Genomic DNA, 133111 nt, shown 5'->3' on the forward strand with positions numbered 1-133111 from the left:
CCTTGCCCTGCAGACACTGCTGTGCAGAAACGTCTGATATGTTTAATTCTCCAGGTTTTAAATATCATCAGCTGGATTTATTCATCTGTTAAATCTTCTCTAGCCAGCCAAAACATAAATTAAAACAGTGAAACCTGGACCATAAATCCAGACAATTATCAAAGAAAAGTGAAAAATTTAAAAATCTGGAACTCAAACTAAAAATGTTTTTGCTTAAACTCTATTTTCATAAACTCAAAGATTAAATTTCTTGGATGTGATACGCTCCAAAAAGTTTATTTCTGTGCCTCCATTTTTTCTGTGGCTTTATTTTGATTAAATTACATAGCAATTACTTTTAAAATAAAATTTACTTTTAAATGTTTATTTTTAAATTTTAATTACATTTGATTTTAATTTAACTTTAAAATACATCTTAATTTTAATTGCTTAAAAAAATTATGTTAATTGTTTTAAATTGCTGATGTAGCAGCTGCTGGAAGTGAGTGCCTTGTTGCTCTTCGTTCCTGTTAGATTAAGTTTAAAGTGCAGTAACATGTGAGAGTGTAGATTTTAGATCTGCCTGTAAAAGTCATGTTTCAGAAGCTGATGTTGATGCAGCCAGCAGAGATCTGAAACAGCCAATGAAAAAGGAGGAAATCCTTCACATCCTGCAGGAAACCATGTAAGGAGTTAATGAATGAAACGATCACAGATCAGAGAAAAATCCAGAGCGGCTCAGTTACATGTTACAGCAGTAATCTGACTATGTACACAGACAAGCTGTCTTTGAATACAGAACAAGTTTCAGCACAGAGGAGTTTTTTGTTTATATTTATTTCATGATTCCTGACGAGTCTCTTCCATCTCTGTCCAGATGCAAAAACAAACAAAATTATTTTATTTTATTTGTTATCGGTTTTAATATAAAATTTCTGGAATTTTTTGAGGAAAGGTTGGCTTGCAGCGAGCTTCAGGAGGAAAGCTCGATGATGAAGGATGAAGATGAGGAACTGTGTTCAGGAAATCCAAACATCTGCTGAGGAAAATACGTTTGAGCCTCCGGCAGCTTCTTCATCCATGGAAATGTCTCGAAGCCTATTCCTCTATGACGCCAACCAGAAAAACCATTAAAACCATTAAAAGTGTCTCTGGCTGTGATGATGGAGGATGAAGGAGGAGGATGAGCCCCTGACAGCAGCTGGGGTCGATGTGAAGGTGTGAGAAGGCCGGCAGCTTCCCCGTCCATCAGATTGCTGACTGATTTCTCCTCATGTGTCGTGTTTGTACAACAAAAAGTTAAAAGATGATCTTCTAACAGGGGAAAAAAACTGCATGAAACATAAAATCATTCATCACTAAACAGCTGCAAACTAATCAATAAATCAATCGATTGGTTGGTTCTTCCAGCTTTATTACAAATACTCAATAATTTTTTTACATTTCAATCTTTTATTTTCTCTTTTGTTTCGTCTCATTTGGTCCATTAAAAATTAAACATTTTTCTTCCTGTTGAGAAGCTCCACAGAGGTGCCAAACACGAGGGGCTGGACCCCTGTGGGGCCTCAGATGCTCAGTGAAGGCCTGAAGTGCCACAGGTCCGAGTCAGGGCCGAATGAAGCTCCTCTGGGGCCTGAAATGTGACTCTGGGTCCCTCTGAGCCTCGCAGTAGCCCGAGCAGAACCCCACAAATGGAAGGATGAGAGCCGTTCAGCTGACAGGAAATCAATCCGCAGCAGATTTAATAAATAAAAGATGAAGATGTTTTTTGGTTTAAAAATAAAAAGCAGATGAAGACTAAATATTTTATGCTCTGTCAGTTTCATAAAATACACGGAAAAAAGAACATTTGGAATTGTTCATTAAAAATAATAATTAATAACTTTTCTCTGCTGGAAAATGATAGATTAAAAATGTAGTCCTTTTTTCTGTTATTCATCAGTTTCATTTTTGTAATTATTCATATCAGTTATTAAAGTAATGCTTGGTGCTGTGAAGGGTTCATGTAACCAAGCATTACTTTAATAATACTATCAAATAATAAAATCAGAAGCTCCACATAAGTGAGCTGATGTTCAGAGAACATCTGGATCCTTCAGCCAGGATGAGCCCAGCTGTGAGGAGGAGTCCGCGGGAGGAGCCCGGGATGAAGTCCTCACCGGCCTCTAGCTCGTTTTAAAGGGAGAGAGGAAGTGGAGCTCTGAGAGATGCTTATGGCCACCGATTCATCAAAACAAAGAAAAACGAGACAAACATCACTTCGGGACTTCTTCTTCGTTTGTCTGGCTTATTCATTTATACTCAGCTGAGCACAAACAGCTGGAGCTCCACGAGGTCACGGCTTGAGCTGGACTCTAAATTTATAGGCTACCTCAGAAAAATGTTTAAACCATTTCCATCAACGAGTCAATTAATGGATTAATTCACCTCATTAATTACTGAAAGTCACACATTTTAAAACGATCCTTTAAAACGATTTAAAAAAATGTAAATAGAATAAAAGTGCATAAAAAGTCATCTGTATGTTCAGCCGGCCAGGAGCACCGAAACAACAGCGCCGTGGACACAATGACAGCATAATAATAATAATAATAATAATAATAATAATAATAATAATAATAATAATAATAATACATCAAATTATTATTATTAAAGATTTCAGCTTCAAGACCGCTACGATGGATTCAGACATTTAAAATTTATAAACACGGAAGTTCAGATCTCGCTCTCTTTGGCTTTCACAAATTATAATTTTAACAATAAATGAATGCTGCTCTGTGATAAGCTGACGGGGATTTAAAAAAAAACCCGGTTCTTATGCTTTATTATTTTTGCCGCAGTTTTTCGTGTCTCGTCAGTTTTTCTCTGTTTCTGTTTGACACAGGAATTTATTATTCATCATAATTCGTCTGGATCAGCTGATCTCTGAGTCTGTCCTCAGATCTGCTGTGTGTTTCACGTTTAACATTTAATTCAAAAATAAAAATTCAGAAGCACAAAAAAGGAAAAATGACATTTGTTTCTTTACCTTGAGGAGAGAAAAATAAAAATAATTATAAATTATAAAATAAATAATAAGTTTTATAAATTTAGTCACGTGATAAAGAGTCATTAAAACGATTAAATTAATGTTTAGCATTAAAAATGAAAAACCAACTGAATGTGGGGAAAATAAATCAGCGATCAAATCTCAGGAAGAATCCTCCGAGCTTCAGCTCGGACTTTATTTTTAACTACTTTTAAATATTATTTTCATATTTTCAGCGGCAGTTTAAAACGGAGTTCCTGTTGACTGAAATGTATCCCCATGTTCTGCGTTTTACGTGTAAAAATGTGCGAAAATATAATTTAGACTGAGAAGAAGAGAGCACAGAGCTGCATTAAAACATGCCGGAGACGAAAAAAACAAAACAAAACTGAAAAACAGGATTCAAAGTCATTAACGTTCATATCCGCTCTTTAATTATTATCCTAAATGTATAAAATATTTCCAGAAAAACAAAAAACTCGACCCTGCGTTAGAATCACAGAATTAAAATTCATCAGCTGAGCGCTGATCAGGAAACAGAAGTCGGATTTAATTGAGCGGTGGCGAGGGTGGTGTTACCGCTGAGGGTGGTGTTACCCGGGAGCGCGGACTGGTCGGGACTGAAGCCGGGACAGAGCAGCGTGCAGCCGGGTGTGACTGCTCACAAACACCGACAGCCGAAGGAGAGAAAAAGCCCCCCAAAACTACAAAATCGTCCATGTTTTCTGCGTGATTTCAGCCGGGTTTAAAAAGGAAATCCAGAATCCGCCTCAGATGAAGCCGAGCATCAGCGACACAAAGCAAACACCTGCAGTTCTTTTTTTATTCAATAAAAGTGCATTACATGAGCCTGCGGGGTACACAACTGCGCAGACGCAACTCACAACCCAGAACATATAAATAAAATGTGCGCGAGCAGAAAAAAAACAATAATAAAAAAATGTAAATGTTTGCGCCGTTTGTGTCTGTACACGTGCTGCGTTCATGGTCTCCTCCTGAGAGGCCTTCAAGGAGCCGCAGCGGGGTGGTGTTGGTGGTGGGAAAGGGGTGGGGGTTAAACCCAAATGAAAAGTAGAAAAACATTAAATTTAAATATTCACATTTCTATCCACTCACTCATATTTACAGTCCGCTCCGGCCCGCAGGTAAAAACCAGTCTGTCGTTCAGGTAAGCTCACGTGACTTCAGCTGAGTTCGGACTTCCGGTCCGGTTAGGAGCTGTCCGTGTCGGGCGCGTGCAACAGCAGCGCGGAGCTCGCGGGCTTGTGTTTCTTGAGCAGCTGTGTGATTTTCTCGTCGTCGGAGTTCGGGTCCAGCGGCTTGTTGTACTCGTCGTCCTCGTCTTCGTTGTCCGAAGTGCCCTTGAGCCGCTCCGTCTCAGAGTCCTGCTTCTTCTTGGCGGAGGCCATCTCTGCCGCGTGCTTCTTCCGCCACTTCGTCCTCCGGTTCTGGAACCACACCTGCGGCGGCGGCACACACAGAAGCCCACTCACATTTCGGATGATTTAGCTTTTATTATTTAAAGCTAAGACAGGAAACAGTCCCAGTTTTCACATTTAAATTCCTACAGAAACCAATACAGGCGACTAAACGGCAGCTTATTAAATATGAGAAACTTTATTTATAAAGGCAGATTTAAACTGTGACAGGTTAAGTCATCATTCTTTCTATAATTAATTTTCCTCTTTTGAACTCAGATTTAATTAAAAACACGTATTCTGACCCGATGCATGTAAAAGGTTAAAATTGTGAGCTAAAGCTCAAAAATAATAACTTACCTAAACCTAAAAATAAGATATAAGTTACAAGATAAATAACTTAAAACAACGTACACATGATTGTTAAAAAATGTTTTTGCTTCAAATTAATTAAATAATTTTATTGTGAGACAGGAAAATTAAAACCTGAATTTTAGCTGAAAAACGTGGATTCAAGCCCGCTTTACAAAGAGTGCGAAAGGAAAAACCCCTGATATAATGATTGATGAATTCTCTGCGATTTACCCACAAACACGGTGAAAGTTCCGTTTGTGGAAGCAGACGGGTAAGCAGCAGCACATATTGAAATAGGGGTGTCGGTTACCTTGACCTGGCTCTCGGTCATGCCCAGGGAGTAGGCCAGCCGGGCTCTCTCGGGGCCCGCCAGATATTTCGTTTGTTCGAAAGTTTTTTCCAGGGCGAAGATCTGCTGCCCGGAGAACGTGGGCCGCGTGTGCTTCCGTTTGCCGTCTTTGTCCAATAAGACAGAGCTCTGATCTGAAACGAGAGGCCGACACAGACATTCAGTACACACAGCCCATAGCCTGCTTCTATTCTGTTCTATTATTTTATTGTACGTCATGTTTCTGGGATCTAACACTTGTTTTCCACTCACGGGGCGAGCACGCGAACCTAGCGTCCCTCCAGTGGGGGCTCTGCATCACCCCCGGCCAGAAGATGGGCGTCCTGCCTGGCAGGTCCGCCAGGGGCTTCGGGTACCGGGCCACGGCCACGGCGGCCGCGGAGGGGCTGAAGTAGAGCCCGGGGGGAGGCGGCGGGCTGAGGCTGCTGAACCTGGGCAGACCCGTCAGGATCCCCGCGGAGGAGGAGGCGGAGGCCCCGGCGGAGGTGGCGCAGGGCCGGTTCAGGATGTCGTTAATTCCGTGCGGGGTGGCAGAGGAGCACTGTTGCGGGGAGCCGAGCCCGGAGGACGGGCCGGTGGAGCTCTTGATGCCCGGGGAGGCTGCGGCCATGCCGCCCGGGTTCGGGGAGGTGGTAGCCGGTGAGGTAGAGGAGGCGGGGCCACCGGAGGAGAGCGGGTAGGCCGGGTACAGCGGGGTCTTCATCTCGGTCATGCTATGCAGAGCAGCCAGGGGGGGCGTGCTGAGGAGGAAGGCGCTCTGACGGGACCCGTCCATCGGACCCGCCGCTAACATCCCCCCGGGGGGCGGGCCGGGCTCTGCGGGCAGGGGCGCGCACTAACGCCGCTCTGAGCCCATCCCGGGCCGCTCTGCGCTCTAATCCCACCACGGTCCTCTATGCAGACAGCCTGAGTCCAGCTCCGAGTCCCGGATAGGCACCAGGCGCACGCGCTGCTTCCGCCCGCGAGTTGCGTGAGATAATAACAGCTGATCATCCGCGCGAGACTATCAGCCCCAAGTTAGAGAGGAGGGAGAACAGGGGGACGGGGAGGGGGGCTGAGGACGGGCAGGGGTGGTCTCTCCGGATTGGTTAACCTGGGGGTGACGTAGACGTTCCCGGTTCAGGAGGGCCTCGTGATTGGCTGAGCAGAAATGAGATGAGTGATGGGAAATAAAAAAATGTGAAGAAAGAGAAAAACGAGAATTTAAAGGTCAGAGACAAAAGTATGATTTAAATAATCAGAGGAGCAAAACCAGGTCGGTTATTAAAACAAAATAAAATGAGGTAAAAAGAAATGAAATAAAGTCAAATAAAATAAAGTCAAATAGTGGAAATTAAAATGCATGAAAAAAAATTTAAACACACTCTGCTTTTGTGATTGAAATAATAAACATGATTTCAGTCACGCTTTACTGTTTAATAAAATATACTAAAATTTGTCTTAATAAATGAAAATATTTTTTAATCATTTTAAATCTAAACAGACAAACACTAGCCAGCAGGGGGCGCTGCAATAGCAACGCTTATATTTCGGAGGAATCACCAAGAACATTAAATTCATTTTATAATAATTATCCACATGACTCTGATTTCATGGAAAGGAAAGTGCTGCTTGATGGTTTGATGCCACTTTGTAGAATAGAATAGATGAACAGAAGAATCCTTTAATTGTCCCACAAGGGGAAATTTGGTTACAACAGCAACAAAAAAAGAAGAAGAAAAGAAATGCACAAACAAACAAACAAACAAACAAACAAACAAACAAACAACAGTGTTTCCAGAACTGTTTTTTGGTTGATTCAAATTAATGCGTTAAACTTAATTCATACATTTTTAGGTTAATTATTGTATAATCTTTGAGTTTATTTATAATAACATTTACTAAATTAAATCTGTACAAACTGCTTAACTTAAAATTAATTAGAGCGCTCTTACTTTGATATAAAATATTAAATGTGTCTGACTTCTCCTGAATTCTTAAAACAAACAGTTTAATATAACGCTTCATTGTTATGCTGACACTGCTTTTTTGCAAGAAGTAAAGCTGACCTTTGTTTATTTATTATGTATTAGCTTTAGTTTGTCTGTAATTGAATAAGTTGCTGTTACTTTCAGTTAACGTAAGAATGGTGAGTTAAAGATGATCGGTCACACAGCTTTACATTTAGAAATAAAAGTTTAGCAAATTTTATTAAAGATAAAGTCAGTAAATGTTTAAGGGTCAAGATTTCTTTTAAAATTCAGAGGGCTCAGATTGCGTTGCGTTCATGTGCCCTGTACACCGCACGGATAAATGACCGCTGGTTTTATAAACAGTTTAACATCCAGCAGGTCACTGAGGACCAAATCCAATTTTGTGGGGCAAATCTTAGTAGCTGGGAGAGTTTATCCATAACAACACACACAGACCAGAAGATTAATCAAACTAAAGGTTTAAAAGAAAGGCTGGATTTTATTTAATTTCTATTTTTAAAAACTTCTTATAAACGTAAATGGAAGCTAAAGTGTATTTTTATAACTGCAAAATGAAGTTAATTAGTTTTTTCCAGAGGAACATTTGAACATTATCATTTTAAACAATAAAGATTATTAACAGCGCACACACAGAAAAAACAAAAACAACAACAACTGTAAAATACAGTGTAAACAGTTTTAAAATGAACATTTTTTCATGTTATTATTATTTTAAAAATTATTTTCCATATTTTCTGTTTTTTTTTAACTACACGTTAAATTTTTCAATTTTACAGAAACCTCCACCCCCCCCCCCGCCCCGCCCCCTTTTTTTCTTTTTTTTTTTACAGTGTAATTCATGCATGAAATGAACGAACAAATAAATTCTGAGAGTGGCAGCCTCGACCGTCGGGCTGTGGATCAGACCTAAGAGGAACGTGTTTGTGTTTCAGCTCTAAACTAAAAAAAGTCTGAGATAAAAACCCTGCAGGTCAAACATGAGCTCAGCCTCTGTAAACATCTGGACGGTTAGTCACAAAGATCTGAGTCATTTCCTGTCTTAAGTTCTCCGCTTTAATTTAATCTCTTCAAACTTTCTCATGACCGCTCAAAATTTCCTTGTGACCCTTTACGGGGACTCGAGCCCTGGGTTTGGAACTCATTTCAGGCTTTTATTTTGAAGGAAATATTGGAAATTTGAAAAGCTGCAGCATAAAAAAGTGCAGCAGGTCCTTCTGGGGGATCATGAAAAGACGTTTTTTTAACACTCATTTACTGCTGATTTTCTATTTATTCGCTTCATCATCCACAAACAATTAATAATCAATGATAATGATGTTCACCTCTAATATAATTACTGAGGTGAAAATATGATCATTTATAATATATTATTAATATATTATCTTTCTCTCTTTTTTTTTGGAATACCTGTTGTTGTCGTTGAAACAAAATAAACCCCTCCCTATGGCAGATGTGGGGCAGATTTTCCTATTTGTTCCTCTAACATGTAAATGTGACAGAGCCAGAAACAAATGAGTCACAGAAAACAGTAACAGGAAGTGATGTCACACCCAGCCCTAGATTTGACCTCTCAGGCTACACTGCAGCCTGCAACTAAGGAAAAATTAGGCTTCATTAGTTTTTAATTAGTAAATTAATTAAATCTAGCAGGTCTTCGGTGATAAATAAGAATAAAAAACTAATAAAGTAAAAAAAAATCTGTTTTATTGCTTCCATTTTCCTAAACTTCAAACCTCTGCTCCTGTATAGAACCGGATGGAGTGATGACATCACAGCTGATCATTAACACAAAACATGGAAAATATGAAGCACTGCTTGATTCAGGTTACTTTAGTTTAGATGTAATAGATTACTTTGAGTCCTTTTAAGTTCACCCAGTGTTACCACAGTACAAAGACATAATACTGCTGCTAATAACAGTAATTAAATAATGTTTTGAAAATCCTTTAAATCAACAAACGATTTTGTTTTTAAATCTTTGAATCTTTGAGAAAATGTGTTATTGATTACAATAAACTACTAATAATTAATAATAATATTTCAGGCTCGATGCATTTATGCGAATAAAAAATTTAACTCGACAGACCTCAGATTGATTCTATTTATAAGTTTATTGATTTTGTATTTTTGATAAGAGAATTGTTGGAGAGAAATAACAAAGTAATCTGGAGCAGCTGGACAGATTAAATTATGGTGTTGTGTTATGATGATGATCAGGAAGATGCTTCAACCTGCTGAAAGAGACTGAAACACAAAATCAGCAGTGCGCAGGCGCCCCCCTCTGGTCAGACTGTGTCAGCACACGGGGTTCATTTTATACACGTGCCTTGTAATCAGCTTAATGAGACTACCTGTATGAAAATCCTACAGTGTTGAAGACATATGTGTAAATCCTGGAAACATGAAGTCAGCCGAGTTCACGACCAGCAGCTGCAGTTTAGTGTTTATGAGTTTATGAACGTGTCACAGAAACACTGATAGAGACTGGACGGAGCCTTCTCTTTGACTTCACTGAGCTCAGCTTTACACTCGCACAAAGATTTAATCCCACAGTGAAACTAAATAAACACCTTTGAAGAGTTGTTTGCATTATTTTATAATAAATCACAGTGATCAGCTGTGTCACTGTTTCTCAGACTGTGGGACCTACAAGATTTCAATTCAGTTTTATTTATATATCATCAAATCACAGCAACATAACTCACAACACAGCAACATAACTAAGGAAGGATTCAGGGTCACGTGGTCCAGCCTATAACTATATGCTCTACCAAACAGAACATTTGAAGCCTAATCTTAGAAGTAGAGATAGTGTCTGTCTCCTGAATCCAGCCTGGAAGCTGGTTCCATAGTAGAGGGGCCTGAAAACTGAAGGCTCTCCCTCCCAGTCTACTTTTAAATACTCTAGGAACAACAAGTGAGCCTGCAGTGTGAGAGCGAAGTGCTCTAATAGGGTGATATGGTACTACAAGGTCATTAAGATAAGATGGGGCCTGATTATTTAAGACCTTGTATGTGAGGAGCAGGATTTTGAATTCAGTTCTGGATTTAACAGGAAGCCAATGAAGTGAAGCCAATACAGGAGAAATATGCTCTCTCTTTCTAGTCCCTGTCAGGACTCTTGCTGCAGCATTTTGGATTAACTGAAGGTTTTTCAGGGAGTTTTTAGGACATCCTGATAATAATGAATTACAGTAGTTCATGTCCCTAGAACAACACTCTCGCCAGTTAATTAGGAACTGCCTTTTTCAGCTAAGAAACATCTCCAAACTGCGAACTTTGTTGTCTAAATCTGAGTTAGAAATGGTTATTCATACTTTTAATTCATCTCGCTTAGATTATTGTAACAGCCTTTTTCTTTGTTTGAGCAAAAGGAATCTTGACCGTCTCCAGTTAGTCCAGAATGCTGCTGCAAGGCTTTTAACTAAGACACGAAAAAGAGAGCACATTACACCAGATTTACGTTCATTACACTGGCTTCCAGTACATTTTAGAATTCATTTTAAAATCTTGGTACTGACTTTTAAAGCTTTGAATTGTGATGCCCCTGCTTACATTTCTGATCTGTTAGAACCCCATGCTCCCTCTCGCAGCCTGAGATCTTCTAATCAAAGGCTGTTGGTAGTCCCACAAACTCTTTTTAAGACTAGAGGTGATAGCGGTGGCCCCCAGGTTGTGGAATGCTCTCCCTCCATCATTACGTTGCCTTGATTGTATTTATTCTTTTAAAAAGCAGCTTAAGACTCATTTATTTAGATTGGCTTTTAATTAGATTTGTGCTGTGTGTTTTATTATTGATGTATTTTATGTATTTCTTTTTTATATTACTGTGAAGCACTTTGTGGTTTTTATCCTGTGAAAAGTGCTATATAAATAAATTGATTTGATTTGATTTCAGCCTAGAAGTAATAAATGCATGAACTAGTTTTTCAGCATCACTCTGAGACAGGATATTTCTAATTTTAAAGATGTTGCGCAAATGGAAGAAAGAAGTCCAACATATTTGTTAAATATGTGCATTGAAGGACATATCCTGGTCAAAAATAACTCCAAGGTTCCTCACAGTGTTACTGGAGGCCAAAGCAATGTCATCCAGAGTAAGAATCTGTATAGCAGTGAAAATGTATGCTATGCCTACGGGATAGTATACAACGATATTGCCTAAGGGAAGCATGTATAATGTAAACAGAACTGGTTCTAGTACTGAACCCTGTGGAACTCCATAATTAACCGCAGTGTGTGAAGAACATTCTCTATATACATGAACAAATTGGAGTCTATTAGATACAGTGGCTTGCAAAAGTATTCAGCCCCCTTGAACTTTTCCACATTTTGTCACATTACAGCCACAAACATGAATCGATTTTATTGGAATTCCACGTGAAAGACCAATACAAAGTGGTGTACACGTGAGAAGTGGAATGAAAATCATACATGATTCCAAACATTTCTTACAAATAAATAACTGAAAAGTGGGGTGTGCGTAATTATTCAGCCCCCTTTGGTCTGAGTGCAGTCAGTTGCCCATAGACATTGCCTCATGAGAGCTAATGACTAAACAGAGTGCACCTGTGTGTGATCTAATGTCAGTACAAATACAGCTGCTCTGTGACGGCCTCAGAGGTTGTCTAAGAGAATATTGGGAGCAACAACACCATGAAGTCCAAAGAACACACCAGACAGGTCAGGGATAAAGTTATTGAGAAATGTAAAGCAGGCTTAGGCTACAGAAAGATTTCCCAAGGCTTGAACATCCCACAGAGCACTGTTCAAGCAATCGTTCAGAAATGGAAGGAGTATGGCACAACTGTAAACCTACCAAGACAAGGCCGTCCTGTCATGGTCCTGAGCCATGTTGGCCCAGTATTCTTAGTTTTCGTGTGTTTTGTATTTTGTTCCTTATTTATGCCTTGGTCCCTAGGTTGTTCTGTTAAGATGTTCCTTATTTGATTACCCCCTGTGTGCCCCTCTATGTATCTGTGAGCCCTCGTTTCCCCTCCTTGTGTTTTATTCCATGTTTTCCCCAGCCCGTTATGTCTGTGCTCTCCCTGTGCTCTCTCTCCTCCTGTCTGAACCTCTGTGTACTTCCTGTTTTACAGTCTCTCGTCAGTATGCGTCATGTTGTGTTCACTCCTGCCCTGTCTCATTATGATTATCTGTGTCAGCTGTGTTTCCCGTGTGCTCCCACTTCCCTCATTAACCCTCTGTGTATTTATGTCCGCGTCTCCCTCAGTTCAGTGTCGTGTTCTCCCTCATGACTGTGTGCCCTTCCGTGTGTTTCCTCATGAGTCAGTTCCTTTATGACTTCCCAGTTTAGTTTCATATTATTTTGCATCGTCTTAACTTCCGTCAGCAATAAAACTGTTTTGAGTTCATTCCTGCCTCCGTGTGCTTGCGTTTGGGTCCTCATCCTGCCTGCACACAGCCTATTCATGACACGTCCACCTAAACTCACAGGACGAACAAGGAGAGCGCTGATCAGAAATGCAGCCAAGAGGCCCATGGTGACTCTGGACGAGCTGCAGAGATCTACAGCTCAGGTGGGGGAATCTGTCCATAGGACAACTATTAGTCGTGCACTGCACAAAGTTGGCCTTTATGGAAGAGTGGCAAGAAGAAAGCCATTGTTAACAGAAAACCATAAGAAGTCCCGTTTGCAGTTTGCCACAAGCCATCTGGGGGACACAGCAAACATGTGGAAGAAGGTGCTCTGGTCAGATGAGACCAAAATGGAACTTTTTGGCCAAAATACAAAACGCTATGTGTGGCGGGAAACTAACACTGCACATCACTCTGAACACACCATCCCCACTGTCAAATATGGTGGTGGCAGCATCATGCTCTGGGGGTGCTTCTCTTCAGCAGGGACAGGGAAGCTGGTCAGAGTTGATGGGAAGATGGATGGAGCCAAATACAGGGCAATCTTGGAAGAAAACCTGTCTGCAAAAGACTTGAGACTGGGGCGGAGGTTCACCTTCCAGCAGGACAACGACCCTAAACATAAAGCCAGGGCAACAATGGAAGGATTTAAAACAAAACACATCCATGTGTTAGAACGGCCCAGTCAAAGTCCAGATCTAAATCCAATCGAGAACCTGTGGCAAGATCTGAAAACTGCTGTTCACAAACGCTGTCCATCTAATCTGACTGAGCTTGAGCTGCTTTCCAAAGAAGAATGGGCAAGGATTTCAGTCTGTAGATGTGCAAAGCTGGTAGAGACATTGCAATGGAATCCAGTAAATCTCCAATAAAATTGATTCATGTTTGTGGCTGTAATGTGACAAAATGTGGAAAAGTTCAAGGGGCCGAATACTTTTGCAAGCCACTGTAGATATGATACAAACCACTGCAGCGCAGTACCTGTAATACCTACAGCATGTTCTAATCGCTCTAATAGGATATTATGGTCGACAGTATCGAATGCTGCACTAAGGTCTAGCAGGACAAGCACAGAGATGAGTCCACTGTCAGAGGCCATAAGAAGATCATTTGTAACCCTTCACTAAAGCTGTTTCTGTCTGTGATGAGCTCTGAAACCTGACTGAAACTCTTCAAATAAACCATTCCTCTGCAGTTGATCAGTTAGCTGTTTAACAACTACTCTTTCAAGGATTTTTGAGATGAAAGGAAGGTTGGAGATTGGCCTTTAATTACCTAAGTTGCTGGGTCAAGAGATGGATTTTTAAGTAACGGTTTAAGGCCTGTGGTACACAGCCGATTATAAGAGATGTGTTGATCATATTAAAGATCCATCCATCTATCCATTTTATTCCACTTATCCGGGGCCGGGTCGCGGGGGCAGCAGCCCAAGCAGAAAAGCCCAGACCTCCCTCTCCCCAGCCACTTCCTCCAGCTTGTCCGGGGGAACACCGAGGCGTTCACAGGCCAGCCGAGAGATAAAATCTTTCCAGCATATCCTGGGTCTGCCCCGGGTCCTCCCGGTGGGAAATGCCCGGAACACCCCACCCAGGAGGCATCGTTGTCAGATGCCTGAACCACCTCAACTGGCTTCTTTCGATGTGGTGGAGGAGCAGCGGTTCTACTCTGAGCCCCTCTCGAATAGCTGAACCTCTCACCCTATCTCTGAGGGAGAGGCCAGCCACCCTTTGGAGGAAGCCCATTTCCAACACTTGTATCCGCAATCTCATTCTTTCGGTCACTACCCACAGCTCGTGACCATAAGTGAGGGTAGGGACGTAGATCGACCGGTAAATTGAGAGCTTTGTTTTTACGCTCAGCTCTCTCTGCACCACAACAGACCGGTGCAGCGTGCGCATCACTGCAGCTGCAGCACCAATCCGTCTGTCGATCTCCCGCTCCCTTCTCCCATCCCTCGTGAACAAGACCCTGAGATACTTAAACTCCTCAACTTGGGGCAGAAACTCGTCCTGACCTGGAGTGGGCACTCCACCCTTTTCTGGCTGAGGACATTGGTCTCAGATTTGCTGATTCTCATTCCCACCGCTTCACAGTCAGCTGCGAACCATTCCAAGGTGAGCTAGAGGCCAGAAAGCTGGAGGCTTCAATTAATTAATGGCAGGACTTCTTTTAGCACTGTTGTAGGAATGGGGTGTAAAATCAGTGTTGGGGATTAACGAAATACATGTACCGGCATTACGTATTTAAAATACAACATTTGAGTAACTGTATTCCGTTACGTTACCATTTGGAAAAGGTGGTATTCAGAATACAGTTACTTTGTTGAAATAAATAGATTACACTGCGGGTTTTTTTTTCTTCCTGTTTCATATGTTAGGCTGTCCCCTCTCTATTCTTGGTAATGGACTACTTGCACTACGGCATGTGACGTATTTCCGTTTCCAAATACTACCGCTTGGGCGTTTCCGGTATGTTTGTTTATCTATCGGTAGCTATGCTAACGTCACTTCAGAATGAGTATAAAAAGGAAAGTATTTAAAACAGAATATTTTCAAAAACAGCAGAAGAAATACTCCGAGCATTGCTGTGTCCCACTTTGTTCGGCTTCAGCCAAATTTAACGGCATACTAAGTTTTCATGGTGTTCCGACCCATTCTGACTTGAGAAGACAATGGCTGGTAAACATACATCATTTCACAATTACCTCTCACACCAGGGTCTGCTGCAGACACTTTGCCAGTGATCAACTCATAGAGCCAACAACCCTCGATGGTCGAAGGTGGCTTATTAAAGGTGCTGTACCAACACTTTTTGAGTGGAATGGCTATAAAGTTGAACCACCGCGGCGTAGTGTTTGGGAGAGAACGGAGCGACGCCTTGAACTAGTTCCTCCTGACGATCAAGAAGAGCACAGTCTTACAAGAGATCATGACTACTGCTCAGTCCCTGAGCCGTCTGCATTAGACATATCTGCATCAGCTGCAGAAGACCTGTCCGAAGACGTGGAGACTCTGAGGAAGGAAATACAGGAGTTACGTGTCCAGCGAGAATTTGGGTTACAGCGTTTTGCTGGCTCCGACACTGACATCCGATTCTATACCAGGTACACCTAAGTTCTATTCAAGCTAACTGTTTAAAATATACCAAGGTCACCATCAGTTAAATTTCGAAAGTGTTTCCAGTCTTAATGAAACACAATAGAAATTTACTTTTTCTCTGCTGATTGTATGTTTCATGTAGATGCTTTAGTATTTAAACGATATCCTAATGCTACAGGTAAAATACAACACCAAATAGACTCTTAATCAGACTATGTTATACAGCATACCATTAGCATATTTGTCACAGTTTATATTATTTTTATGTCAGTGTGTAATGTTAATTAATGATTGACACGATGTATGTCTCTCTCGTGAATAGATTTCCAAGCTATGATCATTTGATGGCATTTTGGTTTTTGATTGAGCCTTGCATCTATAAAATGATCCAGGTTTCAAGAGCCAAGTCAGCTGCCAATAGGAACGAAGAAGTGTTGACACGTGCACGCACATCAACAGTAGGTTATGGGTTTGTTGGTAGTTAGAACTAGAGGTGTAATTTTAATGTATTTATGTACAATAACATTACATTATGTACAATAGCATGTATGCTAAAGGACTCAGCATCCTTTACATACATACACCTGTGTACTACAGCACCTCATTGTTTACCCCATAGTACGGTATGGTATGCATAACCATTACAAAACATTTAGCCAAGAAAAGTGTAATTTTACTACAGGGAGTGCAGAATTATTAGGCAAATGAGTATTTTGTCCACATCATCCTCTTCATGCATGTTGTCTTACTCCAAGCTGTATAGGCTCGAAAGCCTACTACCAATTAAGCATATTAGGTGATGTGCATCTCTGTAATGAGAAGGGGTGTGGTCTAATGACATCAACACCCTGTATCAGGTGTGCATAATTATTAGGCAACGTCCTTTCCTTTGGCAAAATGGGTCAAAAGAAGGACTTGACAGGCTCAGAAAAGTCAAAAATAGTGAGATATCTTGCAGAGGGATGCAGCAGTCTCAAAATTGCAAAGCTTCTGAAGCGTGATCATCGAACAATCAAGCGTTTCATTCAAAATAGTCAACAGGGTCGCAAGAAGCGTGTGGAAAAACCAAGGCGCAAAATAACTGCCCATGAACTGAGAAAAGTCAAGCGTGCAGCTGCCAAGATGCCACTTGCCACCAGTTTGGCCATATTTCAGAGCTGCAACATTACTGAAGTGCCCAAAAGCACAAGGTGTGCAATACTCAGAGACATGGCCAAGGTAAGAAAGGCTGAAAGACGACCACCACTGAACAAGACACACAAGCTGAAACGTCAAGACTGGGCCAAGAAATATCTCAAGACTGGTTTTTCTAAGGTTTTATGGACTGATGAAATGAGAGTGAGTCTTGATGGGCCAGATGGATGGGCCCGTGGCTGGATTGGTAAAGGGCAGAGAGCTCCAGTCCGACTCAGACGCCAGCAAGGTGGAGGTGGAGTACTGGTTTGGGCTGGTATCATCAAAGATGAGCTTGTGGGGCCTTTTCGGGTTGAGGATGGAGTCAAGCTCAACTCCCAGTCCTACTGCCAGTTTCTGGAAGACACCTTCTTCAAGCAGTGGTACAGGAAGAAGTCTGCATCCTTCAAGAAAAACGTGATTTTCATGCAGGACAATGCTCCATCACACGCGTCCAAGTACTCCACAGCGTGGCTGGCAAGAAAGGGTATAAAAGAAGAAAAACTAATGACATGGCCACCTTGTTCACCTGATCTGAACCCCATTGAGAACCTGTGGTCCATCATCAAATGTGAGATTTACAAGGAGGGAAAACAGTACACCTCTCTGAACAGTGTCTGGGAGGCTGTGGTTGCTGCTGCACGCAATGTTGATGGTGGACAGATCAAAACACTGACAGAATCCATGGATGGCAGGCTTTTGAGTGTCCTTGCAAAGAAAGGTGGCTATATTGGTCGCTGATTTGTTTTTGTTTTGTTTTTGAATGTCAGAAATGTATATTTGTGAATGTGGAGATGTTATATTGGTTTCACTGGTAAAAATAAATAATTGAAATGGGTATATATTTGTTTTTTTGTTAAGTTGCCTAATAATTATGCACAGTAATAGTCACCTGCACAGATATCCCCCTAAAATAGCTAAAACTAAAATCAAACTAAAAACTACTTCCAAAAACATTCAGCTTTGATATTAATGAGTTTTTTGGGTTCATTGAGAACATGGTTGTTGTTCAATAATAAAATTATTCCTCAAAAATACAACTTGCCTAATAATTCTGCACTCCCTATAGTTCATAGCTTAAGGAGTAACATTTTCCCTTTTGTTTTCACCTTTCAGAGGCAGCTGCTACAGCCAATTGACGAGTTCTTTCTTTTCCTGGTTTTCCTGTCAGTTGGTTTGAAGGAGAGGGACCTGGCACATCGATTTAGCATACACCAGTCCACAGTGAGCCGCATTATTGCAACATGGACAATTTTTCTTGCCACTGCACTGGGGTCTCAATGCATCTGGCTTACATGTGCAGACGCGCTACCTCTCTGAGGAATTCAAAGATTTCTCAGACACCCAGATGATCCTTGACTGTACAGAGCTGAGGTGTCAGACACCATCCTCACCACTTCTCCAAAGTGAAATGTACTCTTCGTACAAATCCCACTGTACGATGAAAGCCCTGGTTGGCATAGCTCCACATGGTCCAGTGACATTCATCTCTAATCTGTATGCTGGTTCGGTTAGTGACAAGGAACTATTCAAACAATCAGGCATTGCTGAGAAGTTGACTGAAGACATGGCAGTGATGGTAGATAAGGGCTTCCTAATCACAGATTGTTGTAAATGCAAAGTGTACTGCCCACCTTTTCTATCTAAGCAGAAGCAGATGCCAGCATACCAGGTTAAGGAGACGCAGGCCATAGCCAGACTCAGGGTACATGTGGAGCGAGTCATTAGGAGGATAAAACAGAACAAACTTTTTGATAGCATCATTACCATGTCACATGTTTACAATATCAACCAACTGTTTGCAGTAGCATGTATGCTGTCAAATTACCAGAACACAGCATTAGTTAAAAAAATGGGTTAAGTGAGACAAGATGGATTTTTCCCAAGACACCAGTGCCAGTACCAGGAACTTATGGAAAATGACCTGCAGCTGAGGCCACTACAGTTGCATTTCTTCCTTGACAATACTTGATTACAGAACTGGTACTTGAGTGCTGATAGTTGAGTTCCAGTTATTGTTAATTCTAACTCATTGCAAATGTTGAATGTTAATAATACTGTTTAATTATACTACTATATTACTACTCAGAGTCAACAAAATTGTTTATCAAAATTATAGTTAAATCACTAAATCGTCAGAGAATCACATTTGCTCAACACCTGCCACAGGTGGATGAACCCGAATGCTGCTTCAATACCTCAACTCTTTACGCTCATTGTTATAAACAGCTGCACTCAGTTCAGACCCTCACTGTGGCATTAATATTTATGTTTATTGTAAACTTTTATTCTGCATCTGCTGCTGGAATATCATTTTCAGCTCTGTGAAGTACATGTCCAGTAAAACAAAAGATAACTTGATTTTAATCGTTCAGGGTTGTAAACAGGTCACAGTAGGCTTAAGGTCTTTTATTTTGAAAAGCACAGAGAGGAATAACCCATCAGCTGCTAAAGCAGCAGCTGAGGTTTATTTTGAAGGAGGAACATTGCTTCCAGGTATGCTTGGTGAAAGAAACGAGTCCGAGTCTTCTCTCATAACAAGTTTCAGGTTTATTAGAATTTTACTCGCGTGCCATCAGCTTCTGCTTCTTCAGCTTCTTCTGTGAAACCTGCAGAGAGAAGAGAGAGGCAGAGTTATGACATCATCGATCAGAGAGTTTGCACCGCTGCCTTGGCCAACAGTCGCTCAGTTTTAACAGGGTTGTTTTCATGGAGAATCCAAAGGTGTCCTAAGGAGTCATCACTGCGACAGATGATGAAGAGGAGGAAGGTGACGGGTTCAGATGTGCAGCCAGAGGAGCAGGATTCACTGTGTTTGCTGTGGCATTCATGGGACCTTCAGTAAAAGGGAAATCACAGCTCTCCAGGTCCCAAGAGACTAAGCCAACTTCAATTCCCCTAACCTCGCTCCGTGCTGCATGTTTGAAGCCCCACCCCTCGCTCTTCCCTCTCCACGTTCTCACCTTTTTCTTCTGGGCGACCTCCTCCTCGGGCTTGGGGACGATCTGCTCCTTTTCTGTCAGGATCATCTCAATGTGGCACGGCGAGCTCATGTAGGGGTTGATGCGGCCGTGGGCGCGGTACGTACGCCTCCTCATCTTTGGCGCCTTGTTTACCTGGATGTGCTCAATGACCAGAGAGTCCACGTCCAGACCCTGAAAGCACAAACACGGGTCAGAACCACCACGAGAAAATAGGACTCCATCGATCCTTTCAGAGCTCAAATCATCAGATATTAATCATTTATTAATCAAAAGGCTCTGATTGGTTCACCTATTGCTTCCAAACATTTGGAGATGAAGACTAAACGTCACCCGAGAAACCAACTGCAGATCAATAGATGCTCAGACATCAATAATCAAACTGAGGCCTGAAGCATGTGATCATTAAAGTGGTGTTGTCCTCTCGTTCCAGCTGTCTGTGATTCTCAGATTGCTCAGACTGTAATTGTTCTTTTCATGGTTAATACAAAGGTGTCCTAAATGGTCATCACTGCAATCTGCTGCTCACCGATCAGCTCAACAACAACCAGCTCCACAGAGCTGAAACCGAGCTCAGGGTCATCTCAACGTCTCCGCCTGCCCTCATGTGGAAGCTCGCCTCCCTAAAGCCTGCCTGTGATCGCCACCTGTAGGCTGATGTCACGATGCAGATAATCATTTTAAACTTAAAGAACGCTCTTGTGTCATAACTTCATGAAATCAAAGCCAGTGTCCTCAGGGACCTGCTTTCTGTTGGACCAACAAAATCCAGATATGCTCAATAGATTTAGATCAAATGTGCATACTCTGTCACGTTTAAGAAGTTGAAACGCACGACGAGTGTCATTGAGAGAAAAATATTAGTGTTCAGTTTGAGAACCAAGTTAAAATGTGAGATTAAAGTGTCGATAAGTCAAAGCTGCCACGGCTCCTTTAGTTCATAAAAACAGCGTGATGAGTTCAAGGACGTCACAGAGGCAGTACAGAAAGCTGCGTCTGGGAAACAGCAGGATGGATGTTACAGCTCATGCCATACAGACGAGCTACGACTCATCACAGACATAAGACAGCTAACTCATTTGCAGAACAGTCCAACATTTGGACTTTAGTCTTAAAATAAACAAGTATTTTTCATTAATGCGACGCTGACATGCACACTACTTAAGAGACGCCACATTTAGAAAACTAACAACAATTCGATCACACAAACTACTTTGCACATCACTAGCACAGTTTCAGGTGTTTAAAGCTGCAGACAGACGGGTGTGACCTTCAGACTAAATTGGTATCGATCCTTTCAATATAAAAGTGTGTTCCAGGGAGTCCATCTCTCTGTCTGCTTGCTACACCCGTTGGCCCCTCACCTCCTCATGACCTCACCTTCAGCTCAGCGTTGCTCTCGGCATTCTTGAGCATGTGCAGGAGGAACTCGGCACTCTTCTTGGGCCAGCGTCCCTGGGTCCAGCCGTGCTGTTTGGCCTGAAAACAGAAAACATCAAAGGTGCTTTTAGACCATGCCTCAGAGCTCAGAGGCGGGGTAACTGGCCGCCTTCGCTGCTGCTCAGGTTCCTAGATTTAGTTTCATCTTTAATCCAAAGGTGTCCTAAGAAGGTCATCACTGCAGCTGTCAGAGTGATGCCACGCTCGCTGGGACCTCACCTGAGCACAGCGGCCAACGCCGCCGTTGTAGCGGCGGAAGGGGACGCACTGGTGCTTGACGATGACGTCCCTCAGGTACTTGTTGGCTTTGCGAATGTGCATGCCTTTGATGGCCTGGGCCGTCTCACGGGTGTTCTGAAAGTGAGGACACAGACGGGTCAGAGACCGGATCAACAAAGTGGCACCTTTATGTCGTAACCTTCATGACATCAGCATGACGTCCAGATGTCGGGTCAGTTCTGAGGGCCTCGGCCGTCACATTAGATTTAATGAAAGTTGAATGTGTTTATAGATTTTAGGGGAGGCAAACAAACCATCAGAGAATCTCTGCGATCTGATCGATTCGACAGAAAACCAAGTCTCTTTAATCCACAGCCAAACAAACCTAGGAGCACTGCAGCCATCTTTAAAACTAGAGCTCCTCCCACTGACATAAACATTAGACCAGCAGCTCATTCAATCACAGCAGATTGTCTATTCAACATTTCTAAACACACAAAAGTTACTCAAGCCATTCACAGTAATTTATTTTTCCTGGAAAATCCTGACTTATTCACTCCTTATCCTCGGGAGCAGAGCTTTAAGTACCTGAGCTTAAATATTAACTTCAAATTATATACACAGAAATTCTATTTAATTACGGGAGGATTACACCTGTATTCAAAAGAGAGATTAAAAGTGTCACCAGTTATTTTCAGACATCTCACACATTCTGCAGCTGAAGCAGAGCTCCAAACAAACTGGGCTGTTCACAGAAACCAGGCTCATGCTGTTACCTGAAGCTCTAATGAACAGACCTCACTGAGGTTTATGCTTCAGCGAGACAACAACCTCGAAGGATATTTAACTACACATCACAGACAGCTCATAAACACCACTGACTCCTCCTGTGTGGTTTTTACATGTATCAGTGAGAGAACCATAATCACTTCTATCAGGACGATTAACCACAGCATCAATGTAAGGATCACTCAAACTGGGTGTGAGGAAGTGGAAAAACTGGGGGGGGACAAACGTGTCTGCGTGAAATAAACTAACTACAGTACAGTGTTTCTATTGGCTGGGATCACAGATAGACATAATGCAAGAGTATAAAACATTTCAGTGCATCTCCCATCACTCCCGCGGCAACGAGCCATTCAGTTTCATGACTCTGAAGTAAAATTGGATCATTTTTCTCTACTGAGTCAGAGCACCATATTAACTCTGAACCCACATCCACGTGTGTTTAATGAGTTATTAGAGCCCAGATTCAGAAGCCTGCTGCTGCTCATGTAACCTACTCTGAGCCTCTACACACCTTTACACCTGAGAGAATCTACTTTAACATGGACACGCGTGAGATGACAGATGAACCCTGTGATCCCCTTTGTCTGTGCCCACATGTGGACTCTTACCTTGAAGTGCACCCGGAGGTTGGATCCCCTCGACTTGCATGCTGAAACACAGAGAGAAGCCGTTAGCACCCCCAGCAAAGACCCGGATCACTCCACCAGTGAGTGCGGCAGCTCAGTTGTGTCATTAGTTTGTTTTCATGTGGAATCCAAAGGTGTCCTAAGAGGTCATCACAGCCACCAGCTAACCCCCACACATAGCTGAAGTTCACCTTTACTCACATTTAGTCGGGTTCTCGGGGTCGAGAGAGTAGCGGACCATTGTCAGATATCTGTAAGAAGAGGCACACGTTAGTTTCCTCAGGCTAGCACACAGCAGGTAAGACCATCTTAGACAGCACCGTCTCAGGTGACGTTAAACAGATTTAAACCCCACAAACACGGAGAAAAGGAGCTGCTAGGGCCGCTTTACAACTCCTATCCACGCCACACGGAGCCAACATGGCGGACAGCCGCCGGAGCCACCAACCCGGCGTCTCCGCAAATATCTTCATAAAACTTCATTTAATGGCTCCAGACACACAATTCAACCATCAGCGCACACATTTACACACAGCTGACACGATCCAGATGCTTGCAGCGCAGGATGCAGTATTTTTACTCAGATTTAACATGGATTCTCCGCTTCGTGAGCGGGACAGAACTCCTACCTCTGAGGCCGCGGAAGGAAGAGGAAGTATCCCGGACGGCGCTCCTCTACTTCTGCCTTCCTGTGAGGGTTACCGCCCCCTGGCGGTGAGGAGGAGGAGGACGGTGCTCGGGGCGCAGTGAAGCGGAATGGACAGCAGGGGGTGGTATTTCACACACACACAAAATACGCGAGAAAAATTGTTATCCCGTGGTTACGCCATGATTATGACGTAAACACGATAATAGTGATGGGAAGTTTGTCTCTTTTCAGAGAGCCAGCTCTTGTGGCTCGAATCTCAAAGAAGAGCTGGCAGTTTTGGCTCCCAAATGGCTCTTAATTTATTATCATCTGTAGCCTCATATTTGACAAATATGAATGCTCTGTGTGTTGATAAACCCTTTTGCATTTAGTGTTTTTATGAGATGCCTTATAATTGCCTAATATTGTGTATTTGTTCTGTTAGAAAAGCAGGCATTCTTACTTTTGTATAATATTTTAATCAAACTTTTGATTTTAATTCAACACAAAAACAAAGCACTGCAAACAAATCCACAGAAGAGAAACAGAACCAAACTCAGCAGCCAAACAGTATGTCCTCAGGTTGACATTCAGAATAATCAAATGCCTCAGCTTGATGAGCTGATGCAGTTTCTCATCTTAGTTAGTATCTGCTTCTTCTTTAAGCTGGAGCGAGATGCTGCTTCGTTTACAGTTGTCAGTCATATTTACATGTTTTTACGATACACTTGGACTCTCATTCTCACCGCAGTCTACTGTCTCACTCACTGACTGAGGAATATCGATACTTCCAATACCAGCATTTCATGTTGCAGGATCAATTCCCATATGAAAAATTATAATATCTAATTTGATTAAATTAGTTTTTAATCATAAATATGACATACAGACAAAAGTCGGCAATACCCTGTTAATAAGAACTACAGTCGTCTTCTGCCTCTCATTCATGTTTTTTTTGTTTTTTTGTTTTGTTTTTTACAGCTCATTGTGTTCTACGTCCTGATTGGCTGTAGAGCATTGTCAATCAATCTCCGTGCTGTGTCGCCTGTACAGTACAGAATGTGTTTAACTTGTCAAATTTACATAAAGTGCTGTACTGTATGTTGTAAGTTTTCTCTCCAATAAACAACAATGTTGACGAAATGTGTTGCACCGTCGAAGGCAGAGGAAGATGCTAAGCATTGCACAAAAAGTTGGACTTCTGGACATGCTAACAGAATGTAGGAGTTACTGTATTTTTCAGATTATTAACTCATTCTTCTTGCTTCCTCTACTTCCGTACCATATCGTTGCTGTTGAATTCTCTCACAGCTGCTCTGTTCCCATATTCTGGACGTGAAAACAGGGTTTGATCTTTGGTTTCATTCTGTAATACTGGACTTATTTTTCTGCGTAGGTTTGAACTTTGAGAGTGGTTAAATAAGAAAATAAGAAAAGTGTGAAAATGTTGATGCCTGTCTGAGAACAGTGTATAAAATGTGTAGTGAGGGGTTTTACAGCCTTAAAATGTAATTGTGCCCAGAATGCACTTTGTGAATGATGATAAACAGATCAAACTACCAGCGTTAGCTTCTGTTCTTCAATGTCACAGACATGAAACTGCTGTAGGTTACTCCCACTGTGATAAATCCCCCACACTGAGGCTGTGACAGGAGGAGTGAAACAGTTTTTGACATTTTAAAGGTTTTTGTGTGGATATCTACTCGACTTATGAAATGAAAAATGCTGCTAATGCTAAAGAACTGATTCTGGAACCACTCGTGTGTATTCGGAGGGCCTGAACTCAAAAAATATTCGTAGTATGAAGGTAAATCTTAGCATGACTTTATTAAAATAATGTGTCATAATGTGTTTTCCTGATTTTACTTTACTTGATTTCCCTCTAGTGGGGAAGAGAAATTATAGTTAAAATTGATTCAGTGGTGGTCTTTTTTTTTTTCACAAGCTGGAAACAAAATGCTTTATGAGGAATTTCAAGTGTCTGATGATTTTTCATTTTAAAAATATAAGTGCTTGTATTCACTCCAAGGACTCCTCCAGTTATCTGCTGCACAAAAATGCTCCACCCAAGAGTTCATAAATGAAGCGGTGGCACAAAAAACTGCAGTTCCTCTGATATCCAGAAGAGGCAGCAATGAGACCCATGTTGAAACTTTACAGCAGAAATAACTAGAACTCACCTGTTTAAACTGTATCAAGGCTTAAAGTTTGCATTATTGGGGGTGTGGCCTTTTGACTGACAGGTGGATGGCGACACAGCTGGTTGTAGCTGCTAGTTGACTGCTAGGCTTCTCCTGATTGAATTCTAAACTGAACTGGGCCTCTGGACCTTGTTTGTGCAGTTGTGACCTACAAACTGTACATTTACCCAGTGAAAAGGTGAAACTGTGTTTAGAGCGTGAATGAATGACATGGCCTGCAGGTATTAAAGCAGTCATTGTTTATTTGGTATTTCATGATGAACTGTGAGACGCTGGACGGAGCTACATAGAAAACCCCGTGTGCAGCCTCACAGTGAGTCATGCACATCATTGCACTGTAAAGAAAGTCAAAGCTCGAGTGACGACACCTCAGGCCAACATACAAAAATAAAGATATTATTTACAAACAACAACATTTTCCCATCAGCACGTGTCAGTGTTTTCATCAGACAGTGAAAAGAAGTTCAACATGTAGAAATCACTGTGGTTTCATTAGAAGACGCACAAATATCTGTACACGTGCCACATCCTCGGCCCGAAGGCTCATCTGCTACCTTCACATCAGTGTGTTCATCACAGTGTGTCTGAGAGCGAGTGCAGACCACAGGCTCCGAAACCTCAGCAGCCCCACACCATTGCACACCCCACACTGTGGAAATGTTTGAGCAGCTCAGTCAGAGGATCTCCACACTCAGCATTCCTGTTTCTCACGGCTGAAAAAAATCAGTTTCATCATCTTCAAGTTAAAAAAAAAATTTTTTTTTTTATTTTTTTAAATAAATTCTCTCTAAAACCTCGTTACCTGTTCAGTTCTGTTACAGTGTCGTGAATAATGTTTGTGTCACACGGTTAAACACTGTGATTGTGTTTATAGTTGCACACATGATAATATGTGATTGTGTGACTGTTGTTGTCCCAGCCCGAAATGTTTTAGGAGAAATATATTCACGAGATAATAACAAAAAAAGAAATGTTCAGTGAACGGCTACATGGTCCTACTAGTGCTGCTTTTTTCATGGGTTTCATGGGAGATGAACTGAACCTAATTTGATGAACATCAGAGAAGGAGAGACAGTAAAAGAAAAAATGTCCCCCTCAAAGCCCTGATGCTCTCAGAGCTTCTACAACTTTGTTCTTTTACTTATTTCATGAACTTAAGTTCATTTATTAATTAAGGTCACTAATAGGGTAAAACACGCCAGAGGAAAAATGGTTGAACTTCCTGCTGTTTTTGTCACCTGTGGTTTTAAGACTTATGCGTTTCCCCGTTAGCTCATCCCCATTCTCCCAGAGCTAACAGAGCCCATCACCAATCATTTACAATGTTTTCTAATTGTGAAACAGTAATTCTCATTATTTCTGCACAGCTAACAGTTTCTACACTGTTAGCTAGTAACCTCATTTTTAAATTGTGAATCATTAATTTTCACGATTTCTGCATTTTGAACCCATAATAGTTTTGTAATTGTTACCTTTAATTTCCATCAATTTTCTAATTGTGAAACGTTATTATCCATTTATCCCCATTGTTAGCCGTTGTTCCCACTGCTTTGCATTGTTTTCCCATTGCTTTTGTATTTTTGTATTGCTAACCATTAAATCCCACTGTTTCCCATTGGTAAGCATTATTTCCCATTATTTTCTCACAGTCATGTGTGAGTTGCTGATATTTTCCATTGTCTGTGTGAAATGAACACTTCCTGATGCTTGATACAGCGTTGATGCTGTAACTGCGTCTGTCCCATCATCACCTGAGATCTCCCGCAGAGCGCGTCGTGATCAGAGTCGCTCTGTGTCTCCAGCGGCGACCCGAACCTCAGTTTCACAGACTCCTCCCGACAAACTGTACGAAATAAGTGAAAATCCAAATGTCCTTCAGTCTTTACAGCCGTAGATTCACACAGGAGGAAGTGGGCGTTACTGTTCAGAGAGAAACGTGTGAAGCAGCGCGACTCGGTAACGGGACCAAGGAGGAGGAACCCTCATTAGATGCTACAGACTGTGTGGATCGCGTCGGGCTCACTGAAGCTCTTCAGATACCGCTCAGTGCGACGTGAAGAGGCGTCAGAGACCTGCAACACAAACAGGAAGTTAAATAGCCGCCAGGTGAAATCAAAGAGTATTTAATTCACTCGGTCTGATGGTCACGTAAAAAATGTAACTGTAGCAACGTTTACATAAAATCAAAGTAAGAAAAATAAGAAAAGCAAATAAAACTTCAAAAGGAAAAATGAACTCCAGGAACACGACAGAGTACGGTCATTGTATAAAACATATACTTTTTTATACTTTGAAATATAAAAATAATAGTAAAAAAAATTAATTTCAATTTAATTTGAATCATAAAGCTTCAAATCACAACAACAGTTAAGATAAGATAAGATAAAGACTCTACAACAATACAGTGAAGCCCCAACAATCAGACGGCCCCCTGTGACCAAGCGCTTTGGTGACAGTGGGAAGGAAAAACTCAGGTCACACTCTCCTCAGTGTAATATCACAATACAAGTAATACTTGTTCATACAGTATTATTAATTTATTTTTATTATTATTTTTTTGAAATATAAAAAATAAATAACCTGATTAAACCGAATGTTTGGTTTTACAGATTATAAAATGTGGAGGTTTTCTATCCATCGCAGTGTCCGTTGTTTTTATGGAGCTGATAAACGAAATCATTATTTTTATTTGTATCACCTGAATGTTTGTAAACAAAAATACAAACATAACAAAACAAAAAAAGTGCATCTGGTGATCTCTGACCTTCGCTGCTGTGTTCTGTAATTACTGACGTACACGTGAAGCAGAGACCCGTCGAGCCGCTCGCTCTGACTGTGGAGGACGCGAAGTGGTGGTTGGTGGCTCAGAAAGGTGACAGACGATGGAAGCCGGAGGTCGGAGGTGGAGGCTCTGGTGACGCAGTGAAGACGAGCCAGGTCGGTGTAGATGGGTGGGCGGGGCTTCATTTGAGACAGGGGCTGAGCACGGTGGGGGTCGGGGGGTAAACGAGGGCCACGTTGACCCGCTCCGAGCCATTCTTTGGACAGACGATCTCGGTGAGGCCTTCGGGCCGCGGCTGGCTCAGCAGCTCACCTGCAACAGCGAGAACATCAAAGACGCTTTAATACAGGAAACAGGAAACAGAGGAAGTAGGACATTCCCGAAACATCACAGAGAAACCATCACACGTACAGAAAGCAGGATGCTCTGGTTTTAGGAACAGAAGAGGCAGCTGCTCTGCTGTTATCAGGGAGGAAAAGTTCTCCTCCAGCATTTCAGATATAAAACAATAAATTATCTGATGTTGGACCAGGATGCTGGGTGGACACTGATCTGCCAGTCAGACAGATCTCAAGGCAAATCCGCCTCCAGCTTCTGGAAGTTTCTCCTGTTCTCGCCTCTAGATTTGTAGTTGTTTTTTTTTAATAATAAACTGCTGGCACAAATTTAAATAACTGAAGACTCACAGACATCTACAGGCAACAATAATCCTTCACACTAAACTCCATTTACTTGTCTTTAGTAAGAACCTGCAGCAGCAGAAGCTTTTATGAATTCGGCCACAAGGTGGCAGCAACGTCCAGCTGTGACTTCATGCTGCAGAGCAGAGTCCCACCAGCAGGGGGCGCCTGGTCCTCCTCTGTAAACTACAGTTTAAGGTCAGTCCTGGGTTTTGCTGCAGGTTTAGCTAGTGCACACAGCTGAGGGTCTCTGAGGTCAAAGTTCAGCCTGGATTCAGATTCAGGATAATTTTTTCCCCTCATTTTTATGTAATTTAAAAGTGCGGAGGAATAGATGTGTTTGTGTTACTGGGGTGAATTTCATGACGACGAGAGCTCTGAATTTTCTTCAAGCATGACCTGCTGATAAAGATACTTAAAAGGGGAAATGGTTATAGGAGGTGAAAGGTTAAAGGTCGAGGCAGAGATGTTTAGTTCAGTGTCTCAGCTCTCGTGCTCTGCAGGGCGTTTTTCTTCTACTCTCTCCACTGTTATTAGAACTCATAACAAGGCGAGATTTCTGTAAAGCAGTAACAGGTCTGAGCTCAGAGCTGCACACAGGCGGCTCTCTGACTTCAGTTTCCTGCAGGGCTGAACGCCGTTCCTGTGCACGTCTCCATTTATAAGGCGTCCTCATCGTTTGTGTTTCCGCTGTGGATAAAAATACGATTAAAATCACGCACACACTTCCTGTGTGATCCCTCGTGTGTTTCTCTGGCAAACAAAGAAAAGCTGCCATCTGCAGATCGACACAGACATCCTTTTTCCTTCATCATCATTATGGCTCCCTCCTCATCGAACAGCTCAGAGCCCAGCCGGCGACTGCTTGAGGAGGTTCACGCGAGCTCCGCCGGGATTCAGTTTCTTACTCAAACCATGTTTATAAATCATTTTAATATCTTTTTCCATCCATGGAAAACTGTGTGAAAACTGGACTGGGTTAGTTTGAGCTTGTAGCCACGTGTTCTGTTTATAACTCTAAGCTGCACTTTATGAAATGATTAGCGCTCTCCATCTTTGGATGGATGTACTGATGAGGGTGGATGACGGATGACCTCAGGAAGCGTGTGACACGCCCTCCAGTACTGTTACAACACGTTTGAGTTGCTTTTTATTTCCCGTTTTATTTTGACAATCTCATCAGTTTCCACATTTTGAATTAGCATTCCTTATGTTCTCATAAGGAATGCTAATTCTGTTTATGTTTTTCATAATGTACTCTCCGACACTCAGCTCCACCTGGGTGTTTGTTGTTGCAGAGCGCTGATCATTCAGCCGCTAACAGAGACACGCCCAATGCATCACTCTGCTGCACGAACAACACTGAGCACGCTCCATAGCCAGTGCCTGGATTACATTCACTTCATTTTCAGGGCATCAGCAGAATAATACTGTGATCTGGCTTTATCTGACACACACACACACACACACACACACACACACACACACACACACACACACACACACACACACACACACACACACACACACACACACACACACACAATATCCTAACCTGCAGAGAGATAATACAAGCCTCCTGCAGCTCGGGACTGAAGCCGTGACCATTTACACAAATTAAATGCCAGATGTGCTCGTGATGTTGGATGATTTGTGGCAGTGTGCACAGTGGTGACCTGCCACATTTTGAGCTGACTGATGTTGAATCTCCAGGATTTTCAGAATAATTCTTCCTGGTCAGATCAATCTGTTAATCTGGCTTTTCGTCCCAGTGTGCCTTCAGAGCAGCAGACCAGCAGGTATGGCACATCATTTTGCTCTCCGGAGCAGGAAGGCCAAGGTTTCGAGCTGTGACCTTCTAGCAGCTTCCTGTCATCATTGTGAGTCACTGATATTACACAAAACTGCATCTCAAACGTTCAGCTGCAGTGAGAACCAATCATCTAGCTCCAGAGCTGAAAAGCAAAGTGATGGCTGAGGAGCAAAAACCTGCAGTTCCTCTAATATCCAGCGCGTTTTACAGAAGAAATAAACACGTCCAAGTTATTGTGAAGATTGAGAGTTTGTGTCTGTGAAGTCAAAGGAGCTTGCAAAGAAAAGCGTCTGGACTTCTTTAAGTTGCTTGAAGACGTTTCACCTCTCATCCGAGAAGCTTCTTCAGTTCTACGGTCAGATGGTGGAGAGTCCCAGATATAAACCTAGTGGGAGTTTCCCCCCACAGAGGGACAAAAGGACCCCCTGATGATCCTCTAATCGCCTGAGCCGAGGTGTGAAACTGGGCGTGGGTCCCAATCAGCCAGGGTTTCAGGTGTGTTCATTGTGAAACCTGGCCCCGGCTTATCATGCGAATTCCTGAGGTCAGATGGCCCAGGATGTGAGTGGGCGTTAAGGCCTCTGGGGAGGGAACTCAAAACTGGATTATAGATGGCAGAGAGTTGGTGTTGTAAACCCCCGCCTCTGTTCAAAGATGGTCGCTCACAGTGGACATAGATGGCTTCTTTCACTCCTCTTTCAAACCATCTGTCCTCTCTGTCCAAAATGTGAACATTGGCATCCTCGAAAGAGTGTCCTTTATCCTTAAGATGCAGATGGACTGCTGAGTCTTGTCCTGTGGAGGTGGCTCTTCTGTGTTGTGCCATGCGCTTGTGAAGTGGCTGTTTGGTCTCTCCGATGTAGAGGTCTGGGCATTCCTCGCTGCACTGTACAGCATACACCACATTGTTAAGTCTGTGTTTTGGCGTTTTGTCTTTCGGGTGAACCAGTTTTTGTCTGAGCGTGTTGCTGGGTCTGAAATGCACCGGGATGTCGTGCTTGGAGAAAACTCTCCTGAGATTTTCTGATACACCGGCTACATAGGGGATGACAATGTTGTTGCGTCTGTCTTTCTTATCCTCCCTCGCTGGTGTCTGATCTTCTTTTCTGTGCCTCTGTTTTGAGATCCCTTCCCAGACGCCTTAACGCCCACTCACATCCTGGGCCATCTGACCTCAGGAATTCGCATGATAAGGTGGGGCCAGGTTTCACAATGAACTCACCCGAAACTCTGGCTGATTGGGACCCACACCCAGTTTCACACCTCGGCTCAGGGGATTAGAGGATCATCAGGGGGTCCTTTTGTCCCTCTGTGGGGGGACACTCCCACTAGGTTTATATCTGGGACTCTCCACCATTTGACCTTAGAACTGAAGAAGCTTCTCGGATGAGAGGTGAAACGTCTTCAAGTAACTTAAAGAAGTCCAGACGCTTTTCTTTGCAAGCTCCTTTGACTACGATGACCAGGTCATCGTAGTCAAAGGAGCTTCTTTAAGTTGCTTGAAGACCTTTCACCAAATGGTGGGGAGTCCCAGATTTAAACCTAGTGGGAGTTTCCCCCCACAGAGGGATAAAGGACCCCCTGATGATCCTCTAATCGCCTGAGCCAAGGTGTGAAACTGGGTGTGGGTCCCAATCAGCCAGGGTTTCGGGTGTGCTCATTGTGAAACCTGGCCCCACCCTATCATGCGAATTCCTGAGGTCAGATGGTCCAGGATGTGAGTGGGCGTTAAGGCCTCTGGGGAGGGAACTCAAAACTGGATTATAGATGGCAGAGAGTTGGTGTTGTAAACCCCCGCCTCTGTTCAAAGATGGTCGCTCACAGTGGACATAGATGGCTTCTTTCACTCCTGAGGAGTGATTGAGAGTTTGTGTTAAGAAACATGAGTTCACATCTTTAATGATCCTCTAAAAATCCAGCCGTAAGTATTTTACACCCAAACCAGAGTTTTTCTGGATGCAGAAACCATCAGAGTGGGTAACAAAAACCCAAAGGAGTTCCACAGGCATCTATTATCGATCCTCTGCTTTTTATTGATGTGTAAATTTTACTTTTGTTTGTCAAAGCACAAAAAGTTTCCTCCTTCATAACAACATGGAGCCTTTTGGAGCATTTTTAATGCCATCATCGAACTAAGCACGCCGCTAACTTACCTACAGGCTCCAGAACAGGTGATTATAAATCTACGGGTGGTGTCATGGGGGCTACGACTCAAAGAAATGAAGTAGATTTGTTTCCGACGGATGTTTTTACATCAGCTGCCTCCAACATCACTCACAGCCCGTCTGTCCGTCCGTCTCAGCAGCACTTAAACCATTAGGCTTATTGATCGTGTGCGTTCTCTCAAAGTGTCTGCAGCTGCTGGCTCTGCTGGCCTGAAGCCAGCAGTCACAGACACAGTCAGAGTTACGGTCAGAGACGATTATTTGTAAGGAAAAACAGCTCTATCATAACCATTTCATTAAACCCGAGTACTGCAGAGCAACCGGAAGTACTGGGATATTTTACATCTGAGTATTTCTGCAGGTCTTTGCCACCGGCTGTGTGGCTGCAGGAGCTCCTGCTCCTCAAAGTCACTTCAGCTACAGTTTGTTTCTAACCTGCTGCTGAGCTTTGCTGCCACGGCCGGAGATCAGATGTTTATTTCATCAGTGGACGCAGCTGACGGCTCACACATCCGGCTGTGTGCCCTGAATTAGGCCACAGCCTAATAACTCCTCCTCCTCCTCCTCCCTCTGACTGAGAAGAGTCACGCAGAAAGCCACAAAGACCTGATTTCAAGGAACAGGAATGTTCCTCCCCCCTCAAACACCATCAGCAGGTAGAGGAGTCATGTCCTCCCTCCTGCTCCTTTGCTGTCAGCCATAAAAGGGAACAGCCGCCACTCGCAGAGAGGAGGAGGAGGGGAAAGTGTACCCGTATCCAGGAAACTCCCACTGGGATGTTTGGAAAATGAGAGAAGTAGTTTCACTCCATTCAAAAACTGCCCAGACCTCCGATTTCATTTCCTCCTCTGTTGTGAGGACGATTTGAGGATTTGTGAGAGAACGTCTGCAGCGGGGAGGTTATTCCAGAGCTGAAACAGGAAGTTAGTCTGCAGCCAGTCCGACCCTCTGGAAGTTTTTCAAGCAACACTGACAAAAAATCTGATGGTTCCACTTTTTAAAACAGTCTCATTTTTTAACTTTTCTCTGCTGAAGCTGAATGTTGGAGTCATTATGAAGAATTTCCAGTGCTCATGCTCTGCTGCCCTGTTTTATTCACTTATTAAAGAGAGATTTTCTTTTATTTCAGTGACTTTTTTGGCCACGATTTAGCTCTCTACATAAATTCATAACACCAAACTCCCCGGTTCCGATTAGCCTGTAAACACAGCAGTCTGTTACTCTGACAGTTTCACGTTTCCTCATCCTAAACAGGAAACTGTGTTCACACAGACGAGCTCCTGCTGCCCCTCAGTAATGTGACGTGACAGTAAAGAACCGTATTTAAGGCTCATCTCATGTTTGAATCAGTTCATCACTGTGAACACAAACAGGTCTGCTGACTGTTCACAGTCTCGCCTCGCTCCTCCTGGCGTCACTCATCCTGCTGGAATATTTGCTGTTTAAATATTTACAGCCTTCGACCTGAAATAGAAATTTGTTCACAAAGCCGGAGAGGCCACACAGAGAAGTCTGCAGAGTCACCCTCGCTCCATATTGATGAGGGACGATCCCGTCTCTGCTTTCACCGCTGCACACAGAGCGAGGCGATAACTGGGCCACGGCGACGACCCGGCTCAGAACAAAACATCACACGGGAGCAGAAATCTGCTTAAATCGCTGCCAAGAGATTTCAGGGGACATCATCGACCTCAGCCAACCCCTCGCTGTCCTGCTGAGAGCCGTGAAGCTGCTGCTGTCCTCACTGAGACTCGTTGTTTACAGGGTGGAGATGCTTCAGCCCATAAGTTATTTTTTATTTCCATAACTATCTCATGAAGCAGCTGCAGAGCCAGCACCCATATACTGTATATAACAGACAAACATGGCCACTGTGACACAAACTACCCGCACAGCAGCCAAATTAGGTGATGCCATTAAAAATGCTTCAAAAGGCTCCAACAGCCAAGCAAACTTTAAACCAAATACAGTTTAAAGAGGTGACTCACCGAAGTGCACTCTCCCGGTACACTTTATCATTTTTCTCTGATCAGGACTGAAGTTTGAACTTTGTGGTTGAGAAACATTTAGTCTCCATATCAGCGACGATCAGTATCAAAGGATCTGATTGATAAAGGCTTCATAGTTTATTAGAGCACACAGCTTAGATGATTGGGGGGTTACTGAGCACGTGCAGACCCACGCATGTGTTAACAGGAGCCGTTTGTCTTTTTCCAGGCCTCACTGTGTGTGTGTGTGTGTGTGTTCCTCTGTTTTAACACACTGAAGTGTTAATCCTCAGACTGAGCCGATGGCCTCTGTCAGCCTGGCAGCAGCTGCTCCTCATTCATTCATTCTCGTCGCTGCGCAGCTTTTCTCGTCGAGGACTATTTGAAGAGGATCCGCGAGGCGGCCGAGCTCTGGTTTCTGCTTTAAAGGTCACTGAATGTGCCTTCACATCTGCTGCTGCTGTCACCACTGTTAGCAGCTCAGGACTCAAAGGTCAAAGGTGAAAAACAGCAGCTCGCGATGTGCATTTCAACCAAAGACCAGCAGCAAAGCACCAGAAAACCTCCACGGCCCACAGTTGACACTGTGAAATACAGCCAACTATAAATACACAGAGAAGTGCAGACCCCGGACACCACACCAGGATCTCAGGCACAAAGAAAAGGCTCTGCTCCATCTCTAACACTGAAACACTCACGAAAAGGACGTTTCAGGAGAATCTAGTAGATTATATTACCACATCATTATTAACTGGCTGAAAATAAGTTTCTCCACAGCAGCTGATAGGAATGAAAAACTAAATCTGCTGACTACATTTCTGCTCTGTAACCTAACAGTAGCATCAGTTTGAACGCCGCTGAGCAGTGAGCTCTGCCGCCCTGAGTCAAGGAAGTGTGCGAGCAGGATCTGCACTCCATAAAATCCAGGATATGTGAAATGGAGCAGAATGAGGTGGCGGGATGAGTCTCAGAGAGCCGCCTCAGACTCTGGCAGACCCAGATACCGTGACCGCACCGCTAATCTCCTGTGATCAGCAGCTGTACTGGCAGTGAGGCCGATCCTCAGGAATGCGTGGCCTACTTCCAGAGCGCAGGAAAACCACCAGAAATAACTGCAGCCGGTCAGCCGGCAGGTCTGAGCGCAGCCACGCTACCCGAGCAGCAGGATTAACGGCAATCTCTGCTGTGGAGGTATGAGAGGAATGTGATCATGCTGCTGAGGATCCAAACAGTGAACGATGGACCGTCTGTGTTTCTGTTCTGGTGATTTACCTGCCAGAGAATCTGAGCTTCACAGGCAACTATTAAAACCGCTCAGGATCGGCACAGCTGCTGTGAAACTCACCAACACTACTACCACGGACATATCTCACTTCTTCTGAATGTAAGGAGGATTCATGATGAAGCATTTCTATTTCCTCTGATCGTTAAATAGAACAAACGTCAGAAACTTTCACTTCCCTGTGCAAAACAGCCTGAAGCTCCTCTCACATCCCGGCCTCTGCTTTCTCTCCAAAACTCCGGGATTCCCCAGAAATCTGCTGCTAATAATCCTCCACTCGCCCTCTGTGTGTGTGTGTCCAGCTGTTGTGTAATGACATTAAATGGTTTACAGCTGAGCAGATAATTTGGGGTTATTTCAGCGTGGTATATTTCCCACCTCCTCCAACATAAAACTGAATAAACGAGCTGATTATGTAAGCCGCTGAATGCCCCCGATGGAAATCTCAGTTCCAGGAAGCGTATTTCAGTGTTTCCTTTCAGTCAGACAGAAAGCAAACATTTTACAAAAGGGATCTTTTTTGGAAAGGTCACAATTTTTCCACCCTGACGTACTCAGGCTGGCGTGCTGTGACCCAACTTCTGGTTTCAATATGACAGAGTTCGCATCACAGCGATGCGCTTGCACAAAAACAGTGAGCAGGTAAGTAAAGAACGTTTCTGCTACACGACAGAAAGCAAGTGAGGCTCTGGAACAGAACCAGGATACACAGGATAAACAAAGCTGCGCACCGAGCAGAGGAAAATACAACACAGGTGAACCCGGGACAGTGAAGACAACAACAAGGGTGAGAACAGGAAGAAAGGAGAAAAGGTGAAAGAATGAAAGAGGGACAGTAATGCAGAGGTGAAGTCAAATGAATAATAATAAGGCAGAAAATAAAGCAAAGATTGGACAGAACGGTTCAGGTGAACTCACTCAGGAGAAGAAAAGGGCAGTAACACAGCGAGCTACAAACAGGGAAACAGGAAGTAAAATGTTATAATGGTGCAGGTGAACTCAAGACAATACACAGGCGGGAGAGAAACATGAAATATGTCTGCATTTATCCTCCTTAACTCAAACATCTTCATGCATACGATCACTCTCAACATCTATTTGTTTTAAAAACTGTTTGAATATAAAACCCACATCTTTTTTATTTTCATGTTCATCACCTCCCTGTGAATGCCGCGTTATCTTCTCTGTTTCTGCCATGCACCTTCACTCTGAACATGTCAACAGATGTCGAGGATCAACCAGCCTCAAATGAACCGACGCTGTCCTTCAAGATCAGGCTCTTCTCATCACATCATGTATCTGGACTGTTTTCAGTGTTTTAGTGAAACCAGTCGGAGCTTCTTCGACGTCCTCTGCTCTGCGAGGTCATTATCCTGCAGTCTGATCACATGACCCCACAGCGCTGTTACATAATCCTGATAATAAGCAGAGCGCTAAATATCAGACACACACACACACACACACTTCCTGTGTTACTCAGTCTCAGGCCGACAGACCAACAGACAGCAGATCTCCTCATCCTCACACTCCAGAAACACTGCAGGCGTGTTCAGAGGAGAAGGCGATGAGAAACGCTCCAGCTGCTCCGACGAGAACCGACAAGAACTGGGGGTCAAAAAACCGAAAGCTCATTTTAACCAGACAAGAATCTGAAGGCCTGACCTCGTGGTTCAAAAACATGAATTACAGCTTAAAGCACCAAATCTGACTGAACTCAGAGTTTAACAAACTGGAAACAACAGGAAGTAGGAGGCAAAAAGCTTCAAGTGTGACACTTTAACCTTAAGCAGCACGTTGTGCCTGCTCCCTCTCCGATGACGGGAAAAGAAAAAGGCTGCGGTAACGTGTTGGAGGTCAGACTAATGGACTGTAAATGCTCTGGTTTAGTGAGCGCAGCGGTTCTCCTCACTGCAGTCCTGTGTTTGTATCTCAGTGGTTTTTATGGCTGAAGACTGTTCAGTTCAGCAAACAGTGGGTCAGCATGACGACGGCAGCTGTGGCGATTGGATCCATCTGTCCAGAGCTCGTAATCACTGAATGTGTAAAAGTTAATAAAGCAGCGCTCCTGTAGAAGAACTCTATGAGCAGGCGAGATCTCTGTGCCATCACAGGAGGATAACTACAAAGTAAATATGAAGCAAGGGCAAATATTCCGCCCGTTTCAGCCGTGACTTTTTTTAAATCTGCTTTTTGATCACAAAGCTGAAAACGTGAAATAAAAGCAGCTGGTCTTCACTGGGTTAGAGGCCTTATGGGAGTGTGTCAGCCAAAACATTTTAAATATGGAATTTAATGAGACATGAAGAGTTTCTTATCTGCAGAATGGAGATTAGATTTAACTTTGTCGCTGTGCAAAGTGCTGAAACAGGAAATGGAGTTTGCTTCTAAGCAGACGTGCAAAAGAACAGTTTTACATACAGAGAGAGCCGGAATATAAGGTTAAAGGTTAAAGAGCTGCAGCATGAACAAAGTTTGTTTTCTGTACATAGTAACTGCAGGATGTACAGTTGGATGTATGTACAATACAAACAATGTAAACGTCAGAGGTTCAGCCAGTGGTGAAATCAGAGCAGGAATATGCTGCTCCAAAAATTGCAAACTTTTATGTTCAGTAGTTGTTGGAAAGCAAGCCAAAAGGTGCAAAAAACCCAGGGACAGGTAGGTTCAGTGACAGGCCATTGATACTGCAGTGTTAGTGTGTGCTGCACAGGACACCAACACTGCAGACCAGTGTCAGCTCTAACTGTCTGCTGGGCTCAAAGTCCACATCAGTCTGTGCACAGAAACCATAAATCAGGCTTCTGGCGATTTAACATCCCCATAAAAATCATCTTAAAATACACACATTGTGTTCCAGACGTGGTTTGTGTTTGCATCCAGGGAACAAATGCGTTCCTGCAGCCCTCACTGAGCTGCTCCCACTTTTCACTTTCCACATTACCTTCTTAAATTCCACTGAAACTGTGAGCTGCGATCAATGAACGAGCCTCCCGCGGTGCGTTTATTGTCTAAGCTGCTGACTGAAAGATTGAGGCTGAGTTTCCACCTCCGGCAGGCCCAGTGCTGTCTAAATAAAGCCAACAGTGCCAGCAATAAACCTGGAAGGAAACTGTAGAGACAAACGGATGTGTTCTTATTGTGAGCGGCGGCTGCTTTCTGAGTAGCTGCAGGGCTGATGTTAAGGGTGTCGGGATTCCTAATTTACTGAGCTGACAAACAGCTGCTCGCGGGGAGCAGTGCTTTCAGCAGCCAAACACCTTGCTGCGGCCAGGCTGTGATTTAGCCGTCAAAACTCTGAAAACTGATGAATGTTCAGTTACACTTGTTTTTTTCAGAGTCAAAAGGCCATGCTGCAAACAGCACGTCTGCGCTCAGCGTTTCTGGTCTAAAAGCAGAAGTTAAATGACTCATCCATTCTGAGCATGAGTAACTCTCTAACTCTAAGCTAGATTACACATCAGGAGTGGTCTTCAGCTCCTTTTATTTCCCATCCCTTCTCCTGATGACTCTCTTCAGGTCGACTCATCTGCGGTCAGATGATGAGGAAATCCTCCACGCTGCCAGTCACATGTCTGAGCAAACAGAGCGGGATTACAGTGTGGTGATGTAACGGGATTGCCTTCCTCACCATCTCATTATGTGTCACTCACATGAACAGAAAGAACACAAATGCCTGTCAGGTTGTCCCATCAAGGCGAAGCTCGAGTCTGGTGCTGAAACGTGTCTGAACAGGTGGCCTGAAAGCCAACCATCACTCATCATCTGAGAACAAACCACAAACTTTCTGCTTCTTTATTCCAGCACAGACCAAAGTTCCCCAAAGTGATAACATCAGTGTTTGTCCGGTGAAGGTCACATGATCTCACCGAAAGCTCCCAAACAACCATAAATGGAGCGTCTAAAATAAACTGCTTTCATTGTTTATGACGTCAGATCCAGCACGAGTTCCTCTTTTAGGCACTCAGTGAAAACATTGACGAGTTCAGACATGTCGCTCCTCATCCTCACACACAGGTAACTGCTCACCTGAGACCATCACAGATGCTCTGAAGGCCTCACAGCGGATTCTTCACACACTGAGATGTTTATGAGCCGTGTGACAGCTGTGGACGCCTCAGTGACGGATTCTTTGTTCAAGCAAACATCACAAGGCAAAGAAAAATAATGACCCTTCATTCTCTGATGTCTTAATTAAAAAAAAAATCTTAAACTGCAAAAGTCGCAAAAGAGAAAACAAGGGTTACATTTAGTAGGTGTTTAAGGGGTAAAGAGTTAAAAAGAAATGTTTTAAGTTTGGTTGAAAAATTAAATGTGAAAAGTTTTCATCACAGTCTGATAATAGGATATGAACTTTACCCGAGTTTACCTCTGTACATTTGTTATAAAGGAAGAAAAATTTTGTGTTATAATTTAAACATGAATAAAAAGTAGAGGACCGATAATCGAGCCCTGTGGAACGCCACAATGCCCCATTCTGGTTTTTGTTACAGTGATCTCTGAAGGTTACTGCTTCCATTAAAACTCTGGTTTGAGTGTAAAACTTTTCAGACTAGATCTTTAGAGGCTCATTACACATGTGGACTCATGATAGAATTTAAACAAGTGATTTATAAAAATCACTGCTCCGTAGAGCTGGGCGATAGAACGATAATGATATGTATTGCGAAATAACTTTTTCTCGATAGAAAAATCAAACTATTGCGATAGACCTTTTGTCTGTTCTTCTGTAAAACAAACTAAGATTTATTTTTATAATTAATATTTGGTTTCTAAGTGGAATTGACAATTTAGTAGCCTGTTTTGTTTGATCTATTTTGAAACTTAAACGCTTTAGCGGCTGCCTTTTGTATAGTTTGCAACATTTGCCTTTATTTATCTGAAAAAGTCTCATGTTCCTTAAGTACATCTACCCTGTTGAACTTATTATGGGAAATAAATATTTAAATAAAAACAAGCTGCTGATTATTTCACATTTTACTTGTGAGCAACGGCACATTTAAATCTTACAAATATAGTTATTTGGCTTATATCGTGATAGATATCGTTATCGCCTGAAATGAAAAAAACACATCGTGATATGAAAAAATCTCATATCGCCCAGCTCTACTGCTCCGTGAGTGCTCAGCCGATGCTTGGTGAAAGGCTGCTGACAGCAGTCACACAAAAGCCTTTAGCTGGCATACACAAGATTTATTATCTGCCAGACAATCTGTGACTCTGCTTTCAGAGTGAGAATCAGATGATGCTTGCTTACACACTACATCTGCTCAAGGCTGAACTTTTAAAGTCAGTAAAAACCTGTGACATCGTCACGGTGATTAAAAAAACATATGGAAATGTCTTTAAAATGTGTTCCCAGGAGGCTCCCTGTTTTCATATTTCCATATCAAATGATTTAAATTTGATTTATGTCCCGTCCAATGAAATCCTGCTCAGACAAACAGCTCAGTGAGTTAATCCAAAGTCGGAGCCTCCAGTCTGAACACGCCCAGACTGATACCTGGCTCAGGTTCAGAATGGGCAAACATGCGACGCCACGGCAGCCTGAGGCTAAACCACCTCTGTGCGGTGAAAACACAAAGTGCGGGAGGTCGGCATTTGCAGGGCGTGAACACCTGACGGGCAGGTAGGTCGCATACAGACTGCACTGACTGCAGCACGACAGTTAAAGAGGCTCTGCATCGGACCCGGGATAATCCCAGCACATCCTCTAACTGGATTAACTGGAGATGCACAACAAGAGTGAAAGTGCTCAGACCACAGCCGCAACACGTCCTTCTCACACACGCACGCACACTTCTGTTAAAGATTAAATAAATAAATAAATTCTAAATACAGAATATAAACTCTTAGTTACTGTCAGTGAGAGTACAGTCTCTTTGGGTCTGTTTGGGTTTTGGGTTTCCAGTCTGAGGATTGTTGTGGAGGACACGTTGTGGGCATGTGCTCAGACTAAGTCTTTCCTGTCAGGTCCTGAAGCTCCAATGAGTCGGAGCTGTGAAGTCAGGATGTTCGAGCAGAAGCTATTTTGACTGCTGTCTAATTTGGCACCAACATGACTTCCAATGAAGCTCAGAGAGGTATTTAACATCGACTGCTTCAGGCTGACAGAAATACCCACCAGTCACAGTGAAGGTCCAGACTCCCCGAGGAGCCAAAACAACGTGAAATATACAAGTTATTTTACAGCTGAGCCGATCAGCCAAATGATCAAACTATAGTCATCTTAAAAAACACACACACCCAGCACGCCCCTGCGGGCGGTTTATCCTTCAAGCTCGGGTCCTCTACCAGAGGCCTGGGAGCTTGAGGGTCCTGCGCAGTATCTTAGCTGTTCCCAGGACTGCGCTCTTCTGGACAGAGATCTCTGATGTTATTCCCGGGATCTGCTGGAGCCACTCGCCTAGCTTGGGAGTCACCGCACCTAGTGCTCCGATTACCACGGGGACCACCGTTACCTTCACCCTCCACATCCTCTCGAGCTCTTCTCTGAGCCCTTGGTATTTCTCCAGCTTCTCGTGTTCCTTCTTCCTGATATTGCTGTCATTCGGAACCGCTACATCGATCACTACGGCCGTCTTCTTCTGTTTGTCTACCACTACTATGTCCGGTTGGTTAGCCACCACCATTTTGTCCGTCTGTATCTGGAAGTCCAACAGGATCTTAGCTCGGTCATTCTCCACCACCCTTGGGGGCATCTCCCATTTTGACCTCGGGACTTCCAGGTTATACTCGGCACAGATGTTCCTGTACACTATGCCGGCCACTTGGTTATGGCGTTCCATGTATGCCTTGCCTGCTAGCATCTTGCACCCTGCTGTTATGTGCTGGATTGTCTCTGGGGCATCTTTACACAGCCTGCATATATATATATATATATATATTTATTTATTTATTTATTTATTTATTAGGGGTGCAACGATACACAAAATTCACGGTTCGGTTCGATACTTTGGTGTCACGGTTCGATATTTTTTCGATACAAAAAAAATGTTCATGCATTTTTAATTTGTCATTTATTAAGATTATAAATATATATTTTAACTCAAAAGTACAGTTTTTAAATTTAACCCTAACCCTTGTGCGTGTTTTTTATTTTGACAGCGAATGCGCACCTGCGGACCACTTATGTGCACCCCTGGTTATTTAGCTCGTCATATTGCAGCCACAGAAATTCTTTTGTCCATGAAACCATAAAGCTGCACTTTCTTTTTGCCTTATAGTCTGATTTGTCATAACTTTTCCGTTTTGTGGTAAGCTTTTCTCTGGCTGTCACTTCTTCACCCTGACCTCTCTTATTTGGCTCAGCAGAACTAAAATATATATCCTGCTGCTTTTACACACGGACTCACATAAGCTCAGCGATTCTCTGCGTGATCAACCTCTCACATGTTTAAGCTGCGGGAGATTTCACTTGTCATGTTTGCATAGTAAGCTAACCATTGATAAGACGATGTCAGAGGAATTGGTGCACAAATTATCATCACTCACAGATCAGTGCTGTCGCTCTCTATACACAGTTCGCGCGATTGCAAAGTGAAAGCAAAAAAACAAGCGCAAATTCAAACGCGACTTCAATATGTCACATATTGACAGTGGCTCACCGATGCCAATGACATAATAACCCAGCTACATTTCCGAAAGAATGCAAAAGCATTGACATATATTTTTCCTTCCTATGATAGCCCGATGGGCAGGGCAGAGATAGATTTTGGTAGCCCGACCGGAAAAATCGCTAGCTCCAGGACGTCGGGCTAGCGATATCGCGAGCCCTGTATCTGATTGAGGAATCACTCATCTTTGGAAAAGAGAGTTTATTACAGAGAAATGGCTCTTTCCAAAATAAAAGCTATACTATCCGCTTCTTCTGGGCTATATTCTCAGCAGCATATTAAACATATCAGGTCCCCATAAGGAGAATCCTGTGCTAACGGCTGTCTAAATGACTCGGGTAAAGTTTGTAGCATGCTTGTCATTTTTGTCTGCTTCCACTTGTCTTTGCACTAGGATGATGTCGGTGTAAATGTGCAGTCATATTCGTTGTGTTCCCACTAGTGCTTTCAGGTTAATCTCGTTGAAATGACCTTAACGCCACAACACGGCAAATCTCCGTTAAGGAGCTACCCCTGATCGCCCCGTGCATGGGGCTAGACGGCCAACACGTTAAGGAGCTAACTGCGCTAACACGCTAGCTCCCACCCATGTAATTAAGCATTGCATGGCACATCCAACATACTGTTTTACTTTAGTCCATGACGCGCTTACCTTCAGGGTCATACGTCACATGAAAACCAAAATAATTCCAAACGCCAGATCTGAATGAGAGTGGGGGAAGTTCAATTTGCCATGTTGCAAGGAGAGCTTAACTTCTGTCTCGCTAGCTTGCCCTGCGCTCTTCCTTCTGATGATGCTGTCTGTGTTGAGCGCTCAGTGGATCTGCGCTCGACAGTGCAGCCTAGGCGGAGTAGTCGAACACAGATTCACTGAGCGCTCAACACAGACAGCATCGTCAGAAGGAAAGTTGATAAAATAAATTACAAATTTTGTATTGTTCGATACATATGCGTACCGAACCGAAAGCACTGTATCGAACGGTTCAATATCGATAAGAATATCGTTGCACCCCCTAATTATTTATTTATTTATTTATATATATATATATATATATATATATATATATATATATATATATATATATATATATATATATATATATATATATATATATATATATATATATATATATATATATATATATATATATATATATATACACACATATATATATACACACACATACACACACATACATACATGATGGACAACATACACCACATGCAGATTGTAGAAGAAAGCAACAGAATGATGAGCGCATGCATCACTACAAATCAGAAAGTGCATGATCTTACAATAATTCTTAGATTTTAAAATAACTCAACAGTTTTACAACTTTTCCCTCTTTTTTAACAGCTGGTCAGAGGTGAAATGCTATCAGAAGCAACCTTTAAACGACAAAACTGTTATTAAGGACCCAGAGTCGGGCTGATAAAGACCGTTTTAGAAGTTTCTGCACAGTCAATGTGAACTCTGTGAGGTGAAGGTCACAGGTTTACCACACTTGTGTGCACTCAGTCAAAAGCAAACAGTTGAGCCATCAGCGTGGTGTGTTTCACAGTGAAGAACAAACAGTATTTTTGCTCGATATGTGCACACAGAGCTCCTCTGACTAATTATTACCATTTTATTTTACAGTCTAAATGTTTTTAAAAAAAACCTGTAACAGATGATCTGTGCTTCAAAAAGATATATAGACTGAAAACTGACAAAGCAATCGCAAATAGGTGTTTCAGTTGGACGCCTCCATCATTTCCACAAGCCTCAGATCTCAGAGCTTGAAAACAACAAGTTTTCACATAAAAATGAATTTAAAAAAACGGATCATCAAATATCAGAACTGTGGTCAGTCATACTGATATCACTGATAAATTGATGAAGAAATCATCCGCGTAGCTCACAGGTGAGTCAGGGAATAATGACAGTGCCATGTACAGTGTGCACCCCGGGGCCCCAAAGGACGGGTCGAACCTGCTGCAGAGTTTGCATTGAGGTCACAGTGAAGCGAGACAAACGGAGGAAACACAACACAGTGTGAGAAAACGCAAACATTTTTCAGTTCCTTCCACAGCGAGAACAAACTATGTTTAGTCTGTTCGACTCCCTGGAGCCGAACTGATCAACACTCGGCAGCCAAAAATATCATGACCATAAAAGGCCCGAAGAAACATTCTGCTGACCAGCGTTAACGGGCAGATCTGCTTGCAAAGGTATGAGAGTGTGTGTGTTTGTGGACACTGTTAGAGGACCAAAACAAGTCCCTTTTTTTCCTCACTGCCTGCTGATCTCGATTATCCAATAACAGCTGCTCCTCTCATCCTGTTTAACCGTTTAAAACCCCCCCCAAAAAAACCACCTGACCTCTATCGATAAAATAATAAAATAATAGAATATCAGTTTTCACACATGTTGAAGATTTTCTCTTTCATTAAGTGATGATAATCAAACCACAGAGTACAGTTTTAAACAACCAGGTTAGTCTGCATCCACAGACTCAGATACCTGCTAACTGTTCTCAGCAACATCCAATCAAAACCCTCAAATTTCACTCAGCACAACTGAAGCTTCATGGATGCTTTGTTAGTACAATTACCTCACTGCAGCCACGTTATTAATTAGATCAGGTCATTAAAAATGCTTCAAAAGTCTCCAACAGCACAAACACGCTCCACAGATCCAGTTCAGGTGAAGCCTCGAAGACAAGTAACAACTACAACCATCTACCTGTCAGCCACACCCATAATCATGCAAAGTTTAAGCCTTAAAACAGGTGAGTTATGAAAACATTCTCCTCCATACAGGTGTCATGAAGGAGGAAACATTTTGTGCTTTAACAAACAAGTATATCTTTAAATATGAATAAAAAGCAGAAGATTGATAATAGAGTGGATCCCCACAATCTCCTATTCTGGTTTTTGTTACCCACAGTAAGAAAACTGAGTCACTGCTGGACGTCAGAGGAACTGCAGTTTGGCTGCTTCTGGCAGCAGCCGAGCTTTGACCAGCTAACCGTGACGTCTGCACGTTCTGTTCAGAGTTTACTTGTGTTCATTTTTTTTAAAGGATTCTAGATCTTTTTGTCTTCTTTTTTTTTTTCCTGTGACATGAATCAAACCTTTACACCAAAATAATCATAAGAACTCTAAACTGTCCACATTCTGTTATCTAATCGTGAAGCGGGGCAGCACCTGCGTCCGCTCACTGAACCTGAAGCCTGTTTCCTCTGACAGCCGCTGCTGGACTTTCCCTGCAAAACAAACCCTTTTTTCTGAGTTTGATGTCTGGGAGGAAGTGACTCCACGGCTGCCCACTAACAAAGTTGTTCTCTTTAAAAAAAAAAAAGAAAAAGAAGAAGATCTGCTTTCTTTTTCCACGAATGAAAGGAAAAAGAGAACTGCCTGACGTGTTCGAGCTCATGGAGCTCTCACGGAGGACTTTCTCTCTCTTATAAGCTATAAAACGACTCGTTGAACATCATGAATCATATTTGCATCAAATATTTCAGACCAGGCAGGGTCCACCTTGAAATTACAAATTCAAAATTCAAATTTTATTTGTCACGTACACAGTCATACACAGTACGATATGTAGTGAAATGCTTGGACAACTGCTCGTGACCTAAAGAAAAAAAAAGGAAAAGGCTATGAATAAGATAGGAAATAAATATGAAAAATTAAAAAGTGTAAATTTAACTAGGAAGGAATAAAATATAAATTAAGGTTAAAAATGAAATAACTGTACAACACAATTTAGAATGAAGGGTAAATTTAACTGGGAAAGAATAAGATAAAATATATAAATTAAAGTTGAAAATAAAATAACTGTACAACAAAATACACAATATAGAACTATATAAGAATGTATGAAGAAATATAAATAAATATATACACAATAACAGCAGCTGTATTAACTGGAAATGAAGAATATAGTGACCAGTGTTGTGCAATCCACATTTATTACACAATTATTGATCTTTTTTTTTGCTCATTTTAAAAAATGTGTTTCAGTTTTTACAGTCAGATATGATGGGCGGTTTTCATTCCCAGGGTTCATCATCCTCTGTTATCAAGCAGGGTGTGTTTACTTAACTTTAAATACAGTTCTTTGTTGACCCTGCAAGAAAACTTACTCAAACTGACTCGACATTTCTCATTGCAGAGGGTTAATGAACCAACATGCTGATTAAAACTGAGCAGCAGGTGAAGATCTGCAGGGTCCATGTGACACCTCAGGATGAGAATGTTTTGAATTTGATTGCACCGACTCCAAAATGGGGTTGACGCTCAGCCACTTTATTAGAGATATCTGTTCAACTGCTCATCAGTATCTAATCAGTCAATCACGTGGCAGCAGCTCGGTGCATTTAGTCATGTAGACATGGCCGAGATGCCTGCTGAAGTTCAAACTGGGGATAGGACTGATGAAGAAAGCTGATCTACAGTAAGTCACCGAGTGTGGCATGGTGTCGGTCTGAGTGTTTCAGAAACTGCTGATGTGCTGCCATTTCCCACAAACATCTCTGAGTTTACAGAAAAAATATAATACTGCCGCTCTATGGAAAGCAAGCTGATAGAAGGTAACAGGAACTCAAATAAGCACCTGTTACATCCAAAGTATGCAGAACAGTATCTTTGAACCTAGCAGCAAATGAGCTGCAGCAATTGAAGAGCACACTGTGTCATTCCTGTCAGTAAGAACAGGAAAGTGAGGCTGCAGTTCACACACTAAACAAAACTGGACAACAGAAGGTGGAAAAACTAAATCATGACGTGTCACGTCAGAAGAACTTTAAACTGAAAGGTCAGAGAGAAAATGCAGACTGCTCTGTGCAGAACCCGGTGACAGTCGGGAGAAGAAACCCCAAAAACTCAGCGACACAAACTAAAGCATGAATGAAACAACGCAGATCAGCTTCATCAAGAACATCTACTTTAGATAATAAAAATGAATATCACAGCAGATTCACAGCACTAAAACTGAGAATATCAGACGACTTCTTTATCGGTACTGACCTCACGTGTTTGAGAAACACCCTTTGTGCTTCCACCCTTTTATTTTGTCCCCCAACTTGCTGATCCTGATCAGAGCCTGAAGATCTCCCAGAGCAGACAGAGACTTTTGTCTGCATCAGTCTGATTATCATTGATCGACGTTCACGCAAACGATTACTTTGATTATTGATTAGTCAGCTGGTTATTTGGCTTGTTTAAATGACAGTAAATATCAACTCCACCTCCTGGAGCTTCATGAGGACTAAAGAGAAACTTCTGGGTGTTTCCCCACAGGATAAGGACTGTGGCACATCTCCTCCTGTGGGAGTGTGTGTGTCAGAAAACCAATTTTCTTCCTTTAAAAAGTGCTCTGAGCTGAGTGAGCCTGCGCTGGGCTGCTGATGATCTAATGTGAATAAATCCAATAAAAGCAGCATGATGTAAGCGACACCTTACATCGCATCACGTGACTCTGCTGACCACTTTACGGGTGCAGCATTGAAAGCAGGTCACACTGCAGCTGCAAACACAAGCAGCAGGATTAACTATGTCCCCGAGGCTGGGAGAGGGGGAGGGAGGGGGGCATCCTGCACCTCTGTGCACCTCCTCCTCCTCTCTGTCTAACCTGATGTCAGAGGCTTTTGTTCGGCTCTCTGAGGCATCCTCTGCATGTTTCATGGAGCCTCGTTGAGATTCAGGGCGTGACTGAATCTGATTAACAGGAGCCGCAGAAGCACTAAAGCGAATCTGTGGAGGTAAATGTCACGCTCATGTTACAGTGAAGTCAAACAGGAAGCAGAAACACCGTGAAGTCCATTACACTCAAAGAAAACTCAAAACCCTTCGGTCTACAGCGTCGTTTGGAGAAACGTCTGCTTCCTCTTCAGTATAATGGAATAAACGGCCCAAAGTGCTAAAAAAGGCAATCAGTGAAGCACAAAGTCACCCAACCTTCCACTGGGTCATTAACCCATTGCTGCTGTTAGCCAGTTTTACTCCTATAAAAAGCAGGCACTGCTGCTGAGGTGAAATCAGAGATCAGACATCCATCATCTCAGACTCCAGACTCACAGAGCCACCCTGAAAACCTCTGAAGAAACAAGCTCAACTAGTTTCCTACATAAAGGAATTTTAAATGAAAAACATTTAAATCACCTCGATCTTCTTTAAACTATTACATTTAGAAAATGGAATAATAATAATAATAATGATAATACATTAAAGCACACTATACATATTAAAATACATTATGTTTTCACTTCATTTTAACTGACTTTAATGAGCTTTAATAGTTTTCATTTTTTATTACAAACAACATATGCTTTTGTGTTTTTGTATAAGATCAACGGTGAGATTTACTCTCACTCAGAAATATAGTGAATATAATTAATGATAAAACAAAATAATGGTTCGATAAAACAGAATGTGACAAAAATATAACTAAAGTAGCTCTTAAGTATGAAAGCTTAAGTTATTTTACTTCTATGAGCTGTTTTAGTTTATTCTACTCTACTGAGCTGTTTCAGTACAGAAATTTCCTAATTTTTGACATAAAGAAAGTTTTTCTCGGTCCTTGCCATCTGTCTGTTTTCTTTTGAGAAATAATAATAACACACACATTTGTGTGTGTGTGTGTGGGGGGGGGGGGGGGGGGGGGTCTGGAGGGCCTATCCCTGCCCAGTGGCCCTGCAGGAGTTTTTGTCCGGCCCTGTGCATCCAGCATTCAGGTTTCCATTAGCAGTTAAAAGGGTCACACAGTGACTCAGAAGTACTTTTACTTTTACTCATATAACAGTGTTAATATAAACAGCTATAAGTGAGTCTGTGATTGATCTGCATGTATATGGGACAAAGCCCCATCCTGACTGTTGGTGAGTGAAACGGAGATTAATGAGGTCTTACCTGGGAAGGCGTGTGGGTTGGACGACCCTCTCTTGAGGCACTTGGAACAGAGAACATGTACAGAGTAGTGCAGACCGGGCCACTCCTGCAGCAGCATGTTCAGCTCCTCCACCAGTGGAGTGATGGCCTGCCAGGCAGTCCAGATGTTGGGCAGTGAGGCGTGGCTGGCGATGGAAAGAGTCTCCACCTGCAGCTTTCCTTTGGCAGGCCGGTGGCTGATCACCACGGGAACTTTACCCCGATAAGCGAAGATCTGGTGCTTGCTGTCTGAACGCTGCACCACGTGGCTGTTGATCTGCACGCTGAAGCGTGCGAACAATCCAGGAGGAAACAGGAAAGGGAAACTGTACTGGATGTGCAGCTGCTCCACAGAGAAGAAGTTACACAGAGGCAGAGAGCTCCCGCCGGCTGAAGCATCCACCTGGACCTCCTCGCTGCTGACGTAGCTGGGGAACTTGTACCACACAGTCGCGCCATTCAGAGGCTTGCTGCGGGGTTTGTTTATGCAATAGCAGATCCCCATTTTCTCCAGTAGCTCCATGATGAGATGGAGGTCCTGCTGGGTCTGGATGAGCGGTCTGAGGAGCAAGCGGATGACATTAGAGGGTAGGAGTCCATGCTGGAGGAAGCCCTCAACGTGGTGCTGCAGATGGGTGACCCTGAGGTTCTCTCCCTTCTCATCCTCTATGACCAGACTCACTCGCCCCTTGTCCCCCCTCTCCCCTTCAGAGAGGAGCCGGTCCAGCAGGGTGGACTCATCCCTCTGGAAGAACACATTGAGAATTGCGATGAATCGTGGAAGATTGTGAAAAACGTATTCCCTTAGCGTGAGGCTGTCCTCAAAGTAGAGCAGCTTCCCACTCTCGTGCAGGTAGGATAAAGCGCTCTGCAGCCGGTCCTCAGTGAGCCCTGCCTGCAGGCCCAGCCGGGCTGAGTCCCACCACGAGAGCCACAGGTCTTTGGGCTTAAAGTGCAGCTCCTCCAGCATCTGCCAGGACTTTGGCAGCACACGATGGAGGTTGGGGAAGATCTCCCTGTGTTCTGCAACGGACATGAGCTTCTCCCTCAGCCTTGGGATGTTCCTCTGAGCACCTGTGCAGCAAACTCTCAGGACAGGAGAGAGGATCTGCAGCCGGTGGTTCAGCATGTACTGCAGCTGGGCTTTTCGGCGCCTCAGGTTTTTGTCAGTGACACCGTAAAAGAGGATGTGAGGGCTGGAGGTGCGGACGTTGTAGCCCTGCTCCAGAGCCTGGTCCACCTGCAGTGCCAGCCCCCTTAAACTCTGGATGTCCCTCTTCTCCTGCAGGCCAATCTGCCTGTGGATGTCCAGAGTCTTCTCCTCCACCTCCACCTCCGCACACAGGTCTGTGTGCGTGCCCACCAAGCAGACTACAGCATGGGGCACTTTGGCGCAGAGCAGGTGAAGGAAATACCCAACATGGGTGTAAAAGTTCTTGGGCGAGTACGTTTTGAGGTTGATGACGAGAATGTAGAGAGCACCGGGGGAGAGAAAGAAGGGTTTGATCAGGTCGTAGTTTTGCTTCCCTGACAGGTCATACACAAGGAACGTGAGGTGGCGATCAGCGTCTGCCACCCAGTTGGTGACTTCAATTCCTTTGTTTCCCTGGTTACTGCTGGCGTCCTGCTGCGTGCTCACCAGGCTCTGCCTCAGCCGGGTTTTCCCTGCGTTTTGGGTCCCCATCAGGACCAGTTTGAGCCGCGGCTTCACGGCAAACTGAGAGTGTGCAAGCTCCTTCTGATACACTGCGATGTATGGGATTCCCTTCATGCACACCTCGTATGGTGGCTGGATCAGAGGGTTATCCTTCACTTTCCAAATGTTCACTTTGGAAAGCTTTCCAAAATTATCTGGAAGAATGGCTATTTGGTTACCCTGTAAAACGAGCTCCTCCAGATTCTCCAGCTCCACGATGGAGTCAGGCAGATATGTGATGCTGTTATTGTCCAGCCACAGGTTCACCAGCTTCCCCAGCTGGCCGATTTCCTCTGGAATATGAATCAGTCTATTCCTGCTCAGGTAAAGCTCCTCTAATCCCGTTATGCTCAAAATAACCTGGGGAAAGTTTTCAAAGTCATTTGAGGACAGATTGAGCATTTTGAGTCTTTGCAGGCTGCCGAAGGAGGGGGGCAGCTCTCTGAGGTGGTTCCCGTCCAACATCAGGCTCTCCAGGTGCTGCAGGTGACAGAAAGTGTGGGGTAAGGAGGACATGTGGAGGCTGCTGAGCCACAGGATTTTGATGGACTGCAGCTTCCGAACGTCCACCGGTAACACCTCAAACTTATTCCCAGAGCAGTCGAGCTCCTCCAGCTCACGGAGGGCCATGATCTCGGGGGGAAACTGGTTCAGCTTGTTGTGATCTGCATCCAGAGTTCGCAGGTGGGCGAGGCCGGAGAACGACCTGGGGAAATCGTGCAGGTCGTTAAAGCTCATGTCGAGCTCCTCCAAAGACTGCAGAGCTCCGATCTGAGCTGGCAGGTGCTGGATTTTGTTGTGGCTGATGCACAACTTCTTCAGCCCTCTCAGCTGCCCCACGCCCTCAGGAAGGCTCCTCAAACAGTTGTGGCTCATGTCGAGCTCCACCAGCCGCCCCAGCTCAAACACTACCCTAGGGACAGAGCTGAACTTGTTCCTGCGGAGGACCAAGACGCGCAGGTTGTTCAGGGAGGATCCCAGGCCGTCCGGCAGCTCCTGCAGGGAGTTGTTCCCCAGGTTGAGCGCCTCGATGTCGGCTATGTCCTCTGGCAGGATGATCTGGTTGTTTTTGGAGCAGAGAGTGAGCTGCCTCAGGTTGCTCCGCAGCTTCCTGGAGCGGAGGGCGGCATCCCTCCACAGCCTGGCCGTTTTCAGATTGTTCTCCTTGTCCTCCATGGCGCTGCAGCCGGACCCCTCCTCCTCCTCCTCCTTCTCCTTGTTTTCATTGAGAGTTTTCATGGATCCTGAGCGGGCAGCATGGTGGACGGAGTCCCTCAGAAATCAGCGCGCTCCTCACCCACAAACCCTCCTCCTGAGAGGGCAGACGATCCGCTTCGAGTCGGGAAATGATCGAGTTTGTCGAGAGGAGCGGGAGGCGTGTGCGCGGCCGCGGAGGCATCCTTTTCTCCTGCGCCACTCAGCACACAATAAAGGCAGACCTCAGCGCTCACAGCTCCGGCTTTAAACCGAAGCTCCGGAGCCTCGTTTCTCCTCCAGTCATCGCCGCCGCCCTCATCGCCTCCATTAGCCGTCCTCCGCCTCTTTCCGTCCTGGTGGATGTGCGCGTTTGTGAGCGCTCTCCGAGCCTCCGTGTCGCTTCCTGGGAGCGGGGAGTGGAAGTAAAGGAGCAGCCGCTCACTGCGTCAGATCTCTGAGCCCTCCTCCTCCCTTTCTCCTCCTCCCTTTCTCCTCCTCCCTCTCTCCTCCTCCCTTTCTCCTCCTCCCTGCACTGTGGGGAGCAGCAGGAGGAGGTGGAGGAGAAGGGAAAGTAATCGGAGGGTGAAAGCTTCCTAAACTGTGCAAAGAAATTCAGACCAAACACAAAAACAGTGAACAGTTCGACAGAAACATTTCTGCCGAGACAGAGAGAGACGATCAGCTGATGAACGCAGAATTTATAAATGTAGTCTGAATATTCATGTTTACACATGCAGAGGTTCAGAGTCCAAAGAGGATAAATGCGAGTAAAAAAATAAAAGAATAAAGGTGATAATATTAGTGATAAAGTCTGAACATGAGCCCGAAAAGACTGTAAATGTGAGTTCTCCGACGGCAGAAGAAGGACTCTGCCTCCACGTGCTGGTCATGATGTGGAAGTACACCAAACAGCACGTTTAATTCCCAGGCGTCTCCTACAGAGCTGTTCTAGCTTAGTGTTAGAGTGTGTTCACTCATTTCAGTATTCTGGTTGGAATTTCATTAGTTTCTCTCTTTTTTATTATTCACAGCATTTTAGATGTTTTTGATACTGCAATCATACTGTTAAACTGAGTAACCTTGATAACCTGCAGTCTTACACACACCACTCAGGAGCTTCTCTCCTCCTGTCATGCTTACATCTGCAACACATGTAAGACCACATCTGTCTACAACACTGAAATCCACACACACAGATCTTTATTTGTCCTCTGCCTGAAATCTTTCTACCTATAAAAGCACGTTGGGACTGAAGCTGTTTCCAGACTACTGCAAGCTAACAAAACAATAGGATATCTCATTGGCTTTGATGTTTCCACTGATGGCATAAAATCTAATATTGTGTTTAATTAAGTAGACCAAACTCCATTTTTATCAACTTGTTATTAGAGCTCAGTTTAAGTAAGTTACCGGTACTTTTCAAAAAGCTGATCAACTCAGTTTATTTGAGTTGATATAAATTAGAAAAACTAAGTAAACTGGAAATGTATTCAAACTGTTTTTGTGCATTCTCTCAGTTTAGCACCAGGTTTATGAACTTGCTAACTAGCCAGTTTTAGCCTAGCTTTTCATATCACCGATGCTCAGTGTGCATGCTGCTGCATCTCAGCTCATGTTACTTAAAAATGAACCCTGCAGCTTTAAAAACCTTGTATAAAAATCGTATACATTTTTTGTTGATTGTTTGAAATAGAAAAGTGAGCAGCTATAAGAGCCCAGATGAAACTTATTCAGAAGATGCAGCCGTTAGGGGGCGGGGCTTGTTTTTAATCCATACAAACCTTTATAACATATGAACTGTATATTTTGACCCCTGTATTTATTTCAATGCTTTGTGATTGCTTTTCAACATCTGTGACATCGATTAATGTCACAGATCTCAAGTGGGTTTTTTGTAACAAAACGTGTTTAGACAGGTTTTGTTGTGAAAGTCCAAAGCCATAACCAGATTACCGGCTTGTTAAATAGTTAAAGTCTAGGTTGGCTTTATAGTTGAAAATAAAGTAATTCAGCTTGTCCTTCTAAAGAATTAAATTAAATCCCATGTTTGAATCATATGAAACATTTTGGGTAAGCACTGCCACATGTTTTATCAGGTCATTGTGCTTATTAGAAACTTTATATATTGGATGTTAGCTTTTAACAAGCATGTAATGATTACATTTAAATTAGGTGTTCTTTTTTAAACACGTATTTATTTAGGCCTAAACTGACAGTGGCGGTACCACACATTCAGACACAGTAATAGACGGTGTTTTTAGTCTAATTTGGTTGTATGAGGTCTACATTGACCTTCTGTCTTGTAAGTTATAATGACTGCACAACCATTAGGGATCAAAACAGCTTCTAAATAATTTTTTGGTCCCTGTACTTGTTTCTTACTGTCTTTGAGGCTCGGGACCAGCACTCCCCACGTTACATCAAACTCGTACAAGTCTAGAAATGGAGCTGTTGGACAGAAAGACATCAACTGAGTGGTAAACATTATTGGGCAAGTTGCTACAAATTGTTTTTTAATTTAGTAGAACTTGAAATGTTTATCTGTGGGTAAACATTTCGTATTTCACAGTCAGAAACATCAAGTTATTCTTAGTATTGTATACTTGCAATGAATAAGCTGTCCTAACGTAGTTCTTTTAAGTAAGCTTTACTTAGATTTTTTGCATTGTTCTTTGTTTTTTTTTTAGTTCTGTGAACTAATTTGATTTTACAGTGCAGTTGTTCACGGGTGACTGGTGCATCTGTCATCATCAGAGACCTTAAGGCCAATTAACTGACCTGTTTTTTTTCACATTTCCCCTCTGAATGGAATTAGTTCAACCTCTACCCCTTTTAAGGGAATAATTATTTATTCTCTGTTGAATCGTTAGTGTTCTCCTTCACAAAAAAATAAACAGTCTCTAATTGTTATGGTAGTTTTCATTTTAATGGAAAGCAACAGAATATCAACCAAAATTAAAAAAAAAAAAAGGAAAAATCACATTACATAAAATGTATAAACTGATTTGCATGTCAGGGAGTGAAAGAAGTGTTTCAATGCCCTGTAATTTTTATTGTGCCAAATCACAACAGTCTCCTCAATGTGTTTCCTTTTCCAAGATGCCGCAGCGAATGGATGCCCTGGCAGGCGTATTTTCCATCTTGTTTTTTTGCATAATTTGTGTTTCTGGACACTTTTCTGGATATTCTTACACCAGAGAAGCGCTTCTTAACTACTGTCACATCTGCGGTGGATAAACTCCCACCACTTACTCTGATTCAGACACATGACCCTGTATTGTGGTCTATGCACCTGTTCCATTCTTGCACTGATCATCACCTGCACTCATGTATATATCAATCTGCTTAGCTCTTTTTATCTTTAAGTGTTTGTCTTATCGTATGTCTTGCACAAAGTACAGCAGCAATTTCCTAATGTTGTAAATCTGCTCAACATTTGGCAATAAAACTCTTTCTGATTCTGATTTATACTGTAAGATGAGGACTCTACAGTAATACAAAGAAACCCAAAGAATCAGATGATGCCTGTTAACAAACACTTGGTCACAGTGGAAAGGAAAAACTCAGTTTTAACAGGAAGAACCTTCAGCAGAACTAGTGCTCAGGGAGGGGCGGCCATCTGTCGCCAGATGTTCACTCTCACTTCACTTTAACATATAGAAGGAAGATGTTTGTTTGCACGATTATTTAGTGCAAACATGTATTCTGTCAGATATCTCAGACTTTTATCTGAGTTAGTGCTCAGCTAAGATTAAATAATTATTGGTGGTAATTTTTACATCCATGTAGATGAGAGTCCCCTTCTGCTTTTGGATCATCTCTCCTCATCTCATTTCCTTGATTTCTTTGCTCGTGTAACAGGTGCATTAGAAAGATTTTATCATTATTTTTCATGAATATTTATATGTTTATTTTGTGTATTTGTATTTTTGTGAACTTTTGTTTGTGTGACCTTTGACTTCCCATGTGTGTCACTTCCTACTCTCCTCAGTCAGCCGAGGCCTCGCTGGGCAGAGGTGAGTTTCTGTTTCTGCTCCAGTTTACAGAACAGTTGCATGCAGTAAAGGTGCTAAAAAAAAGGTTCAAACCCAGTTGGTTATATTTTTATAATATTGTTGGATGTTTTTAGTCTAAACTGTTTTTCTGTTGAGTGCAGTACTTTATTGTAATATGCTAATTTGCTGAACTTACGCTAGGTTAAGAGAACATGCAGGTGGTTTCTCATGCGGCCTGCTACTTTTCCCTCTTATAAAGGTGTGCACGTAGAAAATTTAAATGGCAGCATTAAAAAAAGATCAAATAGAAGAAAGTCTATTAATGTTAATGTTTTTATTCATCAGAGCACAAATAAAAAACACAAGTTCACCTAAAGTATTTTCTTTCAAGTCTCCAAAAACTCAAAACCTGATAAAAATGAACACTGAGCAAAACTCCAACGTCTCATTTTGTGCCGATGAACTCTGCCGTGACCACTACAGGGCGCCATCTCCGTATAACTGAGTGGACGCTGCGACTGTGGTCATCTACGTTTAAGTGGTGTTACATGGAGAGAAAGCAAGTGAAGCGCAACAGAAGCCAGTTAGAATCAGATTGACAGACTTTTAACTGACACACCAACGCTCGGCTTCATTACATCCATGAACCTCCTTTCGGGTCCTCTTTTCCTCCTGTCTGGCAGCTCGAGTCTCAATTATACCTTTAAAACCATGAGAATAAAATCAAAGTGTGAATGAGAGTTCCCGATAATCAGATTCTATAGAAAACATGGAGAATGTAGAGTATTTACTCTGAATATGTTCATTTGTTCCCTTCAATAAAAATCAATCAGTTCATCAAATAAAATCAGTCGTTGATCGACTCAGTTTGATTGACAGGACAGATGATCAGAGGTGCAGAGAATGGGTGGAGTTTGTGAATGAAGGAGCAGCCAGTAAAGGAGTGGATAAGACCTGCAGCACCTACATCATAAAAGGAGACCAGACCCTCCTCATAATCCACAAACACTCCTATCATCTCAGGACCAGACTGAAGACAGAGGGGGACTGGAGGACCAGCAAGAGCTCTGTATTCATTTCCATTTCTCAGCCACACAGTCCAGAAACCATCCTGAGGACACAGTGGGATTTTTCCCTTCCTGTTGATCGACTCTCTGGCCACTCCTAAAGTCCAGGCAGTCTTTCCTTTAACCTGAACCTCAAAGTAAAATCTGCCTGAAGAGAAACTCTGCTTTCCTAAAACATTAACACAGTAAGAAAATCTCTCTGGGTTGTCAGGAAGTTTCTTCCTCACATCACCACAGTGCACTTGTTTTTCATCATCAGACAGGATGAGTTTAGAATTTGCTGTATCCAGATCCAGAGTCACGTCCACTGCATACTGCTGGACCCTCTTCAGCTCAGCCTCAAACAGCTTCTTCTTCATGAGTTTCCTGAGCATCTCCTCCAGCTGAGCCACAGCTCTCACCACAGTCCCCTCGTATGATGGTGGACGGACGCTCACTCCTCTCCAGTCCTTGGTGGGTGGAGCAGCTTTCAGGGACAAGAAGCTGGAGTAGGTGGAGGTGGTCTTCAGAGCGTGAGAGCTGCTCCACCTCAGATCTTCTCTTCTTCAGCTCAGAGATTTCCTGTTCCAGATCTTTGATCAGACCTTCAGCGTGTTTCTCTTTTGTTTCCTGTTTGTCTTCGATCTCCTTTATGAGCTCCTTCAGGCCTCTATCGACAGACTTCTTTAGAGCAGTGAAGACCTGAACACCTTCTGCTTTCTGTCTGTCTGCATCACCTTTACTCATCTTCACTGACTCTTTGATCTGCTGAATCTTCAGTCGTCTCTTCTGGATCATCTGCTGAATTTCAGCCTCTGTCTTCTCCAGCTCTGCCTTCTTTCCTTCATATTCGTCCTTCAGAGGAACAAACTCGTGGTTCTTGTGGTCTGAAATAGAGCAGCGTGCACAGACACATGTCTGGTCAGTCTTACAGAACAGCTCCAGAGGTTTATCGTGCTTCTTACACATTCTGCCCTCCAGGTTCTCCACAGCATCAATCAGCTGATGTCTTTTCAGACCTTTCTTTGTCAGATGAGGCTCCAGGTGAGTCTGACAGTAGGACTCCTGACACACCAGGCAGGACTTCAGGGCCTTCAGTCTGGTTCCAGTGCAGATGTCAGGGAACTTCTCCTGGTTTGGCAGCTTGTTGCTCTGAGCTGCTGTAGCTGGCCTTCTGCTGAACTTCACATTTGAACTGAGCGACCACCTCAGAGATGAAGGTGTTGACCCTCAGATGAGGTCTAGTGTTGAAAGTTTCATTACACATGGGACACTGACACCTCTTATTTATGTCCCAGTACTCAGTGATGCAGTTTTTGCAGAAGTTGTGTCCACATGGTATACTGACTGGATCAGTGAACACATCCAGACAGACGGAGCACAGAAACTGATCTTCAGATCGCAGACTGCTGGCAGCAGACATGTCTGCACTCTGACGGAGAAAAAAAAAGAAACACTTTTTTTAAAATTCACAAAAAAAAGAAAAGAAAAAAGTGTCAGGTTTGTACTCTTTACATGTGTCTGTCAGCAGTTAGAGTTACTATCTATCTACTGTGATAGGATTTATATTCCTGTAAAAAGCAGAGTGATGAGCAATGACCAAAACTGCAGGTGAATATAAAAAGTGTGTAAATCTCCAAAATGACTCCATGTAGTCACCTGAGGTGACTGGCATATTATCAACCTCTGATGGTTCTTGAATAATGTGTAATGTACTTTCTGGTCCCAACAATTTAATAGCAAAATCTACAAAAGTTTAACTTATCCTTCTTAATTAAATATTTGTTTAGAGTGTTACAAACTATAAACTTTTCCTTCTCTGTGTTATATTCAGAGTATACATCCATTAGTTTATTTGATGCGTGACATACTTTTATAACATACCACTTTACAAAAAATAAATGTTTTTCCAATTAAAGCACATATTTATTTTGAAAATGACTCAGAACATTTTATTAAGGATAAAGGAAGCAGACAATAACCTTGTGTTCTTCTGTGATGTTAGTGTTGGATGAAGGGAGCAGTATCCTGTTGGCCAAGGATCAAATGCAAACACATGACACTACAGAATGAAGTGAATGTGAGCCTTTACTGGCTGATGCAAACAGGAAGAGTGGATAATAAAAGCCAGAAGAGTCAAGAAAGGAGTAATTAAAAAGAAAACACAGCATGAAACATCACAGCAACTACTTCTTCTAAATACTAAAAATGTCTTTCTTACATAAATGGAAGTAAAAGGATATTGAATGTAGTCTGTGAGCAGTTGGCAAACTTTTGCAGACAAGTCTGTGTTTTCTATGCAAACTGCAGCGAGCTCGTCAGCCTGCAGACACCAAAGCGAGGGAGCTTTTCAGTGCAGCACCAATTTCACCAGAAGACTGCCAGTGAAGCAATCCACATTCTTCCATAGTGACCAGTGGTTACCAAGAAGTCATAAGCTGATGTTGAGGCCTGTTTGACTGCAGTGTAAATGATCCACATTCCAGTGTTACACTGCATTTTTAAAATGTTGCCTCACCGCCTTCCCTGGTGGGTGATCTATCTCTACACATTTCAGAATAATTAATGAAGATATTTGTTAGTGAGGTGTGTTTACAGATTTAAGTCTTCAGCAGAAAACTGAGCTGATGGTCGCTCACATCAGCTGATTAATTCATGTGGCTGTAGGATGAGCTCTTTGGAGGTCCTGCTGAACTCCTTTATTTGCAGCCGTCCCTCCTTCACCTGCACAAACACCCTGATTAGAGTCAAGCAGCTCAGTGTTCTTCTGTCTGCTGGATTTCTGCCCCCTGCTGGCCTGGAGACAGATGACAACAGAGAGATCAGAGTGACAGCATCACAGGCAGAGGGCTTCATTCTCAGATACAAACACGTATTCAGTACCTGACAGTAGAAATAAAGGGCAGTGATCACCAGCAGCAGAGTCAGCGGTAGGATGAGCATTGTGATGAGAACTGTGAAATCTGTTGGAGCTGATAAAAACACATTCATCTTTGTATTAAAGTGAAAATAGTAGGATAAAAAGGGAGAAACAAGAACGTAATACTGTGGTAATTTCTAAGTTATTACCATTCAATTAATGCTGGTAGTTTCTTCTTGATGCATTCTCAATCATCCAGGAAAGTAAATCTCCAAAAAGTTGATTCTGTTCATCTGGACGTAGCGTTTTATGGGAGAAACGTTTCGTCACTCATCCAAGTGACTTCTTTAGTTACTTCAGTTCAGTTTGTACATGGAAGAAGTGGAAAAGAGGGCTTTGCTATCCTACCCTGGAACACCACCAAGCCATTGGTTCAGATATGTGGATGACACCTGGGTGTAAATCAAATCTCAGGACATACCACAATTCACTGATCACATTAACTCGGTGGACCGACAAATCAAATTCACCATAGAGGATATGAAAGTGGCAGGTTAGCCTTCTTAGACTGTGAGATTTCCATCAGTAATGAGGGACATCTAAAAGCTGACGTGTACCGTAAACCTACACATACGGATCAGTATCTAAGGTTTGACTCTCATCATCCACTGGAGCACAAACTGGGTGTCATCAGGACGCTACAACACAGAGCGAACACCATCCCCACTGACACAGCGACCAGGGAGGCAGAAGAACGGCACATCAAGAAGGCCCCTTAGTAAATGTGGTTATCCCAGCTGGACTTTTGTCAAAGCTGGAAAGGCACCTAAAGAAAGCTCCAGCCGATCCAGGAGAGAAGGACAACTGCTGCCCAAGTGAAAACCTGTAGTGATCCCATATGTGTCAGGAGTATCGGAACAGTTGAGACACATGTTTTCTAAACACCGGGTCTCTGTGGCTTTTAAACCCCAAAACACGCTGCACCAAAAACTGGTCCACCCCAAGGATCGGGTCCCCCAAACAGAGTAACATAGTGCACGCTGCTAAGTTCCAGGAGGATTGCCATGAACATCGGGGAAACCAAACAACCTCTGGCGAAGCGGATGGCACAACACAGAAGAGCCACCTCATCAGGCCAGGACTCTGCAGTCTATTCACACCTACAGGCCAGTGGACACTCTTTCAATTATGAGGATGTACACATCCTGGACAGGGAGGAACGCTGGTTTGAGCGCAGAGTCGAGGAGGCCATTCACGTGAAATGGGAAAGACCATCTCTGAATCAAGGAGGGGGCCCAAGGGTACATCTTTCGCCATCTTACAATGCTGTGATTGCAGCCATTCCCCAACTCTCTGTGAATGGTACTCATGGCCATTGATCAGTGGTCTTTGGTCAGTGGTTGTTGATCAATGGTCATGAGAATTTGCATAATTAAGATTAAGGAACTGACCTCCCAGCCCATTGTTCCTTCAGTGGGCTGGTTTCAGTCATTATGCAAATGTGCTGTTTATAAGATTGGGGAAACCTGCAGTCAGCTGAGACTGAAGAAGTCACTTGACGAAACGTTTCTCCCACAAAACACTACGTCCAGATGAACAGAATCAACTTTTTGGAGAGGCTGGTAATTTCTGTGTAATAAGCAGAGCTTATTACAGAGCTGCAAAATGCTGAACTGCCTGTTTTTTTAAATTAATAACATATATGTGATTATTATGTCACAGATTTAAGCCCCATAGGGCGGGCTTAAATCTGTGACTCTCCACCATTTAAACTTAGAACTCAATAAGCTTCTCAGACGAGATGTAAAACATCTTCAGGAAACTTAAAAAAGTCCAGACGCTTTTATTTCCAAGCTCCTTAGATTTTGCAGCTCTGGTTCCTCATTATTAAACAGAAGCTACCACTAGTAATTGAGTAGTAATAACTTGGTAATAACTTGAGTGGTAATAACTTTATTATGTGGTAATAAATTACCACATTACATTCTTGGATTTAATTATATTCTGCTGAAATAAAAACATTTAGTTGGAAAAATAATTAGCATATAACAAACCACAGTTTCTACGGGCTTAAAAAGAATTCAAACCGACAGATGTCACTGAAACATCGATTTTATCTGGCTAATGTGGATTCAGGTCATAAACAGTATCATCAAAAACTCTGACAGCAAACTCAGAAATTCCAGCTTCCGACTTCAACTGGAATGTAACATATCCTTCAGGAAGCCAGGTGACCTGGTTCTTTGGGTCATCAACTCATTCAGCTTTCAAAGCTGTAAACATCTGAGAGTCTCTGCTTCAGCTTACCTGACACAGTGACAGACAGCAGGCGGCTCTCAGAGGAGAAGTTATGAGCGATAGCATAGACGTGATAAACACAGCTGTAGTTTCCTTGGTGGGCGAGCTTTGCAGCAGGAAACAGGAAATAAGCAGAGTGATTGACAGCTGGTTGGGTGTAGTTGTATGCTGTGTTGGAGGAGGTGAAGGTGAGCTGGAAGAAGCCTCCTGGGTACTGTGGCTGGATGGAGCAGCTGATGGTGAAGTTAGAGCCCCTTGATACCCGAAGCTCCTGCTGCTGGGCTTTGGAAACCCCGTTCATGGAGGACACAGAGATGACTGGCTGAACCAGGAAGTCTGTAAACACAGAAAATCTTCTGAATCTGAGGTGAAAGAGAGAGGCTTGATTCATTCATGAGAGGTGGAATGGTGGAGCATTTTGGTGTTAGCAATATTTAAAATGGTGAAATACCACAAGCTTGTTAATGCTACAATCCAAAATAAATCCAAATTTGTGTGTCCACTTCTTATTTTTAAAGTCATTAAAGATATATGCTGTGCAAACACTCCACCCTGGAAACAGAACAGCTCGAATAACTGATTGAAAGCTCCAAATGATCCTGACACTCACACCATGATGAGTGGATTTTGAACACGACTGTAGTTTCTGATGGTTGAATTGTACACCAGTGTAATTAATTTACACTGTTAGGCTGATATAAACAAGTTTTATGTTCTTGTACAGACAGAAGGAATTCACAGTAATGGTTTAGAGAATCGTCTTTGAACTGTTACAGGCTGGGTTTCCTTGTTTGTATTTCTGATAAAATACTACTTATTATTAATCTATTGCTCTCTTTCACAGCATGTCTTTTGTCCTGTCTTTCTTCTCTCACCCTAACCAGTGGCGACAGATGGCCGCCCCTCCCTGAGCCTGGCTCTGCTGGAGGTTTCTTCCTGTTAAAAGGGTAGTTTTTCCTTCCCACTGTAATCAAAGCGCTTGCTTATAGGGGGTCATATGATTGTTGGGTTTCTTTCTGTATGTGTTACTGTAGGGTCTACCTTCCAAAACGACGCACCTTGAAGTGGCTGCTGTTGTGATTTGTTGTTGTATAAATAAAACTTAAATTTAAAGGAATGGTAAAATGACAGCAACATGGTGGCACAGTAGTTAGCACTGTTGCCTCACAGCAAGAAGTCCCTGAGTTAAATTCTGCCATCGGACCTCGGTCTTTTTGTCTGTCTGCCTGCTCTGCCCATTTGTGCGTGGGTTCCCTTCAGGTACTCTGGCTACCTCTCACAGTCCAAAGACATGGAGTCAGTGGGGTTAGCTTGATTGGTAACTCTAAATTGCCCATAGGTGTGAGTGTGAATGGTTGCTTGTCTCTTTGTGTTAGCCCTGCAATAGACTGGCGACCTGTCCAGGGTGTACCCTGCCTATTGCAAAAAGACAGCTGAGATAGACTAAAGCCCCCTTGCAGCCCTGACAAGGATAAGAGAATGGAATGCATTTCTTTTAATAGCTAACTGAGATTTCTGCAGAGATCTTGCATCTGTTTCTAAAAACTGTTTTGATTGCCGGTCTCTCACCTCTGACATTTGGGGCAGCTTTGAACTCCAATTATTTCTGATGGAACTCTATTCTCCTGTGCTGGGTGCACTTGTTTATCACCATTCCAAGTTTAACAAGGATTTCATTTCAAGACCTTTCTGTCTTTTTATCTGGGATCTTACCAAGATTTGACAGCATTCTAATTCCTGGGGTTTTTTATATTCACGTTTGCTGCTACCAAAAATGTCTTGTGAAAGATTTCCCTTATCTTATTGACTCTTGTAATGTTGTTCAATCAGTCAGGGATCCCACCCATGACCATAGACATACTTTGGATTTAGTTTTATCCTGTGGTCTGCAGCTCCGCGATATTGACATTTGCAAGCTCAACTTTTCTGGTCAGATGCCTGTTATAATCCAAATTTCTGCACCATGTCCCCGAGTTAAACCTCTTTTACCTGCGTGCAAATTCTGCATCATCCCTCCTGCTACTGCTGGATGTTTTTCTGCTGTTTATCAGAATATTGGTGCACTTCCCTTGGACAATTACTCCCTTAAGCTCAGCGCTGATCATCTGCTCACTTTGTTCAGCATGTTCTTGATGCTGTTCCTCCTTTTAAATCTAAGTACATTAGACCTAAAACAAATCCCTGGTTAAGCAATATCACTCTCAGAAGGACCTCCAGAAAAGTGGAAGGAAAATGGCAAAAAGATCAAAACTACAAAAACGAAGTATTAAGTATCAGACATCATCTCTAATAATTGTTACAGGCCCTGTGTCCAGTGTGAAGGTTACTTCAGCCACCTGTGGAAGCTTTTTACAGTTTTTTGTTGATAAGGTTGCTACTACCAGGTCTAACTTTGCTTATAAATAAATGGATTGATTGATTGATTGATAATTAGCTAAGACAGCTGGGTCATTTTCTCTAATGGTTACATTTTTACTTGAAAAGAAATGTATTAAGTCATTTCTTGGTACGCATAAGGCATTCAAATGAATTAAAACTCTGTCTGGGTCTTTGATTGAATACTAAGCTGGAGTTGAGGGTTGCTACCACACCCCCCGCCTGTGCTAAAGGATTCTGACAATGGTATAACTCCATCAAAGCTCTGTACTACTTACTTATTAAAAACAGAGGTTAGGACTTTTTAAACAGAAAGAGCTGATCCAGATGTGCTGTACTGGAGTGCCGGTTCTGCACATCAATAACAGAAAGATCTTTTCTTTATACTAGACTAGCATTTGATTGAGCTAACATATGAAAGCATGGCACTCTCGTGATGCACCCACACAAAAAAGATACAACTCAAGTGAGCATGTGCAATTGGTGCGAACCAGAACAGGTGTGATCAGTGTGGTCCAGTATCACATAGAGCTACAACAGGACCAAGGTATGTTTTAGTTCCTGCTGTCAGTTCAGGTTCTCCTCCCTCCTGTCCTGTTCCCTGTTCCCAAACAACCTGTTAACTAGTTTAATTATCCTACAGCCTTTGTGTCTGTACTTGTCTATGAACTTTGAAAGCTGTTAGGCTGAAGGAGTCCTTCAGGCTGGTTGGACATTGGTTTAGAGGATTTCTTAAGTTCTGCCATGTTGTGACTGCTGGAGACAGTCTGTTGCTAATCTTGCTGCTATCTTTCACAGCTTCATAAATCTCTGTCATATATGAAGTCATGGATGATATCATCAGTATGATTACCTGAACAGGTTAGTTTCAGGATTTGGTAAGAAGAATCTGTCGTTGCACAACCCCTCAAAGGAGATGTGGATAGAACACACTCAGGTGTAATCAACCATGCAGATGTGCGTGAGGAGCGTCGCTTTTCTATAGAAACAGCTGAGCCACAGTCCAGATGTTCACAGAAAACAGCTGCTTCTTTCAGGGTCCAGGAATCATGAGAGCCACACAATGGTCTCCATCCTGCCAGATGTTTTAACTCCAGTGTACCTGCACAGCGACTGGGTCCTCCTACCAGCCTGACATCATTATCTGAAGAGAAAGCAGAGAGGAGCAGAGAGTCATCAGTAAAAGAAAAAAGTGAGTTTGACCAGATCAAAGCTGCAGCTCCTCTTCTACCTGAGCAGGTGAGTCCAACAGCTTTGCCAGGTGAGCAGCTGTTTCTAGCTGAGCCTGAGCTTCTACAGTCCAGGAGAGCAGACTCATGGCCTCCACACTGGAACTCTTTGCTCCACACTGAAGCCTCCACTTCTTCATAGAGCGCCCCCTGGAGGACCGAAGGAGGCCCACAGCCGAGCTGCCTACAGACCACCTCTGCATCCTGCTGGTCAAAGTCATGTTCACACACTGAGGACCAGCTCTGGTTAGACTTCACCTCCAGTCTGCCTGAACACAGACTGGAACCATTCAGCAGCCTGACAGAGTCTGGAGACATCAGAGAAGATCAAACAGAGAGATCAGAGACAGCAGACACACAAGAAAAAGATGGCAGCAAACAACTATTCACTGACTCAACCTCAGCACAACTCAACATGACTTCATCATTAATGATAATAATAATAATAATGGATTGCATTTATATAGCACTTTTCTAGACACTCAAAGCACTTTACAATTCCATTATTCATTCACTCTCACATTCACACACTGGTGAAGGCAAGCTACAGTTGTAGTCACAGGTGCCCTGGAGCAGACTGACAGAAGCGAGGCTGCCATATCGCGCCATCAGCCAAAACCAGTAGGCAGTAGGGTGAAGTGTCTTGCCCAAGGACACAACAACCAGTACAGACAGAGCTGGGGATCAAACCGACAACCTTCCGGTTACAAGAGAAGCTTCCCAACCCCCTGAACCACGGTCACCCCCATTAACAACAGAACACATCTTTATAACAGCACACACTGGAAACATGTTAGCATAACAGTTAGATTTCATAATAAAACAGCTGTAGTTGCAGGCCCAGCCTACTGGTTCCCTTTGTGGATGTGTAGCATTGTCCCTTTTTCTTGTGGAACCAGTAAAATTGGTGCAGCTGATGCAGGGACATAACATGGCCAGAGAGACAAATTTGTTGACATATTATATTTTATGTTTCTTTATTTTCCTTTTGGTGGTGATGTTGTATTGTCTGTGTAAATGCTCATTTGATGGTTTTATTCCCAATTCTCCTTCCTATCTTTGTCTTGCCTTGAATATTGTTCTATGAACCCAGTACCCAAAAAGAGACGGTCTGAATCTCTCATCTTCTGAGTAGGCAGTGCACAGCTAGAATAGAGCCAGGGGGTGATGGGACTCGTACTGTTCCAACTCCTTCTATCTTCCATTTTTATTCAATTCTATTCTTTTAAGTGCCAAAAAAAGTGCCACTCCCACCCACACTACCAACCAGGATCCACAAGGAGTAGTGGAGTCTGCCACGATGACAATATCTTGAACATCAAAACTTTTCTTGTTCTTTGACCACCACTGTCATTCCTGCAACAATGCTACAGTACACAGTTTTCTGCCTTCTACCTCACACAAAAGGGTTTGTAATCATTTATCATCCACTCTTTGTGCTCCCACAGTATCCTAATTACTTATGAATGTGACGTAGAATGAAAGTAGAGACATGAGGAATCACTGGATGTTTCATATCATCAAGCTAATTAATTAAGCCTTTCCCCAACTCTGAAAAATTAATTCTCGATTACTAGACCAAGCTTATAGAGACGAATGCTTTCCTTTCCTCCCATTCTGTATTTCAAACCAGATATTTCATCACCAAACCTTTTTAATAGTTAATGATGGCACGCCTTGCATCTTGTGTATCAAAGGATAAACACCAGCCATCCAACGTCGCCTGAAAGCTTTTAATATATTTTTTGCAAACACTCCACCCTGGAAACAGAACAGCTCGAATAACTGATTGAAAGCTCCAAATGATCCTGACACTCACACCATGATGAGTGGATTTTGAACACGACTGTAGTTTCTGATGGTTGAATTGTACACCAGTGTAATTAATTTACACTGTTAGGCTGATATAAACAAGTTTTATGTTCTTGTACAGACAGAAGGAATTCACAGTAATGGTTTAGAGAATCGTCTTTGAACTGTTACAGGCTGGGTTTCCTTGTTTGTATTTCTGATAAAATACTACTTATTATTAATCTATTGCTCTCTTTCACAGCATGTCTTTTGTCCTGTCTTTCTTCTCTCACCCTAACCAGTGGCGACAGATGGCCGCCCCTCCCTGAGCCTGGCTCTGCTGGAGGTTTCTTCCTGTTAAAAGGGTAGTTTTTCCTTCCCACTGTAATCAAAGCGCTTGCTTATAGGGGGTCATATGATTGTTGGGTTTCTTTCTGTATGTGTTACTGTAGGGTCTACCTTCCAAAACGACGCACCTTGAAGTGGCTGCTGTTGTGATTTGTTGTTGTATAAATAAAACTTAAATTTAAAGGAATGGTAAAATGACAGCAACATGGTGGCACAGTAGTTAGCACTGTTGCCTCACAGCAAGAAGTCCCTGAGTTAAATTCTGCCATCGGACCTCGGTCTTTTTGTCTGTCTGCCTGCTCTGCCCATTTGTGCGTGGGTTCCCTTCAGGTACTCTGGCTACCTCTCACAGTCCAAAGACATGGAGTCAGTGGGGTTAGCTTGATTGGTAACTCTAAATTGCCCATAGGTGTGAGTGTGAATGGTTGCTTGTCTCTTTGTGTTAGCCCTGCAATAGACTGGCGACCTGTCCAGGGTGTACCCTGCCTATTGCAAAAAGACAGCTGAGATAGACTAAAGCCCCCTTGCAGCCCTGACAAGGATAAGAGAATGGAATGCATTTCTTTTAATAGCTAACTGAGATTTCTGCAGAGATCTTGCATCTGTTTCTAAAAACTGTTTTGATTGCCGGTCTCTCACCTCTGACATTTGGGGCAGCTTTGAACTCCAATTATTTCTGATGGAACTCTATTCTCCTGTGCTGGGTGCACTTGTTTATCACCATTCCAAGTTTAACAAGGATTTCATTTCAAGACCTTTCTGTCTTTTTATCTGGGATCTTACCAAGATTTGACAGCATTCTAATTCCTGGGGTTTTTTATATTCACGTTTGCTGCTACCAAAAATGTCTTGTGAAAGATTTCCCTTATCTTATTGACTCTTGTAATGTTGTTCAATCAGTCAGGGATCCCACCCATGACCATAGACATACTTTGGATTTAGTTTGTTGATATATTTAGGCCACTTCATGGCCCAACATATCCTGGACTTCATAGCGCGGCAGTGGGTGTGGATAATTTTGCGGAAAAAACGGCAGACAGCTGAAACGGAGCGGCCGAAGAGTAAACTTTCAAAATTAAGTACCGAATATTGTGTCACTTATTTATGTGCGAATGTTAAATAACGAAGAACATTAAAACATTACTGTTGGCCACATGTCGGCAAAGTTATGTGACATTAGTGATGTTTGTACTTTCTGTGTTAACTTGGTTTTAAAGCCTTTAAAATATACGCCGTTCAATAGTTGGCCTTAATCTTACAGAGAATCTGATGATTTCATGGATAATTAAAGTCAGTCATATATCCACAAACACAACAGGCTGAAAGTCAGTGATGCTGCTCGGTTTGCAGTCCTGAATATCACGGCACAAGCAGGATTCACTGCACTGTTAATGTTAGCTATGTTATATTGCTGCCTCTGTTCGGTGGTGTCGAGCCAAACGGACTTTAACGTGTGTTTAAACGAGCTGACGGTTCACTCGTTAAGCTGAAAGAAAGATGCTTTAATCACAGGAGTCACACATGTGTCCACTGTACCATCTGGGAACTCTTCTTGTTTAGCACTCGTAATAACACAAACACTAAATCCTCCTGTTTGTAGCAGTGTGTACACCTGAGACTGTCACCTGTCTGTCTGTCCTGCACTCACTCTCTTTTTCTTTCTCTCTGATTGTGTAATAAAAGTATGAACATGTGTTTATAAGTCACACTTGTGTTTGAATCCTGCAGCTTATCACACATTTGATTTCCATGTGTGACAACTGCAAGTGTCCAGAGTGAGGACAGACTGAGGGACCCACTGCTGCACATCTGTGAGGTTTTGCACCCCTGATGATCCACCAGGACAAACTCAGCAGTGTGTGAGGAAGAGGAGGAGGAAGAGCCAGCAGCAGCTGATAGATGGAGAGAATAGACAGACTGTTCCCTGTTTGTGAAGGACTGCTGGAAAAGTTTAAAATAACTAATTGTCTGTCCTGAATCAGTCTTATTAGGTAATATTCAAATAATTGTATCATTCCAGTGTTTTCAGTGTGGGAGAAAGTACTCAGGGCCTTCAAGTTACACACTATGAAAGGCAGCAACAAGTTTAATGTTCAGAAACCTAAAGTATGTATCAGCAGCAGAATGGAGCTAAAAATAAATGTTTGTTCCAGTTCTATGAAGCTTTGAGTATTTTGGATTAGTAGCACTGCTGTGTTTGTTGCATCATATTGCTGTAATTGTTTATATGCTTTATATATTCTGAGGTAAGTTGATCTATAGTGTTACATAATATTCTATAAGGATGTTATGTGTTTGTATACTTTCTGCCCAGTTTGACCCATTTAGCAGAAGTCAGCCTGTTTAAGGCTCTGATATCTATTCTGTATGACTTAAAGCAGTTATGACAGGGTCTGATTTTCTCACCCAATAAAGGAATATTAAAAGAACAATATTTGTCTCTTATATATAATACATCTATATATACACTGTAACAGACACTTCTCTTTGAGTGAAGATTTAAGGTGATAGGAAATATAAATAAATGCAACTTGAATCTTTACTGAAGCTCAGTATTTGACACAGAGTTCAAGCTCACTGTTGTAATAACTAATAATAATTTATATAATAACTTTTTTTTCCCTTTTTTTTGCCTGTCCCGTTTGGCTCCTTTGCCATCAGAATTATTGTCTAAAGGTGGAGAAAGATGCCCAACGGATTTACTTTACCAAATTGACCATCCCAGCCTTGCCATAATGGTCCATTTGATTCACCTTTTATTGTTTATTTTATTTTCACTTGCTGAATACGGGACAGACTTGACTGGGGGAAAGAAAGAGGGAATTTATATATTTATATAATAACTTTAAAATTGGCCATATTATATTTACATTACCAAAGTGAGATGATGTCATGATCCTGGGTCTGTTGACCCAGCGTTTTGAGTATTAGTTTATGTAAGCCCTTCAGGTTTCCTAAGTTCATTTGTTATCATGCCTAGGTGTTTCTAGTTCTTATTATTTCCCCCTCGTGTTTCCAACTATGTTAAGTCTCCCCTGCTCTTCATGTGTTTCATGTCTGTGTCTTACGTTGTCAAGTTCGGGTTGTCATGTCTACGTCTCATTATGTTTCCTGTTTTATTGTGAAGAGGTCTGGTGTTTCTGTGTTCATCGTGTTCAGTTTTACTCTCCCACCGTGACGTCGTTATGTTCATGTGTCAGCTGTTTCTCCATGTGTTGCCACTTTCCTCATTATCCTCCTGTGTCTATTTAGTGTGTGTGCTTTCAGTCATTCTTTGTCAGGTCGTCTGCTCATCCATGTCTCATCTCCAGGTATCTCTGTCAGTTCACTGTGGTTAAGGTTTTTCATGTTTTGTTATTAGTTCACCCAGTTTAGGTTATTGTTTTAGTTTTCATCGATGCCCTATTATTTTGTACCCTCGTTGCTAGCCTCAATAAATGGCTTGTTTTGTTAATCCACACCATGTTTTGGTCTGCGTTTGAGTCCTCCTCTGCAACACATACGGTCTGCCCCAGCCAGACCGTGACAGATGACTTTAGTCTCATGAACAACATTAGCTAATTGTTATTAACTAGCTAATCTTAAATGACTGTTCAGTACAGAAATGAAGCCCAACAATTATGTTTTTACAGTCCTGTGGTCTCAGCCTCAGATACTCAAAAAAATCTATCAGAGCTCATGTAAAAACAAACAAACAAATGAACAAAAGATTTTCTCCTTCATTTCTGTCAAACAAAGCTGTATGAAAAATTTCCAGCTGTTAGTATCATGGTTGCTAGGCAACCTGGGCAGCGCGACGGAGGCTAGACCGTCCCATTTCACAATCCTACAACCCTCGCACTTCTGGCCTTAGCGGTGTTTGAGTACGCGGCCCTTGTGGACTGTTAAGGCTGCGTACTTAAAGGCTGCAGACCCTGAATTGGGATACAGCCCTACAGCTCATCAGGCTAGTCGGGGGAGCAACGCTTGCACTGCCGGTGTTCTGGGAATCCATCCTACCTGAAAAAACATCCTAGCCAATGTTTCTGCGCAGACGTGGCGCATTCGCACAAAACCAACGCCAAATTGACTTCTTTTTCTCTCACCCATCCGGAATACTTGTTAAGGTTATGGTTTAAAGTTTAGAGTAGGATGGTTTCTCAGAACAGGCTCCTCAACGCAGCCGGATTCCCAGTCTTTCCAACAGCCAGCAGTGGTGAGTAAAAAGGACATCGGTTTTGTCACTGAACTGTGAGACAGCTAATGCTGCTGCCCCGGCCTGTAGCTCAGTTCGCTGTAGCTCAGCCGGCAACTCGGCCGTCTCTATCCTCTGCTGAACACTCGGGGGAGTTTAGTCTGCCAGCAGAGGATTGCGGAACGCTACCAGGGCTGGAATGGACTGACTGCTCTGCACAGCCCCAGCCGCTGCTTCATAAGCCTACTTCACCTACATCACTTCACCTACCTGTTGGTGCTGCAAATCCACCCAATCTAGCACCTGCAGCCGCCACACCACCATCACCATCGGCTCTACCACCTGCAGCTGCAGCGCCCGAGCAGGAGATCAGCATGCCCGGGGACCCACTCTGCCCAAGCAGTAGGTCAGCGCGCCGGAGGGACCCACTCTGCTCGAGCACGAGATGAGCATGCCAGCGGGACCTGCGTAGGGCGCGCAAGTTCCTGGTGTCAGCAAGGAAGTTTTGCCATCGTGGGCGGCCGCCAGAGCTGCAAGGCTGCCACCGGACCAGGGGCAGGCTGCCCGTGCTGCTACGCCGCTACCCCTGGAACCGTGGTAGGCCACCGGACCTGTGACACTGCCGCCGGATCCGGGGCATGCCGCCGGAGGTGCAACGCCGCCACTCAACCATAATATTCTATTAGAGTGATTAGAGCATGCTGTTGGTATTACAGGCACTGCACTCCAGTGATTTGTATCATGTCTATCTAATAGACTCCAGTTTGTTAATGTAGATAGTACATGACTTAATAATTGATTATCAAATCGATTTACTCTGCCTTACAGAAACCTGGTTGCAGCCGGATGATTATGTTAGTTTAAACGAATCAACACCCCCGAGTCATTCTAACTATCAGAAATCTCAAAGCACAGTGGCAGCAATTTTTCACACCAGCCTATTAATTAACGAAAGCCTGATGCTTAGCCTTGTCCACCCCAGCTGTAAAACTCAGAAACCAGTCTTACTTGTTATCATATATCGTCCACCTTGGCCTTACACGAAGTTTCTGTCTGATTTCTCAGACTTTTTATCTGATTTAGTTCTCAGCTCAGATAAAATAATTATTGTGGGTGATTTTAACATCCATGTAGACGCTAAAAATGACAGCCTCAACATGGCATTTAATCTGTTATTAGACTCAATTGGCTTCTCTCAAAATGTAAAAGAACCCACCCACCACTTTAATCACACTCTAGATCTTGTTCTATCATATGGCATAGAAGCTGAACATTTAACAGTGTTTCCTGAAAACCCTCTCCTGTCTGATCATTTCCTGATAACATTTACATTTACAGTAATTGATTACACAGCAGTGGAGAGTAGACTTCATCACAGTAGATGTCTTTCTGAAAGCGCTGTAACTAAGTTTAAGAATATAATCCACCCACTGTTATCATCTTCAATGACCTGTACCAACACAGAGCAGAGCAGCTATCTGAACGCTACCCCAACAGAGGTCGATTATCTTGTTAATAATTTTACCTCCTCACTGCATACGACTCTGGATACTGTAGCTCCTGTGAAAACTAAGGTCTAGGGATGGGTATCGTTTAGGTTTTATCCGATACCAGTACCAAACCGGTACTTTTGAAACGGTGCCGGTGCTTAAACGGTGCTTAAAGAATCAAGAACAAAAACTTTGTCCTAAACCTCTCATGTTTAGCTGTTTTTTGTAAAAAGATAACAATGTTAGCCTTTTCTGCAGCTATAGGGCATATATGGTATCACTCTTGGCTGGAAGCAGTGCTTAAACAATGGAAAAATACCAACTTTGTCCAAAAACCTCTCATGTTTAACTGTTTTTCACTTTTTCTTTGGCCATTTTAGCCTTTTTGGCCAGGGTGAAGGGAGTATCTGCCATCAAACAAGAAGACAGCCGCATGTAGCTATGATGATGTTTGCTAGTTCACCTTACGTGCATTAATGTAATAACGTGGTTAGCCTACTCAACGTAAATTACACACGAACAACATTAAGCTACTCACGCAGAGAAGAACGGCTGCTGCTGCCATCATCATCCGTCATCATTTCTGCTACACTGGCAGGGCTAGGGGCCAGGACTCTCCTCTTTGGTTTCTTGGGGGATGTTGCTAACTCTGGGTCCGATAACAGGCACCACACCCGCAGTAGATGTGCTCGGTGTGAGGTCTCGCAGCAAGCTATCAAATACGGCACATTTCTCGGCTTTTAAAAAAACGCTATGCGTCGCCAGGTGTTTCATCAGATTCGAGGTGTTACCTCCTTTGCACAGTATCACCTTAAAGCACTTGTTGCAGGCTGCTGAGTTTGTATCTTTTGCTGTGAAGTACAGCCAGACTTTGACCGCTTCGCCTTGGGCATTTTTAATCTGTAGCTCTGCTCTAAAAGAACGTACATACCTGGACCCGCCTACTACGCTCGCAAAGGTAAAATGATTGGCTAGAATTCAAAGTGTGTGACATCTCAGGAAAAAAAAGCACCGAAATGTGCGCTGCTTTTCGGTCTGGTTACTACCGTTTATGTCAGAACCGGTGCCATAATGGCACCGGATATCGGTACCCATCCCTACTAAGGTCTCTAATCAGAAGTACCTGACTCCGTGGTATAATTCTCAAACACGTAGCCTAAAGCAGATGACTCGTAAGCTGGAGAGGAAATGGTGTGTCACAAATTTAGAGGATCATCATTTAGCCTGGAGAAATAGTTTGCTGCTTTATAAGAAAGCCCTCCGCAAAGCCAGAACATCTTACTATTTGTCACTGATTGAAGAAAATGAGAACAGCCCCAGGTTTGTCTTCAGCACTGTAGCCAGGCTGACCAAAAGTCAGAGCACTGTTGAGCCAACCATCCCTTTAACACTAATTAGTAATGACTTCATGAACTTCTTCACAAATAAAAATTTTATCATTAGAGAAAAAAATTACCAATAATCATCCAACAGATGTAATATTATCTACAGCTACTCTTAGTACCATTGATGTTAAGTTAGACTCTTTTTCTCCAATTGATCTTTCTGAGTTAACTTCAATAATTACTTCCTCCAAACCATCAACGTGTCTTTTAGACCCCATTCCTACAAAACTGCTCAAAGAAGTCCTGCCATTAATTAATGCTTCAATCTTAAATATGATCAACCTATCTCTAATGATCGGCTATGTACCACAGGCCTTCAAGCTTGCTGTAGTCAAACCTTTACTCAAAAAGCCATCTCTAGACCCAGCAGTCTTAGCTAATTATAGGCCAATCTCCAACCTTCCTTTCATATCAAAAATCCTTGAAAGAGTAGTTGTCAAACAGCTAACAGATCATCTGCAGAGAAATGGTTTATTTGAAGAGTTTCAGTCAGGTTTCAGAGCTCATCACAGCACAGAAACAGCTTTAGTGAAGGTTACAAATGATCTTCTTATGGCCTCAGACAGTGGACTCATCTCTGTGCTTGTCCTGCTAGACCTCAGTGCAGTGTTCGATACTGTCGATCATAATATCCTATTAGAGCGATTAGAACATGCTGTAGGTATTACAGGTACTGCACTGCAGTGGTTTGTATCATATCTATCTAATACACTCCAAGTTGTACATGTAAATGCAGAGTCCTCTTCACACACTAAGGTCAGTTATGGTGTTCCACAGGGTTCGGTGCTAGGACCAATTCTATTTACATTATACATGCTTCCCTTAGGCAGCATCATTAGAAGACTTAGCATAATTTTTCACTGCTATGCAGATGACACCCAGCTCTATCTGTCCATGAAGCCAGATAACACACCAATTAGTTAAACTGCAGGAATGTCTTAAAGACATAAAGACCTGGATGGCCGCTAACTTTCTGCTTCTTAATTCAGATAAAACTGAGGTTATTGTACTCGGCCATAGAAATATGGTATCTAACCAGATTCTTCCTCTGGATGGCATTACCTTGGCCTCCAGTAACGCTGTGAGGAACCTAGGAGTCATTTTTGACCAGGATATGTCCTTCAATGCACATATTAAACAAATATGTAAGACTGCTTTCTTCCATTTCCGCAACATCTCTAGAAATATCCTGTCTCTTAGTGACGCTGAAAAACTAGACCATGCATTTATTACTTCCAGGCTGGACTACTGTAATTCTTTATTATCAGGATGTCCTAAAAACTCGCTGAAAAGCCTTCAGTTAATCCAAAATGCTGCAGCAAGAGTCCTGACAGAGACTAGAAAGAGAGAGCATAAGCATATTTCTCCTGTTTTGGCTTCCCTTCATTGGCTTCCTGTTAAATCCAGAATTGAATTCAAAATCCTGCTCCTCACATACAAGGTCTTAAATAATCAGGCCCCATCTTATCTTAATGACCTTGTAGTACCATATCACCCTATTAGAGCACTTTGCTCTCACACTGCAGGCTTACTTGTTGTTCCTAGAGTATTTAAAAGTAGAATGGGAGGGAGAGCCTTCAGTTTTCAGGCCCCTCTTCTGTGGAACCAGCTTCCAGTTTGGATTCGGGAGACAGACACTATCTCTACTTTCAAGATTAGGCTTAAAACTTTCCTTTTTGCTAAAGCATATAGTTAGGGCTGGACCAGGTGACCCTGAATCCTCCCTTAGTTATGCTGCAATAGACGTAGGCTGCCGGGGGATTCCCATGATGCATTGAGTTTTTCCTTTCCAGTCACCTTTCTCACTCAGTATGTGTTAATAGACCTCTCTGCATTGAATCATATCTGTTCTTAACCTCTGTCTCTCTTCCACAGCATGTCTTTATCCTGTCTTTCTTCTCTCACCCTAACTAGTGGCGACAGATGGCCGCCCCTCCCTGAGCCTGGTTCTGCCGGAGGTTTCTTTCTGTTAAAAGGGAGTTTTTCCTTCCCACTGTCGCCAAAGTGCTTGCTCATAGGGGGTCATATGATTGTTGGTTTTTCTCTGTACCTATGAAGCGCTTTGAGGGGACTTTTGTTGTGATTTGGTGCTATATAAATAAAATTGAATTGAATTGAATTGAATTAGATGGAGAGTTCTCTTCATACACTAAGTTTAATTATGGAGTTCCAGTGGAGTTCAGTGCTAGGACCAATTCTGTTTACATTATACATGCTTCCCTTAGGCAGTATCATCAGAAGGCATAGCGTACATTTTCACTGCTATGCAGATGATTTATTACTTCAAGATGTCCTAAAAACTCTCAACTCTGGATAGTCAGATAAGATATACCAGAACACCAATGTGCATTTTTAAAGGAACAGAAAGTGAAAGTCTACAACAAAGAGAGCACACAGTCATGGATAATATCTTCAACATAATTACCTGAGCAGGTGAGTTTCAGGATGTAGTCAAGCTGATCTGATATTGCACAATCCCTATTGGACAGAGGAGTTTTGGACACAATACAGGAAGACCTGATCAACCACACAAATTTGTATGAGGACTGTGCCGCTTCCATAGAAACAGCTGAGCCACAGTCCAGTTGTTCACACACAACAGCTGCTGCCTTCAGGGTCCAGGAATCATCAGAGTACCCCATTGGTCTCCATTCTCTAAGATGTTTTAACTCCAGTGTACCTGCACAGCGACTGGGTCCTCCTACCAGCCTGACATCATCAGACTCTGAACAGAAAGCAGAGAGTCATCAATAAACAAATAAAGTGAGTTTGAGCCAGATCAAAGCTGCAGCTCCTCTTCTACCTGAGCAGGTGAGTCCAACAGCTTTGCCAGGTGAGCAGCTGTTTCTAGCTGAGCCTGAGCTTCTACAGTCCAGGAGAGCAGACTCATGGCCTCCACACTGGAACTCTTTGCTCCACACTGAAGCCTCCACTTCTCCATAGAGCGCCCCCTGGAGGACCAAAGGAGGCCCACAGCCAAACTCCCTGCAGACCACCTCTGCATCCTTCTGGTCAAAGTCAACTTCACACACTGAGGACCAGCTCTGGTTAGACTTCACCTCCAGTCTGCCTGAACACAGACTGGAACCATTCAGCAGCCTGACAGAGTCTGGAGACATCAGAGAAGATCAAACAGAGAGATCAGAGACAGCAGACACACAAGAAAAAGATGGCAGCAAACAACTATTCACTGATTCAACCTCAGCACAACTCCAAGATGACACTGGAAACATGTTAGCATCACAGTTAGATTTCATAATAAAAAAAAAAGCTGTAGTTGCAGCCCCAGCCTACTGGTTCCCTTTGTGGATGTGTAGTATTGTCCCTTTTTCTTGTGGAACCAGTAAAATCGGTGCAGCTGATGGAGGGACATGACATGGCCAGAGAGACAAATTTGTTGACATATTATATTTTACGTTTCTTTATTTTCCTTTTGATGATGATAGTGTATTATCCATCTATTTAAGCGCTCATTTGATGGTTTTATTCACAAATCTCCTTCCTGTTTTCATCTTCCCTCAACATTTGTTCTGTGAAACCAGTACCCCAAAAGACATGGTCAGATAGAAAGCAGCAAGATACACAGAGCTTTTTTTCTTTTTTAATAAAGCAGCAAACTATTTCTCCAGGCTAATTGATGGTCTTCTAAATTTGTAATACACAATTTCCTCTCCAGCTTATGAGTTATCTGCTTTAAGGTCTGCATTTGAGGGTTTATACCTGGAAGTCAAGTGCAACCCCAATTCCCAATGAAGTTGGGACATTGTGTAAAATGTAAATAAATGCATCAACACTACATATGAGCGGGCGGAGGGAGGTTTTGGAGTCTTCTCACACCCCCGTTCTCTGTGACCTGCTGGAGCGGGGGGGCCGGGAGGAGGAGTTGGCCGTCCGACTGGAGTGTGGGGCCTGCGGAGTCGGGGCGGTCTGCTTCTTCCCACCGCAGGGAAAAAGGGTAACACCACCTGGGTCTGGGTGCAGTTCCCCCCTCCAGGGGCAAAGGTACCTAGACCCGGTTCTTAGAGTACGCTTGGGGAGTGTGATCGTGTGTACAGCGTCTCTTTATGTCTGTCTCCACGTTGGGTGAGTGTTGAGTAATTGCATATGAGAGCATGAGGGTGGGAATGGATGTTTGTGTCTGTGTGTGCCTGTATGTCTGTGTCTATATGTCAGGTTGGGTATCAGACGCCACCTCTCTGGGGACATCTCAGGCCCTTTAAGGGATGGAGGCCTATCTCCCCCCACCACTTCCCCTGCCAGTGGCGGACTCCCTCAGACATCGGTGCGTTGGTGGTTCTTTGTGTCCGGGGGTGGGCACCCAGGTACACACCGGCTCACTCCTTGGTGGCTGCTTATCGGGGCCTGGAGCCTGGGGCTTCCTCGGGCCACTTTGGGGGTGGGGTGCCCTTGGCCTCTCGGCCTGGGGCTCGGTCATTCTGGCGCAGCTGGCTGCCGGCGGAGCTCACGGGTACGTCACTGCAACTCCCCCTGGCTTCTGCTCCGCGGCTGCTGAGTGAGCCCTCATCTGGGACTCTCCTCAGCTCTTTCTGGGACAGTGGCGCGGCTGCCCCTCTGTTGGTCTTCCTTGGTCTCTTGTGTTCTGGGGGCCTCTGGATGTCTGGAGTCTTGATCTCCTCCATACCTGCTTCATGCCCTGGAGGACGGGGCTGTGGCTCCCCACACCCTCTAGCAGATCATTACATGAAGGAACCTTTTAAAAACAAGCGCGTCCATGCTCACAGGTGTACACATGGGTGATCACACCCACAAACGACACCCTTTTTGGCTCCTACCTCAAAGCACACTGTGCGCTGTCGATCTTATGTGCTGCACAGTAATGTTTAATATTTAGTATTTACTATTATATTCCCATATATCATTGTGATGTTGTTTATTGTATTGCTCTCGTTTCCTTCTGCTTGTTTTCTTTTTTCTTTTTCAACAGGTGATCCAGGTGATTGATATATGCATTTTTTTGTGTCTGCTTACTTAGTTGGTTTTTGTTTTTTTGCCCTTTATCCCTGTCCCTTTTCTCCGCTGTCCCCCCCCCCCCCCCCGCTTCCTTTCTCCCTTTTCTTTTCCTCATTCAAGTCTGTCTGAAAATAAGATAAATAAATAAAATAAACAATAAAAGGTGAATCAAATAGACCATTACGGCAAGGCTGGGATGGTCAATTTGGTAAAGTAAATCTGTTGGGTATCTTTCCTCGCCTTTAGACAATAATTCTGATGGCAAAAGAACCAAACGGGACAGGCAAAAAAAAAAAAATGTAAATAAAAACAGAATACAGTGGTCCTTTCCAACGTATATTCAATTGAATACACTAGAAAGACAAGATATCTGTCTTCAAACTAACAAACTTTATTATTGTTTTGTGTTATTTTGAATTTGATGCCTGCAACCTGTTCCAAAAAAGCTGGGACAGGGGCAGCAAAAGACTGAGAAAGTTGAGGAATGTTCAAAAAACACCTGTTTTAAACATTCCACAGGTGAACAGCTTAATTGTCATGGTATAAAAGGAGCATCCCCAATAGTCTGAGATGTTCACAAGCAAGTATGGGGTGAGGTTCACCATTTTGTGAACAACTGATTGGACAAATTCAGCAGTTTAAGAACAATGTTTCTCAACGAACAATTGCAAAGAATCTAGGGATTTCATGATCAACTGTCCATAATATAATCAAAAGATCCAGAGAATGTGAAGAAATCTCTGCACGCAAGATGCAAAGCCGAATACCAACACTTGATGCCCGTGACCTTTGATCCCTTAGGTGCATTAAAAACCGACATCACTCTGTAAAGGATATTACCACATGGGCTAAGGAATACTTCAGAAAACCATTGTCAGTTAACCTAGTTCATCGCTACATCTACAGTGCAAGTGCAAGTTAAAACTCTACCATGCAAAGCAAAAGCCATATATCAACAACACCCAGAAACACTGCCAGCTTCTCTGGGCCTGAACCCATCCGAGATGGACTGATGCAATATAAATGTGTGCTGTGGTCTGACAAGTCCACATTTCCAATTGTTTTTGGAACTGATAGATGTCGTGGCCTCTGAACCAAAGAGTAAATGGGTCACCCGAATTGTTATCAACGCAAGTTTAAAAGCCAGCATCTGAGATGGTATTGGGGGTGTGTTAGTGCCCATGGCATGGGTAACTTGCACATCTGTGAAGGCACCATTAATGCTGTAAGGCAGCAGTCCCCAACCTTTTTTGCACCACGGACCGGTTTATGCCCGACAATATTTTCATGGACCGGCCTTTAAGGTGTCGCGGATAAATACAACAAAATAAAACTAGTACCGGTACCGAAAAAAAGAAAATTTATTCATAACACACGTGAAAAGATCAAGGAAAACCGAGTAAACGATAAAAACGATAACAAAACAACGCTCAAAACCGATAAAAACCCTGAAAACTATACATTTCACACCTGAGCCTCACTCTCGCGGCCCGGTACCAAACGACTCACGGACCGGTACCGGTCTGAGGCCCGGGGGTTGGGGACCGCTGCTGTAAGGTACATACAGGTTTGGGAGCAACATATGCTGCCATCCAAGCAATATATTTTTCACGGACCTGCCTTCTTATTTCAGCAGGACAATGTGAAGCCACGTTCTGCATGTGTTACAACAGTGTGGCTTTGTAGCAAAAGAGTGCAGGTACTAGAGTGGCCTGACTGCAGTCCAGACCTGTCTCCCATTTAAAATGTGTGTCACATTATGAAGCTTCTGTCCTGTGCCACATCATCAATAAACACTAGTGTTCCACTGCCACTGGCAGCTATGGATGCCCGAGCCATCACACTGCCTTTGCTGTGTTTTACAGATGATGTAGTATGCTTTGGATCATGTTCCATGCCTTCTCCCTTCTTTTTTCTCGCTGTCATTCTGATAGAGGTTGATCTTGGTTTTATCTGTTAAAAGTATGTTTTTCCATGTTTTTCTATTCTTGAGGCATATTAGTGGCTTGCACATTGCAGTTAACCCTCTGGATTTAATTTCATGCAATCTTCCCTTTATTGAAGACTTATATATCCATACGCCTAACTCCTGGAGAGTGTTGTTCCCATAGTTGGCTATCGTGAAGGGAGGGCTTTAGACTAACTTTTTGCCACAGCACAGGGGACCTTTATCGCGGCATATAATGTGTGTTTTAATTGTGTGTTTCAGTTCGAAACATATTAGCGGCAGTCACAAATGCAGTATTGCCGGCCATGATCTTTCCACACTCACAACAGTAAATGCAGTGCATCTTATTGTCAGATTTACTGTATCTTAGCCAGGGAAACTGGTCAAGCCACTTTCTTCAATTTGTATACACTTTTAAATTAATTCCCCCTGGGCTTTAGCTTGGAGTCTATCATTTTTTGGCTTTTTATAGCATATAACTGCCTTAAAAATATTCTGCAGTGAATCAAAAACTGAAGAACACATTGAATCAACATATGATCATTACCCAATGCTACTGAAGTGAAGCAGAGGAAAGTTAGAGGTTTTGCTAAGTGTTTTGCAATTTTGGCAAAAAAAAAAACAAAAAACAAAAAAAAAACAGCGGCCAACAGCACTGTCCATGACTTGTGCGTAATCATTGACTGTAGAAAACATGGACGATGCGACAGCGCCCCAAAAATGAAGCCAAAACATCTCTATCGACCCCTGGTGTCTGGCTGCAGTATAGGTCATAAACCCTGCCTCCTCCATGTTAGTGGATGGAACTGGGGTCAGACTAAAATAAATAAATTCTCCTTAGATAATTTTTTTCCAAAGATTCTTTCTTTTGTTATCAATAGTTCTCCTCATGCTGATTGATGTCCAAGGGTCATCATGTCCAAGGCATCTCCATTCCCATAAGTTTGATTATAATTCCTACCGCGGTGATGTTAAATTGGGGTGAAACGTCATCATAACAACTTTGACTGGCAGCTGCAGTCACGGAGAAACTTGTGTATATCTGTTCGGGAATAGCAGATAGAGCGTAGGCTCTGAGAGGAGGGCCAGCGTTTACGCTACGAAAACACGACCGAGTGTTTTAACCTGACAGCCTGAGGTGTCAAACTTTACTGGACATAAAAGACGGACTTTCTCATCACTTTCCGGAGTTCAAGTTTTGCAACACGGACCCTCCGTTTGCATCTCACCCGAGACGCCACCTCAGGTAAATTTACAACAGTGATTATTATGACTGTTTACATTCCCCCACAAGCCGACACTGACCGAGCACTCAGGGAACTGTACAGCGCGATCAGCAGTGAGGAAACCGCACACCCAGAGGCGACGTTTATCACGACCGGGGACTTTAACCCTTTAAGACCTACCATAGAACCAAGTTCGCCAGAGCTTATATTATATTTTTACATGCTGTGGAGCCATTTTTGGGAGCATTTCAAGTTGCTATACATCAATACAACCATTATAGCCCAAACTTTAATAATATGTCTGCATTAGGTGCATAGTAATTACATAAATTGCAAAAAAGTGCAATAAACTACAAAAAAATTGAAAATCGTTTTTGTTTTTTTAACATATATTTCTAGTTAGAGAAATTTAAGAGGCTTATCCCTCAAAACTGTAAATACAAAAAAGTTACACAAACTAGTTTCCCACCACAGGAAATTTATTTTGAGTGTCTTCATAGTTTTATTTTTGAAATACACCAATTTTTATATACTGCAGGAAAAACGAAAATAAATATTATAGTGCAAATTTGCAAAATAACAGCATATGCATCAAAATAAACTATTTCCAGCAGTGCAATATGAGTCTTAAGCATCCCAGAAACGACACAGAAAGTCATAAAGTCAAACATAACTTTTTAAAACACATAACAAGTAAAACACAAGCTCATAAGGCCCCGATCGTAAAAAACTACATTTCCGCAAAATGACGTCACTTCCGGTTTCGGGCAGGTCATGCGGTCATGTGATAGTTCGCGCTGATGGACGTAGGAAGTGTTACAAACAGCTGATGGATCGGCGAAGCGTGTTTCTGGAATATCATGTTTTTGTTGCTGCAAGTGATTTTTATGCAGTTTTTGCAAAGCTATATGTGGAAGGACTCTGTGACCTAGGACAAGCTGATGGCATAAGATGTAAGTACAACTCCTCCAGTTTCATATGCAAAAAAAATTATTGCGCTAGCTTACTTGGTTGCAGAGCTACCGGGATTTAAAAATAGTTACGCAAAACAGAGCGTGCCCGCTCCGATCGGCTGTAAAGGGTTAATAAGGGAAACCTGAAGAAAGTTTCACCAAAACTCCACCAACACATCCATTTCAACACTCGTGGAGACAGGCTACTTGACCACTGCTACACCTCTTTCCGGGATGCGTACAAAGCCCTTCCCCGTGCTCCATTCGGGCAATCAGATCACCGCTCCATCCTGCTCCTGCCCGCCTACAGGCAGAAGCTGAAACAGGAAGCTCCAACCCTGAGGGCGGTGCACAGTTGGTCGGAGTCTACGCTGCGGGACTGTTTTGATCACGCGGACTGGGGAATGTTTCACGTGGCTGCTAATGACATTGATGAGTACACAGACTCAGTCTGTAGATTCATCAGGAAATGCGTGGAAGATGTCGTCCCAACCAGAACAATGGCGGCGACGTGGAAACAGCTCAGGGGGCCGACCGTGCGCATGGCAACGGCGGCGACTCAGGCGAAGGAGATCTTGGGGACGAGCCGGCCGTGCAAAGTGTGGACGAGGAAGTGGCAAGTCAACTGCAGGACCAGACGAGGCTGGACCAGAGGGCAACATAGCAGCCGCGGAACCAGAGGAAGGCGAGGAGGCTGGACCAGGCGAGGCGGAAGGCGAGGAGGCTGGACCAGGCGAGGCGGAAGGCGTGGATGAAGCTGCTGCAGGCGGCGTGGATGAAGCTGCTGCAGGCGGTGGTGGAGCCGGTGGTGGCTGAACGGTCTCGCCAGAACTGTCAGCAGACATAAAGACGTGCTGGCTGGGTCCTCCTGGACCCCCAGCTGATGATGGTGATGGCTGAACCGGCCCCTCGGGCCCTCCAGCTGACGAGGCCGCTGCAGGCGTGGATGACGGTGATGGCTGAACGGGCCCCTTGGACCCTCCAGCGGAGACGGGTGGCTGAACGGGCCCCTCGGACCCCCCAGCGGAGATGAAAAAGTGCTGGCCGGGCTCTCCAGAACCCCCAGCAGACACGAGGGAGGGCTGGCCGGGCTCTCCAGAACCCCCAGGGGACAAGGCAGGTGGCGGCGTGGGAACTGCGGAGTGCTGGATGGGCTCATCCAAGCTTCCAGCAGGAGCTGATTTAGAAGTCTGAATGTCCGGCTGTGGGGTGGCGCGCCGGCGGCGCGATTGTCGTTTCTTCCCCGCAGACGGCTCCGACGAGCCGGGCAAAACCACATCCAGCCGGTGAGGCTGGCGCGGCTGCTCCAGGGTGGCTGTTGTTTGTTGCTGCTGGGCCAAGTCCGATATTTCCAGAGCTCGTGCCGCCTCCCGGGCTTCTTTCAAACTGGCCAAACATCCTCTGACCTGTCGGAGATAGGAATTTCCTTCGAGGATTGCTTCAATAGCATTTATCCCCACAATCTTTGCCCTTGTATTAGAAGTGTGGGTTATCCACTCGACTAGGCGTTGGACTCGTATCAGATCGCTCTCCCCAGGTAAGTCTGCTGGGTCCATGTTGTGGTCGCGTCATTCTGTTATGAATCGCTGTGCAGCAGGCAGGAGTTGGACCCAAAATGCAGGCACTCAGGCACGAGGTTTATACACAAAGAACTCAGTTTTATTTGCTAGCAGGGGAAAGTTATACAAACGCAAACTAAGCTCACAGTGAGACACAGGGAGCTCCACACAGCATGAGGGACGATGCGACACTGACTCAGAGAAACACAGGGTTTAAATACACTGGGAAGTAACGAGGGGAATGAGACACAGAAGGAGAGCACAACTGGGGGAAATCAGAATCACTCATGTATATATCTTTCAACGTAGCACTCTTAATTCTTATTCTCATGTATATATCTCATGTATATCTCATGTATATCTCATGTATATCTCATGCACATATCTTTCCACGTAGCACTTTTAATTCTTATCCCTACTTTTATTTTTTTCCATGTCTATTTAAGTGCTATTTATGACAGCATGTTTGCACTGAAGCACCGCAGCAATTTCCTAATGTTGTAAACCTGCTCAACATTTGGCAATAAACCCCATTCTGATTCTGATTCTGATTCTGAACTGACGAGACAAGGAAGTGTAAAGTGAACACACTGAGATCAGACACGGACTTTCAAAATAAAACAGGAAACACAAATACAGACTCAGAGACGCGTGCTTAACACAGAGACCTGACTACACTACAGGGGATACACAGGCAGGGATGACGGAAAACAGAGGGAGCACAGAATAAAGACTGGGAAACCAAAACACAAACTGTCATTCATAATATCAAAAATAAGAGTACAAAAATCTAAAACACTGGGTCACCGACGCAGAACCATGACACATCCAGTAATGCATACACTCTTATATTGTACATATATCTATTACTCTCAGATTTAGCCATTCTTATATTTTGCTTGTTTTATGTTATTGTATTTTTTTGCACACGTCTGTTGCTTGTGAAGCTCGCACACAAGAATTTCACTCGCATGTACTGTACCAGTGTACCTGCACATGTGATGTGACAAAAAAAGTGATTTGATTTGATTTACTTTTATTACAAGTATTATACTTTAAAAACAACAGGCGGCACCCTGCTGCAGCTCCTGTGCAGAGCTGAATATTAAATATGTGCAAACAACAGCATGTTTTCAGTCTCTTGCCACATCTGTAAAGACAGTAACATCTTTTTTAAAAGCTTGTACTTCAGTAACTCCTCATTAATCAGGAACTATGGATTAAAGTACTGTAGCACAGGCACAGGACAGCTGTGATGAAAGAAAGGGAAGAAGTTTCTCCAAACCTGTGGACCCAGGAAACCCAGCTTGATCCTAATGGTCTCCCTCACTAGTTTCTCTCCAGGGTGAATGTAGCTGTTGATATAATATGGACTATTATTAAATGAAAAGAACAAATTAGACTACACTACTGAAACGTTCTGCTGATTTTTTTAAAGTTTCCATGTTACCAGGCTGTAGACGGCTCTGAAGATTTAAACAGTTTTGGATCCATTACACTCACAGTCTTATGTTAAAATCTCAAAGGACAGCATTATATTTTTGATATTAACAGTAACTCTGGGCTGTGGAGTGTACAGCTGATCTCGCCGCTGTCTAAAAATGGATAAAAAAAAAACATAAGAAGTGCTGAATCCTTCAATAACACAGACTATTAGAGTATTAGGTGTGTAGCATCGCTAACTAGCTAGCAACAGCTAGCTAGCTAGTGTATGCTAGCGGCTAAGCTAGCAAACAAATTAACAACAGAGTGATTTTAGAACTATAAGATGATAAGCTGTATGTCTTTTTTTATAACAGTGACATGGTTGTATTGACCTTAATTAAACGAGTCGTCAGTCGCGGTAAACCAGCAAAAAAACTCGAGCAGCCGGGCTACAAAAAAAGTGTAGGGGGGCGTGTTTGAGGTCACGTCCAGTGTTGCCGTCTCCTCAGTAAGGAAAATCGCTATTGGCTGTCCTAAAAGTCGCTAGAAGTCGCTAAATGACATCATCGCCAAATTTGCATAATTGGTCATGCTAATCTAATTGTAACCTATGTTGTTGGAGAGAGAAATAACATCGTGGAAGAGACATAAAGTGAGTAAAAAACGTCCTAAATGCATTTAGAGTTTATTTAGAACTACAAATTAAATTTCTTTTAGCAATTGTTTTTTTAATGTCACAATTCCAACCCTGCTCCTTTACCCGGGCTTGGACCGGCAAAAGTGACCCGAAATAGGCACTCTGGTGGAGTTACTTTGTGTGTGTGTGTTTATAAGTAGTTTTAAACCATCCACAAAACAGCATAAAAGTAAAAGAAGAACTGACTGCGTTACAGCACCCGCTGCTTGTTGAGAGTAAAAGCGATACGCGCTTTCACGTCTTTTTAAGCATTTAAGGGGTCTGAAAACTCGCTAAATATAGCGACAAAGTTGCAAAGTCTTTTTGTTTATGTTTTTACTTCAATGGCTGGTTGCACCGGTGCAACCTAGGAATTTTTTTTGTCGCACCATTGAGAAATTAGATTGCATGTCCGGGGTTTCGCTTCCTCATGGAAGAGAAACCCCGGACATCCAGGTTTCTCTTCCATGGACATCCAGGTTTTTTGCGTTGCTGAGTTCACCAGTGCTTTCTTTCTTTCTTAGGATGACGCTTGAGGTCCACATAGGCAGAGTGGGCGATGCAGCCCACGAAATGGTCCGTCAGGCAGTATCCCATGCTGGATACTGGTCATAACTGAAGGGATGAACCTCAGGGGTGGGCGGAGCAATGCAGGTAGAGCAGGACCCTTGGACAGAGGGTATTTTAATAACATAACAAAGGAATTTCTCGACACTTTCACATGTGATATATTTTAAATTAAAGCACGCAAGATAGACAGCGCACAATGTGCTTTGAGGCAGCAGCCAAGAGAGCTGTAGTCCGCGTCTGTGAATACCCGTGTGTACACCTGTGTGCATACCTGTGTGGATCAGCATGCTTGTATTCCAAAGGTTTCTCCATGTAACGATCTGCTAGGGAGTGTGGGGAGCCACAGCCCCATCCTCCAGGGTATGAAGCAGGTATGGAGGAGATCAAAACTCCAGACATCCAGAGGCCCCCAGAACACAAGAGACCAAGGAAGACCAACAGAGGGGCAGCCGCGCCACTGTCCCAGTAAGAGCTGAGGAGAGTCCCAGACGAGGGCTCACTCAGCAGCCACCGTGCAGAAGCCAGGGGGGGTTGCAGTGACGTGCCCGTGAGCTCCACCGGCAGCCAGCTGTGCCTGAGTGACCGAGCCCCAGGCCGAGAGGCCGGGGGCACCCCACCTCCGAAGTGGCCCGAGCGAGCCCCAGGCTCCAGGCCCCGATAAGCGGCCACCAAGGAGTGAGCCGGTGTGTACCTGGACGCCCATCCCCAGACACAAAGAACCAACAACGCACCTGAGGGAGTCCGCCACTGGCAGGGGAAGTGGTGGGTGGAGATAGGCCTCCAAACCTTGGAGGGCCTGAGATGTCCCCAGAGAGGTGGCGTCTGAAACCCAACCTGACATATAGACACAGACATACAGGCACACACAGATACAAACATCCATTCCCACCCTCATGCTCTCATATGCACTTACTCCACACTCAACCAACGTGGAGACAGACATAAAGAGACGCTGTACACACAATCACACTCCCCAAGTGTACTCTACGAACCGGGTCTAGGTACCCTTGCCCCTGTAGGGGGGAACTGCACCCAGACCCAGGTGGTGTTACCCTTTTTCTCTGCGGTGGGGGGAGGCAGACCGCCCCAACTCCGCAGCAGCAGGGAGGCCCCACACTCCAGACCGCAGTCGGACGGCCAACTCCTCCTCCCGGCCCCCCCGCTCCAGCAGGCCGCAGAGAATGGGGGTGAGAGAAGACTCCAAACCACCCTCCACCCGCTCATTGTAGTGTTGATGCATGTGTGTTCTAAGGTGCAATTAAAACCCAGGAGGGCATGGAGCTACCTGCCAGAGAGCAGCAGGTAAGCGCATAGAATGTAGTGTAAAGCGCTTTGGGGGTCCTTAGGGATTGAGTTAAAGCGCTATACAAATACAGGCCATTTATCATTTTACCATTTATAAATGCCCTACCTGGCCCCCTGGCAAAACTTTGCTAGACCCGCCCCTGCACAGTTACCAGCTGTCAGCTACATAAAAAAGGATCCTGGTGCTATTTGTCCCTCAGAAACAGTTCATAACTTCCCTTCAACTAATTCATGTCACCTAAAAGGTAAACCTGTTTCTCCATCACCTGTTCAGCTCTGATGATTCAGTAAGGACATCTCCTGGTTCCATCTTCATGTTTCCCTCTCACCAGATATACAAACCGATATCATGACCAGCAGCTTTTACAGCTGTGGCTCCAGCAAACATCAGCTGATATTAGAAATTAATATTAAATAAATTCTAACAACAGCTGATCAAGCTTAAACACGTTGCTGTTGTTTAATGCGACATCTGCTGGTTTCCTCTTTCTGGAGCAAAGTGGGCAATAAACAAACAAGAGAGAAAAGCCAATCAGCTGATTATTGATCAGTTTCATGATTGAATGAGAGAAGAAGAGGCAGCTGACAGCGTAAGGACGCAGAATAAATCCAGCTTTGTGTCTTTTTCCATTCTAGCTAAAGTACGGGACATGCTGTGTTCCTTCTCAGCTCAATACAAAACGCGTAATATTTTCTCTGAATGCGGGACGATTCAGTTTTTACAGGACGGTTGGCAACTCTACTAATCTTATGAATAAAATAAAGTTCGCTATCAGTAACATCATAGCACTCACCTAGCTGGGCGACCGTGGCTCAGGGGGTTGGGAAGCGTATCTGTAACCGGAAGGTCGCCGGTTTGATCCCCGGGCTCTCTGTCCTGGTCGTTGTGTCCTTGGGCAAGACACTTTACCCTATCGCCTACTGGTGTTGGCCAGAGGGGCCGATGGCGCGATATGGCAGCCTCGCTTCTGTCAGTCTACCCCAGGGCAGCTGTGGCTACAACCGTAGCTGCCTCCACCAGTGTGTGAATGTGAGAGTGAATGAATAGTGGTACTGTAAAGCGCTTTGGGTGCCTTGAAAAGCGCTATATAAATCCAATCCATTATTATTATTGTATAGAAACTCCATCATGCTTGTACGCAGTACAAGTTATTGTAATTGATTGTAAAAAGTTAGCACAACGAAAATAAACTCCACCTAAACTTGGTTTATATCTGACCCAGATAGACTGCAGGTCATAACTTCTTACCTGAAGTTCAGTTCACCTGACACTCGGACCGGCGACCGCCTCGGGTCTCTCCTCTTCCTGCCTCCCCTTTTCCTCATCCACCTGCTGGCCTCTGTGGAAGCTCCACCATAGTCACCACCAAACAACTGAGTTATTTTTACACATCTGCCAGCATCTGGCCAATCCACCACCTTTCATTGTTTATACAGTTACAAAAAAAAAGAAAAAAAACCCATCCGCCTATAAAAATGAAAAATCACCATCGGCCCACCGAGCAAATGCCTGGTATCCCTGATGGCCAGTCCAGCTATGGTCGTGCCATCAGTTAACCCTTCGTGTGCCCAGGGTTGCTGACCCCTGGTTTATACTCATGGGTAGTAGTTATAGGCTATGTGACATCAGCACTGGAGATTGGATCTCTTCGTAGGCCTTGGAACATTAGTGTGACTGAATCTGATTTTTTTTTCTTCAGATTTTATTGTTTACTGGTTTTAGAAAAATGTCATCCTTTCTGTGATAACTTAAATTCTACGTGTGGTGTCAGCTATAATACTAGCTCTACAGTTGTTTGTTAACCAGAAAACTATACATAAGTGTCTAATAATGATGCCTGGGTTACACATCCTTCATATAAACGCTCGTAGTGTGGTTTCTAAGATGGATATGATTAGAATCTGGGCCTGTTTAACTGGTCCTGATATAATTGTTGTTTCTGGCTATCCAAATCTATACTGCATTAAGACATGGCAATTGATGGATTTAACATTTACCGTTCAGTCTGTCACCTACCAGAAATCATTCTGGTAGGTGATTTTAATTGGAACTGGCTTTCTTCTGTGTCTGATGAAGGCACACTGCTTGCTTTTAAATCTAACGAAAATTATTCCCACATGCCTTGATCTCAAATCCCCAGATAAATCTTCTCTTATTGACCGTTTTTTTTTCTTTTTACTTTTCCATATCAGCAGTTTTTGTCAATGACCTGATTGATTACTGCGTAGTTGGTGCTATGAGAAACACTAAAATCTCACTCCTCAAGCATCACATTATCACAAAAAGAAATTTAAAGCTTTTCAGTGAGAAATTTCAGGGTTTTTTCAGTTTTTCATGTCATATTGACAATATCAGTTTAGCTTGGAAATATTTTCAGGAGAGTTTTATCTCCTTTGCAGACAAATTTTTGTTAGGTCAGTGTGAAAGGTTGGGACAGCCCCTGGTTCAATTCTGAATTGGCCGGTCTCCTATATAAAGGAAACTAGGCCTGGGCAGCTGCTAGAAAGTCTGGATCTGATGCTGATTGGCTATGTTTTTGTCAGCTGTGTAATCTGTTTACTTTCTCCATCAGGAAGGCTAAATGTGACTACTTTCTGACTTTGACCACTGACAGTCTAAAAGACCCTAGGACAGGGGTCACCAACCTTTTTGAAAGTGAGAGCTACTTCTTGGGTACCGATTAATGTGAAGGGCTACCAGTTTGACACACACTTCTCAAATAACAAATTTCCTCAGTTTAACTTAATTATGTGTTATCATTAATAATTAATGATATTCATCTATGTACGGACACTAATTATGTTAATTATTTTTCACCATAATTATAAAGAATGCAATTAGGAAACAAGGTAGGAAACATAAATATCAATATGCAACGCTTTATTTCTATATATCTCTGCAAGTATTTACATTTTGAAGTGATCACTTCTACAACATTTTCACTTACCACTAACAAATTTTAACAAATCATGCACTGTTACATACATTATTTTTGTATGTATGTAACATACAAAAAATCAACTTTCAAATTTTACAGAACTTTTCACCAAATTGGCAGCATTTTAAAGCAAATTGTCACATGTTACACTTAACAAACACATTTGTTTTTCAATAATTAAATTAAACTTTGACATGACACTGTAATGTTGCCACTGAGAACATCTAATATGGCTTTCTTTGTCTGTTAGTGGGAAACCTGGCATTGCATGCTGTTCACCAGTGTGTTGTAATCTGGGGTATAACTTGACACTGCAACTCTGAGTGAGTCTTGCAGATGTGCATCGGAGAGGCGTGTTCTGTGTTTGTTCTTGATGAAGTTCATGTCAGAAAAGGCTGATTCACAAAGATAGGTTGAACCAAACAGGCTGGCAACCTTCATAGCTGCTGTGCACACACCACTGTACTTTTCTGTGTCAACAAGGCACCAAAAGTTTGGTGCACCCAGATAGGCTTTGAGGTGGACGTCATTTTGCAATGTTACAATTTCGATTTCCACCTGTCCAGCATCCAAGCTGAACATTGAACTTAGTTGCTCAGCAATGCATGTTGTGTCCACATTCATGAAAGGATTGGAAACAAATGAGACACATGGCTCAAGCTGATCAAGGTCACAAAACCTGTTCTCAAACTCTTGACCAAGTCGGTTTATGACTTGAGTGTACTTTTCTGCAACTTTGTCAAAAGTCTCAGATGCAGAAGCATTGTCTTTCAGCACCATCTGCACAGAGGGAAAGTGCAGCACCTTTTTTCTCTGTAAATGCACAGAGAAAATGTTCATCTGGGCTTTAAATCCATTTAAAGCACTTATCATGTCAGCAACAGTCTTACCTTTGCCTTGCAGCTCACAGTTCAAATGGTTCAGTTTCCCAGTAATGTCTGTTAAAAACGCAAGGTCAAGTGTCCACTCAGTGTCCTCCAGCAGAGATGTGTCTTCCCCTTTGGATTGCATGAACTCCTGGATTTCACCCAAAAGTGACAAAAAACGAAGCAAAATCCGTCCCCTGCTGAGCCATCGGATTTCCGTATGTAGTAGCAGGTCACCATATTCAGCTGACAGCTCCTCCAATAGCACCTTGAATGTTCTGTGCTGTTTAGCTCTGGAGCGGATGCTGTTTATGATCTTCACGACGGGAGTCATGACGTGCTCGAAGCCGATCACGTTTGGGCATAACGCCTGCTGGTGAATGATGCAGTGGTAATGCATGAAGTTTGGGAACTCTGTGTCACCTTTACAGTGAGCGATGAATCCCGTATGTCGGCCGATCATAGCAGGAGCCCCGTCGGTAGTCACTGATACCAGCTTTTCCAACGGTACCTTTTTCTTCGCGAAAAACTCCTTCACCGCGTTATAGATGTCAACTCCCTTCGTTGTTGTCTTTAGCGGCAGTAGTGTCAGAAGTTCTTCTTTTGTGGAGAAACCATCAAATACCATCCGGATAAAGACCATCAGCTGTGCTGTACTGCTGCTGTCGACGGACTCGTCACACTGGATGCTAAACCAACTGCACTTTGCCAGATCCTGATCCAACTGATCGGCCAAGTTCCCGGACATAGCCGACACTCTTCTAACAATTGTAGTTGCCCCCAGCTGGACATCAGAGAGAGTGGAGATTACATCGTTTCCATATTTCTCGTCTTTAAGCACAGTTTTTGCAATTATCATCATTGCTTCTTTGAAATACTCCCCGTCTAAAAATGCCTTCTTTTTCTTAATCATGAAATGTGTAGCTCTAAATGAGGCTTCGGTTGCTTTTTGAGAGTTTTTCACCGGTCTCGTGAAAAAAGACTGCTGTTTGCTCAAACCTGCCTTTAATTCGCGGGCCTTTTCCGCTCGCAGTGTGCTGCCCTTTGGGTAGTTAGCATGGTAGCTTGTGTGACACGTTCGGAAATGTCTCTCCACGTTGTGCCGCTTTGCCGTTGCCACAGTTGCCCCGCAAATGAGACACACGCATGAATCTTTCACAGTGGTAAAAAAAAACTCTTCCTCCCATTCACTGTGAAAATTATATGTTTTCTTCCTTTTTTCTGCCATGTTTTCCTCATCTCCTCACCTTTGCCTTTGCTGGTCTTCACGGCAACTGTTTCCGTGGAGACCAGCTAGCACTAAATATTAGATCATGATCTAATATTTAATAATAAACATTTTTTTAATATATTATCTCTAACAAATTAACGCCAATGCAATTGTGATTAAAAAAAATAGCAAGAAAAAATAAAAATAGATGCAGCTTACTGGTAAGTTGTTATGGTGAGCTATTTTTAGAACAGGCCCGCGGGCAACTCATGTGGTCCTTGCGGGCGACCTGGTGCCCGCGGGCACCGTGTTGGTGACCCCTGCCCTAGGAGGTTTTGGCAAACCAGTCTCTCTCTGCTAGCTCTTATTCCTCCGATCTACCTCCTTATTTAATTATTGACTCCACTCCTGTGTCAGACAAAACTGAAATGCTCAGTTGGCGGACACCACTGGACTTTTAATGTTGTGTTTTATTGATTTTTACCATGTTGTCCCCTGGCCAGGGTTGTTTTAATTCATTTTATATTTTTAACTATTTAAATATAATAAATTATATTTTAACTATACAGTTTTTATTTGTGTGCTTTCCCTTGGCGGCTCCACTGCTCTGTCCGTTTGGAGGAAGATTTCCCTCCTTTAAAAAACACTGTGGAAATAAAATCACCTTCGCTCCGTTACATAGTGGCAGCATAGTAACGTAAATGGGAGATCTGCACAAAAGCCACAGTGAAAGCGACAGGGATTCCAACTGCCAAATGTTATGAAGCCACCGAACTTACACTAAGGCTACATTCACACTGCAGGCGAGAGTGCATCAAATCAGGTTTGTTTTTTGTTTTTGGACCCTATCTGATCATGTTATGACAGCGTGAACGGCACAAATCCGATATTTTCAAATCCGATCTGGGTCACTTTCGAATGTGGTACTGAATCCGATACATATCTGATGTTTTAGAAAACGACTGCTGTTTGAACAGTCATGTCGCATTAAATCATCTTTTACGTCACTGACACAAAACAGACTCCAATTATCAGCTCCGGAGAAGACATCGCGAACACTTCCTGGTCAATAAGTGTAGATGTTAGTGAAACTGTTGAGAAGACAACTGCAGATTCTGACAGAAATCTGCAACTATCCTCTGAAGCACCGCTCCTCTAAAACAGCAATAAAGATAATTATTAGGTTATGTACATTATGTAAATAACAAAATAACTTAAAGCAAAAATTGGGAAACGTAAAGTCCGAAGTCTTTATATTGTGGCATGCAGAGGAATCTTTACAAGGAAGCTCACAGAGAGAGATTGAGCTTGTTATTCAACCCCAAGCTGGTAGGGGGAGCTCTTTATTACAACACTTGCTGATGCTACACTGTGCTTCGTGGGTCATTAACAGCATAACAGAACTCACTTATGGTTGCAGTCATTCTATAAAACAATAACTGTAAGTGACTTTGAACCGCAGTACAAACACAACATTTAAGATAACAGTTAAAAGTAGTGTAACCATAAACAATAAAACAAGAACATCTAAACAGCAGCACATGTCCCAAGGCACGATGGGAGAGAACTAGCTGTTCCCCCAACACGCCACAATATTAAGGGCCATCAGTCAAACAGTACTGTTGGGTCTGGGTCTAAACAGAGCGCGTTGTTTGTGACCTCTTCTTTTGTGCATGCGGGCCGCTTTGAGCGTTCACACTAGAGCGCATTTGCTGTCGCATTTTATTTGTAGTGTGAACAAGCAGACAAAAATCGGATTTGATCAAAAAATCGGAATTGAGCATCAAGACCTGCAGTGTGAACGTAGCCTTAGACTCTGCTGTGTGACTTTGATGATACTAAAAAAAACAAGCCCAGGTGATCTGTTCAAATATGTAGACATTAGTTTGTTAGTTCCCCTCATAATGACAATTAAAGAAGCTGCTGTTGAAATGTAGTAGAAGGATCCTGAAAGATTTGTGAGAGAGATGTAGTGGCTGATGAAGATGGACAGACATAAAAAAGCAGAGGATTTCTGAAGCTCTGCCAGAGTGTGACTGATGGAAACAGTCTGCTGCTATCTTTTGCAGCTTGGTACATTTCTATCAAATATGAAGTTGTGGATGATTTCATCAATACGATTACCTGAGCAAGTGATATTCAGGATGAAGTGATTGTAATCCGATATTGCACATTCTCTCAGAAGACATCCTGGCTGAACACAGTAAGGACTGATACTCCATTTAGATCTCCATGTAGACTCCTTCTTCTGTGTGACAGAAACAGCTGAGCCACAGTCTAGATGGTAACAGAGTAAAACTGCCTTCTTAAGGGACCAGAGAAGGTCATATACTGGTCTCCACTCTCCCAGATATTTCAGCTCCAGTGTTCCTGCACAGTGACTGGCTCCTCCCACCAACCTGACAGGCTCTAATGGAAAGCAAAGAGCCATCAGTCAAAGAATAAAGTAAGTTTGAACTACATCAAAGCAGCAGCTCCTCTTCTACCTGAGCAGGTGAGTCCAACAGCTTTGCCAGGTGAGCAGCTGTTTCTAGCTGAGCCTGAGCTTCTACAGTCCAGGAGAGCAGACTCATGGCCTCCACACTGGAACTCTTTGCTCCACACTGAAGCCTCCACTTCTTCATAGAGCGCCCCCTGGAGGACCGAAGGAGGCCCACAGCCGAGCTCCCTACAGACCACCTCTGCATCCTGCTGGTCAAAGTCAGCTTCACACACTGAGGACCAGCTCTGGTTAGACTTCACCTCCAGTCTGCCTGAACACAGACTGGAACCATTCAGCAGCCTGACAGAGTCTGGAGACATCAGAGAAGATCAGTTCATTCCACACACTCCTGTGTTCTTCTGTGTTTATTCAACACATTAATACAAAGTCATGTATGTAGACTACTATTTAGAATATAATAGAATCATTGTACAGCTACAGCATCTGACCCAGTGTTTGTGCTACTGGTTAATTAATGTTCTTTCGTTTAGTGTTATTCATGGTTCAGTTTCCCTGTTTTTCATACTGTAGTCATTTGCATTTCTAGTTCTCTTAGTTAGGGTTGTTTTGTTCTCTCATGTATTGCTGTGTGGTTCAGTTCAGGAAAGGTTTAACTCAAAGAGGCAGCTTTTACTTGTTGTGACCAAAAAAAATTAAAAACATTAGATGCAAGAAAACATAACCCGAAACTGGAAACTGAAACCTGGAAACTAGAACTAGGAACAGACTAGGAATCTCCAAAAGTTGATTCAATTCATCTGGACGTAGCGTTTTCAGTGAGAAACGTTTTCTCACTCATCCAAGTGACTTCTTCAGTCTCAGCTGACAGCAGGTTTCCCCAATCTTATAAACAGTACATTTGCATAATGACTGAAACCAGCCCACTGAAGGAACAATGGGCTGGGAGGTCGGGAACTGATCTAATGGATTGCATTTATATAGCGCTTTTCGGGACCCCTCAAAGCGCTTTACAATACAATATTCACTCTCACATTCATACACTGGTGAAGGCAAGCTATAGTTGTAGCCAAGACACAGGTACTCAATATGCGTACTTGTGTTCTCATGCACTCGTGATACGTCATCAGTTGGAGACCAAGTACTGTTCCAATTCAAAGTACGCATCAAGCCGAGAATGTGAAAAATTCCCGGATGTGTTCCCCCTTCCGCCTGTTTTATCGAGCATGCATTGGTGGTGACTTGTGTGTACTTGGTACAGCTAAATATCCCAGAATGCAGCAATGATGGAGGAGCGCAGCTAAAAACTTTTAAATATTACTCTTTCTGGGTCACAAAATAAACTTTTAAGTTATTTTCAAGCGAGAATGTAGCTGTGTAAACTTCAAATATCTGCTCGATTTATCAAGATATCATATATTTCCAAATTTGGTTTATTTCAGTGCTTTATTTGTTCCTAAGTAAATCAGTTTGGCTGAGATTAAAGTTAAGCTTCATAACATATTAATTAAAGTTAATTTAAGAGGGGACAGTAGTAAAAACTCCAGACCTGTGACATCCTCGGGTACGCTGGTGTTCCAACTGTACAAATCGCGAGTCCGTGCTCGCGTTCTCGGCAAGTCTGGACTCACCAAGAACGCGAGTACGAGAAAGGGCCACAGACACAGACTGGGAAAGAACAGACATGAGAACACAACTTACTGGATGACTAGACATGACAGGTGGAACACAGGGGAGGCACAGTAGCAAAAGCTAAAGACTAGAAATTATAAATAAACCACAAAATAACTAAGAGAACTAGAAATACAAATGACAACACTAGGAAAAACAAGGAAACTGAACCACATATAACAATAAATCAAATAATATTAATTAAGCTACACACAAAGATAGGACCATGACAGTAAATCATGTTTCCTAGTTTAATTTCCAGTTTACTTGAAAAAATAAACATTCTCATGTTTAATGTAGAAGGTTAGATGTTTATACTGCAACTTGAATTCACCTCACATTTGTGGATCTGTGCGATGGTTAAATTAGTCTCAAAACCCCACTTGGGAATACAACCTGATCTGTGTGTATTGCACGTATTGCACAGAACCCCAAACATATATTGGGGAGCTTTTTGATTTTTCTCCTTTTTCTGTCCAGGAAGTGCATAAAGCTCTTAAAGCCTTAGATCACAGGAAACCCCCAGGGCCAGACTTAATAGAGCCCTATTTTCTGAAAATAGCAGCTGATTACATTGCACAACCTCTTACGATCCTTTTTAATCTTTCAATCCAAAATAAAGAAATTCCACTTGTTTGGAAGTCTGCTTTTGTTACGCCAATATTAAAAGGAGGCGACCCGGCCATTTTGACTAATTACAGGCCAATATCAAACTTGTGTGTTTTGGCAAAAGTCCTTGAGTCTCTCGTCAGTGAGCAATTAAAAGAGTTCTTGTACTCTAATGAAGTTCTTTCAAAACTACAATCTGGGTTCAGAAAACAGCATAGTGCTGTCACGGCTGCCACAAAAGTGATCAATGACATACTTGTTGCTCTTGATAAAAAACAGCACTGTGCTTCTCTCTTTATTGACCTGTCAAAAGCTTTCGACACTGTGGATCACGCCATTTTAAAGCATAGGCTTCTTTCTTTGGGGCTGTCTAGACATGTCGTCTCCTGGTTTACTAATTATTTGAGTGACAGGACTCAATGCATTAAATGTGAAAATCTGTGCTCAGAACTTTTGAATATTCACACTGGGGTGCCACAGGGTTCAATTTTAGGACCTCTGCTGTTCATCATGTATATAAATGATTTGGGACAAAATGTGTCCAATGCTAGTATGCATTTTTATGCTGATGACACAGTTATTTATTCCTTTGGCTCAAACTTTGAAAAGGCAATAGAATCGTTGCAGAAAGCTTTTGACGTGGTTCAGCACACACTTCTGGAGCTGAAATTGGTTCTCAATGCTGAAAAGACAAAGCTAATGTTGTTCTCAAACATGAAGAGATTTCCTCAAACTGTCCCCTTGGTGTCCACTCTTGAGGGAAACCTCATAGAAGTGGTGCATACGTATAAATATCTTGGCTTTTTAATTGATGATTCTCTGACCTTTAAACCTCACATAGACAATCTTGTGAAAAAACTCAAACTAAAATTGGGATTTTTCTTTCGAAACAAATTTTGCTTTTCTTTTGAGACAAAAAAGCGTCTTGTAAATGCTACATTTTTATCTGTTTTAGATTATGGTGATCTGCTGTACATGAATGCTTCCGCCCAGTGTCTTCATAAGATTGACTCAGTTTATCATGCCTCCTTACGGTTTATTACAAACTGTAGGGCCTTGACCCATTGTTGTGATCTGTACGCTCGAGTGGGATGGCCTTCGTTGTCCTCCAGGAGGTTTGCTCACTGGTGCATCTTTATTTATAAGGCCCTGCTTGGACAAATGCCCACCTACATTTGCGATCTGCTCACACGGAGAAGTACTGTTTCTTACAGCCTGCGTTCAAGCGATCTTTTATTGCTCAATGTTCCATTTGCCAGAACTGAACTGGGAAAGAGGGCTTTTACTTATGCTGCCCCTTTCACATGGAACATGATGCAAAAAGACTGGAAGATAGCAGATCTTATTTCATTAAATGCTTTTAAGTCCAGATTGAGAGAGCCAGAGAAAAATGTTTTTAAAATGTAATTGTTATTTATAATATGTATGTAACTTTGTAATTTCAACGTGTTGTCGCCTCTTGGCCAGGACTCCCTTGCAAAAGAGGTTTTTAATCTCAATGGGACTTTTCCTGGTTAAATAAAGGTTAATAATAAAATTGTCGACACAAAGGTAAGATGTTGTAAGTGAAAGAGACATTATGTGTAGTTTTAGACATTTGTATCCAAAGAAAGGTTTTTGTTGGGGGTTTTGAAATATTTCATTTTTTTCTTATTTTACATGCATTGTGGTTGTTTAAATCAGCGGCCCCCAACCTCCGGGCCACGGACTGATAGTGGTCCGTGAGTCGTTTGGTACCGGGCCGCGAGAGCTGAGGATTGGACGTGAAATTTATGGTTTTCAGGGGTTTTATCGTTAATTCTGTCTTTTCCCGTGTTGTAGTTGTGTTTTGTTTTGAAATAAATATTTACGCGTTGCCATAGCGACCAGAGAGCATTAAGGGGCAGAGAGGTGGATGTTACTCTCAATGATGTTGGCGCATTTCAGGAGGACGCTGCTAATAAAGTTACACAATTACGCAGTGAATTCACACTTATTATTATATTTACAAAATATAGTTTTTGTCTTGGTCGTATTATTTAATTTTGTTGTATTTATCTGCGACACCTTAATGGCCTTTCCGTGAAAATATTGTCGGACATTAAACCGGTCTTTGGCGCAAAGAAGGTTGGGGACCGCTGGTTTAAATGATTTTTGTGGTATATTTGAGTTATTTATTACACTTGAAGGTATTCATGCTTTAATAAAAAGGCAAATGGAACTTAACAAAATATTTACATAAAGCTAATTTTCTGTTTCATAAATCTGTGGTCTTGTGTGTTGTGTGGGTTGGAGGTCTTATTTACTCTTACAGAGACTGCTACTGCCAGTCTCCTTCCCAAACCTAGCAGATCAGTGAGCATGAATCTGAGAAAGCCTGAGATAATTCTAAACTGGAAGAGCCTAGGTCTAAGATTTGTGATACAAGCCCTAGATTCAGATATTGTAGATGTTATACTTGGGGTCAGCAGTATAGATCTCTTTATATAAGATAGAGGGACACATGTCCCCGGTTTACGTAAGCATCAGGCTTTCAAATGAATTAAACCTCTGTCTTGGTCTTTGGTTGATTAATAAGCTGGTGTGGAAGATTGCTGCCACACCGCCCCCTCGGCCTGTGCTTCGAGTATTCTGATAGTTAGTATGACTCGGGGGTGTTAATTCATTTAAACTAACATTTGCATCCTGCTGCAACCAGGTTTCTGTAAGGAAGAGTAAACCTATTTTGTTGATCAATTGTTACTTCATGTACTAACAGAGACTTTTATTTTTTTCTGTCTTTGGGATTTTTTTCTGTTTAAGTTGTTTTTTTGGGTTTGTTTTTTTTTGCTGATTTTTAGCTTGGTTGTTTTTTTTGTTTGTTTAGGAGCTGACACAGTCTCTAAGGGGATTGGAGATAACAGGAGGAGAGAAGCTGCAGAGAGGCGTATAAGACTGCAACTCTGCTTCCTGGTCCCAACTCTGGATAGTCACGTTTTTTGGGGTTTAATAAATTTGGCCAGATTTCTAGAAATGAGAGCCGCTCCACCCAAGTTGGGATGGATGACAGCTCTCCTAAGAAGACCAGGTTTTCTCCAGCAAGTTTTCCAATTATTTACAAAGCCCACATTGGTTTTTGGACACTCAGCCAGCCAGCAATTTAAGGCAATTTTAGTGATGTTTGATTGACGTAACTGGGTGTCATTACTGCCGACGTGAATAAGAACTTTACTGAATTTACATTTACCCATAGCCAGCAGTTTTAATTTCGCTCAATGTTGCCTGCTCTGGCCCCTGGGAGACAATTGACTGTGGTTTCTGGTGTCTTTAGCTTCACATGTCTCAGAAAGAATCACCAGTTCCCATGGTTTGACGCAGTGGGTGTGTCGCAGAGTGGGGAAAAGTTAGTTAGTTAGTCACACGGTGCACCGGGGGCTTCTATTTAAGACCAATCTACCTCTGCTTGCTTTGTATTTGTGTGTGGATTAAAGCATGCACTTGTGAGTCCTCAAAAGTTCAACACAAATGATTGTACACATTTGTAAATCTTTGTTTACATTTGTGTGATCATATCATACGCATATGCAACACTTTTGAAGCAAAATGCTATTTATAATGCAAAGACAGATGATCTGTTAATGAAACTAGTATAGATTTGATTATGTGCAATCATAAACATGCCACTATAGTGATATAACCTCAGAAACTAAACACAACTCACATACAGATGGGTTGGGTGGCCAAAAGCGTAACATACCAGCAATTTGTCACATATGTTACATTTTGGGATGAGAACGTGATGGTGCTATCATATGTAAACATGCCACTATAGTGAATATACCCTAAGAAACTATACACAACTTAAATGAGCATGTATATCTGATATGTACCTGCACAGGTGTGCTCATTGTGCTTCATTAACATATAGATCCGTGCTGACTTCTGTTCTAGTTCCTGCTCTCAGCCCAGCTCCTCTCCTGGAACATTTCCCACTTCCCGTCTTGCTCTCTGTTTTACAATAACAATAACCAGTTTCACTTCCTCCAGCCTTTTTGTTTGTACTTCTCCATAAACACCTGCTGAAAGCAGCAACTTGGAAAGTTTAAATCCCAACTCAAAACTCATCTGTTCAAATCTGCATATTCACTATGAATCCACTGCTTTTGTTTTATTGTTCTTATTCTGCCATTGTTTTACTAAGTGTTTTATCCTATTGTAAAGTGTCCTTGGGTGACTTGAAAGGCGCTCATAAATAAAATTTATGATTATTATTATTATTATTAAGCTGTTAGGCTGAAGGAGTCCTTTCTGGCTGGTTGGTTGGCTGCTATTCTTGCTGCCATCTGTCACAGCTTGGTACATCTTTGTCAAATATGAAGTCACGGATGACTCAGTATGATTACCTGAGCAGGTGAGTTTCAGGATTTGGTCAGTGTAATGCGATGTTGCACAGTCCCTCAGAGGAGATCTGGACAGAACACAATCAGAACTGATCAACCACCCAGTTGTGCGTGAGGAGTCTACCATTTCTATATAAACAGCTGAGCCACAGTCCAGTTGTTCACAGGAAACAGCTGCTTCTTTCAGGGTCCAGAAAAAGCCATACACTGGTCTCCACTCCCCCAGATGTTTAAACTCCAGTGTACCTGTACAGTGACTGGCTCCTCCCACCAACCTGAAATCAGGCTCTGAACAGAAAGCAAAGAGTCATCATTAAAAAAATAAAGTGAGTTTGAACCAGATCAAAGCTGCAGCTCCTCTTCTACCTGAGCAGGTGAGTCCAACAGCTTTGCCAGGTGAGCAGCTGTTTCTAGCTGAGCCTGAGCTTCTACAGTCCAGGAGAGCAGACTCATGGCCTCCACACTGGAACTCTTTGCTCCACACTGGAGCCTCCACTTCTCCATACAGCGCCCCCTGGAGGACTGAAGGAGGCCCACAGCGAAGCTCCCTACAGACCACCTCTGCATCCTGCTGGTCAAAGTCCGCTTCACACACTGAGGACCAGCTCTGGTTAGACTTCACCTCCAGTCTGCCTGAACACAGACTGGAACCATTCAGCAGCCTGACAGAGTCTGGAGACATCAGAGAAGATCAAACAGAGAGATCAGAGACAGCAGACACACAAGAAAAAGATGGCAGCAAACAACTATTCACTGATTCAACCTCAGCTCAACTCCAATATGACTTTTAGCATCACATTTACACTTTGTAATCCAACATCTGTTATTGCAGCCCTAGCCTACTGGGATTTTCCTTTGTGGGTGATTATTGATGATTATTTTTCCCTTTTCTTGTGGAACCAGTAAAATGAGTGCAACTGACTTCACTAAACAGTCAGCTCTGGTACCAGGACATGGCCAGAGAGAAAATATTTTATATTTTAAGCTTTTTATATTTAAGCTTTTTCATTTGTCCTTGGTGATCATAGTGTATTGACTTTTATGTGTTCTTTTGATGGTTTTATTTTCAAATGTCCCTTCTGTCTTCTTGTTCACTTTGACCTTTTTATTGTTATATTCCACATCCACAGGATCTTTTAATGGTCTTCAGTGTGTTTTCAGTGGCCAAAGAGAGGACCGAGTGGAGGTGTATTTGCGTTCCCGGGGGAGCTGCAGAAAGGCCTCGGGGCAGGGAATCTAACTTCCAACTTTTATCAACCACAGAAAGCTGACTCATTCTATTTTATCCTTGGTACAAGCAAAATGTGCAAATGCAAGAAACATAAGAAACAACCATGGTTGTTGACTCCAAATCTCCCGAACACTACGTCGATTTGAGAACGCAAGACCGAGAGAGCGAGACCAAGACAAGACCGAGACCAACGTCCATCGAGACCAAGACGAGACCAAGACCACGTAAAAGTGTTCTCGAGACCAAGACTGGTCTCAAGACATCCAACTCTAGTGTGTATGGATAATAGCAAACACTAAAATACATGTTTTGCATGTAGCAATGATTTTTTTTTTCACTCAAATTTAGCTTTTCTTCACTCAAAATAAATTTCTCCTCAAAATGTAACACGTGCACCTGCAAATTTATTTTATGTGCGCTCAGAATAGTGGCACAAAAATAATGCCATACTTTTAAAGTAACGGTTTAACAACTGCCAGCTTGAAGGCCTGTGGTACATAAATGATTTGTCATGGTTTACGGAGCAGGTCGTGAGGTGTTAGTGAAGGAGGAGCCAAAATGGTAAATGGCCTGTATTTGTATAGCGCTTTACTTAGTTCCTATGGACCCCAAAGCACTTTACACTACATACAGTCATTCATACACACATTCACACACAGGTGATGGCAAGCTACATTGTAGCCACAGCTGCCCTGGGGTGCACTGACAGAGGCGAGGCTGCCGGACACTGGCGCCACCGGGCCCTCTGACCACCACCAGTAGGCAACTTGTGAAGTGTCTTGCCCAAGGACACAACGACCGAGACTGCCAACTCTTGAGCCACGATTGCCCCATGCGAGCAAAGGCTGATGATATCAGTGAGCGTTTATTTACAGTGCAGGATAACAAACAAATGCGAGAGCGAATTCATTACTAGTTAAGGTTTAAAAAATGGTTGGTTCAACAGAGCTCTGACTTTTTGTTAGTGTGGCTACAGTGTTGAAGAGAAACCTAGGATTATTTTTATTCCTCCAGCCTTTATTTTTGTACTTCTTTATAAACACCTTGGAAGGCTGTTAGGCTGAAGGAGTCCTTTCAAGCTGGTTGGAGGATGGTTTAGAGGATTCCTGAAACCCATGTTGTGACTGATGGAGAGTCTGCTGCTATTCTTGCTGCTATCTGTCACAGCTTGGTACATCTCTGTCATATATGAAGTCATTGATAACTTCATCAATATGATTACCTGAGCAGGTGAGATTCAGGATTTTATTCATGTAATCTGATGTTGTACAATCCCTCAGCGGAAAACAGTCAGAAAGAATCGACCACACAAATTTAAATGAGGAGTGTGCTGTTTGTATAGAAACAGCTGAGCCACAGTCCAGATATTGGCAAACAAGAGCTGCTTCTTTCAGGGTCGAGAGAAAGCCTGGTCTCCACTCTCCCAGATTTTTTGCCTCAAGAGTTCCTGCACAGCGACTGGGTCCTCCTACCAGCCTGACATCATCAGACTCTGAACAGAAAGCAGAGAGTCATCAATAAACAAATAAAGTGAGTTTGAGCCAGATCAAAGCTGCAGCTCCTCTTCTACCTGAGCAGGTGAGTCCAACAGCTTTGCCAGGTGAGCAGCTGTTTCTAGCTGAGCCTGAGCTTCTACAGTCCAGGAGAGCAGACTCATGGCCTCCACACTGGAACTCTTTGCTCCACACTGGAGCCTCCACTTCTCCATAGAGCGCCCCCTGGAGGACCGAAGGAGGCCCACAGCCAAGCTCCCTACAGACCACCTCTGCATCCTGCTGGTCAAAGTCAGCTTCACACACTGAGGACCAGCTCTGGTTAGACTTCACCTCCAGTCTGCCTGAACACAGACTGGAACCATTCAGCAGCCTGACAGAGTCTGGAGACATCAGAGAAGATCAAACAGAGAGATCAGAGACAGCAGACACACAAGAAAAAGATGGCAGCAAACAACTATTCACTGACTCAAACTCAGCACAACTCCAACATGACTTCATCATTAACAACAGAACACATCTTTACATTGGTACACACTGGAGACTTGTTACCATCACATTTACATTTCATAATCTGACAGCTGTTATTGCAGCCCTAGCTGCAATAACTTCTTTGTGGGTGTGTATTATTGTCCCTTTCTTTAGTGAAACCAGTAAAATGAGTGCAGCTGATTCAACTCAAAAGTCAGCTTTGGTACCTGGCACAGGGACTGGACATGGCCAGGAAGAAAAATTAGTCAACATATTACTTTTTATTCTTTTTAATTTGCTCTTGGTGATGATATAGTGTTTATGTAGTGTGAAATAGTGTGTAGTCTATCAGTGTGTTCTTTTGATGGTTTTTATTTCCAAATGTCTCTCCTGTTTTCTTGTTCTCTTAGACAGTTTTATTGTTATATCCCACATCCACAGGACCTTTTAATGGTCTTCAGTGTTTTTTCAGTGGCCAAAGAGAGGACCGAGTTTAGGTGTATTTGCTTTCCTGGGAGAGCTGCAGAAAGGCCACAGGGCAGGGAATCTAACAACCAAAGATTGAGATTTTACTTTGTGACTTTGATCATACTGATAAGCCCTGGTTTAAGTGATCTATTCAAATATGTGGACAGTAGTTTATAACTGGGTAGACTAATGTTCCTGTTTTAATTCATCTCCATATTATTGCGTTAAGTTGCACTGGGTTGGGAGTGGTTGTGTGCGTCACATTTGCGGTGAGCCAATGGCTGTAATGGGGTTGGACTAATTGGAGGCAGGTATAATTGATTGCACTGATACGGTAGTCTACTTATAGCCCAAACTACAAACACCTCTGATGACACGATATGTTTGGGATGGATGGGTTGTGTGCTGTGAATTATATAGTGAACCGTGTTATTTTCTCTCTCTGTGCAGGCCAGGTCCTACTATATGCCACAGCCTTAAGGCAGCTGTGTTGCAGAGGCCGGAGTGATCACTGGCTATCTACTTACAGGGTGGTGGGTCTCAGAAGACAAATGCTAACCCTGTTGAAGTTAACAAGGTGTGGAGAGCTTTGTGGCATAGCTGGCTCTTGCCTTGGACTGTGTTTTTACTTTATATGCAAATGGTACACTGGGCTGTATCTTCTTTTTGATCATTGTGTTAAAAATTTATTTTAGAATTTCATTGACTGTCATCTTTTTGCCCACGGCTGAGATGGTTGGTCAGACCTAGAATCTTTTTGTGTGTAACAAGTTTGTTAGTTTCTATCATGATGTCAAGTAAAGAAGCTGCTTTTGGAACACAGCAGAAGGATACTGAATAACGAGCCCTTTTAGAAAGGTTGGTGGTTTGTTCAGAAGACTGCTGTAAACCTTTCTGAAGGTAAAGGATAGAAAAGAGAGGACAGAGACATGTAGTGGGATGATGAAGATATTCAGACCGACAGATGATCTGGTAATGAAATTAGTGTGGGATTTGGATATATGCTAGCAAATGTAAACATGCCACTCTAGTGACATAGCCTCAGAAACGAGACACGACACAAATGAGCATATGCAAGCAGTGGCGGTCCTAGCCTGTTTGGCACCCTGGGCAAACACTCCCCCTGGCGCCCTGTTAACTAATTTCACTTCCTCCAGCCTTTGTGTTTGTACTTCTCTATAAACACCTGCTGAAAGCAGCAACTTGGAAAGCTGTTAGGCTGAAGGAGTCCTTTCAGGCTGGTTGGAGGTTGGTTTAGAGGGTTTCCGCATCTCAGCCATGTTGTGACTGATGGAGACGGTCTGCTGCTATTGTTGCTGCCATCTGTCACAGTTTGGTACATCTCTGTCATATATGAAGTCATGGATAACTTAATCAGTATGATTACCTGAGCAGGTGAGATTCAGGATTTGATCAGTGTATGCCGATGTTGCACAATCCCTCAGAGGAGATCCTGGCTGAAGACAATCAGAACTAATCTTCCATCTAGATCTCCATGAGAAATTGTGGCTCTTTTTAACAGAAAAAGCTGAGCCACAGTCCAGATGTATGCACACAACAGCTGTTTCTTTCAAGCTCCAGTCAGAGCTATACACAGGTCTCCACTCTCTCAGATTTGGCGCTTCCAGTATACCTGTACAGCGACTGGCTCCTCCCGCCAACCTGAAATCACTCTCTGAACAGAAAGCAGAGAGTCATCAGTAAAAGAATAAAGTGAGTTTGAACCACAAAAAGCTGCAGCTCCTCTTCTACCTGAGCAGGTGAGTCCAACAGCTTTGCCAGGTGAGCAGCTGTTTCTAGCTGAGCCTGAGCTTCTACAGTCCAGGAGAGCAGACTCATGGCCTCCACAGTGGAGCGCTTTGCTCCACACTGGAGCCTCCACTTCTCCATACAGCGCCCCCTGGAGGACTGAAGGAGGCCCACAGCCGAGCTCCCTACAGACCACCTCTGCATCCTGCTGGTCAAAGTCAGCTTCACACACTGAGGACCAGCTCTGGTTAGACTTCACCTCCAGTCTGCCTGAACACAGACTGGAACCATTCAGCAGCCTGACAGAGTCTGGAGACATCAGAGAAGATCAAACAGAGAGATCAGAGACAGCAGACACACAAGAAAAAGATGGCAGCAAACAACTATTCACTGATTCAACCTCAGCACAACTCAACATGACTTCATCATTAACAACAGAACACATCTTTATAACAGGAGATATGTTAGCATCATGTTTATATTTCATCTCCTCAGCGGTTATTAAAGCCGTAGCCTACTGGGATTCTCTTTTGTTGATATGTAGTATTGCCCCTGTCTTGTGGAATCTGTAAACTGAGTGCTGCTGACTCCATTAAGTAGTCAGGAAAAAAAACATGTTGGGTCTTCATCTGTAACAAAACACTGGAAAACCATATACAACAGCTGAAAGACAAGACAAAGGAAAGTACCTAAATAAAGATAAAATGTTGCTATTTGTTTGTCTGTACAAGTGAGTGACAGAGAGAGAAAGTGAGAAAGAGAAATGTGGCTGTATATGAGTTTCTGTCATGAAGCATACTACAAAATTAGGGTGAGACATTGCAACAATGAACCCAAGAGCCAGAGGCTGACAGGAAAAGACCCCAGAGGCCCTGGCCGGCCACAACCACCCAACAGTGGGGGGCTCTTTGCCTCCACTGTACCTGCACAGGTCAGTTTCAGGATTTGGTCAGTGTAATCTGATGTTGTACATTCCCTCAGAGGAGATCTGGACAGAACACAATCAGAACTGATAGACCACGCAGATTTATATGAGGAATGTCTTTCTTCTACATGAACAGCAGAGCCACAGTCCAGGTATTCACAGAAAACAGCTGCTTCTTTCAGTGTCCAGGAATCATGAGAGGCACACAATGGTCTCCACTCTCCCAGATGTTTTGCCTCCAGTGTTCCTGCACAGTGACTGGCTCCTCCCACCAGCCTGACATCACCAGGCTCTAACAGAAAGGAGAGAGTCGTCAGTAAAAAATGAATTTACTTCTGGAAATATTTAATGTTAGTGCTGATTCTGGTTGTGTGATCCTTAATTTCTCTCTGATTTCTCCTTTTACCTGTAGAACTGTGTTTTGCCCCAACCTGGACTCCTGAAGAGAAAAAAAGAGTAAAAACTGTAAGTGTGAAGATGGAATTTGATTGGAGGTGAGATGAGGACAGTAGAGAGTTACATTTTAGTAAATTTCTGGGACTACAGATGTTGAAAAAAGTTAATAGATATACTAAAATTCATTCAGTTATATCTAACTGATACAAATCTATATATATGTCTATATATAAATCTAACTCAAAATTTGAAATGACAACTTAGAATTCATGGTTCGTTTTAATGATGATTTGCTACAACTAATATATGAACTGTAATGCAGACAGTCTCAGTACATGAGGTCAAAGATGTTTCTGTTCTTTGATTTTCATATCCTGAGATTTTATATAACCATCCACACATATGGACAGATCAGTGGTTTCTGTCACTTCTGGGAGTAAGGCAGATGGTGAGGAATAAAGTTAGACTAGAAATGTTCCATCCATGTCACAATCACAGTATGCAGGAGGGTTAAACCAGTCTCTTTTGTGGCTTCAAGACAAAACATTGTAAACTGCTCCTCCTTTGAAGTTTGTGTGTTGTACCTTTCTGACCAGTTGATTTTGTACACTCTTTCAAGATCATCGAGGTCTGTGGACCAAATGCTCCTAGCTGTCCCAGGATCCACAAAGGAAATCAGGCCTTTGCTGTTGCTGCTCCTAAACTGTCATGACCTCCCCAAAATTAGACATTTCTAAAACCTGTTTCAAAACCAACTTTTATTCTCTTCATTTGTGTGAAGGAACATATTTGATACCAAACCAGGACAAGATTGTCTAAAAATAATTTGATTGGTCAGAAAAACTAAAAGTCTGTGAAATGAAAGAGTTCAGAAGACAAGCATTTTCAGGAACATGTTCCTAATAGTATAACAGCAAATGTTTGTTCTGTTTGATTTTGTTCTGTTCACAAGCAGCTGATGCAGTCATTACAGAGCAGTCTATAAGTTTTTTTTGCAGTGGGCTAAAGTTCATTCCAGCTGGTGGAAACAGCCTTTAGGTGTGTTCAGCTGGTTGTTCAGTGTGGGCTTTAGAGAGAGATGAGATTAGTTTTTTCAGAATGGAATTATTTGAAGTGCCTCAATTCTATGCTTTATATTAACTAAAATGCCATATAACCATGTAATGTAGTATTAAGTGGACACGGCCCTGAAAATAAAGGCGTTAGACTATGTGTCCTTGGTGGGTAGAGAGCTGTAGACTCTTGCTCATGCTTGCCTGGGAGAAAGTAGATAACAGGGGACCATCTTCTGGTGGAAAGTTACTGAAACGTTGTTTAGACTAGAGAGGGACCAGCAAATTGATTGATTGTTTGATTGTAATTGATTGTTTATTCTGACAAAAAACAGGAATGGGATATTACACTGTTTTATGATGCATTATACTGCTGATTTATAAGAAATTTTGTTTTCAGAGAATCATGGTCTTATTTGTCTGAAACATACTGCACAGGAAGCCAAGATCATAACTTAGGCTCACTGAGAGAGAAAAAATGTGAATGCTTAGTATGAAGGGGGGAGAAGCTATAAGAGTGTGGGTAACTCAGACATTTTGAGATTTTCCTGTGCACATCTCCCGTCCGGACGTTTGTAATGCTCAAAGTGTTGTATGGAATAAAGAGAATTTTATTGATTAAAGTGATTGTTGATTGAGCGTTAAACACAGAGTGTTGTTCTTCCTTCAGCCCAAAGATGAAATAATTGGGGGTATTTAACAGTTTCCTTTAAAACTGGATTACAGCCTGCGTCACTCCTACATTTGTCATGAGTAAAAGCAAAGTGAGTCTGAATTATCATCACTGAATTTGAACCCATGTGACACTGCAGGAATATCAGGATACATAACTGTGAAAAGAATAAAATCTGTCCTAAATTTTCTGAAGGATCTGAACCTTTTTACTTTTCATGTGTGTGTCAGAGTCCTACCTGAGCTCCGCAGCAGCAGCAGCAGCTGCAGCATCAGCATCAGCAGGTGATCCATGTCCAGGTAGAAGTCTCCCTGTCTGCTCTTTGTTCTGATCGTCACCTGTGCCATCCTCAGTGTTTACCTGTTGCACTTTTACTCAGCTTGTTGTCTCCACTTGAACTGAGTGCAGAATCACAGACAGTTAGCTCTGATCGATGATCAGCTTCTGCCTCGATTTACTTTCTCTTTAAGTTTCATAACATTTCAGTAAAGCTGAGCTGCTGAACTCTGAGACACATCATCAATCTGTGAAGAAAACCACAGGAAAAAAGAGGTGTTACTGTTGATCCATGACATGGTCACGAGGGAATACAATGATGTGTTGATTATTGTTAAATGAGCCTGCCTAACTATTGAAAACAGTACTATGCATCAAAAAAGAGAAATGTTGCTTTGTAAGTTCACATCTGAAGATCAATGTTCATGTAAAATCCTAACAGAGTTAGGATTTTACATGAACAGAGCTCCAAAGACAGAGAGCTCCAAAGTTGTTTCTGGGATCTGCTGGAGCCACCCGCCTAGTTTGGGAGTCACTGCAGCCAATACTCCAATTAATTTTTCTTAAAACACAAACTCACAACAAAGTAGAATTTAGAGAGGAATATTTAACCAATCTACTCCCTCGGACTCAAACCGTTTTAGTAGTATTTTCTCGAGATCTTCTCTGAGCCCTTGGTATTTCTCAAGCTTCTCGTGTTCCTTCTTCCTGATGTTGCTGTCATTCAGGACCGCTACATGGATCACTATGGCCGTCTGGTTCTTTTCGCCTACCACCACTATGTCTGGTTGATTAGCCACCACCATTTTGTCCGTCTGTATCTGGAAGTCCCACAGGATCTTAGCTCGGTCATTCTCCACCACCCTAAGGGGCGTCTCCCATTTTGACCTTGGGACTTCCAGGCCGTATTCGGCACGGATGTTCCTGTACACTATGCTGGCCACTTGATTACGGCGTTCCATGTATGCCCTGCCTGCTAGCATCTTACGCCCTGCACCCTTTCCACAACCTGCACCTGGGGTCTTACTCTGTGTGATAGACCCCAGCCTCTATGGATCTTGTGCACAAAGCTTGTTCCTGTGCTGCCATGATTAGTGCCTCTGTGCTGTCTTTCAGTCCAGCTTTGTCCAGCCACTGGTAGGACTTTTGGATATCAGTCACTTCTGCTGTCTGCCGGTGGTACATACCATGTAGGGGCCTGTCCTTCCACAATGGTTCCTCATCTTTCTCCTCTTTCTTGGGTTTCTGCTGCCTGAGGTGTTCACTGAGCACGGGGTCAGTTGGGGCCATCTTACTGATGTATTTGTGGATGTTTGTTGTCTCTCCTGGACCGTGGTGCTGACACTCACCAGTCCCCAGCCTTCTTCCTTCTGCTTAGCGTACAGCCTCAGGGTGCTGGACTTGGGGTGAAACCCCCCATGCATGGTCAGGAGTTTCCTTGTCTTGATGTCCGTGGCTTCTATCTCCTCCTTTGGCCAGCGTATTATCTCGGCAGGGTATCTGATCACGGGTAGGTGTTACCGTTCAGCTAACTTCTCAGGACTTGCCTGACCCTCTGCAGGTACTTGGTGGTTGCAGCTTTTCTAGCGACCTCTTCATGGTTCCCATTTGCCTGTGGGATCCAGAGGTACTTGTAGCTGTCCTCTATGTCTGTATTGTTGCCTTCTGGTAGTTCGATCCCCTCAGTTCTGACTACCTTCCCTCTTTTTGTTATCATCCGACTTAATTTCTGCAGTCTGAACGGCATTCAAATGTTATTGCTGTATATCCTGGTGCATGGTGTGGATCAGTGAATCAATGTCTCGTTCACTCTTGGCATACAGCTTGATGTCATACATGTACAGGAGGTGGCTGAGAACTGCTCCATTCCGTAGTTGGTATCTGTAGCCAGTCTTGTTAATGATCTCACTGAGGGGGTTCAGGCCTATGCAGAACAGAGAATCTCTTTGGTAGATCTTTGGTAAATCTCACTCATGAGGAGATTTTTGAAAAACAGTAAAATCCAAAAAAGGTGGAAGAGATTCTGCGATGAAGACAACAGGGGTGTATGACGTGGTCTGCCCCTTTCAACCTACAGCAGTGTTGGAACGGAGGAGAGATCGGCGATGGAATTATGACTCTTTAAACACCACAGACACAAGGAGCCCGGACCCTGATTAAAACTGACTGACAAATTACTTGTGCACATTTTTTATAACATTTAGGCAATTTCTTTACTGTGCATTAGATCCTCATTCTTCTCAGTAAGCAAAGATGATTGGACACGAACAAAAGAGGGTGAGGGAATAGCCAAGTGAGGATGCACAGTGTGAACTTGTTTCTTATTCTGATACTGGTCACATTATTTTACCATATAAAGCCCACATGGGTGGCTGCTTCACACCACCCTATTCAAGCAGTTAAACAGATTGTAACTCAGGAAGTGGGGAAAGCATTCACACCAGGAGAGTCTCTCAGGTATAGGAAACTAGTTCTGCCCCAGGATGAAGGAGAGCTGTGATGTGATCTCTCAGTGGAGAGAGCTCACTCCATCCTCCCTATTCTGGTATTTTAAAGAGTAAGCAACCTAACTAATAGAGTTGCAAATTCCCAGCAAAAAATAAAAAAATAAAGAATAGGGAACCACCCTCCACCTCATGATGCTTAATCGACGTAATCAACTTTAATTTGATGCAGTGTGAAAAAAAATGCCCAGAAATAAATTATTTTTCAAGAATAATTAAATAGATTTAACATCTTTCTTCAAGAGAATTGCAGACTGCACAGATAGTATCTTCCCAAAGGAAAAAGTACTATAGCTTACTAGGGTATATTAGACTTAATAGTTACTATATACAGTAATGGACTTCTATACATTTTACATCAGATTAAAACTCTGGGTGTAAGATTCAGATAATTATTTATTAAAAGCTAGATATTTTAAATGAGAATAAGAAAGAAAAGTATGTCTTTGTGCCCCCTTTTCCCTGTTTATGCCCTATCGCCCCCCCCCCCCCCCCGCTAAACTTTGCTAGATCCGCCCCTGCACAGTTACCAGCTGTCAGCTACATAGAAAAAGATCCTGGTGTAGAAAGTAATATTAAATAAATTCTAACAACAGCTTATTAAGATAAGATAAGATAACCTTTATTAGTCCCACACGTGGGAAATTTGTTTTGTCACAGCAGGAAGTGGACAGTGCAAAAGTTATGAGTTATATTAAGCTTAAACGTGCTGCTGTTGTTCAGCCGCTGGTTTCCTCTTTCTGGCGCAAAGTGGGCCATAAACAAACAAGAAAAACGGACTTGCGACAGAAAAGCCAATCAGCTGATCATTGATCAGTTTCATGATAGAAGTAGCAGCCGGAGACGGAGGGGGAGGCAGTCGCTCCATATATCGGTTGTTAAGCTTAACGTGGGAATGCGTGGGAACACTCAGAGATGAACTTACACACTTGCCTTACTTCTCTCTGGGATAACTTCCTCGGAGATGAAATGCTGGTTTGGTAGGAGGCTACACACAGCCCTCTATCACGTGACCACATGCTATGGTTATGAGCAGAGTTACGCCATGTCGCAAGTTTTGTGAGGTGCTTTTTTGATATTTAATGGATCGGATTACATTTTTTAATTCTCTCCGATATCCGATCCAGTAATTTACGTCAGTATCGGACCGATACCGATACGTAATATCGGATCGGTCCATCTCTAGTCAATAGTGTTGTCCTGTTCTAACTGCTTCAATCTATCGCCCTCTTCCTGTATCTACAACTTGGATGTTGTTTCAGGTGCTTATAAGTATTTTGTCGCTAAGCAGTGACAAAATGTTTTCATGATAGTCTGTCTGGTTTAGCAAAACTGTGGATCTATACTCTATACCTTTGTTGATGATATTGTTTTCCTGACTACATGATTGGAGTGCCTTCAGCATGAGATCACAACAACAGTGAGCTCAAGGTGTTTTATATCGTAAGATAAAGACCCTATAGCATTAGAGAGAGAAGCCCAGTAATCAGTTAGCCCCTTGTGAGCAACAAGCTACACCACATTCAACAGTCAGGCAGCTCTCCTTCCCTATTTTTTTTTTTTTTTTTTTTTTGTGTGTGTTGCCGGAGTTGTGGGCGGGTGGGTGCATGGGGGCCCAGCCCTGGAGCAGGGTGCCGCCGGTGCATCGAGCCACCTGGGGGGCTCTTCAACTGGTGAGGGAGATTGTCACATCTTGCAGGAGCTTTCCTCTCCTCAGGAGCTCCCTCTGCAGGAGGGGGAGATACAGGAGAGGTGGAGGAAGATCTCAGCCTGGGTGTTTATTGTCTTATGTAGTCTGGAAGATGAGTGGATGGTGGGGTGGGTGCAGTTTTCTCTGTGGTGGGGTTGGGTGGACTGTCCCGGGCTCTGTGGGGCCGGGCGGCGCTGCTGCACTGGGCCCTGGTCTGGATGGGCCTGGGCCCCCTTTCCCTGGCGGGTCGCGGAGTATGGGGGTGCCTACTGGGGTCAGCGGGGGAGCTGGCCCCAGGGAGGGGTCACTTGCCCCTCCCTTCCTTCCCTCCCCATCTCCAGCTGCCTCCCTCTTCCCGCTCCACCACAACCACCCACACATGCAGGGCCTTGGAGTAGGGGTATGTCACCAGGGTGCAGAGGAGGCTACCCCCCCCCCCCCCCCCCCCCTCTGTCCCCTTCTGGCTGCCTCTGCCTCAATTTTATCCCACAACTTAGACATTCACATTACTCACACTCTCATTACACATACATATAGGATCTTGGGGGTGGGCACGATACACGGAGTCCAAAGTACCATCAGGGTGTACACCTCACCCCTGGCATCGTTGCCCACCTCTCAATTTTAAATACACGTAGACATTGAGGGCTAGCAGGAGGGACCATGTGCTTACCTGCTGCTCTCTGGCAGGTAGCTCCAAGCCCTCCTGGGTTTTAAATGCACCTTAAAACACACATGCATCAACACTACAATGAGCGGGTGGAGGGAGGTTTGGAGTCTTCTCTCACCCCCGTTCTCTGCGACCTGCTGGAGCAGGGGGGCTAGGAGGAGGAGTTGGCCGTCCGACTGCGGTCTGGAGTGTGGAGCCTTCCTGCTGCTGCGGAGTCAGGGCGGTCTGCCTCCCCCCACCGCAGGGAAAAGGGAAACACCACCTGGGTCTGGGTGCAGTTCCCCCCTCCAGGGGCGGGGGCACCTAGACCCGGTTTGTAGAGTACGCTTGGGGATTGTGATCGTGTGTACAACGTCTCTTTATGTCTGTCTCCACGTTGGTTGAGTGTGGAGTAAGTGCATATGAGAGCATGAGGGTGGGAATGGATGTTTGTATCTGTGTGTGCCTGTATGTCTGTGTCTATATGTCAGGTTGGGTGTCAGGCGCCACCTCTCTGGGGACATCTCAGGCCCTCCAAGGTTTGGAGGCCTATCTCCCCCTACCACCACTTCCCCTGCCAGTGGCGGACCCCCTCAGACATCGGTGCGTTGGTGGTTCTTTGTGTCCGGGGATGGGCGTCCAGGTACACACCGGCTCACTCCTTGGCGGCCGCTTATCGGGGCCTGGAGCCTGGGGCTCGCTCGGGCCACTTCGGAGGTGGGGTGCCCCCGGCCTCTCGGCCTGGGGCTCGGTCACTCAGGTGCAGCTGGCTGCCGGCGGAGCTCACGGGCGCGTCACTGCAACTCCCCCTGGCTTCTGCTCCGCGGCTGCTGAGTGAGCCCTCATCTGGGACTCTCCTCAGCTCTTTCCGGGACAGTGGCGCAGCTGCCCCTCTGTTGGTCTTCCTTGGTCTCTTGTGTTCTGGGGGCCTCTGGATGTCTGGAGTTTTGATCTCCTCCACACCTGCTTCATGCCTATTTCCCTATTTTTTTACTGCCTCACAGGTTTGTCAAAGCAATTGGTCAACAGCTGTAACGTAATGTTCTTGTGATTACAGCCTGAACAGGAAGCTCCAAGCTTGTCACTGGGGTTTCTTCTGTGTGTTAAACAAGTATGCTTTTATCCAAACCTGACTAGGTATGGTCAATTGGCACCAGCCGAACACATTTAGGAAGTTAGTGGCTACAGAGGGGTTTAACAAAGGCCGCATAATGCAAAAATATGAAATGGATGAAGAAAATATGGCTATGCATGTGCAAACTGTTTTAAAAACCAGAGAAGCTTTAAAGGACAACAATTGTACTTTACTTTCACAACCATGTTTTACTGCAATGTTTCACAATGGCAGGGTGTGATAAATTGCTCTAAAAAAACCCTCCAGTGTATTATGGAATTTAAAATAGACTTTAAAAACATATGACATCACTTTACTTTCTGCCTCTACTCACACATTTTTTATCAAAAACTTTCATGAGGTCACAAATTCAGAGTCTGTGACAGACTGAATTGATAAAAAAATCCACTTTCATTGTGGTTAATGAAGATCCAAAGTCCAGAAAACAGGGAAGAACAGCAAATGTCAGGATAAGCAACATGATGCAGAGACAGAGACTAAACAACAGGAAACAACTGCTGTCATACAAAACTCAGAACTCCAAACACCAGAAATACAAGAATCCAAAAGCAAAAAACAGAAACATTTTTTTCATTACTGAGTAGCATCATTCTTATTAAGATTGTTATTAACTGACTGTTTTTAATGAACGTGAGATTACTTACCGGAATTTTTCAGGATAAAGGTATTTATTGTGTTTTAAAGATTTCCTGAGTGTCCCTGAGCCCACGCTTGTGTGTTCTGGCCTCACAGCTGTGCAGCTGTTACTGACATGAAAGGAAATTAATGACCTACACATGAAAATACTCTGAGGTCTCTTGAGAAGGTTTGTTCTGTGCAAAGATTTTGTTTTGGAATTCAGCTTCTTTCAGCTGCACGGTCGACAAGCAGATCCACATGTTTGATTTTGGTGGAGTTAACAGTAAAAAATGTACTAAAGTTTAATCAAGTACAAACTTAGAGAATTGATGGTTATAAGTGATGGATTTAGACCTTTTATAGTTTAACATTAAGAATCTGACCTACTGCCATGAATTTCCTCTTACTTAATGTTTGCTTTGGTGTTCCTTTGCCTTTTTTTTTCTCTGACTGCTGCAATTTAAGCCGCACAGAAGTTTAATAAGCATCAGTTTAAATATTACAAAGTAAAGTAATTAAATGCCAGTTTGTAAAAAATAGTCTACAAAAACATCAACACTGTTTCAGTAACTGTAATCTGTTGCTTCAGTCCCAGAGGAGTGATGGATTAACTGTGGGAACCATATGGGAACACAGAAACACAATTAAACCTGAAAAACAACCAAACAGTTTAAGGACTCACCCGTGGAAGGATTCAAGGAAAAGAGATCAGCAAACAGACTCAGATATTCAGAGCAGAGCTTTGTAGAGGACAGAGCTGCTTCACAGATCAGTCTTGTATTTTGTCTGTTCTGTCTCTGTCTGCACTGCTCGCTTCCTTCCTCAGACCGCTGTGCTGTGGACCTGTCTGTTCACACTGCAGCAGAAATATAAAAGCACCACCCACTGAAACTATGTGAGACGTATATAGTGTGTCATCTGAGCCTCAGCAGAACGTTTGAATGGATGGCTGTGCATTTTGCACCCCTTTCTTAAAGTATTGAGGTTCTCTGAAGAAATAGCTTCATGGTTTTATTTTTGCCTCTGATGTCAAACAGCTGCTGATGGTGCTGGTTGGAGCTCTGAGAGAAAACAAAGGCTGATCCTATGAAGGTTTCATCAGCAGGAATGAAACAGAGCATCCAAGCTGAGAAGAAAGAACACATTCAGCCTCAGCCAGTAGCAACTTTCTCTTGTTTCAGACTCTCAGCTGTCTTTCTTCCTGCTGCCTGGCACGTCCATCTTCATCATCCTTTTTCCAGTATTTCCTCCCTCCCTGCTCTGCACATGTCCAGACCCTTTCAGCCTCTCTGACTCTGAGCTGTCCCTCTGATGAACTCATATCTAAATCTTCAGCTCGCCCTTCCGTCTTTTTGTCAGTGCAACTGTCTCCAAGCCACACATCACAGCAGCTCTCACTACTGTCTGTTATGGCTCTAGCAGAGCCTGCTGTGGTGTTTGGCTGTGTGGGTGGGTCCTGCCCTCTGTCCAGCCTTTGGTACCACCTCTCTGAGCAGCTGTTTCTACTTAGCAAACATGCCAGAGAGAGAAGAGCTCCAGTGTCAGATAGTGATGGGAATTCCGGCTCTTTCTAGAGAACCGGCTCTTTCGGGTCGGCTCACTAAAAAGAGCCGGCTCTTTCAGCTCCCAACTGGCTCTTTGGGTTGTTTTGTTGTTTTAATTAATTTATTATCGACAACAATATAAAATTGTGCACCAAAGAAATTACTAATGTAAACAAATGTGGTTTTATTTATATATGTTTATATAAATATATATGGTGGCCCCTAGAGACAAAGCACGTATAAACTCCAAAACACGTTACTAGCGCTAACTGAACTTCCAAAACAGAGCTACCTAGATCACTTAAATTACACAATTGGAAGCATATGTCTATTGTGTGTGTATTTATACACAAACACTCATATATATTCCTATACGTCCTGGCTTGTGTAGCCACTAGGTAACCAAAGCTCAACACTACCCCTAGCATCCTGGAACACCTCCATTGTGTTTTGGAATTTGTATCTGTTTTGGAGGTTTCACGTGTTTTGGAGTTTTACGTGCTTCAGAGTTTGTATTAGTTATGTGTCGGTAGCGAACCAATGCGTCTTAGAGCCGACGCATTGAAGTGAAATCTCCTTACTGGGAGCTGTGTTTTTTTGTTTTTGTTTCTTTTCCCTCTCACACTCTCTCTTGCACTTTTTGTCGCTTCACTCTGCACGTGAGCCTTGTGCTTGTGCTGAGCAGAGGGGGGAGGAGCAGTATTTACACTCGCAGTAGCACAGGAACCAGAGGTGGGACCAAGTCATTGTTTTGCAAGTCTCAAGTAAGTCTCAAGTCTTTATCCTCAAGTCTCAAGTCAAGTCTCAAGTAATGTCAGGCAAGTCAGAGTCGAGTCTCAAGTCACTGGTGTAAAAGTCCGAGTCAAGTCACAAGTCTGAAATTTTGAATTTCAAGTCCTTTCGAGTCTTTAAAAAAAAAAAAAAAAAATGGTAAATGGTCTGTATTTGTATAGCGCTTTACTAGTCCCTAAGGACCCCAAAGCGCTTTACATATCCAGTCATCCACCCATTCACACACTGGAAAAAAGCATGTTGCAGTTATGCTAAATGTAAATATTAGACCATGTAATTTTTAAATCTGTGTTTTTCTCAACACATGACGAAATAGTGAACTTAGAAAATATACACAAATTGTGAAATTGCACCTCTTTAAAATACAGCTCTATTAAACCTAGCTCCAAGAATAGTTTTCACCGACAGTTCTGAGATAAGCTGCATGTTATTCTTGGATGCGGTTGTAGGACCGGCTTTAAAATTGCATGACAAAAATATCATACACATTAAAAAAAACTGCATCACCAACGTAGCCTGGACAACATTTGCTAGTTAGATGAAGTCAGCTATCTTTACTGACGACAGTTTACCGACGGATGGGTACAGGCCCTTGAAATGCACCGTGTAGAACGAAAGACCATCGTACGTATCATAAGTTTACCAGTCTCACAAATCGTCGTCATAAATACACATTTGTTAACCGTTTATTAATAGGACCTTTGAGCTCAACGGTAATTAATTAGTAGTGGAAATAATTTCTGGTTCGCATTACAGAAATGTAGCAGTGACAATAATACTGTATGCTGTAATCGTACTGGGCAATTAGTGATACAAAAAACCTGTTTTATCCTGTGAATAAAAGTATATGTTTTTGTCAATGTACCATAATAACAGAAGTGAAACACAATATCATGTCAGGACAATTCACTATTTATGCACAATAAACAAAGGAGCATAGCGCGACAATTTCTGTTCAGCGCCAGACTTGCTTGTAACCTATATCACCAATTATGTTAAGAAAAATGACGTATTAACTACTACAAAACTCTGACCTTCGTGTAAATGCTTGGAGCAAACTAACCTGTGAGCTGGAGTGTTCTGGGACGTTATATTTGGTCTTTGAATGGCAGCAATCCAGGCCATCCGTCGCCTCTTTGTTACTTCGGAAACATGGCTCAAACAATTTCTCTTAAACGTCGTAATCCGATAACAACCGATCTCTTTACCCGTCGGCTTCCCGTGGCTGTCATGCGACCGGCTATTGCAGTTAATAATACAACAGCTTCTTGACATTTTTGTGTTTCTTTTTATCGCTGTGTGACTGATTTCAATTGAAAGCCTGCGTGCGCTAGTACCTCTTGCCACGAGTTTCCAGAATCCTTTGCGGTTTTACCCCTGAATGACGTCACATTTTCAATCTCTATATAATATGCATGTAAAATGTTATATTTGGGGTAAAATATCAATTTGAATTTGAACTCGGTTTCAAATAATGAGCTTAAGTAAAGATTTAAGTTGCAGTTATTTAAATCTTCACTCAAAGACAAGTATCTTTTACAGTGTATATATAGATGTATAATAAACAGGACACAAATATTGTTCTTTTAATATCTTTGCATTACTAAATTTGGCTCAGTGCTTACATATATGAAAATGTACGAGCTGTGAAAACTATTCCTGATAGAATGAAGAGTAGACTGATATATTAAACATTCCTTTATTGGGTGAGAAAATCAGACCATGTCATAACTGCTTTAAGTCATACAGAATAGATATCAGAGCCTTAAACAGGCTGACTTCTGCTAAATGGGTCAAACTGGGCAGAAAGTATACAAACACATAACATCCTTATAGAATATGATGTAACACTATAGATCAACTTACCTCAGAATATATAAAGCATATAAACAATTACAGCAATATGATGCAACAAACACAGCAGTGCTACTAATCCAAAATACTCAAAGCTTCATAGAACTGAAACAAACATTTATTTTTAGCTCCATTCTGCTGCTGATACATACTTTAGGTTTCTGAACATTAAACTTGTTGCTGCCTTTCATAGTGTGTAACTTGAAGGCCCTGAGTACTTTCTCCCACACTGAAAACACTGGAATGATAAAATTATTTGAATATTACCTAATAAGACTGATTCAGGACAGACAATTAGTTATTTAAACTTTCCTAGCAGTCCTTCACAAACAGGGAACAGTCTACCTATTCTCTCCATCTGTCAGCTGCTGCTGGCTCTTCCTCCTCCTCTTCCTCACACGCTGCTGAGTTTGTCCTGGTGGATCATCAGGGGTGCAAAGCCTCACAGATGATGTGCAGCAGTGGGTCCCTCAGTCTGTCCTCACTCTGGACACTTGCAGTTGTCACACATGGAAATCAAAAGTTTGATAAGCTTCAGATGTGACTTTGAGGGATGCAGACCCTGAATTAGGCTGTATCCTTCGGAGCCTGCGTTTGTAGACCAATTACGTTGCAGTAATGCAACAAAGGTTGTCCCAATGTGAAGGCTGCTCCAAATGTGGCCGACAAATGCGTCCTTCATTTCCCTGAATTTGAAGGAAGAGTCGGGTGTATCCTTCATGGCCCAACCTATCCCAGAATTCATAGCACAGCCCAGCCAATTCCAGTTTCCAACAATGGTGGCAGCAACTTACTTTTAATATTACTCTTATTACTCTTTCTGGTTCACAAAATAAACTTTAAAAAAATTTTTAGGCGATGTTGTAGGTGTGTAAACTTCAAATATGACTAGAGCCGGTGAGAACAGGCACATCGTTGTCAACCCCCCGCCTTCTCCCCCCCCCCCCCCCCCCCCGTCTTTCGCTAATTAGGTTAAACATGATATACAAGTCATCTAGATAACTTAAAAAGGTTATCGTTTGGCTTTTTCTCAGTGTTTTATTTGTCCCTGAGTAAATCTGTTTGGCTGAGATTAAAGTTAGTTTAGATTAAATAAAACTTTATTAATTCACACAGCTGAATAAATGTCAAACAGAAAACTGATTAAACAGAAGTGTGAGATGGTCGAGAATTTACTCCAGTATCCTGTTATATTTTAGATAGCAAGGAGCAGACGGCTGAGTTTGTTAAACTAAACTGAGTCAGCTGGTGATGCAAATCTGAGGGCTAGACCGTCCAGTTTCACAGCCTCTCACTTCTTGCCTTCTTGGTCTGCAAAGGACCCAGCCCACTTCGACCGCAAAGGCTGGGTTCTCTGAAGGATGCGGCTGAGGTTTTGGGACACAGTCAGTCTCTGTACTGCACGTACGGCACTGTACAGCTGCTTCCTTGTGCTCTGTGTCGAGGAGGCTGCTGATCATTTAACTGTTCTGACTTCTTTTGTTTAGACCAGCTTCTAGGTAGAGTTTTATTTTGATGATGTTATTTGATTAACCATCTGCATTAGTTGAAGTATTTAATAGTTTAAAAGAAAACGCACCCAGCTTTGCTCTCTTGCTTCTTTTTTCAGACTCACTTTTTGTAACTTCCTTTTTTCTTTTGCTGCTCTCCTTCTGTCATAAGTCCCCCCTGACACTCCACCCTGCCTCCACCTCTCTTCTTCCCCTCTTATGTTTGGATGGTTGCCCCCAGATATTTAAACTCATCTACCTTCAGCAGTAATTGACATCTCTGCGGATGTAGTGAATTTCACAATTCAACAGAAAACCCTGAAATAGTTCAAATGTTGCTCAGTTATTATAGTAGTTGACAAATGAGCTGTAACAGAGTAGCCCTTTATATTAATTATATTGGTACATGTAAAATCATCATTTTTAGAAAAGATAATTTTAGAACTGATAAAAAACATTTTCTAATATTTGTGAAAATTACTGTTTATTGCCAATTTATTTACAGTTTCTAATGAGTAAAGTAAGGGATTACTATTGCAAAAACGGTAATTAGATTACCGTTACTTTCCTGTAGGAACGCTGCGTTACTGCGTTACTAAAACCATGATTTTTTTTTGCAAGAATGTCTCATGACAGTGACATAAGCGAGTGCGACGTTCGTGACAAGAGCTGTGTGCAGATCAACAGTGGATCATATATCGAGTGCGGGAGAGAGTATGAGCGTGCAGCCTGCTTTACAGGTGAAAATTGAGCAAAAGGACCGCTGAGTCTTTGACTTTATTTATTTTCTGCTGTGTTTTACTTGCATCTATTTGAAAGACTGAGTGTAAACACACACACACACACAAAAAAATAATTTATGTGCTGGAATGTGCAGAAAATAGGTTTAAATGTTAAACAAATTTCTTCCAGTCAGAGAATGGTGCATATAATTAAATTTTTGCTTGATCCATAAAGTTAAAAGATTAAAACTAATAAAACAAGTTTTAAAAAAGAGACTTTTCCATTTGATTACATTTTTTATGATGGATTATGTAGAAAAAGTAGAATTGGGATGAAAGATCTATCGCTTTATCACCTATTCAGGTTGTAAATTGTGTTTTTAAAAAGTAACTAAGTAACTAAGTAATTAATTACTTTTGAAAATAAGTAATCAGTAAAGTAATGGGATTACTTTTTGGGGGAAGTAATCAGTAAGTAGTTACTGATTACTTTTTTCAAGTAACTTGACCAACACTGGTTATAACCCAAATGTGTTCTATGGTGTGACGTACAAAAAAATCAAACAAAATATTAAATATTAAATGCAGTTATTTTTTTGTCATTTAAAATTATAGTATTAAATAAAAAAGGGCTCAAGTCAGATAGATTTCTATACATTGTTATTTTCAGTTTTATTAATTTAATTAATTAATATGAATAATTTTAAACCAGGAATGCTGACCTCTGACTTTTTCCACAAATGCATGAAAAACTTTTTTTGATAATGCATAAACACATTTTTAAATTCCTTTTGTCTAAAAAATTCTTCAAAGAGTAGTTGTCAAACAGCTAACAGATCATCTGCAGAGAAATGGCTTATGTGAAGAGTTTCAGTTTCAGCTTAACCCAAAACAGCAGAAAGCAGAACACTGCTCAATAAGCTCTCTTTTCTTTTTCATGTATTGGGCACAGATATCAACAGGAATGCTCAACTACTCGGACCTTCCCTCCTCAATAGATTTTGAGGTCTTCTACAGGGTGGGCCATTTATATGGATACACCGTAATAACATGGGAATGGTTGGTGATATTAAAGTCCTGTTTGTGGCACATTAGTATATGTGAGGGGGCAAACTCCTCAAGATTGGTGGTGACCATGGTGACCATTTAGAAGTCGGCCATCCTGGATACAACTTTTGGTTTTTCAATAGGAAGAGGGCCATGTGACACATCAAACGTATTGGTAATGTCACAAGAAAAACAATGGTGTGCTTGGTTTCAACGTAACTTTATTCGTTCAGATCGGACAAACCCATAGACCATGGGTGTCAAACTCGAGGGCCAGTGTCCTGCAGGTTTTAGATATCACTCTGGGTCAACACACCTGAATCAAATGATTAGTTTATTACCAGGCCTCTGGAGAACATCAAGATATGTTGAGGAGGTGATTTAGCCATTTAAATCAGCTGTGTTGGATCAAGGACACATCTAAAACCTGCAGGAAACCGGCCCTCAAGGCCTGGAGTTTGACACCTGTGCCATAGACTTTTCCACAGTCAAAGAGGATGCTAGTATACATGTGCAAAACAAAAATGAGAGATCTGGATCTGCACATGAGTTATTTGAGGTGTTACAACTATACTTGGTCTAACCTGCAGCTGTGGATGTCGTGTCTTGTGGAGTGAACGTGATGTTTCACTGTAGAGGATGTAGAGATGTTTGAGTCTGAGGTTTTGATTAGAGTGACCCTGCATGGCTTTTATGAGATATTTACACCAGAAATCTCAAAAATCTCCCTGTGACTGACTGATTGAACAAGTCAAAGAGAAGAAAATAAGAATTCAATAAAATGAAAGAAAAGAATATAAAACTGTGACAGCAGGTCGGGGTTAAAGGTACAGCTCCAGTTTGTCTTTTTAGTTCCAAAAACAAAAACAAAATGAATCCAACACTTAACTTTATTGTATTTTGTATATGGATATACAGACTAATGACAAAATATGAAGGTGGTAATGTTCTGAGTGAGTCATTATTTTTCCATGACGTTCCTGTTTCCTCTCCTGGGTGCAGAGATGGGCAGTAACACGTTACTGTAATCCGATTATCTTTTTCGAGTAACGAGTAAAGTAAGGGATTACTATTGCAAAAAAGGTAATTAGATCACTTTACTTTCCCGTAAGCACACTGCGTTACTGCGTTACTAAAACCATGATTTTTTTTTGCGAGAAGTCATTGCTTGACTTACCTTGTTTTTCTTGTGCTCACATATTCTCCCTACGCACTAACTAAAGTTGCATACCTACCTGGATGCTAGTCACCACTCTGGAACTTCTTCAAGTCCACAGGCTAACAATTCCTCAAATTCCTACCCTCCTGCCTACCACTGTTCTGGATCACTGGATTTACCAGGTTGGACACTCTCCGCTTACACCTGTTACTGGACACTCACCCGGTCCTCTGCACCTCCCCTCAAACCTTAGCGTTCCACCTGCTATGTAAGCCATTATACCATCTGTCTCTCCATTTACTCTCCACCTTCCCAGCCCATTACTAATCAACCTCTCCCTTTGTTCACAGTGCACCTGAGAGTTGTTCTAGCAAGCTCCTTCCTATGTTTTCTTTCTCTTGTGTTAGCTAAACAAAGAGTCTTGAAAAAACCTTACCATTGCTCCCTGTACCTGTACCTGCATTTGGGTCTACATCTATGTACTGGCCTCCGGGCCCCCTAAGAAATGTAGAGCGTATGATCTTTTTTCTTCCTCATCAAACACTCGTGTCCTGTGGAAGAAGAGATCTCAGTCATCAGGGCAGAAATGTTTATGAAAGGTAATCACTCAGAAATACTTTGCACTGTGTTGGGTGTGTAATCAGGCAGCGGAGGCGACGTCTGGGTTCAACACTTTATTTTAGGCTTTACAGCGGAGCTCCATCTTGTTCTCGCTCTCTACTTTCTTCTTCTCCTCTTTCTCTTACCCAGCCTCATTAGCGACACCCCTGGTCTGACAGGGTAACAGCATGTACTAATTTTCTTCCCTTATTATAGAACCTTGTAACACAACATCTCCCCCTTTTCTCAAATAATACTCTTTCCCTTGTAGCACAACATGAACCATTCGACAGCCTTTACTTTTGAGGGAATTAGTAACTTCAGAACAGTATTATATATATCCTGATAAAAGAACTGTAATGGCAAAGTAAACGTGCCCCGGATCAACCCTGAATCAACAGTAACAACCATGTGCCCTCTTCTCAGCTTATCAGAAGTCACAGCTGGAATTAAAGATAACTAATGAAACTCAAATGCACTTTCCCTTCACAGTCATTTCTCACATCTGCATATTTCTCCTTTCTTTTTACCTCTGAACTATTTCATAACAAAGTCTTTTGTCCATCTTGGTGGTTGTCTGTCCCTCTGCAGTGTGGGACGTGTAGCAGTCTGTGCTGAGCTGATGTTTTCTGTCTCTGTATCAGCTCTTTGTGTGTGTTTTGAGTTCTCTGGGACAAGTGAGAGACGTGCTGCATTCCATCTTCTCCCATCGCTGAGGATGAAAGAACTCTCACCCGTCTGCTGCTGTACCTCCAGCGGCTTGGTGTATTGTGGCTCTCCTTTTCCCACATGGAATGGCTTTCGTACTCTCACTGACGCACCCACAGTCACTTTAGTAGGTTTAGCACCTCTCTTTCTGTCTGTATAAAGTGCACTTCTTTTCTGTGTCAATGTCACTTTGGATCTGATGTGGTCATATTGTCCAGCATCCTTTGGTGGTGGCAGAATGTTGAGTTTAGTCCGCATGGCTCTTCCTCTGAGGAGCTGGAAAGGGGACTCACCGGTTGTAGCGTGGGGAGTCGCTCGATAACTTTGAAGCAGTTCTGTAACCACAGTTTTCCATGGTCGCTGAGTAGCTTGTGCTGTCTGTATGGAGTCCTTCAGTACTCTATTAAAGCGCTCCACACATCCATTTGCTTGAGGATGATAAACGCTTGTCCTGATGTGTTTTATGCCCCTTTCAGCGAGAAACTCAGCAAAGGCAGCTGAGGTGAACTGCGGACCATTATCAGTTGTAATTTCATGAGGGTTTCCTTCACGGGCGAAAATGGAAGTCAGGAATGCAATCACTGTCGCAGTTGAGGCGTTTGGTGTGAATGCGACTTCAGGCCACTTACTGAAATAGTCAACTAGTGTGATGGCAAACCTGCAGTCATAGGTTCCTTGTTCAAACGGACCAACAATGTCGACAGCAACATGTTGAAACGGACCCTCTGGGAATTTGATGGGTTGTAACGGTGCAGGTGAAACAGCTGCAGTCTTGTCACACGATTGGCAGGTTGTGCATGTGGACAATATTTCGTGGACCAGTTCATCCATGTTTGGCCACCAATATAGATCTCTCAGGCGTTGTTTGGTTCGGACCATGCCTTGATGTCCTTCATGGGCTAGGTGCACTACTTTTCCTCGCAGAGATTTGGGAACAATCAGCCGTGTTCCTCTAAATATCAGCGGTGACTCTGCTGCCAGTTCATGTCGGACCAGGAAGTAGGGTTTGACATCATCTGGTAAGGATTTTCTTACTTTCGGCCAGCCCGAAAGAACGATCTGTCTTAGTTTTGTTAATTCAGGACAGTCTTCACATTCTGCTCTGAAGTCAGCCAGTGGAAGCGCTGTTAGCTGAGGAGAAATAAGATGAGGATGAATAAGATGGCGCCGGTGAGGTCGGCTGCCGTCACGACTGCTCCGACCACTTTTTCTTTGTCTTTGTTTTTTAAGTTAGTTTTCAGCGTTTCTAAATCGGCAAAATCATCACCATTGGGTACATTAGGTATGACAGTGACACTCTTGTTTCTATTGGTATACAATGTACTCACAATTCGAAGTTTTTAACTCCGGATCCGAGCTGGCCGAGTGAGATCTCGAGGGAGAACAAAGGGAAGCGGCGGCGGCCTAGAGGGAAGCGAGCCGGCGTCAGGAACAGGCTCAGAGCTCGTGCACACCTCACACCTCTGCCTAGCATCCTGCTCGCCAACGTCCAGTCACTGGAGAACAAGCTTGACGACCTCAGGGCCAGGATAAAGTTCCAGAGAGACATTCGGGACTGCAATCTCCTCTGCTTCACCGAGACATGGCTGAACCCAGCGGTGCCGGACCACGCCATCCAGCCGGCCGAGTTCTTCTTGGTTCACCGCATGGACAGGACACGGGACTCGGGGAAGTCAAGGGGAGGCGGCGTGTGTTTAATGGTGAACAACAACTGGTGCAACAGTGCGAACGTTGTTCCTCTCACACGCTCCTGCACACCAAATCTGGAACTACTGTCCATCATGTGTCGTCCTTTTTATCTACCTCGGGAATTTACATCGGTCATTGTAAGTGCCGTTTATATTCCACCACAAGCGGACACGGTCACCGCCTTATGCGAGCTGCATGAGGCACTCACACAGCACCAGACACAACACCGGGACGCTGCGCTTATTGTGACGGGGGACTTTAATAGTGCCAACCTCAAACGCGCAGCGCCGAACTTTTATCAACACATCACCTGCCCCACCAGGGGTGAAAGGACACTGGACCACTGCTACACTACGGTCAAGGACGGCTACAAGGCACAATCCCGCCCCCCGTTTGGCAAATCTGATCACGCCGCCATCTTCCTCATGCCAAAATACAAACAAAGGCTGAAACAGGAAGTTCCGGTTCAGAGGAAGGTCGCGCGCTGGACGGATCAATCGGTGGCCGCGTTACAGGACGCACTCGATGACGCAGACTGGGGCATGTTCAGAAACAGCTCCGACGATGACGTCAACGTGTTTACGGAAGCGGTTGTGGGATTCATCGGGAAACTAGCGGATGATACCGTGGAGACAAAGACTATCACAACGTTTCCCAACCAGAAGCCGTGGGTGGATAAAACCATCCGCGACGCT

The 133111-nt window shown here is 43.0% G+C and overlaps 5 protein-coding genes, 4 non-coding genes and 1 pseudogene across 12 annotated transcripts; 1 reads left to right on the forward strand and 9 right to left on the reverse strand.

Annotated features, from left to right (window-relative positions):
* Positions 1 to 3816: 3816 nt before the first annotated feature.
* Positions 3817 to 6099, reverse strand: nkx6-1 (NK6 homeobox 1). Its single transcript, XM_085281168.1, has 3 exons — positions 5381 to 6099; positions 5090 to 5262; positions 3817 to 4467 (listed from the first exon to the last, which is right to left on the reverse strand). The coding sequence occupies exons 1-3, from the start codon at positions 5919 to 5921 to the stop codon at positions 4219 to 4221; spliced, it is 963 nt and encodes a 320-aa protein (XP_085137294.1). The 5' UTR covers positions 5922 to 6099; the 3' UTR covers positions 3817 to 4218.
* An 8894-nt stretch (positions 6100 to 14993) lies between these two features.
* Positions 14994 to 18071, forward strand: LOC146570353 (uncharacterized). Its single transcript, XM_085281169.1, has 3 exons — positions 14994 to 15583; positions 15901 to 16036; positions 17868 to 18071. The coding sequence occupies exons 1-3, from the start codon at positions 14994 to 14996 to the stop codon at positions 18069 to 18071; spliced, it is 930 nt and encodes a 309-aa protein (XP_085137295.1).
* Positions 18072 to 19278: 1207 nt separating this feature from the next.
* On the reverse strand, positions 19279 to 23477 carry rpl17 (ribosomal protein L17). Its single transcript, XM_085278783.1, has 7 exons — positions 23436 to 23477; positions 23008 to 23057; positions 22789 to 22829; positions 21392 to 21526; positions 21113 to 21211; positions 19715 to 19906; positions 19279 to 19360 (listed from the first exon to the last, which is right to left on the reverse strand). The coding sequence occupies exons 2-7, from the start codon at positions 23045 to 23047 to the stop codon at positions 19313 to 19315; spliced, it is 555 nt and encodes a 184-aa protein (XP_085134909.1). The 5' UTR covers positions 23048 to 23057; positions 23436 to 23477; the 3' UTR covers positions 19279 to 19312.
* LOC146570355 (small nucleolar RNA SNORD58) lies at positions 19433 to 19500 on the reverse strand. Its single transcript, XR_014893482.1, has one exon. It is a non-coding gene; the product is annotated as a small nucleolar RNA SNORD58 (small nucleolar RNA).
* LOC146570356 (small nucleolar RNA SNORD58) lies at positions 20183 to 20249 on the reverse strand. Its single transcript, XR_014893481.1, has one exon. It is a non-coding gene; the product is annotated as a small nucleolar RNA SNORD58 (small nucleolar RNA).
* LOC146570357 (small nucleolar RNA SNORD58) lies at positions 21289 to 21356 on the reverse strand. Its single transcript, XR_014893480.1, has one exon. It is a non-coding gene; the product is annotated as a small nucleolar RNA SNORD58 (small nucleolar RNA).
* LOC146570358 (small nucleolar RNA SNORD58) lies at positions 22896 to 22965 on the reverse strand. The gene has a single exon (XR_014893483.1). It is a non-coding gene; the product is annotated as a small nucleolar RNA SNORD58 (small nucleolar RNA).
* Positions 23478 to 25859: 2382 nt separating the features above from the next.
* On the reverse strand, positions 25860 to 54234 carry mfhas1 (multifunctional ROCO family signaling regulator 1). 2 transcript variants are annotated; one of them, XM_085278793.1, is made up of 3 exons: positions 50853 to 54234; positions 28433 to 28729; positions 25860 to 27707 (listed from the first exon to the last, which is right to left on the reverse strand). In XM_085278793.1, exons 1-2 carry the CDS (start codon positions 53803 to 53805, stop codon positions 28599 to 28601), a joined length of 3084 nt encoding a protein of 1027 aa, XP_085134919.1. In that variant the 5' UTR covers positions 53806 to 54234; the 3' UTR covers positions 25860 to 27707; positions 28433 to 28598. The 2 variants fall into 2 exon arrangements, with proteins under 2 accessions (XP_085134919.1, XP_085134918.1); XM_085278792.1 differs by having other exon boundaries at positions 28400 to 28729.
* A 3847-nt stretch (positions 54235 to 58081) lies between these two features.
* On the reverse strand, positions 58082 to 61440 carry LOC146570360 (E3 ubiquitin-protein ligase TRIM21-like; annotated as a pseudogene). Its single transcript, XR_014892987.1, has 3 exons — positions 61401 to 61440; positions 60787 to 60832; positions 58082 to 60236 (listed from the first exon to the last, which is right to left on the reverse strand). The product of XR_014892987.1 is annotated as an E3 ubiquitin-protein ligase TRIM21-like (transcript).
* On the reverse strand, positions 60247 to 121625 carry LOC146570361 (scavenger receptor cysteine-rich type 1 protein M130-like). 2 transcript variants are annotated; one of them, XM_085278785.1, is made up of 20 exons: positions 121494 to 121625; positions 114178 to 114463; positions 112225 to 112257; positions 111817 to 112110; positions 110897 to 111202; positions 110532 to 110819; positions 108283 to 108588; positions 107935 to 108204; positions 105848 to 106153; positions 105485 to 105769; positions 98890 to 99195; positions 98528 to 98812; positions 79559 to 79864; positions 79181 to 79480; positions 67570 to 67875; positions 67192 to 67482; positions 63972 to 64298; positions 61688 to 61776; positions 61444 to 61601; positions 60247 to 61348 (listed from the first exon to the last, which is right to left on the reverse strand). In XM_085278785.1, the coding sequence occupies exons 2-19, from the start codon at positions 114284 to 114286 to the stop codon at positions 61458 to 61460; spliced, it is 4551 nt and encodes a 1516-aa protein (XP_085134911.1). In that variant the 5' UTR covers positions 114287 to 114463; positions 121494 to 121625; the 3' UTR covers positions 60247 to 61348; positions 61444 to 61457. The 2 variants fall into 2 exon arrangements, with proteins under 2 accessions (XP_085134911.1, XP_085134910.1); XM_085278784.1 differs by having other exon boundaries at positions 60247 to 61601.
* Positions 121626 to 133111: the final 11486 nt, after the last annotated feature.

This window comes from Mchenga conophoros, linkage group LG7 (assembly GCF_057382185.1).
Source record: "Mchenga conophoros isolate Kocher_MC1m ecotype Shallow Benthic linkage group LG7, M_conophoros_male_GT1.1, whole genome shotgun sequence".
Lineage (NCBI taxonomy): Eukaryota > Metazoa > Chordata > Actinopteri > Cichliformes > Cichlidae > Mchenga > Mchenga conophoros.

What these genes read in the sequence shown, in the direction of transcription:
- LOC146570361 (XM_085278785.1), bottom strand. Translation starts at nt 114,286, where the DNA reads ATGGCACAGGTGACGATCAGAACAAAGAGCAGACAGGGAGACTTCTAC. An exon ending in GCTGCTGCTGCGGAGCTCAG is followed by an intron (nt 112,258 to 114,177) that starts GTAGGACTCTGA and finishes TTTTCTCTTCAG; the next exon opens with GAGTCCAGGTTGGGGCAAAA. An exon ending in GGCAAAACACAGTTCTACAG is followed by an intron (nt 112,111 to 112,224) that starts GTAAAAGGAGAA and finishes CCTTTCTGTTAG; the next exon opens with AGCCTGGTGATGTCAGGCTG.
- nkx6-1 (XM_085281168.1), bottom strand. Translation starts at nt 5,921, where the DNA reads ATGTTAGCGGCGGGTCCGATGGACGGGTCCCGTCAGAGCGCCTTCCTC. An exon ending in TAGGTTCGCGTGCTCGCCCC is followed by an intron (nt 5,263 to 5,380) that starts GTGAGTGGAAAA and finishes CTCTCGTTTCAG; the next exon opens with ATCAGAGCTCTGTCTTATTG. An exon ending in TGACCGAGAGCCAGGTCAAG is followed by an intron (nt 4,468 to 5,089) that starts GTAACCGACACC and finishes CCGCCGCCGCAG; the next exon opens with GTGTGGTTCCAGAACCGGAG.
- LOC146570353 (XM_085281169.1), top strand. Translation starts at nt 14,994, where the DNA reads ATGAGTATAAAAAGGAAAGTATTTAAAACAGAATATTTTCAAAAACAG. An exon ending in GACATCCGATTCTATACCAG is followed by an intron (nt 15,584 to 15,900) that starts GTACACCTAAGT and finishes TCTCGTGAATAG; the next exon opens with ATTTCCAAGCTATGATCATT. An exon ending in CACGTGCACGCACATCAACA is followed by an intron (nt 16,037 to 17,867) that starts GTAGGTTATGGG and finishes TTCACCTTTCAG; the next exon opens with AGGCAGCTGCTACAGCCAAT.
- rpl17 (XM_085278783.1), bottom strand. Translation starts at nt 23,047, where the DNA reads ATGGTCCGCTACTCTCTCGACCCCGAGAACCCGACTAAAT. An exon ending in CCCCGAGAACCCGACTAAAT is followed by an intron (nt 22,830 to 23,007) that starts GTGAGTAAAGGT and finishes TCTGTGTTTCAG; the next exon opens with CATGCAAGTCGAGGGGATCC. An exon ending in GCGTTGGCCGCTGTGCTCAG is followed by an intron (nt 21,212 to 21,391) that starts GTGAGGTCCCAG and finishes TTCTGTTTTCAG; the next exon opens with GCCAAACAGCACGGCTGGAC.
- mfhas1 (XM_085278793.1), bottom strand. Translation starts at nt 53,805, where the DNA reads ATGAAAACTCTCAATGAAAACAAGGAGAAGGAGGAGGAGGAGGAGGGG. An exon ending in CAACCCACACGCCTTCCCAG is followed by an intron (nt 28,730 to 50,852) that starts GTAAGACCTCAT and finishes TCGCTGTTGCAG; the next exon opens with GTGAGCTGCTGAGCCAGCCG.